The sequence below is a fragment of the Moschus berezovskii genome, chromosome 2 (genome assembly GCF_049115385.1).
Source record: "Moschus berezovskii isolate FMDL1 chromosome 2, NW_MosBer_1.0, whole genome shotgun sequence".
Taxonomy (NCBI): domain Eukaryota; kingdom Metazoa; phylum Chordata; class Mammalia; order Artiodactyla; family Moschidae; genus Moschus; species Moschus berezovskii.
The window spans coordinates 42,039,540-42,168,828 of NC_142461.1; the positions used below are offsets into that span (position 1 = coordinate 42,039,540).

At 39.7% G+C, this 129,289-nt stretch overlaps 3 protein-coding genes and 3 non-coding genes across 11 annotated transcripts; 3 read left to right on the top strand and 3 right to left on the bottom strand.

Moving 5' to 3' along the window:
• The first annotated feature begins 3,071 nt into the window (after positions 1–3,071).
• CMKLR2 (chemerin chemokine-like receptor 2) lies at positions 3,072–55,311 on the top strand. 5 transcript variants are annotated; one of them, XM_055398381.2, is made up of 5 exons: positions 3,072–3,307; positions 7,401–7,551; positions 37,699–37,761; positions 49,245–49,326; positions 50,752–55,311. In XM_055398381.2, the coding sequence occupies exon 5, from the start codon at positions 50,773–50,775 to the stop codon at positions 51,838–51,840; it is 1,068 nt and encodes a 355-aa protein (XP_055254356.2). In that variant the 5' UTR covers positions 3,072–3,307; positions 7,401–7,551; positions 37,699–37,761; positions 49,245–49,326; positions 50,752–50,772; the 3' UTR covers positions 51,841–55,311. The 5 variants fall into 5 exon arrangements, with proteins under 5 accessions (XP_055254356.2, XP_055254353.2, XP_055254364.2 ...); XM_055398379.2 differs by lacking the exons at positions 3,072–3,307; positions 7,401–7,551 and adding exons at positions 30,591–30,746; positions 32,199–32,356; XM_055398378.2 differs by lacking the exon at positions 37,699–37,761.
• A 9,036-nt stretch (positions 55,312–64,347) lies between these two features.
• EEF1B2 (eukaryotic translation elongation factor 1 beta 2) lies at positions 64,348–67,336 on the bottom strand. The gene is made up of 6 exons (XM_055398469.2): positions 67,168–67,336; positions 66,600–66,722; positions 65,495–65,621; positions 65,160–65,226; positions 64,635–64,760; positions 64,348–64,547 (listed from the first exon to the last, which is right to left on the bottom strand). The coding sequence occupies exons 1-6, from the start codon at positions 67,245–67,247 to the stop codon at positions 64,393–64,395; spliced, it is 678 nt and encodes a 225-aa protein (XP_055254444.1). The 5' UTR covers positions 67,248–67,336; the 3' UTR covers positions 64,348–64,392.
• On the bottom strand, positions 64,899–65,032 carry LOC129538750 (small nucleolar RNA SNORA41). The gene has a single exon (XR_008682292.1). It is a non-coding gene; the product is annotated as a small nucleolar RNA SNORA41 (small nucleolar RNA).
• On the bottom strand, positions 65,304–65,382 carry LOC129538748 (small nucleolar RNA SNORD51). The gene has a single exon (XR_008682290.2). It is a non-coding gene; the product is annotated as a small nucleolar RNA SNORD51 (small nucleolar RNA).
• A 420-nt stretch (positions 67,337–67,756) lies between the features above and the next one.
• On the top strand, positions 67,757–98,912 carry NDUFS1 (NADH:ubiquinone oxidoreductase core subunit S1). 2 transcript variants are annotated; one of them, XM_055397553.2, is made up of 19 exons: positions 67,757–67,911; positions 70,560–70,624; positions 71,306–71,397; positions 73,782–73,889; positions 74,589–74,665; positions 75,298–75,379; positions 75,471–75,601; positions 76,052–76,237; positions 78,746–78,880; positions 79,549–79,663; positions 81,328–81,473; positions 81,821–81,949; positions 85,379–85,508; positions 89,212–89,372; positions 93,825–93,979; positions 95,510–95,685; positions 96,363–96,497; positions 96,598–96,670; positions 97,829–98,912. In XM_055397553.2, exons 2-19 carry the CDS (start codon positions 70,564–70,566, stop codon positions 97,918–97,920), a joined length of 2,184 nt encoding a protein of 727 aa, XP_055253528.2. In that variant the 5' UTR covers positions 67,757–67,911; positions 70,560–70,563; the 3' UTR covers positions 97,921–98,912. The 2 variants fall into 2 exon arrangements, with proteins under 2 accessions (XP_055253528.2, XP_055253529.2); XM_055397554.2 differs by having other exon boundaries at positions 67,777–67,911; positions 70,563–70,624.
• Positions 98,913–118,476: 19,564 nt separating this feature from the next.
• TRNAR-UCU (transfer RNA arginine (anticodon UCU)) lies at positions 118,477–118,549 on the top strand. The gene has a single exon. It is a non-coding gene; the product is annotated as a tRNA-Arg (tRNA).
• The last annotated feature ends 10,740 nt before the right edge of the window (positions 118,550–129,289 follow it).

The following is a 129,289-nucleotide window of genomic DNA, read 5'->3' on the forward strand; positions in this document are numbered from 1 at the left end:
CTAAAACTGATATGTCTGCTGAAAATACAATTTAGGCAACTTTTTTCTTAATAAGTTTATTTATCTATTTCCTTTTTGGCTGTGCTGGGTCTTTGTTGCTGCACAAGTACTTTCTTTAGTTACGGCCTGTGGGAGCTACTCTTTGTTGCAGTGTTCTGGGTTCTTATTGCGGTGGCTTGTCTCAAAGCCCGGGCTCTAGGGCACGTGGGCTCAGTAGTTGTGGCACACAGGCTAAGCTGTCCCTCCAGGAATCCTCCAACAGGTGTCCCCTGCATTGCGAGGCAGATTCGTAACCACTTGACCATCAGGGAAGTCCTAGGCAACTATTCAGTCACATCACTGCTGTCCATGCTCTTACTTCTTCAATCAGTCTTTTTTTTTTTTTTTTTGAAGATTTATTTAGTTAGTTCGTTTTGGCTGTGTTTGCATTCATTGCTGTGCGCAGGCTTTCTGTAGTTGCGGAGAGTGGGTCTCTTCCCTGGTTGCGGTTCTTAGGCTTCTCATCGCAGTGGATTCTCTTATTGCGGGGCATGGGTCCCTAGAGTACAATGGCTTCAGTATTTGCAGCACATGGGCTTGGGAGTCATGGCCCATGGGCTTAGTTGTCCCTCAGCATGTGGGTTCTTCCCAGACCAGGGATCGTACTAATGTCTCCTGCCCTGGCAGGAGCCACTAGGGAAGCCCAAATCAGTCATTTTAAAACAAACAATTTTCTTGAATGATTTTCAATTTTTAAAAAAGTATTCAAATTCAGTATAAAAAGAAAATTATCTCTGGACTAAAATTTACATTTGCCGAAAACAAAAAATAGCATAGCTTGCAGTTCCCCCTTGGTTTTACCAATGTACATTTTAAATATAACTAAAAATTCCAAGTGGTTTCATGGAATAAAGAATTTGAAATAGACAGCCTTTGTTCATCCCCGTTTCATGATATATAAGCACATATATATAAACACACTCTCTATTAAAGAATAAGTAGCAGAAATTAAAATAAGAATAAGTTCAGTTCCGTTCAGTCACTCAGTCGTGTCCGACTCTCCGCGACCCCATGAATCACAGCACGCCAGGCCTCCCTGTCCATCACCAACTCCCAGAGTTCACTCAAACTCATGTCCACAGAGTCGGTGATGCCATCCAGCCATCTCATTCTCTGTTGTCCCCTTCTCCTCCCGCCCCCAACCTTTCCCAGCATCAGAGTCTTTTCCAGTGAGTCAACTCGTCGCATGAGGTGGCCAAAGTATTGCAGTTTCAGCTTTAGCATCAGTCCTTCCAATGAACACCCAGGACTGATCTCCCTTAGAATGGACTGGTTGGATCTCCTTGCAGTCCAAGGGACTCTCAAGAGTCTTCTCCAACACCACAGTTCAAAAGCATCAATTCTTCGGCGCTCAGCTTTCTTCCCAGTCCAACTCTCACATCCATACATGACCACGGGAAAAACCATAGCCTTGACTAGACGGTAAGTAGCTTTCATATAAAGCATATCGCCTATTAAAAAAATAAGGCAATGTGTATGTAATAAAAAATATGTATATGTAATTAAAACTCAGAATAATTGTTGCTGGAAAGAGGATGCATTGCAGAGCCCAAGAGTGGGCTCTTGTCTAGCTCTCGAATGAATTGTCCAAGGAGGTACACATGCTGACGAAGCAAGAGACTTTAATGGGAAGGGGTGCCTGGGCAGAGGGCAGCAGGGTAAGGACACCCAGGAGAACTGCTCTGTCACCTGGCTTGCAGTCTTGGATTTCATGGTGGTGGGGGTTAGTTTCCGGGTTGTCTCTGGCCAGTCATTCTGACTCAGGGTGCTTCTTGGTGGCTTGTGCATTGCTCAGTCAAGATGGATTCCAACAAGAAGGATTCTGGGGTTGGTAGGACATATGGACTGGCCTCCTCTCTCTCCTTCTGACCTTTGCCAAATTCTTCTGGTTGGTGGTTACTTGTAAGTTCTGCGTTCCTTACCAGGAGTTCCTGTTGTAAGGTAACTCATGCAAGTCATTACTCTTGTTCCTGGCCAGGGCAGACAATTTCTGTCAGTGGTTCCACTAATGTAATCTCAGCAATTTTCTAGAACTTAAAGATTTTTTAAGGTGGGGAGTGTTTCATCACCTGTTTAGAATTTCTGGCACACAGTGATCACAAAAAGTAGAAGGGCTTTAGTTGGTTTTATTGTTGGGTTGGAATTCCCTAAAGACAGCACTCCATTATTGCCTACATAGGGCAGGTTGCTCCCACTCCTCTTCCTTTGCACCTACCACTAGTTAAGCTAGTTAAAGCTGGTTTCATTGATTTAATCATATTTTATAAAGGAGTCTGGTTTTATGAGGGAAGCTTTGGGGATTCATATTTTTTAAATGACCAAACCTAAAATTCCTTATGCAATAAAAACGATTGCCCAATGACTTATCTTTCGTGTATGCAATTGTCCTAAATTGAAGAAACTCAACAGGAAAAGAATTGGAAAAGAACATGATGGTTGCAAGCCCAAACTCCTAGAAGGTCCACATGAACATTGTCAGTGAGTGAGAAGGCAGGGAAGAAAGGTATCAAAATGAATAGAAATGCCCGGCTGCAAGTGGCAGGTGACACTAGGAGCAGCTCCTATTCAGCCTTCCTCAACTGTATCCTTGTGGGACACAGGCCCATAGTTACCTAGCTCTGGCAATTTTTTTTCATGAGGAGCTGACAATCTGACATCTTTGTAATATCCCCTGATTTTTAAATGATGGAAATTAATTCAAACTCTAGAAAAACACCGCGACGCAAGCAAAATAGGTCCGCAGCTGCAGTTCGCCTGTAGGCTACAAAATTACTAATAAAAATGCAAGTAGTGATTTAATCAGTTACAGAAGTTGAGAAAATACAATTTATTTTCTGATCCTTTCCTTTCCCCAAATGTGACATTTTAGAAAAATCCAGCTACACTTACATCACATCCATAATCTGCAGTTTAAGGAGAAAAGAAGCATAATTACAATAAATCGTTGGGAGTGGCCTGAACTCCCAGAGCCCTCCTTTCTCTTGAGTCAGGGCCAAGGATGGTGTCACCCAGATGCCTGTGAACCAAGTGATATACACCAGATTTATTTAACTACTGGCAACTACTTTTTTTCTTCATAGGGCAATGAGTTAAAAGATTATTTACCTCCCTTGGTTACAAAAAGAAGAAATATTTCTTCCAAGACTCTGGGTAGCTGCGGCCAGTTCTCCCAGAGAAATTATTTACCCCAAAGATTCAGATCACGGATCCTGGAAGCCTTGGCCGGACCGACTCCTTGCCGCTGCACTGCATGGGAACCTTCTGAGGGGTGAGTGTTTGCTTGGCCCTCCAAAGGTTTCAGACCCTGAGCCTCTGAGATAGGTACTTAAGAACAGCATTCTAAGTCTCAGTATGTAGATTTCATTTGATCTGGCATTTGGAATATTAAAAGAGGTTTTTTCCAAGTAAAAGATAACAATAGAAGTTGTCCCCCTCATTTCCACAGGTAATTAGAGCTTTGTGTATCTTAATTTAAAAGCTATGTGTTAATTCCTTTGACGGATTTACTAAGTATCCTCAGGATGGGTTCCTGCAGGGGCCACACAAAATTTAAAGCAAGAATTTGAAGCTGGCTTTGTCTTCTGTGGCTATTAAGAATTGTCTGGTTTAAGTGCATGGAAGCGGCCCTATATGGCCAGGTGGGCATGACTCCTCGCTGTGACCTCCTCAAGACACTGAGTCTACCACTTAAGTCCCAAGGAAAAGCTCACTGTTAACCCAATAAAGGCCCCCAGGTATAATCTCTGACTCTGCCTACCCTGAAGAAACAGGCCTAAGAAGGGCATTTACACAAAGAGATAGTCATCTCTCTGTATGACAAGAGGAAAAAAACTCAAAAGAAGTGAGGTTTTTGCCTTTTTCTCAGATCAGTTTCTTTTAAAAGAAAATGTCCATCTGTATCATATTGTCTCTTTTCCAGTGGTTATGTTCTGAGCCAATTTTTTTTTTTTTGTTTTTACAAGCAACAACAAAAATATTAGAAATGTTCAGGAACAAAAACCAATGTGACCTGTTGTGTTCTCCCAAATGTCTAGTTATGAAATTTCTACCATCAGAGTATTTAGGTGTTTGAGGTAAATTTGCTATTTTATCATCACACCAGAAAGGAAAAGAATAGAGATATTCTTGATCATCTCAAGATATGGGAGACCAAGTTCAGTTCATTTTAGTCCCTCAGTCATGTCTGACTCTTTGCGACCCCGTGGACTGCAGCACACCAGGCCTCCCTGTCCATCAATAACTCCTGGAGTCTACTCAAACTTATGTCCATTGAGTTGGTGATGCCATCCAACCATCTCATCCTCTGCGGAGACCAAGTTACTGATCCCAATTTTTTTATGGAGAGGTTGGAGTAAGGAGAAGGGACAGTCATCCTAAAAGCACCCAGTCCATTCTAACCACTAGAACCTCACTTAATACAAAGTTCCTCTTTTAAAATGTACTCTCTTCAAAAGACTGATTTTCTAAGAATGAAATTTCAGGTATCAGTGGAGAAAGATTATTTTAAAAGAATGATCCCAAAAATAGTATGATAGAGGCACAGTGTATCTTCCCTCTGAGCCCAGTTGGCCCTTTAGACCTGCTTATACACACCCACCCCTCTAGAAAGATCCCTTGAAACCCTGACCACAGCAGGCTTCAGAGAACTTGCACTGATTTAGAAAATGCTGTAACTGTCCTGAAAGTCTTTTATTTGGCATAAGTTATTCCTGCCCCTTCCTCCTAGTCACTTGATTCTGGAAACATCTCTTTTCATAGAGCTAAGTGTCTTAATGTTGCTGAGTCCAAGCTCGCTCTTCTCACTACACCAGAGGCCAATAAATCTGAGGGAAGAAGTGTTGAGGCTGACTGAGAAAATGGCTGACTAATGTCTCAAAATAACCATCTTGTTGGGGCCTGGATGCCAGGTTCCTTTATGGATCAGAGATGGGGGGAGGTCAGGAAACAAAGTGAAAAGACCATTTGAGTCTTGCAAATTATCTCCTAGAGTGACAAGCCTCAGGCAGGGGGATATGTTAGTTTCTTTTCCTTATAGAGATTCATTGGTGGGCCGGGTCAGATTATCTCCCTGTGAGCTAAACAAAGGCACTTTAATTTAAGGGTCAGGCAGAGGGGGCAGGGCTCTCTGAGGCAGGCCATTATGTGTGATTATAATAACAGAAAAGCAAAAACAGGGTTAAAGTCTCCCACAGGGAGTCAAAAATTAACCCTTCCCAGTTACGTTAAGAGCTTGGCATTTGGAATCAGAATGCCTAGGATTGAACTCCAACTTTGCAACTCACAGAAGAGGCTCTCTTAAAAGATCCCCAGTGACCTGACTCATCAGCTTAACCAATGCAGGTAAGTTAATGTCTAGTATGCCTGACCACCTCAGTTTAAACTACTTTTGAATAAAAGATAAGTATAAGGCAAGCCTTAGGACTTTGAAGCGGAGCTCTTCAGACACAGAGCATAGAGTATAGGGCTGATTAGGAGAGAGATTTTATTTACTATCCTTGATTTGGGGGGACCAATTTCAAAGCTAAGTAAGCATCTGTCACAAGTTTGTTGTTTTAGGTGTAACTAAAACAGAAAACTAAAAAGGCTGATCCTTTCCTGGGTTTCAGTGTGATTACTGTGCTTGGAGCACAGTAAATGCTTGTGAAATGTCATTTCTTTTGTCTTTTTTGCTACCTGATGCTTCACACTCCACTACTAGAAAATAAATCTAAAGCCATGTAAAGTAACCAAAACTTCCTGAAAAAGCTTATTCTAAAAAAGTATCTCTTATGGATGAAATTATGCTTTTGTGTGATTATAGAAGACAACATATAACTCAGTAAATACGAATATAGCTGATGCCAAGGGGTAGGAATTAGTGAGTGATATCACCTCCATCAGGTATCACCTCCTTCAGCAACTCAGATCACATTGACAAGTAATCTGCCAAGATTATTAGTAGTGATATTTCTGTGGAATCAAGGACTGGGGGCAAACATGGGAGAGAATACGTCCCTAGGAGGCTGAGGGACATTTGTAGTTTGAGAAATTATACCCACTCCATCCCCCAGTGTTATCCCAGTCTGCGCCCGACCCACTCTCACCAACCCCCCCCGCCAATAGAGGATTATTGTTTTTGATTTTTCTGGACTTCATCTTGTAGAGGAGAGAAAATAATTTTCCTTCAACCTTTCATTATACTTGGCTAAATCCACCACTGCAAATAAAAGACGGATTAACAGGGGGAATTTTTAAATTATGTGCATACAGAAACCCCATTTAAAAGAAGACTGAAGATAATATTCCATCCTGAACTAAGGAAGAGGATGGAGTCTAGGGCTTAGAGTTCGGGGAAGGCAATTCATGAACTGCTGAAAACAGGCTGGGTCCAGAAGTTAAGTCTCAAATGAAAAGGAGGAATCACTGTCTTACTGATACCGGCCCTCTTTCTAATGTAAATTTCCCTTACAAATGGGTAACTTCTACTCAGTTTTCGGAGGTTTTCCTCAGCTTGAAGTTCCTTAAAAGTCTCGAAATAATCCTTAGTCTTCAACAAGGCACTTTTCAGGGTGACCCATTCTGCTAAGCCCTCAGAACTCAAAGCAATCAGATACAAATTGTTTTCTGGCCTCTCACACCTCACAGTGTTCAATTAGCTTGGCTAACGTTTTAAGACCTAGTAATGTTCTCATGGACAAGCTGATGTTTGACCTTTAGAAAACTGAGTTAGCTCTACAGATGGACAAGCTAATTGCATCAAGGCTGGCTTCCTAGTGTGAAGTATCAGCCTCCACACTTCTCATTCTCTGAGTCCTGCTTCAGGTACACAGACATGCCCTCATCTGCCCTCATCACAGATGAAATGAGAGATAAGAATCGGATCTTTAATTTCCCCAAAGCCTGGAAAATTCTCTCTCAACCCACCTCAGTAAAGAAATAAAAACTAAAATATTAATTCATACTGAACTATTGTGTGATTCTGATTTCTCCCACTGAAACCCAGGAAATAAAAATCTCTTTCCTAATGAACCCTGGGTCCATTTGAAGAGCTCTGCTTAGAGATTCTATGGTTCTTTTCATGCCAACGCTGGAATGAACTTTAAATTGACTTTTCGTAAGCAAAAGCCCATCCAAACAAAAGAGGGATTGGTGCCTCCCCCATCGCTGGTTTCCAGCCTGAGGCGCTGCAGCCAACAGCAATGATCTCCTTTCAGAGAACAAACCTCTGATACATACATGTCCATGCTGAGCAGAAGAATTAATCTGTGCAGTGTATTCACTGCTTACTTTTCTCCTGGAATACATGATGAATTTTTATGGAGGGTAGAGGAGGAAGGGAAAAACCACATTCAAGCAAAACCCTACATCATTCTCCTCTACAGTGTCATTTCAAAAGCCAGATAAAAGCCGAATGAGGAGGCTGGGGAAAGTCTCCAACGTAGCTGTTCTGAAAACCACCCTCCATTTCATTCTGGAACAGGGAAGTTACACCCAGACATCACAAAAGCTTCTCTCCTCACAGAAAATTAACTGGTAAGTACTTTCTTGTTTTCCTCACACTGACACGTTTGCAGCTGACCTGATGAGGATGACTGCAGATGATTTATTTACAAAGCAGTATTTGGACTAACTACCAGCTGGCAAAAAAGGAAGAGGACTCCTGATAGCTTATGAAAAGCTCTCTGTGAAAATTCATATTTTTGGTCCTGTCAAAAGTGTTTAGGAAGAGTATATAACTGGGTTTGCAACAGCTCTGATTAAATCTGAAACACTGAGAACAGGACAAGGTTGCTGGGGTGGGATGGGGGGATTGGGAAGGCACAATGAAGAACTTTCAGTCATTTCATCAGCTTTTACCTAGAAAATCACAGCTCATAATTGCGGTTATGACTCAGAAATGACTAACATCATTAGTGGGAAGCTCACTGTAGTGAAATCGAGTAGGAGGAAATGGTGTTCTGAGTTGAAAACTGATTTTGCCCTCTTTTGATTACATGGCAGGAAAAAAGTTCTAAATTGAGTTGTAATGTGGCTTGGTTTTCTCCTTTTTGAGATGAATAGCTTGTGGTTCTTCAATACAAACATTTCTTTGTTGCTGCTGCGTTTTTGAAATCTCATTATCAATTGCCTGTTAGAGGAATTGGTATCTGGGCTCATCTAATGCAGGACGAATGGCTCACTGAAGGGAAGGTATGTAGGAGAAAAGATTGGGCTAACCCTGGGGAGTCAGATAACTGCGCAGCAATTGCTCTTTGTCAATAGTTTTTTCTTTTCCCCCAAATGAAAACTAAATGAAAATTTGATAGTAGAACTTTCACTATCAGTTACTCTCTTAAGTTGGCCATTCTTCCTTCAAACAAACTCATTTGCCCAAGCTTCCACCAACTTGTTGCTAAATTAATCCACTAGTATGTTTTGTTTTGTGAAAAAGGCAACGGACATCTCAAATTACCTAGTTCAAGTAATTCCTCTTTTTGTATAATACTCATCATGTTTGCATTTCTTCCAGACACTGAATGATTTTAAAGTTTTTTCACAGATATTATTTATGATTTTACCTAAAATTTAAGTTCTTTAGTTTATAAAGAATGTCATACCTTTTCTGTGTTACTTTACCACTAACTGTCATCTCCCTGAGAGACAGTTATTTAACCCAACATTCCCCTCTCAAGGGCTTCCCTGGTGGCTCAGCTGGTAAAGAATCTGCCTGCAATGCGGGAGACCCGGGTTCGATCCCTGGGTTGGGAAGATCTCCTGGAGAAGGGAAAGGCTCCCCACTCCAGTATTCTGGCCTAGAGAATCCCATTGACTATACACAGTCCATCGGGTCACAGAGAGTCAGACATGACTGAGCAACTTTCACTTCACTTCACTTCACTTCCCCTCTCAAAGGCTACAGCAGTTGAAGCTAACTCACAGAAGTAATTCTGAAATAAGAAAAGTCTTGTGCTCAAAGACCTTTTTTTCTGAATTGTTTACAATTCTAAAAATTAAAAGCAATCTAAATATCCAGCAGTAGAAATCTGCTTAAGAGGTGGGTGGGAGGGAGGGGATTATATGTGTGTGTGTATATATATATATATAGCTGATTCATGTTATTCAGCAGAAACTAACACCTCATGCGACGAGTTGACTCACTGGAAAAGACTCTGATGCTGGGAAGGATTGGGGGCGGGAGGAGAAGGGGACGACAGAGAATGAGATGGCTGGATGGCATCACCGACTCGATGGACATGAGTTTGAGTGAACTCCGGGAGTTGGTGATGGACAGGGAGGCCTGGCGTGCTGTGATTCATGGGGTTGCAAAGAGTCGGACATGACTGAGGGACTGAACTGAACTGAACACAACATTGTAAAGCAGTTATACTCCAATCATTAAGAAAATAAAGCTAGTTAAGCTTCTTATATATTATTTCAGTGAAATATTTAAATCATTAGGCAATAATAATTTGAAGGAATATGTTGCATCGTGGATGAGTGCTCGTATTATAATACTGACAATGACTGTAATTATGTAAAAAGTAAATGGAGATGAGAAAACTGAAGAAAAATACACAAAATTGAAAACAACTGTGTTAAGCTAATGGTGAACTGATGATTTATCAGGGAAGAAAAACTTTTCCTCTACCCTCTTAAATTCAGTTTCTGAAGGCTTATGAATTAAACTAATAAATGACAGATGATGGACTTCACAGAAAAATGTCACTCAAAGGGATGACTGGAATTGGGGGCTGGGACACCATCTTAATGGAGAAGGCAGTGGCACCCCACTCCAGTACTCTTGCCTGGAAAATCCCATGGACAGAGGAGCCTGGTGGGCTGCAATCCATGGGGTTGCTAAGAGTTGGACAGGACTGAGTGACTTCACTTTCACTTTTCACTTTCATGCATTGGAGAAGGAAATGGCAACCTACTCCAGTGTTTTAGCCTGGAGAATCCCAGGGATGGCAGAGTCTGGTTGGCTGCCATCTCTGGGGTCGCACAGAGTCGGACATGACTGAAGTGATGCAGCAGCAGCAGCAACACCATCTTAAAGGGAAGGGAAGAGAAAGAAGGATACTTACAGGAATACAGGTGACTTCTTAAATATCTAAATAAGGAAGGAGGAGGTGGAGAAAGGGCACTTATGGGAAAACAGATGACTTTTGAGAAACAAAAATGGGCCTTTAGGAGAATAGATGGGCAACAGGATAGTTTGTGTGACATTGTCTGTTTGGATCTGTTGTGGAGACTTCTCGTCCGTGGAGGTTAAGAGTCAACCTTTCCTTGCTGCTCCTGGGGAGGGGGGTTGTGACAGCTGAGTTCTTTTGGGACTTCACATGCCTTCTGCTCAAGATAATTTTTATGCCACAGTGGCACAGGCTGGACCCCCTCAGATGATACATCCTTTCTCTTTCCTCAAACTTTGTCTCTAATAGTCCATTATTTGTATAATTTTAAAACTTTATAACATTGAAAATTCCCATCTATTTTTTTCCTCAGGTCTTTAACCTGAAGATCTGAAAGTTAAACCCTTCAATCTGGTGGAGGCTCTTCCATTCTAATTTATCCAGTTTCTTTGGTGACATTAACTTGAGGAAAGGTTTCTGCCTCAGGAGACGTCTTCTTAAAAATGTATTGAAGTATAATTGACTACCAACATTGTGTTTAATATCTGCTGTATAGCACAGTGACTCAGTTATACATATATATATATACTTTTTCATACTCTTTTCCACCATGTTTTATCACAGCATATTGAATACAGTTCCCCGTGCTATAGAACAAGTAAGACCTTGTGTTTATTCGTCCTGTGTGTAATAGTTTGCATCTACTAATCGCAAACTCCCAATCCTTCCTTCCCCCATTCCTGCTGCCTCACAAATCTTCTAATGAAGGTAGTAAAAGCCAAGACCACAATAAAAACTGATAGTATAAAAATTTTAAAGATAGAAAAAAAGCAAAACTAGCTAAATGCAGATAAATAACACAGCATCCTCTTAAATTTGACAATTTCTAAACATTCCCCAAATCTATGGCTGCATAACATTGTTAAACTTGGTATTTTGAAATTGTCTGTCATCCCAGACTTTAATCCCAGCTCTGTCTCTAACTTGTTTGTAACTTGAGGCTGAGCAAACTTCCTGGAACTCAGTTTCTTTTAGTCTTAAATAAACCTGATGGGCTAGGTTCCTTCGAGCCCTCCAGTCTCACCTCTTACCCTTTTTCCAACCTCTGCTTATTAAGTCATCGTTCAATGTGATATATATAATGGGGTCCTTGCACATACAGTGGATACCTAATAAATATTTGGTGAAACAAATTTTTTATTCAGATTCTATGTTTTCATATTCTTCAATTATCATAGTATGTTCTGATTATTCCATAATATTCAAATAAGATGAAAAATGCTCTTCATTGTTAAAGAAAATAGTGTCAGTAGAAAAAAAGTAAACATGAATCAGGCACAAGCTTTTTGCTAGGAATTATGCAGTCCTTCCTTCAGCCTGGGCTTCCCTGGTAGCTCAGCTGGTAAAGAATCCGCCTACAATGCAGGAGACCCTGGTTCAATTCCTGGGTCAGGAAGATCCCCTGGTGAAGGGAAAGGCTACCCACTCCATTATTCTGGCCTGGAGAATTCCATGGACTGTATAGTCCATGGGGTTGCAAAGAGTCAGACATGACTGAGCGACCCTCACTCACTGAGGTAAGTGTTTAAATTGAAGACGGAAGTAGAGTAGAAAAAGAATTCAGACCCCTTGCTGGTTTAGGAGGACTTTTTTAGAACACCAAAAAAGAGAGACTTTACTGGTATTGCTGGCAAGAATGCAACTACTAGATGACAACATTCAAGAAAGTAATTTATTTAATGAAGCTTAACATATAAAGAGTTAAATAAAAAGAGGTCATAATTTTCTCTCAGGAATCATGAAGAAGCAAAGCTAATCCTGTGTCCTTTAAAAGGCCTCAGGGGTTACTCTCTGAAGTTCTACTTTGGTATTTCTTCTTATGCAAGAAACAAAAAAAAAAGTTAAATTTAAGAACTGTCCATGGTCACCCAGGCCATCATTTAGTATAATAACCAAATCATTTGGGTGTTAGAGTGGTAGAAAACTTCCCTTCTTACTTTCAAAGATGTTTGGCTGGTATAATAATTAAATAAAACTGATTATTTTAATTTCATGTGTACGGGAGTCCACATATGAAATTCAAAGCATTAACCAAGGCAGGCAGCTTGTATACCTTTTAGACAGAATAAATTTGTGAAGAATCGATAGGACAAAGAAGTTTGGATTTGGAGTAGTGAATTAGTGAAGAAATAGCAAGTTTTGTTTCTACAGTCTTCTTGGCTCCAAATTCCCTGTTTCTGGTGATAAAGATGCTTTCTACCCTTCTGATATAGGGAGGGTACCTTTCACATAGGAGGGTTATTTCCTGCTTTGGGGACAAAGAAGGATCATAGTATCCTTCTTGTACCAACTGTTTCTCACATAACTTTAACTCGGAATAATCTTTATGCCAAAGTGGCATATTTGAGGGTGGCATATTCTGACCCCCTTCAGTACAGTTCCTCCATTTTTAAATGCTTTATACAGTTGCATGTAACAGACTCCAACATTTAACAAAAAATCATCATAAACAGAGTAATTACTGAAGTGTTTGAGAAACACTAGGGGGTGCTTCGGAGAAGGCAGTGGCACCCCACTCCAGTACTCTTGCCTGGAAAATCCCATGGATGGAGGAGCCTGGCAGGCTGCAGTCCATGGGGTCACGAAGATTCGGACACGACTGAGCCACTTCACTTTCACTTTTCACTTTCATGCATTGGAGAAGGAAATGGCAACCCACTCCAGTGTTCTTGCCTGGAGAATCCCAGGGACGGGGGAGCCTGGTGGGCTGCCATCTATGGGGTCGCACAGAGTTGGACACGACTGAAGCGACTTAGCAGCAGCAGCAGGGGGTGCATCAGGGTTTGGGATAAAGGCAGAGTTAATACTAAAAGGAGAGGGCTTTATGAAAAAGGACTTTGGCAAGGACTGTGCAACCTGGCAGCTCAGAAAAGAGAGAATCCAAGACAAGTCTAATAATATGTGCTGGGTGAATTTTCATTAGGACCTAAGGACATGAAATATAATTTGTATGTGAAATTAGATCATTAGACCTAGTAGAAAGTGCTTATAGATAGGACATCCTTAATTTTCATAAATCTTTCTCTTCGGCAGTTAATGATAAACCTCTATTTCAGTGGAAAACATGTGGTAATGGAGCATTCCGCTTATTGTGTAACCAAAGAGTTGATATGGAATTTTTTTAATGAGGTTGTACCATTTAAAAGTGCTGTTATTTGTCCTTGACGACTTTTGACCTAATAAAATGGCAATGTCATATGCTTCAACATAAAATATGGATTATTAATTTAATAAAATAGAAAGATATATCTATATTATTTATTGCATAAATATTTGATTTGTGTATTTTATTCACACATATAGTTAACAATGTCTAACACTAAAACTACTCAACATACTATAGTTTTGAGGATGGAGAAAGCATTTCCTTCTTCATTCACTAAAATTTTATTGAGTACCTACTATGTGTCCTGCACTCTCTGTTCTGTATTTGAGATACACAAACGAGTAAAGCTTTATCTTTATCACTTGCCCTTGAGACTTTCAACATTTAGCAAAGGAGATAAACACAAGCAGATGGTTACTACAGAGAGCATGAGTACAAGGATTAAGAAGGAAGTCCCTGAAGTCAGACCCAGAAGTCTTGTCTGGGCTTCACCACTTTTGCTAATTGCCTAACCTCCCTTAGCCTTATAGAGATAATAATAGTACCTCACAAGGTTGTTGTCAGAATGAAACGTGAAAATGCAGTTGCTTAGTGTTGTAGTACACGTAACAAGTGCTCAGGAGATGTTACTGTATTACTGTGATATGGTAAATGGTGTCTTATAATGTCATATGCTTCGTTTGCTTCCTTTTGAATGTAATTAGGTAAACTGTTCTTAATTATAAGCCATTCATTATTGGATGTAATTTGCTCCTGATAATAGTTTAGAGAAAAATCTCATCATCTTTCCCTGTAAGTGGAACTTGTTTTCATTCAAAAATCCTGATCTAATTAAGTGGCCGGACAGATTTAAAACATCTCTAAGAAGTGAGATTCATCATTCTTTTAACACCTTTAATAAGAAAGAGGACATCAGAACAAGAACTAATGGATTTGATGCAATTAAGAGCGGAAATCTCCTTCTCAAACTCACCTTTGCCTTTCAGGCAAATATAAATAATTAGTTGTTGCCAAGATGCCCATGACCGTGGATGCCTTTTCTCAAAACCCACCAAATATGGGACCACCTTGGCGGTCCAGTGGTTAAGAATCCACCTCGCAATGCATGGGGTGTGGGTTCCATCCTTAATTGGGAAACTAAGATTCCACATGCCGCAGGGCAGTTAAACCAGTGTGGCACAACTACTGAGCCCACAAACTGCAACGAAAGATCCCAAGTGCTGCAGATAAGACCCAATGCAGCCAAGTAAGTAAATATTTTTTAAAAACCCCACTGAATGGTTTTACTGCCAGCCAATAAATATTTGTGCATGTGTGCTCAGTTATGTTCGACTCTTTGTAGCCCTCCAGGATCCTCTGTCCATGGAATTTTTCAGGCAAGAATACTAGGGTGGGTTGCCATTTTCCTACTCCGGGGGATCTTCCTGACCCTGGGATTGAACTCGCGTCTCTTGTGTGTCCTGGATCGGCAGGCAGATTCTTTACTACTGGCGCCACCTGGGGAGCAAAGGGAGTATTAAGGAAGTATTTGGGAGTATGAAGGGAAGTGAAACAAGTCTGGTGGAGGAGAGAGATTCATCAAATAAACATTCAAATATACAAAAATTCTAAAGGAAGAGTGTAGAGCAGGGATCCTGATTTAGGTTGGGGGATAGACTTGTGGAGATCAGGAAAGAATTCACTTAGGAAAGTAATATCTAAAAACATAGCTTACCCTTTAGAAGAACTGATGATCTTCTCCTTAATTCCAAACCACCAGCAAGTTTAGGAAATGAGTTGAGTCAAATCAACTGTTTGGTTACTTTATGGGAAATACTAAGTCTATAGAAATTGTTTATTGTATCACTCAAATGTATGCTGCTGCTAAGTCACTTCAGTTGTGTCCGACTCTGTGCGACCCCATAGATGGCAGCCCACCAGGCTCCGCCATCCCTGGGATTCTCCAGGCAAGAACACTGGAGTGGGTTGCCATTTCCTTCTCCAATGCGTGAAAGTGAAGTCGCTCAGTCGTGTCCGAATAGTAGCAACCCCATACATGAGATTTTCTAGGCAAGAGTACTGGAGTGGCTTGCCATTGCCTTCTCCGACTCAAATGTATAGATAATACTAAATGTGACTCTTCTTTTGATTGTCATTCTGCCCCATATGGGCTTTCATTTCATTAACTATTCAAAATAAGACCATTCACCTCTAGGGTAATTCTATCATTATCAATGCACTCAGACACAAAATGTATATTTAATTCAGTTTTTTACACTGAACAACCAAGAAGATGGAAAACTTTGAAGATAGTAAAATGACTAAATACTTCCTTGTTTGGGAGAGGTGCCTTGCTCTGGGATGGTATAAGGAGGCATTTCTCCTTGGTTTGCTTTTTGATTTCTAAGAGATTGAATAGGGAAGGAGGAACTTCATTCGGTACACGCCTAACACTGTTTATCTCTTAGGAGGGATCTACCAAACACTATTTAAAAGTGTATTTTCATATCTCCTTACAAATGTATTCTATCCCCCAGAACACAGGAGGGGGTGGAGGAGATGATTGTGAAAAGTATCTCTTCATTTTAACTTTCTATTAGATTATTTATAAGAATATTCACACTCATTTATTTCAGTCTTAATTAAATAAAAGCTTGATTTATTAAAAACTAGGTCTATTTTCAAATCTTGTCAAATGGAATTTGTACTGAGTACACTTCAATAATTTTCTAAAAAGACAACTTCTTCCTTTTTACACTTTTCTCAAGCAGTCAGTAGATAACTCATTCATCAAACTTAAGAGAGCGCCCAAACAGGATTTCTTTGGAAAAGCGCAATTTTTTTTGTTTTTTATGGGGCTTTTTAAATTTTTGCTTAGTTGGACAATTGATGTATTTTCTGGCCAGTTGGATCATAGCAAGTCACAGAGATTTCAGCAAGAAGCCCAGTTTACTTCATTCCCATCTTTATCACAAGAAATGAACTCAATCTACAAAGTCATTTGACATAAAATAAATAAACTCCTTTAAATAGAGTGTTATCACAGGATCAAAACGTTCCCCTTTGGAAAGGAAGGACTGAGTGTAATGTAGCTTTACTGTCCCAGCAGGAAACCATTATTTTGTTGCTCCCATGGTATCTTTCAACTAATGTTTTCTTTCAGGATGAAGCACAAATCCAGAATGTTATCTAAACTAATTACAAATAATATCAAATGAGCTCTCTGATTAGAACCAGTGATCATTAAACTAGCTGGAAGCCCAAACATTTGCTACCTTTCAACAAAACCATATGTTAGTTATATGAATTATTTCATAGTACACCCTAATAAAAAAAAGCATTAATAAAGTAAGATATAAAAATGATATTGCATATTTCCTGAGCTCTTACTATGATCCAGGCACTGTGCTAGGCACTTATATACATTATCTTGTGTAATTCTTACAACAACCCTAGAGTGGTTTGCTGATGGTGTTCCTCCTCAGATCACAGATGAAGAAACTAAAATTTAGTTCAGTTCAGTTCAGTGGTTCAGTCATGTCTGACTCTTTGTGACCCCATGGACCTCTTTGCTGCAGCACACCAGCCTTCCCTGTCCATCACCAACTCCCAGAGCTTGCTCAAACTCATGTCCATCGAGTCAGTGATGCCATCCAACCATCTCATCCTCTGTCGTCCCCTTCTCCTCCTGCCTTTAAACTTTCCCAGCATCAGGGTCTTTTCCAATAAGTCAGTTCTTCTTATAAGGTGTCCAAAATATTGGAGCTTCAGCTTCAACATCAGTCCTTCCAATGAATATTCAGGACTGACTTCCTTTAAGACTGACTGGTTTGATTTCCCTGTAGTCCAAGGGACTCTCAAGAGTCTTCTCCAGCACCACAGTTTGAAAGCATCAATTCTTCAGTGCTCAGCTTTATGGCCCAACTCTCACATCCATACATGACCACTGGAAAAACCATAGCTTTGACTAGACGGACCTTTGTTGGCAAAGAGACACTCTTCTTTTTAATATGCTGTCTAGTTTGGTCATAGCTTTTCTTCCAAGGATCAAGCATCTTTTAAGTTCATGGCTACAGTCACCATCAGCAGTGATTTTGGAGTGCCCCACCAAAATAAAGTCTGTCGCTGTTTCCATTGTTTCCCCATTTATTTGCCATGAAGTGATGGGTCCGGATGCCATGACCTTTGTTTTTCGAATGTTGAGCTGTAAGCCAGCTTTTTCACTCTCTTTCACTTTCATCAAGAGGCTCTTTAGTTCCTCTTCACTGTCTGCCATAAGGGTGGTGTCATCTGCGTATTTGAGGTTATTGATATTTCTTCCGGCAATCTTGATTCCAGCTTGTGCTTCATCCAGTCTGGCATTTCACATGATGTACTCTGCGTATAAGTTAGATAAGCAGGGTGACAGTATACAGCCTTGATGTACTCCTTTCCCAATTTGGAACCAGTCTGTTGTTCCACGTCTGGCTCTAACTGTTGCTTCTTGGCCTGCATACAGATTTCTCAGGGGGGCAGGTCAGGTGGCCTGGTATTCCCATCTCTTTAATAATTTTCCACAGTTTGTTGTGATCCTCACAATCAAAGGCTTTAGCATAGTCAAGGAAGCAGAAGCAGATGTTTGTAATAAAAAAATATGGTACATCTGACCACTGTTCCTGATTTGCTGATGTAGAGGAGGAAAAAAGAAAAACATCTTTCTTCCTCTTCTTCTAGATTCTTGGCTGGAGCACCTATAAAAACTGCAGGTTAATAGGAGGAAAGCATTCAGATTTTTAAATATAAGTTTCACATAACATAAGAGCCTTCATAAGAAAATGAAGACCTGAGGAAATAGTTAAGTTTGAGTGTTTTTATTCATACTAGGTTTGATGAAAAGTGAAGAGTCATCGAGAAATGTGATAGGACAAATGAATGTGAGTGGTAAATTGGGGGAAACTTAGCAAGGCTGTTCATTCAGATTCCACTCAGCATCCTTCCTTCTTTGGAGATAAAGATGTTCCTTTCCTTAGGGCATAAGGAGGGCGCACCTTTCACTTGAGGATCTCATGTCCTGACTCAGGGGAGGGTCAGAAATCTTCTTGCACCTTTTGTTTCTCATACTCCTTCAGCTTAAATTATTGCATATGCCAAGGTGCCATTATTTTGGGCTAGCAGTAGAACCTCATCAGTATCTACGTTGGATTGAGGGGGGAAATGTGAAGTAGTACCTACAAATAACAAAATAGGAAATAGAAGTACACTATTAACAGAGAGAAGACTGGAGACAGAAGTAAAAGATGGTTATGTGTCCGACAATGAGCTTCACTCCATTGCCAAGTTTCCTCCTCACAACTCCCTGATACAATAGAGATTATTTTTATATTATCCCTATTTTTACAGATGAAGAAATTGCTGCTGAGAGCTTTTGACTGACTTCCCAAGGCCACACAGGTGAGAGACAGATAGCAGTGGGTGGTACCGAGAATCCTGATCTCAGTTCTCTGCCCAGGAATTGGACCTGGGATGAAAATCAGGAATCCCAGCCGCTAGGTCACCAGGGGCTAGAGGCTAGAAGCAAAATTCCCCTGGCCCTTGCCCCCACTGAAAAGTGCATTTCTCAAGGAGGCAAAAACCGTAGAAACAGGTACAGAGTTTATTTTTGGAAATACAGTACACCCAGTGGGAGAGGACAGGGAAATGGTTTCATTAAGACAGAAGCAAGGCAGAGACACACCAGCAGAGAAAGCACTTGAGCATCCTGGCTGAAGAGGAGCAGTGCAGTGAAGAGGTGGTTAAATCATTTACGGAGGGCAGTTCTGGGTCTTTGTTTATGTTTGGCCAATTATCTGTCTTCTCCTACCCCCTATCTGTCCTAGGACCCTCCCCAATATGCATGTGCAACTTTTTTCCAAGATGGATTCCAGCCCAGGGGCCTATGGAGGGACCTTGGCATCACCTATGCTGGATGGTGCCACCTCCTTTGTGACCCCTAAGGAGACTTTCTACACATGTGCAGTGACTCCCTTGGCCCAAGAATGGGAAATACGTGACCTCTTGATCTTTTATTCCAACAGGGTTTAGCCTCTCTGTCCCTGCCATAACCATTATCTTAAAGTGTCCATAGGAGGCAAAGTCCAGCTGTTATTTGCATTCCAAGATGGAAGTAAATATCTAGCCCAGAGCCCACTTGCCTCCTTGCTCAGAATTGTAAAATGTAGGCTAGCTGTAAATGCCTAGCCTGGAGACCATCTATCTCCTGCCTCCAAGGTGGCACCTCCAGGAGGTCTGCCTGACTCCAGGGCTTTCATTCCTACCCACCATAAAATGTGGCCCAGAAAGGATTCTGATTGTTTCTGGATTACATCAAAGCACATGGTGAGGAGGGACTGGTAGGGAAGAAGGTAGTTTACCCGCGGTAACAAGCCAGAAAGAAGACAGGCAGGGAAGACTGGAGAAGGGGATGCAGAAGTAAGAGTCAGCTCTACATGAACACCCTCATGGGTTAGTTATCTCAGGGAATAGCTAGGGCAGGCAGGTCTCTGGGCTGATCTCACAGAACTGAAATTTCTTGGGTGGCTACTGGGACTTCTCTTCATCCTGCTTTGGTGAGGCAAATGGTATATCCTCAGGATGAGGAAGGCGTCCTGTGTTCTGCTGCAGCGCTGACCAGGCAAAGTGCCATGTCTAGCCAATTATTTTGAAGTTTGGGAGCGGCTAGAACATTGGCCTGGTTCCCTTTCTCTGAGTAGTGCCTGAAGGGATTAAGAGGCCTCAGTCTGACTGCAAAAAAAAGAGAAAGCAAGAGAGATAAAACGAAAGCTGTACATATTTGAATGCTGTGTTAATGTCCTGGCTATGTAAAACAATTGTGCTAAGCTTCCAACAGTCATATCAAGGGCCTGGCTTTAACATACCGTTCTTAAAGAGAGCAGATAGGAATGAAGGGTGAAGGGAAAAGAGTCTGAGATCCCTAACTTTAGGAAGAATTTGCTTCAGCACTACAAACTTGTGTGGTATCAGGATTTTCTCTCCTTCAGCCCTTTCCTTCTTGCCTGGTATTGGACTTCAACCAAGCCCTCGACCCCACCTCACCCCTTCCTCTAAATGAGTCCTAATGTTTCCTTCCTCTAAATGTGTCCCCCTGTCCTAATGTTTAGTGGTGTCATGACCCTAGGAGTGGAAGGTAAATTTAGATTTTGGAAATTCACGGCCAGAAAGAAACTTTATAGACACTTTTTAAAACACCTTACCATATCCCTACCTCCCTCTTCCTACTTTCATTTGTCCTCCCAAGGTTAGACTAATACTGTTGGAATAAAGACCTATTAAAAGACCTGATTTTTTTAAAAAAAAAAAAACAGGTAAATCATGACTCACATACAAATATAAAGTTAACCTGTTTCAAAGGCTTTCACTTAACTCATTAATGATACAATCAGTTAAATGGTTAAAAGGAGAATTCAAAGTCTCACACATGTATAGTATAGACCATCAGGACTGTTGAAATGGATTTATAAACAGTTGCAAAATTGGTCAATATTTATAGGACAATAATCGATTGCTTTTCACTAGACACAATTCATTTGTATTTCTCTGGAGGAGATTATTTGCATTATGAAAAGTTGCCTGTAACTTTCATGATTGTAAAATACACAAAAGACAATGACAAGCAGAGAAAACCTGAAATAAAGCCCCACCATAAATCATATTTTTCAGGATGTCTAAATATCATAAATCTAAATAAATAAATATCATAAATCGTGTCTGACAGTATACCTCTGTATTAAGACACTTGTACTTACTGATTTTATCTCCAATGTTCCACCTCAGTACGTCAAGAAGTTGAGGATTATGGTCCATTTTGAGCAGTATGATAAGCTATCACTTTGAAAACACTTTAGATAATTTGCTGATCTTATTTAAAAGGATAATTTTAGGTTGGTGGTTTTAGTCACTAAGTTGTGTCCAACTCTTGCGACCCCATGGACTGTAGCCCGCCAGGTTCCTCTGTCCATGGGATTCTCCAGGCAAGAATACTGGAGTGGGTTGCCATTTTTAGGTTACTCCATGTAAAATAACTAATTACAAATTTAAACAAATTATTTTGGATAAATGTTGCCTAGGGAGCAAGCAGCTTTTTAGATTTGAAAATGAGAAGGTGGGTGCTGCACAGGAAGCTAAAGATGAAAAATTGAAGTCTCTTAGTGATAGTTGACATTCTCTGTTTCTAAACAGGAAGTAGAAATAGTAAGGCTAGAAGAGCAGAATATAAAGCGTGCCCTGAAACAACAGCAGTGTATGCCTCTGGGGGACACTTTAGCCCCTCCCCGTTAGCCACCAGCACTATCAGCCCCAGTGGTCTGCAAGGAAGTCTTGATCAGGAGAAAGCGTTTGTTTCATGGTTAACACTTCCGCCCAGGCCCAGGTGGGAAAACATCCAAATAGGACAAAATGGATCCCCCTGGCTCCTGTGCCCTTTTTCCACATCTGTTTAGTTTCTTCTTGGTTCTTGCTCCAGTCCCGATTTCTGCATTCTGATTCCTGGCTGTTCAGTCTCCTGCAACTTTATTCATTTCTGGTATCCTTGAGTATTGACCATTTGTTAGAAAATAAGCTACATGCTTTGATGTGTTGGCTTCATATAGCCTCCTGACTTCGTTCCTCCACATGTAGTGGAACATTAGTTTTCCTAGTTTCAAGTCAGCTCGAAATTGTGTGGTGGTGGGTCCTCTCCTCCTAAGCCCTTAGTTGCCATTGTCCTTTTTTCCTCAAGGTCACCCTGTACCTGAGCCCCCTAACAGATTTGCATTCAAAAGGCTCTCTGCTGCCCCCTCCAGGAACCCAAAATCACTACCTCAAACTACTTTTCAACTCCGTTTCATCCAGATTAACTATTTGGCTGTTGAAATAATCACAGAATTCTGATTCTCTCAATTTACAGTAAGAAAGAAAAAGTAAGCAAAAACAGTAAAACAAAGTTCTTTTTTGGCCATAATGATAGGAACTGATGTGTAATAGGTAGAATTACTCATTTATACCGAAATTCCCAGGTGGCGCTATTGGTGAAGAACCCGCCTGACAATGCAGGAGACATAAGAAAACAGGGGTTCAATCCCTGGGTCGGGAAAATCCCCTGGAGAAGGGAATGGCAACCTAATCCAGTATTCTTGCCTGGAGAATCCCATGGACAGAGGAGCCTGGTGGGCTATAGTCCATACAGTCGCAGAGTCTGACATGACTGATGTGACTTAGCACACACGCACCAAAATTATATTTATTTTAGATCTTCCTCCCTTGTTCCCTTAACAGATATTCACTGAGCATAGTCCATGCTGTAGGAATTTATCTAGCAAGTAAGCGTATGGTAGAAAATTTAAAAAGACAAAGTTTTTGTACTCAGAGTTTACTAATAGGGTTTCTTAGAGTGAGGATGTAAATAAATAATGATTTACAGAGTTCTGCTTTACAGAGGGGGAAATTTTGAGTCTAATTGGTACGCTAATCCATGTTCTCTAAGTTAATCACAGATAGAGTGATTGAAAAACTCATGACAGCAACCTGAAATAAAAGCATAATCTTGCAAGCCTTAAAGAGGTAAGCTAGAGCAGATATCTTGACCTGTATTTCCTTTCTCAATATTCATTATGAAAAATTTTAACATTCAGAGTTGAAAGAATAGAACAGAAAACAAACCATATGCTTGTAACCTAAATTAGTTGCGTAACATTTTGCTGTAGCTGGTTGATCTGTAATTATATATATTTTCTTATTTGAAATTAATTTCAAGCATACAAAGTTGCAAGAAAAATAAAAAAGAATCTTCTCTTATTCCCTTTACCTAGATTTACTAACTTTTAAACTTTTGCTTCATTTGCCTTTTTTTTTTTGGTCGCTCTGCTTGGGCTCTGGGCCTTTAGTTCCCCAACCAAGGATCAACCACAGGCCCTGGGCAGTGAGAGCACAGTCTTAACCACTGGCCCTTCCCTGCCTCATTTGCTTTTACTAGACTGTATGTATGTGTATATGTTGTTTTTCTGAATCCCTTGAGAGGAAGTTTCATACATTATATCCCCTTTCCCCTATATTTTTCAGTGCCTATTTCTTAAGAACAAGGACATTCTCCTATATAACCACTGTATATTTACCAATTACAGTAAATTTAAAATTGATGCCGTAATTTTGGCACAATGGTAAAGAATCCACCTGCCAATGCAGGAGGCGCTAGAGATGCCGGTTTGATCCCTGGGTCAGGAAGATCCCCTGGAGAAAGAAATGGCAACCTGCTCCAGTATTCTTGTCTGGAAAATTCCATGGACAGAGGAGTCTGGTGGTCTGTAGTTCAGGGGGAAGCAAAGAGTTGGACTTGACTGGGTGACTGAGCGTATACACACACATAGTTGATTTATAGTGTGTTAGTTTCTGGTATACAGCAAAGTGATTCAGTTATACATATATATGCATTCTTTTTTATATATTTTCCAGTATGGTTTATCACAGGATATTGAATATAGTTCTCTGTGCTATACAGTAGGACCTTGTTTATCCATTCTGTGTGTAATAGTTTTGATGCAGTCCTTTTTTAAATCTAATCTGTAGTCCATATTCTAGTTTTGTCAATTGATCTAGCAATGTTCTTTCTGGCTTTTTATTTTCCTCCAGTACAAGATGCATGCCAGCATCACATATCTCATTAAAATTGTCATGTTTTTCTAATCTGTCTTAATCCAGAACATTTACACAGCCTTTTTTGACTTTGATGACACTGGCTTTTCTAACGAAAACAGAACTTTTAAAAAAATGTTCTTCATTTGGAGTTTGTCTGATACCCATCTTGCATTGCAGATTCAGTTCTCCTAGAAGAAAATTGTAATGGTCTTCTTCTAGTTTAAGACAGAGTTTAATGGTCAGATGTTTACTAGGTTATGCCCTCAGAATCAACATCTATATGTGGAATGGGAGGTGAGGGGGTGGGCGTGGGGGACAACGCAACCAGGCAGAGGGAGAAATTAAGCTGTAAGGTAGAATTGACAACCATATTTGACTCTCGATGGACCTCTGAAGCTAAAATGGACTCATCAGAATCACGCTTCACTGGTCCAAGGTGACCAGGCCTTCCTACTTCCATCTTAATCATTGTTGGCAGTTGGCTACTCTAGAAGGGTAGGACCTTGAGCCAAGGGCCTCTGTGTAGTAGCAGAAGTCTGTGAAGGGCTGTTATTTGTAGATGGGGGCACTCTATTGACAGCTCTTCCAGGAGTGACAGCAACAAGTTTGTCCTTATAGAAGGGTCTGGGGAATGCATTTCCATTCACCACATTTCACGATTAAAATCAGATTTTTTCACTTCTATCTGGTTGACTGATATGTATGTGTATGTATATTTTCTTTTTTATTGGAATGGGCTATGATCCATAGTGTCACAAAGAATCAGACACAACTGAAGTGACTTAGCACACATGCATGCATGTAGTTGATTTACAAGGTTGAGTTACAATAACTTCTTCTATACAGCAAAATGACCCAGTTATATATACATTTTTTAACATTCTTTTCTATTATGGTTTATCCTAGTGCTATATATATATTTTTCTGAATCTTTTGAAAGTTAGATTATAGACTTCAGCCTTAAAACCTTCAGCATTTACCTAGAACAAAGAAGATTGTCCTACAAACCATATCATTAACATACCTAAGAAAATGAATAAAATATCTTGATGATATTCAATTCATATTAAAATTCCCCCTATTATTCTCAAAATATCTTTTATAGTTTTTTAAAATCAGTATCTAATCAATCATATTAAATCCCTAATCATATTAAATCCCTAATCATATTAAACTCCCTTTTCTCTTTTTAACTAGAATAATCACTCTTTTTCCATGACAAAGCCATTCTAAGGAGAGGGGGTCTGATGTCTTGAAGAACCTTCCTATTTTTGATTGTTGATTTTTTTCAAATTTGAAAGTCAAAAGACTTAATGTTGCAAGAACTGAGGATGTTGCTTTTTCTTAGATGATTTTAAGTATTAATACAGATGAAATAATTTTTTAAGATGTGGACTATCTTTGTTGGTGAAGGACAGGTAAGCCTGGCATGCTGCAGTCCACTTCAGTTCAGTTGCTCAGTCATGTCCAACTCTTTGCAACCCCATAGACTGTAATACGCCACGCTTCCCTGTCCATCACCAACTCCTGGAGCTTGCTCAAACTCATGTCCATCGAATCAGTGATGCCATCCAACCATCTCACCCTCTGTTGTCCCCTTCTCCTCCTGCCTTCAGTCTTTCCCAGCATCAGGGTCTTTTCCAATGAGTCAGTTCTTCCCATCAGGTGACCAAAGTATTGGAGCTTCAGCTTCAGCATCAGTCCTTCCAATGAATATTCAGGACCAATTTCCCTTAGGATGGACTGGTTGAATCTCGTCCAAGGGACTCTCAAAAGTCTTCTCCAACACCCCAGTTCAAAAGCATCAGTTCTTTGGCACTCAACTTTCTTTATAGTCCAACTCTCACATCCTTATATGACTACTGGAAAAACCAGAGCTTTGACTAGATGGACCTTTGTTGGGAAAGTAATGTCTCTGATTTCTAATATGCTGTCTAGGTTGGTGACAGCTTTTCTTCCTAGGAGCATCTTTTAATTTCATGGCTGCAGTCACCATCAGCAGTGATTTTGGAGCCTCCAAAAATAAAGTCTCTCACTGTTTCCATTGTTTCCCCATCTGTTTGCCATGAAGTGATGGGAACAGATGCCATGATCTTATTTTTTTTTTTTAATATTGAGTGAGTTTTAAGCCAGCTTTTTCACTTTCCTCTTTCACTTTCATCAAGAGGCTCTTTATTTCTTCTTTGCTTTCTGCTATAAGGGTGGTATCATCCGCATATCTGAGGTTATTGATATTTCTCCCAACAATCTTGATTCCAGCTTGTGCTTTATCCAGCCTGGCATTTCGCATGATGTACTCTGCATATAAGTTAAATAAGCAGGGTGACAATATATAGTGTTGACATACTCCTTTCAGTCCATGGGGTCACAAACAGTCCAGACATGACTGAGTGACTGAACAACAACAATCTTTTTTAGAATAGTAATTGAAGGCCTACTTTTATATCCATTATTAATTAAGGAGAGTCAAAGAGAAGTAAAGAGATAAAATGGTTTTTATACCATTTTTGTTACATTTTTACAAAATTTAGTCAATATTTGTGCACAAGTGTTTGTATGTGAAAACATAACTAGATTCTGTTTAACTTTCACATCTTCCTAACAAAAAGTAAAGCAAAATAAAAAGCCACTTAGTATTTCTGTAATTTTTTAAAACAGAAAATGAAAGACTCATTATCTCACCCTATCGTATTATGTTGTTTCATAATCATATTACTAAAGCTTTTTAGTCCTTTCAACTTAACACTCATTATAAACAACTCTTATCTTAAAATATTATGACTCATTCCTTATAACAGATTAAGAAAGGTATGAGACACAAGAATGTTTTCAGATTTTTTCCGAAAAGGTTTTTTTTACCTAATTTCCTTCAATTGAGCTAGTTATGAATTTTCTGATGGAAAATAAGTCAATTTCTGCTAGATGTTTGTCAGAATACTTGCAAAATTTGTTGGTGCCACCATCTTGGCAGCTAACAAGAATACTTTCCTATCGCCTTCTTTTCTCCTTTCTTCTATTTTTAACAGAAAGAATTTACTGTTAAACCTATATTTTTACCCAAACTAAGATATATCCCATAAAAACTAAAAGAAGTGGGAAACCTAAATATAAAACTAAATATTTAATGTTATGAATGGGATAAGATATAATAGACAGCAGGTCAATTTTGCCTATTTTGAGCTAATCTATTTTGGTTCAGCACCATTCTTTGAGTGCCTATTATGTTTAGGTTCCTGTACTGGACTGTACAGTCCCTGTACTGTATGATTTCATGAAATCACAGATTTCATTAATTCATTTGTTTATTCATTCTTTTTTATAGTTGCTAGGACTAAAGCAAGTTTAGGAAAGAGAAGGAAATGGTGGGAAAATATGTTTTTCCATAGAGATTTATTAAGTGGTTATTCCTCTTCTTTGATTTCATAAGCTGAATTTTTAAAAGAACACCATGCTGTTTCAGTCAAATGGTTTCCAGGCACACAAAATATGCCAATTCAAACTCCCTATCCAGGTGACATGAGCAAAATTAGTGGAGTAAAGATCTCAGAAAATTCTCTTTCACAGAAGCAGCAATAAACTGGGAAAATGGTCAGAATCAAATTTTTTAGAACTCTGGAAATTACCCAAAGACTTGCAACAATCTGGGAAGTGTTTGTCAAAGAGAAGGAGGAGGCGGAGAAAGGAGAGGAGGAAAAACAGCTCAATCTCACTGAAAGAAATGAGTTTTCTGTCTTAAAAAAATTTTTTTTTTCTAATTTTTTTGGCCACACCACTCAACAGGTAAGATCCTAGTTCCCTAATCAGGGATCAGATCCGTGCTCTCTGCATTTGAAGCATGGTTTCTTAATCTCTGGACCACTAGGAAAATCCCTCTGTCATTTTTAACTTTCCCTAGTCCCATCTCATACTCTCCTGCTTTATGATATTCTTAAAAACCAACAGCCTGCTGGTAAAGGGTGAAGAACAGCAGCCTGAGAGCCAAGGGAAGGAACAGAAAGGGGCTGGAGCTCTTTCAAAGCTTCATCCCCAGAGAATTACTGTATGGCCTGTCTGTTGGATAGGAATTTTCCCTGGAAAATTCCACTTGCTGGGTGATTTATTTGACTTAACTCGGAGCTTTCAGCGTGAAAATTTTTTTCCCCATGAGCATTTTTCAAAAAAAATTACAGGCAGTTACTTTGCAGCTGCCTGAGGTGATGGATGCCAGTTGGGTGAAAATATTAGACTAACCAAAAAATTAAAAACTAGGAATGAGACATACAGAGGGTCTTTTTGAAGCTTTTGAATCAAGAAGGCCACACACATGTATGGATTATGCTCATGCCCAAGGCTCTCTGCATTGCCGAGACATCCTTGAAAAGGCTCTAAGCTCTCACCTTTCGATGACCTTAAGATTCTGTGTAAGGGAGGTGAAGGCTAAGGCAGAGGTGAAAAATGCACCCGCCTCCCAACATGCACATAGAGCCTCTCACCAAAAGCTGGGATACTTGTTGGTCCTAGGCATTTAAGAAAATTTCCAGGTCCTGAAACTCTGAGTTGATATATATTCAGTTCAGTTCAGTTCAGTCGCTCAGTCGTGTCCGACTCTCCGCGACCCCATGAATCACAGCACGCCAGGCCTCCCTGTCCATCACCAACTTCCGGAGTTCACTCAAACTCATGTCCACAGAGTCGGCGATGCCATCCAGCCATCTCATTCTCTGTCGTCCCCTTCTCCTCCCGCCCCCAACCTTTCCCAGCATCAGAGTCTTTTCCAATGAGTCAACTCGTCGCATGAGGTGGCCAAAGGTCTTCTCAATTCCTCATTTTTAGCCTTTCTTTCATATCTTGCATATCATCATCTTTCTATGCTACATTTTGGATAACTTCTTCTGATGTGTCTTCTAGTTTACATTCTCCCTTCAACTGGGTATAAACTACAATTTTATGTATCCATTAAATTAAATTTCAAAGTTAACTTTGTAATTTCTAAAAGTTCTGCTTTATTTATTTATTGGCCATGCCATGTAGGTTCTTAGCTCCCCAACTAAGGTTGGAACCCATGCCTCTGCATTGGGAGCTCAGAGTCTTAACCACAGGACCACCAGGGAAGTCCCTCTATTTGATTCTTTATAAAACTTTCTTTTCCAAAAGTCAATATTCTGCCTAAAATTCGAGTGGTTATTGGTGCTTCTGTCCTTTGTATTCAGTGTTTTAAAAGGTTCTGCTAAATTTCTGTTTTCTTGTGTATAAGATGGAAGGACTAGAGTAGATTATCTCTATTATCTTATCTCACTTCAAGGCCTATGATTCTATAGTTTTTAGCCACCCTGACTCCAACCACTCTCAAAGAAATTAAGGAATTGAAACTGGTCTGTAAGGGAAGAGAACTCTCATTCCACAAACAATAATGGAAAAAGAATAAAAGTAACAGAAATGACAACCAGATATTTGGGGGTAAACATGGAATATAAGAAAATTATTTCCCTTCATTGCACATCACATATGCACATATGGTCTTCTCTCTCTACCCTCCATGGTACCCTATCCATCTTAAACACGTAGCAGAAAAAAGTAAATAAAAAAACAAATAAAACAGAGACAGCACCGCATATATGCACTGATTGGTAGAAGACCATTGCTAAGCCACAGAATCAGCTGTACATCCTGATCCATAGCCAGGAGAGCCATCAAACTGTACCAAGTATAACATTAGAGTAACCGAAACCTGGAGTTTCAGGGTTGGCAGAACTTTAGACATTAAGTTCAGTCACGTTTGATGTCAGAAAAACCTTCAGCTTATTGTTGTCTCATTAAACATCTCTTAAGAATAAGGTCTGCACCATCATTTGACAAAGCTTTGTACTAGACTGAAAGCTCCATGGCTTCATTTCATTACTATTCAGCACTGTTTCACCGGGGCCTTGAACACATAGGATATATTCAGAAAATACCTATTAAATGAACAAATGCCACTTTTAACAGCTATTTATAATCTTAAGAAAGTTTTGCTTTATATTGAGGTAAAATGTCTCTTTCCTTCATAGTCTTAGCTATACCCTCTGGCCAGATAAAATATTTCCCTCCTCTGCATGAAAAAAATGTTACCCTGCTCTTTCTTTTCCAGAATAAATAGCTAGAACCAGCTCATCCAATACTCCTCCCATGATGTCATTTTAAGCTTTCCCTTCATCCTGTTCCCTCTCTTCTGGACATGTTCCAGTGTATCCTTCTTCATAAATTTAATTTCCAGGAAAGAACACAGTACCTCCAGGTGCATTCTGACAACTCAAGCAAAGTTGAACAAATACTCCCTCAATTCTATCAAAACAGCCAAGGGCAAATTCACTCCCCCTTCTTTTTTCTAAACTGCCGCATCCCTTTCTTGACTTTCATTAAGCTCATGGTCAAGGAGAAAGCCTGTGTTAGTCAGAAAGTTAGCATGTCCAGAGGTCAGAAGAGGTCACCCAAGGGCACTGATCTCAGTACATTTGGTGAATGGTGCCCATCCCATGGAATGCAGGTGAAGGCGGTTGAGGGGAAGCCTTCTGGGTGCATCACATCCACCCCCTGCTCGTGGATGGTGACAAGGCGTGGAATAAACCATTAGTTCATAGGTATGTATCTCTTTAATGTAGGCTTACCAAATCTGTTTTAGGGAAATAATTCAGGTCCTGTGAGTGCTGTCTAAGCATATCACAGCCGGGAAAACCTGTCTGAGATGATTTACTTTGTGCCGTAACTGTCATAAAGTTCAGTGCAGTATTGCTTAACAAGCGAGTTCTGAAGTGAAAGAAGATAGGTAAATTCTAAAGGATATTCTGGACACTGCCTTTCAGCCCATTTTCCAGGTCAGTATGATGGAATTAGACTTTTTTTAGAAGCAGTAGAATAACCATTCTGAATATCTCTCTAGAACCTTCAAAACTTTATGTTGAATGAAAGCAAAACTAAAGTGTTTTAGACTCAAGGTATCTATGGTTACTATTAATATGACTGTTCTTAAGTGTCATTGAAGTGGAGCTTAGAAATGCCAACGTTTTTTCTTTTATTAGTCATATGAGTTATTAAACATAGTTTCAGGGAATCAGACTTTAGGATTGAAGTAGTTTATCTGACTTTATCTTGTTAGGGAAAATCTGTGATTTGCCGAAAAGAGAGAGAAACTTGTTCTAAAACTAGAATTTTTAAAAAGAGATTTTATTGCATCCAGGGTATCAAGTGGTTTGCTACTGAGTTTCATCCAAGTTCCTTGTCAGGAAGTATACTGCCTACATTTTGTTCATTTAATACATATATTGTGTTATTTGTATAGGTGCCCGGATATTTTCTGACTGCTCCCTTGTGCTTGAGTACTTGGAGAAGTACTTGGCTTTTGAATTATCCAAAGTACAGACTGTCCCTGACTTACAATGATTCAACTTACGATTTTTTGAATTTACAATTGTGTGAAAGTGATAGGCATTCAGTAGAAATTCTACTTCCAGTTTTTTTAAAGATTTTTGAAAAATTTTTATTTTAATCTTTTTATTTGGCTCTGCCAGGTCTCAGTTGCAGCATGCGGGATCTTCAATCTTTGCTGCGGCATGCGGGGTCCTTTAGTTGGAGCATAGAAGAGAAGCTCTTACTTGCACCTTATGGGACCCAGTTCCCCGACCAGGCGCCCTGTGCTGGACTATGTCTTAGCCACTGGACCACCAGGGAAGTCCCTGTACTTTGCATTTTGATCTTTTCTCAGCTAGCAGTGTATAGTGTATGATATACTTCTATACTCCGTTGTGATGTTGGGAAGCGGCAGAGCCTCAGCTCCCAGGCAGCCAAGTGATCTCCAGGGTAAACAACTGATGCAACCACTCTGTGCCCAGACAACCATCTGCTTTTCGCTTTAAGCATAGTATTCAGTACATTACATAAGCTATTCAACCCTTTATTATAAAATGGGCTTTGTGTTAGATGATTTTGCCCAGCTGTAGGCTAAGTGTTCTGAGCATGTTTTTAAGGTCAGCTGGCTAAGCTGTAATGTTCCTAAGGTTACGTGTATTAAATGCATTTTTGACTTATAGTATTTTCAAGTTACGATGGGTTTCCCTGGTGGTTCAGATAGTAAGGAATCTGCCTGCAATGTCAGACCCAGGTTCAATCCCTGGATGGGAAAGATCCCCTGGAGAAAGGAATGGCTACCCACTCCAGTATTCTTGCCTGGAGAATTCCATGGACAGAGGAGCCTGGTGGGCTACAGCCCATGGGTTCGCAAAGAGTTGGACACAGCTGAACGACTAACACTTTCACTTTTTCACCATCAGGATATAAACCTGATCAAGGAAGATCTGTACTGAGATCAAATATGCCTACATATACCAGATATATGCCTATGTCTTTCTCATGAACCACCATACTAATGACCTTGAGAAGGTTACTTTTATTTTCCTGAAGTACCAGAGCCAAGGTGTTTCTGAGCAAGGTGAGTAATACTAAATATAAAAGAAACAAATTAAATATATTAAAATTATTTACTGAATATTTTTACTGTGTTCAGAACCAGTTTGCCAAATAACATAGTTTAGGTCTCAAAAGTGGTTCTTGGGACTTCCCTGGTGGTCCAGTGGCTAAGACTCCATGCTTCCAATGCAGCGAGCCCAGGTTTGACCCCTGGTCAGGCGACTAGATCCCACACGCTGCAACGAAGAGTTCAAATGCCAGACTAAAGATCCCACATGCTGCAACTAAGACTCAGTGCAGCCAAATAAATAAAATACATATATATGTATTTTTTTAAAGTGGTTCTTGCCTCGATTTTCTACCACTGGTCAGAGAGTAAGTAAATGTAAAAAGTGGCCATAATTTAAAATGAGCTAAGAATAAGGAAAATAGCTCTCAAAATAAAACATATGTTTTAGCAGTATCTTCCTACCTCCCTTGTCTTTCCCCTCTTGCCTTCCTCCCTCCCTCCCTTCCTTCCTTCCTTTCCTCATCAAGGAAAAAAGAGGAGGAAATTAAAAAAAAATAAGCTATATGAACAAATACTGTCTCTCCTTACTTTCTAATTATGCAAACTTAAATACTGTATGAAGATCTAGTTAGGAAGGGGAAGTCTCATGTCTTTTGCAGTTCTATGACAATTTCAGGCACGGCTGTGTGTTTATAAACTTTTCTCGCAGATGTTACATTTTATGAACTGTGACTCACCGAGGGTGGTACTGGTATCTTTAGATGGAAAGAAATCTCTGAGGGATGAAGGATTACACAAGTCTGGTTCACTCAGAACCTGAGATATTTGAATAGAATATTTCCTGGGGGGAAAAAAGAGGCAACAAGATTTTGCCACACTTAAATGAATTGGAATCCATTTTTTCTCTCCGAAGAGAATGAGGGAGGGACAGAATTCTTGTCTGGGAGGTTTTGTTTTCATTTGCAAAGTGTTTTTAATTTGTGTAGGCTTTTTGTTTGGGGCTTTGGTCCATATGTGTATTCCAGTTTCAAAAAACCACTTACTAGTTGACATTTTTGAATACTCACTCTAGGCAAAGCACTGGATTTGATGCTACTTGGAGGCACGGGGAATAAAAGGACTAGAATACTTTGTACTGCCATATTTGATCTCATAAATGTTTAAACTCAGTGTCACCTGTATTTTTCAGATTTGTCACCTGGGATCCTAAGTAGGAAGGTAACTAATACAAAGTCTTAAAACTAATGACACGTAGGACAAAAACTTAGAACCATCTTTCCTGAGTTCCAGTGTTCTTTCAACACACCAGGCTACCTAATACCAATGAACGTCAATGGGGTAAAGCGTCATGACACCAGAAATCTCAGTAAACAAAATGAATACAAGAAGTCCATGCTGAATAAAATATCAAAATTTTAAGTGGAGTCAGGATCTGACCCTGTACTTGCATGACCCAACTTCACTTGCCTCACCCAAGTCTTGGCCCTACGTCATGTAATCTGAATTTGTGGGTGGACCAATGGGGAAAGCCAATATGAAAGTATTCTGGGACTGGGATAACACTAAAGGAATCCTGGAGTAGATAGAGTAACACATCCAGATGTTCAGAGATGGATCACACATGATCCACGTAGTAGTGTATTGAATAGCTCTCATTTGTTTTAATAAGACACATATCGAAGACGAGGAAAAACTCGAGATGCGATGATGGGTCATGCTAACTTCTAGGGGACAAGAACCCCGTTTCCTTCAAGGGTTCTGCAAGGTGAGGACAAAGTGGAGTCCTGAGAGTCTCACAATGGGGTTTGGTTGGAGGGCTTTGATCAGAACTAGAAACTGGGTTCAATTTTTCTCCCTCTTTCTGATTTTCTTCTCTCTTCACCCATGTCCTGTGCTCAAAGTGATAGACCAGGTGCTGGATATACACCATTTGAAAATACTCTTGCCCTTTGTAGGGCAAGAAGAAATCTCAGTGGAGTCCTGGGGGAAAGAAGAGGCTCTTGGGCAAATGCAGTACCTACGTGGTCCAGGCCACAAAGGGACTTGAGACTTCACCTGCTGTGGAGCAGTAAAGAACATGCATTTGCCTGGATGTCCTCAGAACACAGCTGCCGTGGCTGGATAAGCATTGATTGGTTTAGGTTCCTGGTCTGGTAATTTTGTTCTTCACGTTTCTACACATTTGCAGTAACTTTAACAGCAGATTTAGAACCACGCCCAGGAATAAAACAGATTCTGGATAAATATGGATCTCTGGCACAGCTCTAATGTGTAGCCACAACAGAAGCTCAAAGACAAACACTTCTCATAAGCTGGATCCACCCGGCCTGGAGGTAGAGGTGTGGGATGAGGAATGGTGAGAAAGGGTCTAATTAAAAAACTGTGTAGTTACATTTTTTTTTTTTTGCTTCACGGCAAGCAGGATTTTAGGTCCTTGACCAGGGATGACCAGGGATTGAACCCGTGCCCCCTGCAACAGATCAGAGTCTTAACCACTGGATGGCTAGGGAAGTCCCCAAAGCACCTTTCTTTTCTTACATCATTCTGAGCTTCCTCCTGTCTAATCCTCCTCACTTGCAAGGAAGTTCAGTTCAGTTCAGTCGCTCAGTCGTGTCTGACTCTTTGCGACCCCATGAATCACAGCACTTCACATTTCTATATTTGATCCTATATTCATTTATCTCCTCTAAGTGAAAAAAACGGCAGAAATATTTTCAGGCATAATCTTGTATGAATGGGAGGAAATTCTAGAACTGTTGTTCCTCCCTCCTCCTACTTTTTTGCTGCTGTCTTGAAAAAACATTACTTTTGCTGCCAACACAAGTTCCCCTCCCCCCACTTTACCAAATTCACTAACCATCTCTCTGTATGATGAATAGTATTGTTTTGTGAAGTGGCTGAAACTTCAATATGTTCTGTGAATTACTTGAGTACTTTTTTTTCTCCTTTTGGAGACTAGCCTTCTCTCTTCTTTTTAATTTTATTAGCTATTTGTTTTAAAAAATATTTACTTACTTATTTGGCTGCTCCAGATCTCAGCTGTGGCATGTGGGATCTTAATTGTGGCATGTGAACTCTCAATTGGGTATGTGGGATCTAGTTCCCCAACCAGGAATTGAACTTGGGCCCTCTGCATTGGGAGCTTGGAATCTCAGCCACTACACCACCACCTTTCTTTTTTAAAGAAGGAAATATCTTGATAAAAATGGAAATAAGCATGTAGTAGCTGGCCAGTTCAGTTTCCATCCTAAACTGGATGTTTTTCCTAGATTTCTGTCAATGTCACAGCAATATGTGATTAAGATCAAAACATCTTTAGTGCCAAGGCTTCAGAAAACAGAAGTGTATTATAGTAGCAGCACAAACTTCTACTGTGTGTCCCTGACTTTTCTGAAGCTTATGTTTGTCTGCAGAGATGCCAGGTCATGGTTAAAGATTTTTGATGCACACCAACATAGTCATGTTTGACCTTTTTTTTTTTACTGACTAAACCATGGATGGTATCTATGAGAAGTTTTATAATCTGGTAGGTACCTTGTTGTGATTTTTGCTTCCAAAATCAGTTCTTCAGTAAACATAACATTGCCCAGAAGACACTAAACTAAAGCTCTAGTTTCGATTGCTTATATGGATGGATATATCCATGACATAAGTTGAACAATTCAGATCTCCAGTAGTTAGCCAGTCATATGCCTTGGAAAGATAAAGTTGCAGAAGTCCTCTAGCATCAAAGTTTCCAAATTAAGTGCCCATTTCTTCCTGCTAAAAAATTATTTGCATATACAGAAATCCTTTTTGAAGAACATTTTTAAAATTTGCTCTGACCAAGGCTTTGAAACATGACATTGTTAATTGTGGTGATTTTTTCCCAGATTCCAGACAAAATCTGGAGAAAAGTGGGACTTCCCTGGTGGTCCATTGGTTAAGACTCTGCTCTTATACTGCAGGGTTCAATCCCTGGTTGAGGAACTAAGATCCAATGTGCTATCAGGCACAGCAAAAGAAGAAAAGAAAAGAAAAAAATTGGAGAAAAGCGAGATAAAGACCTAGATCTTTAATAAAAGGTGGAAATAGCTTTTATAAAGAATAAGAGAAATATAATGCTTTATAGTGTTCTGTTTTCTCACCACTCTTGGTCAGATATAGGGATAGTACTGGCATCTGGGGCTAGACACAAGGGTTCCCCAACTTCCTTTGGAGGGCAAGCATCTGGAAATGTGTGATCTCAGTTCAGATTTGGTATTTTTCATAATACAAAGCATACAAAACAAGTTTTAAAACTCTCTTTAAGTCTTCTCACTCTTCTAAAGTGACATAAAGATATCCCATTATCTTTCTACTTTCCTTCTAACCCTCTATTGTGTACTGCTTTTATTAAACTGGTAGTAATTGGAACTTCCCTGGTAATCTAATGGGTAAGACTCCCAAAACAGGGGGCCCAGGTTCAGTCCCTGGCCAGAGAACTGTATCCCACATCCTTCAATTAAAGCTCCTGCAGGCTGCAACAAAGATGGAAGATCTCCAGTGCCACAATTAAGACCTGGCATAGCTAAATAAATATTAAAAAGGTAAATAAATCCTAAGAGTTCTCATCACAGTTCAGTTCAGTGGCTCTGTTGTGTCTGACTCTGTGAAACCATGGATTGCAGCATGCCAGGCTTCCCTGTCCCTCACCAACTCCTGGAGCTTGCTCAAACTCATGTCCATGAAGTCAGTGATGCCATCCAACCATCTCATCCTCTGTCGTCCCCTTCTCCTCCTGCCCTCAATCTTTCCCAGCATCAGGGTCTTTTCCAGTTCTTTGCATCAGGTGGCCAAAGTATTGGAGCTTCAGCTTCAGCATCAGTCCTTCCAGTGAATATGCAGGACTGATCTCCTTTAGGATGGACTGGTTGGATCTCCCTTCAGTCTAAGGGACTCTCAAGAGTCTTTTCCAACACCACAGTTCAAAAGCATAGATTTTTTAGCACTCTGCTTTCTTTATAACAAGGAAACATTTTTAAAATGGTAGTGATCAATAGCTATAATTACTGAGCATGCTCTGTGTGCCAGGCACTGAGCTAACCATTTTTTGAGGATTTCCTTATGCAATCATCATAGCAACACTATGACTTAGAACTATTACTGCTCTCATTTTACAAATGAGGAAACTAATGTTTCAAGGTAGTAGGTGATTTGTCCAAAAATCCACAGCCAGAAGAGATAGGACTGGGATTTGAAGTCAGGTATTCTGAGTCCAGAGGCATTAGACCCCTTTATGGCCTGATATTTAAATTATACCCATGTGTTAATTATCTTAAAGTCTTGCAAAAAGAATTAAGCCTGAAATTTTCTCCCTAACCTAAAATCCACAGGGCTTAACAGATTGTGCAAATCAGGACATAAACCTCTGGGTGGAACATCAAATCAACTGTCATGTAAGTAAGCACTGACCTTTCAAGTATGTGCTATGTTCTCTTGAACTGTCCTAATGAAGCATGAGGGTTAGAAATGCAAATCAATCAGCAAGTGCCTTTTATGAAAAGACCTTGATCCCAACAGTGTGAAAATAGGTATCATTTCATGTCCACTTGGTTTAATTTTTTTTTTTAACTAAAGAAAACATTTTCTTTTCCCTAACTCCATTTCTTTTATCATTATTATTATTATTAATTTTATTTTTAATTAGAGGATAACTACTTATATCATCATGAATCAGTAAGAGGAATATTTATGTCGCCTCCTCCTTGAACCCCATTTGCACCTCTTCTCCATCCGATCCCTCCAGGCTGTCACAGAGCACTGGCTTTGGGTTCCCTGCATCATACTGCAAACTCCCAGTGACTGGCTGTTTTACATATGGTAATACATATGTTTTAGTGCTAGTCTCTAAAAATCATCCCACCCTTTCCTTGTCCCACTGAGTCCAAAAGTCTATTCTTTACGTCTGTCTCTGTTGTTGCCCTGCATAATCATTGGTACCATCTTTCTAGATTCCATTTATATGCGTTAATATACAATATTTGTCTTTCTCTTTCTGACTTATTTCACTCTGTATAATAGGCCCTGGATTCATCCACCTCATTAAACTGACTCAAATGTGTTCCTTTTTGTAGCTGAGTAATATTCCATCGTGTACTTGCACAGAAACTTCCTTATCTATTCTTCTGTCGATGGACATCCAGGTTGCTTCCATGTCCCAGTATTGTAAATAGTGCTGCAGTGAATATTGGGGTACAGGTGTCTTTTTCAGTTATGGTCTCCTCAGAGTGTATGCCCCGTAGTGGGATTGCTGGGTCATATGGTAGTTTCATTCCTAGTTTGTTAAGGAATATCCATACTGTTCTCCATAGTGGCTGTGTTAATTTGCATTCCCACCAACAGTGTAAGAGGGTTCCTACCCCCATTTCTTTATGACTTGTGGGTTTTTAGTTCCCCTATATGCTAAGTCACTTTAGTTATATCTGGCTCTTTGTGACCCCATGGGATCACAGGCTTCTCTGTCCATGGGATTCTCCAGGCAAGGATACTAGAGTGGGTTGCCAGGCACTTCTTCAGGGGATCTTCCTGACCCCGAGATCGAACTCACATCCATTCCATCTCCTGCATTGGCAGGCAGGTTCTTTACCACTAGCGCCACCTATGAAGCCTTTTAATTCCCCTATCACGGATCAAACTATGCCCCCTGCAGTGAAAACACAGTCTTAACCACTGGGTCACCAGGGAAATCCTTGAAATTAGCTAGTGTTTAAATCCAGGGTTGAGTTTCAATGCCAAGTCAATAAAAAGTTGTTGTGAGTGTTACCCTAGCTTAGCTGAGCTTCCTAAAAGATTCTATTAATTTCCTAAATGAATGTCCTCCGAATATGTCTCCCTCATCTCCATTCTAACTCTCACTGCCTAGGGGCCCTTCCATCTTTGACCTCAAGTGTGTCAACATGTCCCAAACTGCCTCCAGATGATCTTCACAAAAATTCAGTGATGACACTCACTACGACAAATAGTTTTATTTGCTCCCATCTCACAGTGGAATAAAATCTTAACTACTTAGGCATGACTTTCAAAGGCCTTCATTACCAAAACATTCCCTTGATTGGTTGTGTCTTTTCCAGTCGAACCAAACACTTCCATTTATCCTAATATGCCCATTTTCCTAACATTTGTCTTAATGTGTGGCACTAAGGAATAAATGACATGGGAGCTACAGATAGGCTAGATGCCTCTTCTTCAAGGATAGGCTCTGCCAGGGCTTGGGGTGGAAAGGAGCAATTCAACAATAACCATTTAACCATCAGTATCATACTCAACCTTCAATTTCCATTTAAAACTCCCTTGCTTCTCTTGGGTGAATAAACAGGGAATCTTTATAAAACACTGCTGTGTCCCAACACCTTCCAAGCAGAGATCATTTTTCCAGAGGGCAACAAAATATTCTGCTGGTGCCAAACATCTTGAGCACAAACTGGGGTGTGGTATACTGTTTATGTTTGATAGTGAAAAATATTGAGCAATGACCTCAAATAACCCTCCCCCACTCTCTTTCTCTCTCCTCACACACACACGCTTTTGAACAAAGTCTCTTCCCTAAGTAGACAGCTCTTGAGAGATATAGTTTGCCGATTAGATATGTTTGCTGATTGATGGATTTTTGGTTTTCACCAAAGAGTTTCTTTCTCATGTCCATGGATTCTTTCTGCTTATTTTTGTCATTCAATCAGAAGCAGGGTATAGATACCCTCAAGGTTCCCTATGGTTTTCATGGGAGATACATTTCACAGGAGATGCATTCTTGAGTTCTTTATCAGGGTAAATTGGGAATTCTGGGGCTTCACCGGTGTCTCAGTGGTAAAGAACCCACCTGCAAATGGGTTCAATCCCTGGGTGGGGAAGATTCCCTGGAGAAAGAAACGGCAACACTCTCCATTATTTTTTCCTGGTAAATCCCATGGACACAAGGAGCCTGGCGGACCACAGTCTGTGGGATTGCAAAAGGGTCAGACACGAGTTAGTGACTAAACAACAACAACAACACGGGAAATTCTACACAGGCAGACAATGGTTAGCGACATCAAAACCTTCTCTCTGGTTGAAGCAGATTAGACCCTAAATTTTCTTAAGATTCTATTAGGTATACATTTTTGCAGTGGTCCATGACAACCCATCTAACTCAACAATGTGAAACTAAATTAAACTCCTTTGCATTTACCAAATGTTCTGCCAGAAGGAATCTTTGTGTTTTGTCAAGGTAAATAAATGTTTCCCTCTACAGTCAAGTCTCATTTAAAACCACACTTAAATGTTTGAAGATACACATTTCTACCAGATGTTCTTTCCCCAAATCATCTGGATTTTATAGAATGTTTGTCACTATATTTTCTGCCAGGACTCTTGCAATGAAATCTATTTATTCAGGAAAGAGTTTCAGCTTTACCATCTATTAAGTCTTCATAGATCAGGAACCAATTTGCTTAATTCAATTAACTGCTCTGTGCTTCAGAAGTAGATATTTGTCACTTGAGTGTCAATGTAACTATAACCCAGGAATGTGACAACTTGGTTCCCCACAGCAGCTGAATCCCTGTGGTAAACATGCCCCTCCACGTTCTTTGGAAACCAAACCACAAACTTCAGGGGGTGCGTCTCTGAACTTTGCTCCACACCAAGCATTTTTCACACATTTCTAATGGACTCAGGTGGATCTTTTTTATATTCATGTCCACAATACAGCTTGACACTCACTTCAGTGGCTACTCAAAAGACTTAGGATCATGGAGATCTGTATAAGTCTTTATTTCAGTCAGAATTATTTATTCGCCTTTCAGCAGCACATATGGTTTAAGACAAATACAGTAGCTATTTCCTCTTTTTCAGTCAAGTCAAAAGGACTTATCGTGGCGATTTTTTGTGCACTTCCAAATTGAGAAAAATATATGACGTCTCAATGGAAAGCCATGGCCAGCCAAGACAGTTTCATTTTTCCTGTTTAATGAATATGAATGCTTCCTTCAAATCTGGATTTAAAGACCTAAGTTGGCCTGCTACGCATCTTCATTTCTGGTTACTGCCTAGCCAGGATATTTTTCTATTGTTCAGACATCCCTCCAGTTTCATCTGAGTCTTCATTCACATCTCCTCTTCTCAAAAACAGGAAAAATTTTATGTGCCTAAATATACACATGTGTGTATGGTATGTAGCTTGTATATGAGCTCAGTCATGTCCAACTCTTTGCAACCCCATAGACTGTAGCCCACCAGGCTCTTCTGTGGAATTTTCCAAGCAAGAATACTGAAGTGGGTTGCCATTTCCTCCTCCAGGGGATCTTCCCAACACAGGGATCAAACCGACATCTCTTGTGTGTCCTGTATTGGCAGGCAGTTTCTTTATCACTGTCTCACCTGAGAAGCCCTGTATGTGTGTATGCACATGGTGAAACTGAAGAAAAATTCCCCCATATTTTCTTTCTGCATCTCTTTTTGCTTTTTCTCTCTTATCAAGAATAAATAGATAAGTATAACACAGTATGTTTGATGATACAGCAGAATGTCAGGGGCTTTATTTAGAATTTTTATTGGAGTATAGTTGCTTGAATATCAGTTTTTAAAAGTTTAAAAATACTTGTTCTTAAATATAGGCCCTTAAATTTAAATTGGCAGAAATGCTCAAGGTAATATCCTTTCTTTGTAGACCACATTTTTACTTTGAGATTGCAGGTATTTTTTTGAGATTGCATTATCATACAGTTCATTTGCATTCTCACATGTGTATAGCTTTTATTTTTTCAATAATTTTATTTCTTACTATATACAAGGCATAGTGTTAGCAAAGATTGCATATTCAAGTGTTGACAGCATCTCTGAAAGTGTCATAAATGAGTGACTTAGAAGTGGTGACCATGGCAAATGAGAGAATGCATCCCTTGTCTGAAGAGGAATGCAAATGCTGCTATAGTAAATACAGGTCTGTTATTACCAGATGATATACATTTTCCAAAGAAGCTAGAAATTGCAATTATTTTTGTGAAGTCTATTAATGTTTAATATTAGCATTGACATCAAGCATACATTTTAACGCTTTTTCAACCAAATCAAATGTGTTTGCAGTCTCTACAGAGTGCAGTTGGTTAAGTGGGGTAGAGTGGACCAGGCCAAGCCAGGACTCCAAGGTGAGAGTGCCCACGGATAAAGAGCAGATTCAACAGCAGGAGATGGAAGAAAGGAGTTCAGACTGAGCCCAGTGTGTGTAGATGAGGGTTTCTTAACTTTGGCATCCTTGACTTTTGGGGCAACATGATTCTTTGTTGTGGGGGGCTGTATATTCTAGGATGCTTAGCAGTATCCCTGGTCCCTACCCACTAGACAGCAGCAGCGTTTCCCCCCTCATTCTCCATCCTTTGTTGTGACAATCAACAGTGCCTCTAGATATTGTCAAATATCCCCTGGGAGGCAAAGTTGTCCCCAGTTTGAGATCCACAGGTGTAGATTGTGGCAGTGATGGAGAATGGGAATTCGTGTCAGAACACTGACGCCTGGGGTGGTAAGTGGATAGTCTAAGCAAGGTTGGGAGAGAAGCATGGATCTTCCTAGAGCGGAAAGGAATAGCATGATGGCAGTGTGATAACAGTGTTCTCTAGAGGACCAAAGGTATAGCAATCCAAAGCTGGACCCTGGAGTAAGGACTAGGAACAAGGCCATAACCCAGTTCTTCAAACCAGAGAATGAAGTAGAAATAGAACCATGGATCAGGATGGCTGCCAAGTTACACTTCGAACAAGAAATATAGTTGAGTCCAAGTTTGGGGCAGAGCAGAGCTTACAGGTGGAAGTTGAAAGGCCCAAGCTGTGAGAATGAGAACAGTGATGAGGCAGGGAGATAGTGGTCTAACCAGAGATGGCAGAGAGCAGGGTGAGGGTCATTATCAGGGAATTTACTCATCATTCCCTTTTGAGAACCAGGAGCTTTGTTACAGCTCCAAGGAAGGGTTCTGGTTCTAAGTAATGATCCATTGTTTTGCCTTTCTTATCAGGGTCCTCCTTAGTAACTCTAACAGAAACCCAGTAATGTCAGGAACTTGTCCATAGCATCTTTTCTCCTAGAAAAAAGAAGAGTTATCTCAACTTTTAGATCAATTTGGAGAAGGTTAAAATGAGGGTCTGTGGAGAGGCCCTGCTGCTGCTGCTAAGTCACTTCAGTCATGTCCGACTCTGTGCGACCCCATAGACCGCAGCCCACCAGGCTCTTCCATCCCTGGGATTCTCCAGGCGTGAATACTGGAGTGGGTTGCCATTTCCTTCTCCAGGAGAGGCCCTGCTGCTGCTACTGCTGCTGCTGCTGCTAAGTCACTTCAGTCGTGTTCGACTCTGTGTGACCCCATAGACGGCAGCCCATCAGGCTCCCCCGTCCCTGGGATTCTCCAGGCAAGAACACTGGAGTGGGTTGCCATTTCCTTCTCCAGTGTATGAAAGTGAAAAGTGAAAGTGAAGTCGCTCCGTCATGTCAGACTCTTTGCGACCCCATGGACTGCAGCCCACCAGGCTCCTCCGTCCATGGGATTTTCTAGGCAAGAGTACTGGAGTGGCTTGCCATTGCCTTCTCTGGGAGAGGCCCTGAGTAGCATTAAATCTTATGGTTGCCTCACTGGCACCAAGGGGCAAGTCATTCTTAGAGGCCAACTCAGAGTTTCTATTTCCATTTAACATATAGCCTCCTCTCCTTCACCGTTGAAAAGCTCAGAGTCTTCAAAGAGCTTGCCTCCCCCAGAGGTCACAAATTTATAGCTGGGCTGAATATGGCCCACAACTATTTTGTTTTAAAACAGTAGTTTAGGAGTTAGGAACTTTTCACCTTAAAAATACAGATATTCAGGGACTTCCCTGGAGGTGCAGTGGTTAAGACTTTGTACTTCCACTGCAAGAAGCACAAGTTCAATCCCTGGTGGGGACTAAGATCCAGCATGCTGCAAGGCATGGCCAAAAAAATAAAAGAAATACCTTTAAATACATATGCATGTGTGTATGTATATATGTATAAATTTTCATCCATTCATCGAAAACTCTGGCAACACTAAGCCCTCATTTCCAACATGGAAACAGTTTGCTCGAATTCAGTAGCTGCTTTTCATTGAAAGCAAGTCCACTGTTTTCGGCTCACCCAAATCCCATCATCTCCCCAACTTGGACTATTGTACCCATTAAAGTTACCTGCCCTTGTGACATTTAAATTATGTAATAAAGGGCAGAGGTCATTTAACTCTGCCCAAGTCACATAGGTCTATTACAGCTCTAGATCTGCTCCTCATTTCCTTATAAAGCAAGAGTCTCACCAGTCCGTCATAGTCAATGGCAAAAACTGCTCCATGAGATCATCCAGGCACCTAGGCTTCTATCTTGTGAACCATCATGTTTTCCTCATCCACCTGGTATATGATGGCTCATCACTGCATCCTCATTCAGCCAATAAGAAGAGAAAGAGGGTAGGGGAAGGCCTGACACTGGCATAGAATCAAGAGGTCTAAACATCTTACTGTATATATAAGCCAAGGACTTCCAAAGTTTGCCAACAGATCACCAGAATCCAGGCAAGAAACATGGAACAGATTGTCACTGATAGCCCTCAGAAGGAAATGACTGCCTACACCTAGAGAACAGTTTTCTCCAGACTTTGAAACAAAAAGTTTGTAATTTTAAGCCATTCAACATAGAGCACTTTGTTACAGCAGCCCTAGGAAACTAATAAAGTTAGCCTCTAGATATTTGGATAGGTCTGAGTTCCAGAAAAACATCTATTTCTGCTTCATTGACTATGCCAAAGCCTTTGACTGTGTGGATCACAATAAACTGTGGAGCATTCTGAAAGAGATGGGAATACCAGACCACCTGACCTGCCTCTTGAGAAACCTGTATGCAGGTCAGGAAGCAACAGTTAGAACTGGTCATGGAACAATAGACTGGTTCCCAATAGGAAAAGGAGTACGTCAAGGTTGTATATTGTCACCCTGCTTATTTAACTTCTACGCAGAGTACATCATGAGGAACGCTGGGCTGGAAGAAGCACAAGCTGGAATCAAGATAGCTGGGAGAAATATCAATAACCTCAGATATGCAGATGACACTACCCTTATGGCAGAAAGTGAAGAGGAACTCAAAGGCCTATTGATGAAAGTGAAAGAGGAGAGTGAAAAGGTTGGCTTGAAGCTCCACATTCAGAAAACGAAGATCATGGCATCTGGTCCCATCACTTCATGGGAAATAGATGGGGAAACAGTGTCAGACTTTATTTTTTGGGGCTCCAAAATCTCTTCGGATGCTGATTGCAGCCAGGAAATTAAAAGACGCTTGCTCCTTGGAAGGAAAGTTATGACCAGCCTAGATAGCATATTAAAAAGCAGAGACATTACTTTGCCAACCAAGGTCCGTCTAGTCAAGGCTATGGTTTTTCCCGTGGTCATGTATGGATGTGAGAGTTGGACTGTGAAGAAAGCTGATCACCGAAGAATTGATGCTTTTGAACTGTGGTGCTGGACTGCAAGGAAATCCAACCAGTCCATTCTAAAAGAGATCAATCCTGGGTGTTCATTGGAAGGACTGATGCTAAAGCTGAAACTCCAATACTTTGGCCACCTCATGCGACGAGTTGACTCACTGGAAAAGAGTCTGATGCTAGGAGGGATTAGGGGTGGGAGGAGACGGGGATGGCAGAGAATGAGATGGCTTGATGGCATCACTGAGTCAATGGACATGAGTTTGAGTGAACTCCGGGAGTTGGTGATGGACAGGGAGGCCTGGTGTGCTGTGCTTCATGGGGTCGCAAAGAGTCGGACACGACTAAGCGACTGAACTGAACTGAATTGAAGTACCATTTGGAAACTTAATTCGATCTGGAGGCACCTGTAAACTGTAAAGCAAAGTATTGGGTTGGCCAGAAAGTTCATTTGAGTTTTTTGTAAGATGTTACAGAAAACCTGAACAAATTTTTTGGCCAACCCAATACAAAGAAGGCATATAATTACGAATATTTCCTCAAGGGCTAACTGTCTAGCCAAGGACTTGGTAGGGTAGTCTTTGAATTCTGCCTTACTTCTCTCTTTTCTCCATCCCACCCCTCCCTCTCACCATCACCAACACACAAAAAACATCTGCTGTAAGTCACAGGGGAATTCCTAGCTTATATTTCCTGTGAAGGCTTCAGCTGGGCAGTATGCAGCTCCTCTTGAAGATCTTTCTCCAAGCCTAAACTGGTCATTGCATCTAACCTACGCATCTGCTTTCTAGATTAGCAGTTTCTCTGGAACAGGACATTCTGGTAGAAGGGATTCTGTTTGGAAAGATCACTCATCCTCAAGGTAATTCTCCTGCCCCAAGAGAATTGGGAAGAAGGGTGGTTGGCATCCTTCAGCAGACCCTATGACCATTCTGGCCCAGCAGGGTCAGCAGTGACAGTTCCTGACTTGGTGAAAATAGTGGTTGTGTGCAATTAGAGGTCCTCCAATGGCTTTTCTATGTTTGGGGAATGAGATTCCATCTACTCATTCCTTCGGGATTTTTAAGGTGATTCCAGGCCATTTGGTTTCAAGATTGCTAATAGCCTAAAGAATAGGTCACAAAAAAGTGGCTTCCCTTCTGGCTCAGTTGGTAAAAATCTGCCTGCATTGCAGGATACCCAGGTTCAATCCCTGGGTCAGAAAGATCCCCTGGGGGCCCTGACAACCCACTCCAGTATTCTTGCCTAGAGAATCCCCATGGACACAGGAGCCTGGCAAGCTATACAGTCTGTGGGGTCACAGAGTCAGACACGACAGAGCAACTAAGCACAGCAAATTAAGCCCTGTATTAAGCACTGTGGGGTCCAGAGATGACAGTCATTCTTGAGGAATTCACAATTTGGTAGAGCAGAAATCAAAGAGAAATCAATGAAAGCGTAATATATTAAGTACGGTAAGAGCAGTGTGACAGAAGAGGGGAATGTCACATAGTTAAGAGCTCAGGATCTGCATTCAATGGCGCTGAGTTTCGATTCTGACTCTCTATTTATAGGTTGCCATGATACTGGGAAAGTCACTAAGCTTTTCAAAGCTTCAGTATTTTTCCTTGTAAATAGGAAAATAGTAGTACTTATGCACTTTATATGATTTTTTTCAAGGATCAAATTAGATCATACATGCCTAGCATCTAGGAAATTCCCAACAGCATTGACTGCTGCATATGATAATAGTTATTATTAAGTATTATTAATATAATTATCTGAGGGGAGGTAATGTTAGAAAATGTTTCCAAGAAAAGATGGCATTTGAGCTGAATAATGAAAAATAAAGAAAAGTTGGCTGAGTTTGGGTTTGGGAAGATGCTAATGAATTGCTCTTGTTTAATATGCTCAGTTAGATTCCTCAAATGAATTTAGATAAGATGATGCATTCAGCGTTAGTCAAACTGAGCTTGAGATGGCTATGAGTAATACAAGATGTTTTGACCTCTTCATTCTAACTCTACTATAATCTCAAATCTTATATATCTACTCTATCACTGATTATAGCTCCATGAGATGATTATAACTACTAGTATATTTTCTACTTGATTTTGACTACTACAGATAGAAATAGCAAAATAAATTGATGAAGCTAGAATTGTACCCAATAAGCTTTGTCTTGGTTGAAAAATTGACATTTAAGTCTTAGCCCAGGAAACTAGACTTGATAGCAGGAAAGAAAAAAGAGACCACAGAAGAAAATAAAGTTTGAAAGTGAAAGTCGCTCAGTCTTGTCCGACTCTCTGTGACTCCATGGATTATACAGTTGGTGGAATTCTCTAGGCCAAAATACTGGAATGGGTAGCCTTTCCCTTAAATGCGCTCTACAGGAAGTTGATGTAGAAATTCAGTGGTCATAGTCAAGTTCATTCCAAAATGTATCTTTTAGTTGAAAAGTCTTCCATATTGATATAATTCTGATGAACATATTTGAATTCATAAATGCAGAATCAGAACATCCATGAGTGCCAAATAGGGTCAAAATCTCCAATGCTTGCCTGTGACATCCAGGTGGTGAGCCAAGGAAGCAAGTGGAACTCTGTCCAGATCTTAAGAAGTCAGAGTACTAAAGTTTTTTTTCAGAAGTCTTTTATTATTATTATTAGAGGAGTAATTGCTTTACAATGTTGTAGTGGCCTCACTGTACATCACCGTGAATCAGTCACAGTTATATATACAGCCCCTCTCTCTGGAGCCTCCCTCCCCGACCATTCCATCTCTCTGTGTCAGCATACAGTGCCAGGCTGGCTCCCTGTGTCATATAGCAGCTTGCTGCTTATATGTTTTACACATGATAGTGTATATATGTCTCTGTTGCTTTCTCAATTTCTCCTTGCTGCTTCTTCCCCTGCTGTGTCCATAAGTCTGTTCTCTATGTCTGTGTCTCCTCTTTTCTGTAAACAGGTACATGGATACAAATAAAGAGGTTGAAGTCATCACACATAAATGTTAATCTATTTTCTTTTGCATCTTCTATAAAATAATAATAGCTGATAAGAACTTAATAAGTACTTGAATTTTAGGTTCTCTCGAGTCAGCCCTGCAAACATTATGAACACAGAAATTGCACCTATATTGTTAATCATTTTAATTTATCACTTACTGAATATTTTACAAAAATAAACTTTCACAGCTTTGAGAATGATTATAGCAAAGTTTAGGTCCACCAAGAATTGGACACCTAGAGTGTTAGTCACAAGTCCTACCAAGAAATATACTATTTCTAGTTCATAACATGAAAAAGAATGGTTTTTTTTGGCCACACCGTGTGGCATGTAGGATCTTAGTTCCCTGATCAGAGATTGAAGCCCTTTGCATTGGTTACAAGGAGTCTTAACCACTGGACTGCCAGGAAAGTCTGAAAAAAATGTTTTAATTCATGATATTTCTTTAATGATTGTAGGTCTATTCAGGTTTTGTTCCTACTTGTGTCCATCTTGGAAGAACACATTTTTTTCTAAGAGACCTTTTGCCGAATATTTCAAGTAAGTATTTTTTTCATAGTTCTCTCTCATATACAAAATCTCTACTTCCTTTTTTTTTCCTTTTTTTATTGAAGGATAATTGCTTTATAGAATTTTGTTGTTTTCTGTCAAACCTCAACCTGAATCAACCATAGGTATACATATATTTCCTCCCTTTTGAATTTCCCTCTCATCTCCCTCCCCATCCCACCCCTCTAGGTTGATACAGACAGAGCCCCTGTTTGAGTTTCTTAGTCATACAGCAAATTCCCATTGGCTATCTATTTTACATATGGTAATGTAAGTTTCCATGTTACTCTTTCCATACAGCTCACCCTCCCCTCCACTCTCCCCAAGTCCGCAAGTCTATTCTCTATGTCTGTTTTTCCATTGCTGCCCTATAAGTAAATTCTTCAGTACTACTTTTCTAGATTCTGTATACATGCGTTATAATACAATATTTATCTTTCTCTTTCTGACTTACATCACTCTGTATAATAGGTTCTAGGTTCATCTACCTCATTAGAACTGACTCAAAGGCATTCCTTTTTATGGCTGAAGAATATTCCATTATGTATATGTACCACAACATTTTCCCTCTACTCAGCTATTGATGGACATCTAGTTGCTTCCATGTTCTAGCTATTGTAAATAGTGCTTCAATGAACAATGGGATACATGTGTCTTTTTCAATTTTGGTTTCCTCAGGGTACATGCCTAGGAGTGGGATTGCTGGGTCATATGGTGGTTTTATTCCTAGTTTTTTAAGGAACCTCCATACCATCTTCCATAGTGGCTATATCAATTTATGTTCCCACCAATGGTGCAAGAGCTTTCCCTTTTCTCCACACCCTTTCCAGCATTTATTGTTTGTAGACTTTTTGATGACGGCCATTCTGATGGGTGTGAGGTGATAGCTTATTGTAGTTTTGATTTGCATTTCTCTAATAATAAGCGATGTTGAGCATCTTTTCATGTGTTTGTTAGCCATCTGTATGTCTTCTTGGGAGAAATGTCTGTTTAGGTCTTTTTCCCACTTTTTGATTGGGTTGTTTTTCTGGTATTGAGTTGTACGAGCTGCTTTTATATTTTGGAAATTAATCCTTTGTCAGTTGTTTCATTTGCTATTGTTTTCTCCCATTCTGAGTGTTGTCTTTTCACCTTGCTTAGTTTCCTTTGCTGTGCAAAAGTTTTTAAGTTTAATCAGGTCCCACTTGTTTACTTTTGTTTTTATTTCCATTACTCTAGGAGGGGGGTCATACAAAATCTCTACTTCTATAGTTATATCTCCCTTTTGTCCCTAAATTGTTATTAGTGCCTATTAAGATAAAGTATTTTTATCCTTATGTCCTTTATTATTTACTAAACATTTCTTCTTTTATAAGTTGTTTTCTATAAATAATTTTTTTTAAGTCGTTTTCTTTCTTTCTAAATTTGCTTCCATAGATTTGTTCATTCTGCAAGATCATGGAAGATCTAGAGGAGACATTATTTGAAGATTTTGAGAACTACTCCTATGCCCTGGAATATTACTCCCCAGAGACTGATTCAGAGGAGAAATCACACCTGGGAGCCATTCACTGGGTCTCCTTGGTGTTGTGCTGTTTGGCATTTGTCCTGGGCATTCCAGGAAATGCTACTGTCATTTGGTTCACGGGATTCAAGTGGAAGAAGACAGTCACCACTCTCTGGTTCCTCAATCTAGCCATTGCGGATTTCATTTTTCTTCTCTTCCTGCCTCTGTACATCTCCTACGTGGCCATGAATTTTCACTGGCCCTTCGGCATCTGGTTGTGCAAGGCCAATTCCTTCATTGCCCAGTTGAACATGTTTGCCAGTGTCTTTTTCCTGATGGTGATAAGCCTGGACCGCTATATCTACTTGATCCACCCTGTCTTATCTCATCGGTACCGTACCCTCAGGAACTCTCTGATTGTTATTATAGTTGTTTGGCTTTTGGCTTCACTAATGGGTGGGCCAGCTCTATACTTCCGGGACACTCTGGAGTTGAATAACCACACTCTTTGCTATAACAACTTCCACGAGCATGATGTGGACCTCAGGTTGATGAGGCATCATGTTCTGACCTGGGTGAAAGTTATTGTTGGGTACCTCCTCCCTCTGCTAACAATGAGCATTTGCTACTTGTGCCTCATCTTCAAGGTGAAGAAGCGAAGCATCCTGCTCTCCAGTAAGCACTTCTGGACCATCCTGGCTGTGGTCATGGCCTTTCTGATTTGCTGGACTCCTTATCACCTGTTTAGCATTTGGGAACTCACGATTCACCACAATAGCTATTTCTACCAAGTGTTACAGGCTGGCATCCCCCTCTCCACTGGCCTGGCATTCCTCAATAGTTGCTTGAACCCCATCCTTTATGTCCTGATTAGTAAGAAGTTCCAAGCGCGTTTCCGGGCCTCAGTGGCTGAGATACTAAAATACACGCTGTGGGAGGTGAGCTGTTCAGGCACCCTGAGTGAACAGCTCAGGAACTCTGAAACCAAGAATCTGAGTCTCCTGGAAACAACCCAGTGAATTCTTGCCCTCCCACCCATCAGCACACGACTTTTGTGTGGTTCCCCTGACCTGTTTTCAGATTATTTGCTTCCAAGACACAGAGCTGAATGTATCTTTTAATTTTTTTGGTAATTTTATTGGCATCCTATTTTTCTTTAGATATAAAACATAAGAAGGATCTTCATTTTTCTTTTCAGCAACTTAAATTATCTTATTCTTGCTAATTATACCATAGTGGATTAACCAACACTACTTTTCTAATTTTAATGACTTTTTAAAACTTCTAAATTTTAATATTAAATGTGTGATTGATTTCAAAAATATAAAAATAGATGTGCTTAAGCTCACTTTAATTCTACACAAGTAACCTATTAGACTTATTCTTAAAATGCAACATATGTACTTAATTTCTTTATTTCATGTAATCTGTATATGTGCCTTTATGAATTAAAGTGATAGTTGATTATAGTAAGTTAAAATTGTTCCAGTTAAATATGAATACTTGGTAAACTGCCCCAAAATCTAGAAAATAACTATTATTATTATCTCTCATGATTCTGAGAATCAGGAATTTAAACAAGGCACAGAAGGGAGGTTGGTCTCTGTTTCACGGTCTCAGGGGCCTCAGCTGGATGGGCCGAGCCGCTCTCTTCCCTTCTGCGCTCTTCTCGTCCCTTCCTTCTTCTCCTTCCCCTCTTCTCCTCCCCTTGTTTCTTGTATCTTCTCCTCTTCTTTCTTCACATGGGTATTCCAGCAAGGCACCTCAGGGAAGCCTGGTCTAAGAGACCAGGAGAAGGCAATGGCTCCCCACTCCAGTACTGTTGCCTGGGAAATCCCATGGACAGAGGAGCCTGGTGGGCTGCAGTTCATGGGGTCGCTAAGAGTCGGACACGACTGAGCGACTTCCTTTCACTTTTCACTTTCAGGCATTGGAGAAGGAAATGGCAACCCACTCCAGTGTTCTTGCCTGGAGAATCCCAGGGAGCCTGGTGGGCTGCCGTCTGTGGGGTCACACAGAGTCGGACACGACTGAAATGACTTAGCAGCAGCAAGAGACCAGGGTGGAAACTTCCACTCCTTTTAACAGCTATGCCAGACACTGCACACTTCCACTGTACTCTATTGATCAAAGCAGTCACTGGCCAGGTTAGATTCAAACAGAGGAGATACAGACTCCATCTCTCAATTGGGATATATGCCCAATTAAATCCCTACGCTAATACTATAAATATAAATGTTTATATAAAGGTTTCTGGAAAGTTCTGGATATGTGCAAATATGTATAAGTTTGCTATAAACACGAAACACTGACATCCAGATAGTAGGTAGGCCAGCCCAATATCTGATTTCAGGAAAAGGAGGCATATATGATATTTCCACTTTCTATTTCAATATTTATACAGACAACAGTGTAAGACCAATAAAGTATACCTTCAAGTCAGTGATGTTTTCATGATTCAAGTCTGTTGCATTTGACTATAATAGTATTTTGACTTCTATTCATTTATCCCTTTAGCAAATAGATGACTAAGAGTTATATAAAACTTTAGTAGATAGATATTTTGAGGGATGTCAAGAGGTGGCCCTAGTGTAAAGAACCTGCCTGCCAATGCAGGAGATGTAAAGATGTGGGTTTGACTCCTGGGTTGCGAAGATCCCCTGGAGGAGGACATGGCAATTCACTCCAGTATTCTTGCCTGGAGAATCCCATGGACAGAGGAGCCTGGCGGGCTACAGTCCACAGAGTTGCAAGGAGTTGGACATGACTGAAGCAATTTAGCACACACACAAGATGAATAAGGTACTTATAAAGAGTGAGAGTAAACTTGGATAAGAACAATCCTAAAGCAAGATCAGTTCAGTTCAGTTCAGTCACTCAGTCGTGTCCGATTCTTTGCGACCCCATGAATCACAGCACGCCAGGCCTCCCTGTCCACCACCAACTCCCGGAGTACACTCAAACTCATGTCCATCGAGTCAGTGATGCCATCCAGCCATCTCATTCTCTGTCGTCCCCTTCTCCTCCCGCCCCCAATCCCCCCCAGCATCAGTCTTTTCCAGTGAGTCAACTCGTCGCATGAGGTGGCCAAAGTATTGGAGTTTCAGCCTTAGCATCAGTCCTTCCAATGAACACCCAGGATTGATCTCCTTTAGAATGGACTGGTTGGATCTCCTTGCAGTCAAAGGGACTCTCAAGAGTTTTCTCCAACACCACACTTCAAAAGCATCAATTCTTCGGCGACCAGCTTTCTTCACAGTCCAACTCTCACATCCATACATGACCACGGGAAAAACCATAGCCTTGACTAGACGGACCTTTGTTGGCAAAGTAATGTCTCTGCTTTTTAATATGCTATCTAGGTTGGTCATAACTTTCCTTCCAAGGAGTAAGTGTCTTTTAATTTCATGGCTGCAATCACCATCTGCAGTGATTTTGGAGCCCAGAAAAATAAAGTCTGACACTGTTTCCACTGTTTCCCCAACTATTTGCCGTGAAGTGATGGGACCGGATGCCATGATCTTCATTTTCTGAATGTTGAGCTTTAAGCCAACTTTTTCACTCTCCTCTTTCACTTTCATCAAGAGGCTCTTTAGTTCTTCACTTTCTGCCATAAGGGTGGTGTCATCTGCATATCTGAGGTTATTGATATTTCTCCCGGCAATCTTGATTCCAGCTTGTGCTTCCTCCAGCCCAGCGTTTCTCATGATGTACTCTGCATATAAGTTAAATAAGCAGGGTGACAATATACAGCCTTGATGTACTCCTTTTCCTATTTGGAACCAGTCTGTTGTTCCATGTCCAGTTCTAACTGTTGCTTCCTGACCTGCATACAGATTTCTCAAGAGGCAGGTCAGGTGGTCTGGTATTTCCATCTCTTTCAGAAGTTTCCACAGTTTATTGTGATCCACCCAGTCAAAGGCTTTGACATGGTCAATAAAGCAGAAATAGATGTTTTTGTTGAACTCTCTTGCTTTTTCCATGATCCAGTGGGTGTTGGAAATTTATCTCTGGTTCCTCTGCCTTTTCTAAAACCAGCTTGAACATCTGGAAGTTTACAGTTCATGTATTGCTGAAGCCTGGCTTGGAAAAATACTATAAGAAAGCCAAGAAGAGTGCAGCCTGTTCAGAGAAGAAAGAGATGGACTCCAGTGTGCCAGTGAAGAAACACTGAAAATCTATGTCCTTGGCATTGGGGTTTCTTAAAGATGCCACTCCTTTTCCATGTCTCTGCTGGTTCTCTTGTCTTTTATAAATACAAACTCTGCTACTCACTGAAATTTTTGAAATACTTAATTTTCTATAATTTCTTGATTTTGAAAGTTGTGGAGGAAGATATGTATCTTTTAAATTTCATTTCTTAATTTTTAGAAATGCTAATATCAGATCATTTACTGGCTATGTTCTTTACTGTTAGCCCCATGCGACAATCAGATCTGGTTTGGAAATTATTCCAAGAAAAAAATAAAATATGGGCATATCGCAGCATATCCCAAACTTTTGCCATTCCCAAGCTTCCTGCCTTCTGCCATACCCAGTACAGGTTAAGGAAAGATTGGGAGTAAAGGCTCATTGTGAGTTTCTAGCCCTCTGTGCTCCGTTGAACCCTGCCCCCTGAACGGGGAGGGTTTACAATATTTCACTCTGGTGTACCCCTCAACCCTCAGGGGATGGGCTCCCAGGATCAGGAGAAAAGCTGGAGGATCCAAGAAAGAAAAGAGAATTATGTAGATTCATCCCTGGTTTGTGCATAGAGAGAGACTGACTCTGAAGGCTGGGGGAGAAAGAAGGCTGAGGAGCAGGAAGGTAGGCGATTAAGCTACCAGTGAAAAGTTATGGGTCCTTTCCCCGGGAAAAAAATGCTTTTAAAAAAAATTTCAGGGAGTCCTTGTACCCCAGGCAAAGAACTCCAATTTTAATGGCTTCTAAAATAGATGATAACGGGGCTTCCTTGGTGGTCCAGTGGTTAGGAGTCTGTTTTGCGATGCAGGAGACACGGGTTCACTTCCTGGTCTGGGAGGATCCCACATGTTGTGGGCAACTAAGCCCATGCACCAAACCATTGAGCCTGTGCTCTGGAGCCGGGGAGCTGCAGCTATTGAGCCCAAGTGCTGAAACTATGGAAACCCACGTGCCCTAGAGCCTGTGTTCTGCAACAAGAGAAACCATCACAATAAGAAGTCCAAGCACAGCATCGAAGACCCAGCACAGCCAAAAATAAATAAAATAGCTGATAGTCTGGGTATAAGTTACAGGAATCTACTAGTAGAAAGTAGCAACCAATGCAAGCACTTTCTAGCAGAAACAGGAGTTCATTTTTATTCTCAACTTGAGGGAAGATCCAGAGCGTAGTGTAGGACCCAAGGCTGGGCCCAGATTTAGAGACTTCAAGCCTCCTCCCTTGGCAGCTGGAATTGGATAGTGGGGCTCTCCAGGGATCTAATAACCTCTAATGAATAGCATGAATGAATTAAAGGACAGAGGGGGCTAGAGGAAGAGGACTGCACTGGGGCAATCTGAGGGGGAAGCAAGGAAGCTCAATGCCTAGTTGGCAGAAGAGTAAAGAATCCCATGGCTCCTAGGGACTGGGGCATGAACCCAAGACAGATCTGATTCCTTCTCAATGGAAGGAAACAGCCAAATAGTGCAATTTTCCGGGCCTCCTGAGGCAGGATATCTGGCTTTGAATGATGACTTCCAGTTTATCCTAGCTCTATGGCCTTGACTGCTGCTGACTGCTGCTGCTGCTAAGTCACTTCAGTCATGTCCGACTCTGTGCGACCCCATAGACAGCAGCCCACCGGGCTCCCCTGTCCCTGGGATTCTCCAGGCAAGAACACTGGAGTGGGTTGCCATTTCCTTCTCCAATGCATGAAAGTGAAAAGTGAAAGTGAAGTCGCTCAGTCATGTCTGACTCTTAGTGACCCCATGGACTGCAGTCTACCAGGCTCCTCTGTCCATGGGATTTTCCAGGCAAGAGTACTGGAGTGGGGTGCCATTGCCTTCTCCACTAAATTGACCTAAATTTTTAGACCTCAGTTTCCCCCATCTGCAAAATGGGTTCATAACAGTAGTATCTACTACATAGGGTTATTGTGAAAATTAAATGAACTGACAAAGGTAAAGTACTTCAGGTGGGTGCTTAGTCCTATAAATACTTAATATTACCTGGTATTATACTTATTCAGTGAAACTCTCAGCATCTTCTGACATAGTGATTACTTATTAATGTTAGAGCCCTTCCACTTCTTGAATGAATATTAAAAAAATCTCACAGGAAGAAGGGAACTTATACAAAGAATTTCAAATTTTATAAATTTTATTTAAAAATGTGTATTTATTAAGAATTTCCTGGCAGTCCAGTGGTTAAGACTCTGTGCACTCTCTGCCTAGGCCCCAGGCTCAATCCCTGGTCTGAGTACTAAGATCTTATAAGCAGCACATTGTGGCCAAATTAATAAATATTTTTTTAAATTTTATAAAGTTTAGAAATACTCTAAAAGGATATTATGAGCTGAGAGGCTACAAGAGGCAGGAAAAGTAGAATGAAAGACATTAAAAGAGGTGATTTAAGTGCAGCTACAATGAGAAGGCAATGGCAACCCACTCCAGTACTCTTGCCTGGAAAATCCCATGGGTGGAGGAGCCTGGTAGGCTGTAATCCATGGGGTCGCGAAGAGTCGGACACGACTGAGCGACTTCACTTTCACTTTTCACTTTCATGCATTGGAGAAGGAAATGGCAGCCCACTCCAGTGTTCTTGCCTGGAGAATCCCAGAGACGGCGGAGCCTGGTGGGCTACCATCTATGGGGTCGCACAGAGTCGGACACGACTGAAGTGACTTAGCAGCAGCAGCAGCAACAATGACTGTAATTTTAACAAGTGCAGGTGAAAAAGTATTTCAGGTAGGTGGCACCACAAGAGCATATGTTTAGAGGACGGAAAACAGGCTGTATTTAGAAAAGAGAGGAGTCCCATTTTATAGGGACAAAGCAAGGATAGAAGATTCCCAGGTTGGAGTCAGGCTTGAATAGTAATTCAGCACTCAATATTCTTCCATATGTGCAGTAGTTCTTTGGGGATGCACACTTAGAAGTCTGTGGACAGTTTTCTTTGATGTTCACTTTACTAAAAGCTGGGCTTCCCTTGTGGCTCAGTTGCTAAAGAATCCACATGCAGTGTGAGATACCCAGGCTCGATCCCTGGGTTGGGAAGATTCCCTGGAGAAGGGAAAGGCTACCCACTCCAGTATTCTGGCCTGGAGAATTCCATGGACTGTATAGTCCATGGGGTTGCAAAGAGTCGGACATGACTGAGCAATTTTCCCTCATTTCACTTTACTAAAAGCTATTCAGGACAATGACATTCCAAATGACAGACTTTCATTTGGGACATTTTCTAGATGCAACTATTATCCATACAGGGCACGTATGGAGAGAATATCTGTTTATCTTTCTTAATTTTAAGTATATCCTTATGTGATACTGTTGTCTTACTTTTCCTAGTTGAGGGTATGAAGCAAGGGTTAGATGAAACAGGATCAAATTGTCTAAATGAAGGAAAGAACTTTCCCCATTCTGTTGCCAATATATTACTTGGCCCATGAAGACATGGGCTTGCGTTCCTTCTCTCTCACTTACTAGGTGAATAACTGGGAATGATCTTTCAGAGGTGTATCCTTATCTGTTAAGTGCTGATGGTAGTGTTTGCTTTATCTCACAGGCTTATAATGGGGTTCATATTAGACATAGTATGTAAGGCATGCACTTTTTTTTTTGGCACTTATTTTATGGACAATAACTGTCATTGCCAAATGTATTTGTTTGGAAAACAATTAAACACACATCCAAAAACACTAATACAACTCTTTTTTGTATCTCTGTCTTTGTCCATAAGCTTATAGTTCATAGTTACGGCCAGTGAAAAAATCAAGCATTTTCATTGCTGCTATAGTCTCCATTACTTTCTAAAGTAAATGTATTAAATTTAAAAACTTTCACATATGCCATGATTTAGCCCTTTCTGTTGTTAAAACAGTAATCTTATTTCCCTGCTTCTGTCCACAGATCTCCAGATCAGAGCTTTTTTATTTAACTGAAATATTGTTGACATACAAGGCTATATTAGTTTCAGGTGTACAACCTAGTATTTTGACATTTATGTACATTAAAATTGGTCACTATACTAAATCTAGTTAACACCTGTCACCATAAAAAGCTACAACAATTTTATGGACTATATCTCCTACACTGTAAATTACATTGCTGTGACTTATTTTAAATTTGTCCCTCTTAATTCCTTTCATCTGTTTCACCCCCCTCCACCCCTCCCACCCACTCCCACCTCCACTTTGCTCTGCCTTTGTCATTCTCTGGCTTGGAAACCAGGCTCCCCATTGCCCTCACAGAATGAGCCAGCCTATAACTCAGATGTCTCTACAACCTGACCCCGTCTGTTAATAATCCCAAACTGACACTACAAAATCCAGCCAAACTGGTCTAATTGCCTCCCAAAACTGTTCTCATTCTTTCCTTCTCAGTCTGCCTTTCACACCATCCTGGAACTTTCTCTTTTTTAAATGAATGACTGATTAAGATCTATCCAACTCAAGTCCTAACTCTTCTAAAGAACTTTTATTCGAGCGTTCCCTGAGTCTCTAGACTTTTGTATTACTGTGACCCCTCCTTATCTGCAGGTTCTACATCTGCAGATTCAACCAACCACAAATCAAAAATATCTGAAAAAATTCCAGAAAGTTGCAAAAAGCAAAACTTCAATTTGTCACATGCTGGCAACTTTTGATTTGTGGTTGGTTGAATCTGCAGATGTAGAACCTGTAGATATGGAGAATCCCAGGGATGGGGGAGCCTGGTGGGCTTCCGTCTATGGGGTCACACGGAGTCGGACACGACTGAAGTGACCTAGCAGCAGCAGCAGCAGCAGCAGCAGGTATTATAAATAGTCAAGATGATTTAATACAGGAGAATGCTAGTAGGTTGTATGCAAATACTATGCCATTTATAAAAGAAATTTGAACATCTTAGGCTTTTGGTACCTGAGGTTTGGGGGTGGTTCCTGGAACCAATCCACCCTTGGATACTGAAAGATGACCGTACTTATTTAATCACAAAACAACCTAACAATTTTAAGGATGTTTGAACCATCGCTACTCCTTTTGTTATTTTATAATATCTAACATAGTGACACTGAATGAATCAGTTTTGAATTCCCACACTGTGCCCAGTTCTTATACTAGATGGACGAATATGAAAAAATAAGGTTTCAGCGTCAGGTAATCACTTAGGGAGCATATCAAAAAAGATGGGGTTCTTATTCCAAGACCAGAAACAGAAAAAAAATCTCTTTCTCTATGTATACCTATGCCTTCTGAACATACTGGTTCAAAAAAACAATTCCGAATACTGGCTCACGTGAATATGTGAGCATTGCTCATAATAGGAAAAAACTGAAAGTAAACCAAAGATCCAACAACCAGACTAAGATATGAGGAAATGGATTATATAACTGTTAAAAAATGAGGAAGTCTTTTATGTACCTCTACAGAATTAAAGATATCCAAGTCTATTTCTATGGACAAAACTTAAGATGCAGAAATTTGCATCATATGCCATAATTAGTATGCTACAATTAGTCTATACATATGCTTAGACTAGCTCTGGAGAGACCTAAGAAACTGGTGACCTTGGTGGCTTTTATGAAAGTGAATGGGAAACCTGGGGGACTGGAAGACTTCACTGTAAAAACTCTAGAATTTTGAATGATATTAATGTTATCTTTTTAAGTGACATTAAAAGATACCATTTTAGGGTCATGCAGTCAAGATCTTAAAGTCATATGCTTCATTATTTTAAGACTTACCAGACAGCTGTGGTTTGAATTGACTAAACTTTTTTACTCTCACTTTTAACCATTGTTTTTCCTATATTTCGGCAGCGTGGTCTGCAGTATCTTGGTTCAGATCAGGATTCCGTGTCCCCTGCAGTGAAAGCACTGTGCCTTAACCACTGGACTCCAGGGGAGCCCCTTAAAAACATTTTTAATCATTAGTTTAAAATTAATGACTTTCATACCTAACATTTTGGTCAAGCTTCTTGGTACTCAAGCTATCTGGTACTCAAGTCAGTGACTGCATTATTTTTGGCTCTTCTCTAGGCTACGACATCTCTGCTTTTCCATATCATTTCCAGAATCTCCAGGCTCCGCTGTTCGCCACAAAATCAAGTGCTGCCCTCTGCTGGCTCTCATAATCATAACAACCTGAAAATATTTCCAGTGATTTTAGACTGGCTCTGTTGCAATCTTTGGCCTGCTGCTGCTGCTGCTGCTGCTAAGTCACTTCAGTCGTGTCCGACTCTGTGTGACCCCATAGACAGCAGCCCACCAGGCTCCCTCGTCCCTGGGATTCTCCAGGCAAGAACACTGGAGTGGGTTGCCATTTCCTTCTCCAATGTGTGAAAGTGAAAAGTGAAGTGGCCTACAGACTACAAAATGAACAGTTTTGGATGTCTACAATTCCCAAGCTTTACTTTTCTGAAAATTACTACTGCAAAAAAAATATATACTCAAGGGACTTCCTTGGTGGTCACGGGTTAAGACTTCACACTTTCAATGCAGGGGTCCTGGGTTTGATTCCTGGTCAAGGAACTAGATCCCACATGCCACATCCAAGACTTCTTGTTCAGTTGCTCAGTCATGTCAAAGTCTTTGCTACCCCATGGACTGCAGCACACCAGGCTTCCCTGTCCTTCACCATCTCCCAGAGTTTGCTCAAACTCATGTCCATTGAGTCAGTGATGCCATCCATCTCATCATGTTGTCCCCTCCTGCAACTACACCAGCTACAGCCAAGTAAAAAACATTTTCAAAAAATATATATAATATATACTCAAATGTTCAGTGTACTGCAACCTGTTAACATGCAGCTGTTTCCAACACTGGACTGTCATTTGACCACAGTACCACTCTCAGTACATTCACTCAACTGTAGCACCACCTCAGTTTTGAAGATCCCCCACCCGACAGACTTAGCCAGACTTACAAATGCAGGTAGAATGTTCCACTTCCTCACCCAAGCGAGACTCATGAACCGCAGCCTAGGGATCAATCACCCATCTTTAGGCCTCCCTCCCAAACACTACCACACAGTTCAGTTCAGTTGTTCAGTCATGTACAACTCACTGTGACCCCATGGACTGCAGCACACCAAGCTTCCCTGTCCATCACCAACTCCCGGAGCTTACTCAAACTCACGTCCGTGGAGTCGGTGACGCCATCCGACCATCTCATCCTCTTGTCGTCCCCTTCTCCTGCCTTCAGTCTTCCCAGCATCATCGTCTTTTCCAAGGAGTCAGTTTTTTGCCATCAGGTGGACAAAGTATTGGAGTTTCAGCTTCAGCATCAGTCTTCCCAGTGAATATTCAGGACTCATTTCCTTGAGAATTGACTGGTTTGATCTCCTTGCAGTCCAAGGGACTCTCAAGAGTTTTCTCCAACACCACAGTTCAAAAGCATCAATTCTTCAGTGCTTAGCTTTATGATCCAACTCTCACATCCATACATGATTACTGGAAAAACCATACCTTTGACTAGATGGACTTTTGTCAGTAATATCTCTTTTTCATACGCTGTCTAGTTTGGTCATAGTTTTTTTCCCAAGGAGCAAGCATCTTTTAATTTCATGGCTGCAGTCACCATCTGCAGTGACTTTGGAGCCCAAGAAAATAGTCTATCACTGTTACCCTTGTTTCTCCATCTATTTGCCATGGAGTGAAGGCAATGGCACCCCACTCCAGTACTCTTGCCTGGAAAATCCCATGGACAGAGGAGCCTGGTAGGCTGCAGTTCATGGGGTCACTAAGAGTCGGACACGACTGAGCGACTTCACTTTCACACATTGGAGAAGGAAATGGCAACCCATTCTAGTGTTCTTGTCTGGAGAATCCCAGGGACAGCAGAGCCCGGTGGGCTGCCGTCTACGGGGTCAGAGTCAGACACGACTGAAGTGACTTAGCAGTAGCAGATGGGACCAGATGCCATGATCTTTTTTTCAATGTTGAGTTTTAAGCCAGCATTTTCACTCTCCTCTTTCACTCTCATTAAGAGGCTCTTTAGTTCTTCGTTTTCTGCCATCAGGATGGTGTCGTCTGCATATCTGAGTTTATTTCTCCTGGCAATCTTGATTCCAGCCCAGTATTTCACATGATGTACTCTACATGTTAAGTCAAATAAGCAGGGTGACAATATACAGCCTTGACTCCTTTCCCAATTTGGAACCAGTCTGTTGTTCCATGTCCAATTTTGTTGCTTCTTGACCTGCATACAGATTTCTCAGGAGGCAGCTAAGGTGGTCTGGTATTCCCATCTCTTGAAGAATCTTTAGGCCTCCCTCCCGAAACACACTACTACACAGGCTCAACACAAATTCTCCCTGAACAGTACAAAAGGCATCACTTAAAATTTGAATTGTTGCCTTGATAAAGGTTTCAATTCATGACAAATTCTGCGAATCCTCCCCTCCTCCAGGTTGCCTATGGGCTATCACTTTGTGTTGTGTCTCTTTGTGACCCCATAGACCACTGTCCACCCATAATTATCCAGGTAACAATACTGGAGTGGGCTGCAATTTCCTTCTCTAGGGGATCTTCCCAACCCAGGGACTGAACCTATGTCTCTTAGATTAGCAGGTGGGTTCTTTACCACTAACACCACTGGGAAACCACGCTCTGGGTTAGGTAGGTATCTTTTAGTAAAGCACACATCCTAACTCATGTAACATTTTTAGTTGGGACTTTTGTGATTTTAGTCACATGTAGACCCTAGCTTGAAGACGTTAGGTCACAACAAACTACTGTCAGCCATCGTCACCAATTACAAAATGAGTTAGTCTTGGCCTTTAATTCATTTAACTCCAAATGTTTAACTATCCAACAAAAATGATATTACTTTCCACATGCCTGGTATTGCCATAAGCACTTTAACTGTTTTTCACTCATTTCTTATGATTCAAGATATTCTGAATATTCTCATTAAGGAGTCAGCTCAGATATTAGGTAACTTTGTAACTGAACCGTTATATATGGGCCAAATTAATCTAAAATCAACTCGTGGCAGTTAACTGCCTTGGACCCAGGTAACTAAAGTCCCAAAAGCCAAGTGATGTGGTCAAAGAAAAAAAAACAACTCTTAGTACAAATTCTCAGTCAAGTGTACCTCTCCAATAATATAAACACTTGAAATACTGCAGTAAAAGTCGTATCACCACTTACAGAGGACTTCACTAACAGGTAGAGAAGTTGTCCTAAGTCCACTTTTGTTTATAAAATCTACTTTACATCTATGCATAGCCACACATTCATATTAGGTAGTCCCCTTCTTTTTGGCTAAATGTTGAATGACAATGCTGACCTAAATTTACATTATTTATGAATTATCTAGCCACTGAATTTCTTCCCTCTAAAATGGAATGTAAGTACCACCTTCTTATTTAGAAATCAAGAGCCAAGGGTTGTCTTTCAAACTTTTATTTAAGGGCACTGATCCATGATGGATTTTAGATCTTGTTGAATGCAGCCACATCCATAGACTGTACATACTCATCAAAAGCAGTGATCTGCTCCTCCAGCATGTCTGTCCCAACTTTGTCGTCTTCAACGACACACTGTATTTGAAGTTTTTTAATGCCATACCCAACCGGAACTAGTTTAGCTGAAAAGAAGATCAAAAAAAATCTTAGAATTGACACAGTTGGAAACTATGCAGATGCCAGCGTCAAAAAGAGAAGACTAAACTCACAAGATCCCCAGACCAAGCCATCTGCTTGAATGCTTCTGACGCACTCCTCTAGTTTTGCCATATCGGTCTCATCATCCCAAGGTTTCACGTCTAATAAGATGGAAGACTTGGCGACAAGTGCTGGTTCTAAAAAAATTTAAAAAGTGTACAAGAAACAGCATGGTTCAAACAATTCCTTCTGCCCTACTCCAAGTCACTTAACACTCTTAATTTGTTTATAAATGGATCACCTCCTTAGCCACACAAAAGTATAGAACACACACCTTGTGTTTGTCACACACATGCCCACTTTCTGTTGTGCTGAGAAAGAGGTGTTGAGTTGTGTGACAGTTTCTTTCCCACAGTGGAATGCCACAGCTGCTACCTTTAAGAACAGCTGCAGACCAGTAGCTGTGGAAGTTTTGAAGCTCTACTTCAACAAAATGGGGAGGAAAGGAAATTACTTTGGAGGTTAGTTTTTTAAAAAGATTATTCACATTGTGAAATCTATTAAGTCAATTAGACACAAATTATAAAATGACCCACTTTTGGCTTTCTTTGACTCATATTGGGCAAGGCGTTCTTCTCTTAGCCTCTTGGCTTCTTCACTTTCCTGTAAAGGAAAAAATTTCATGTATTTCACAAAGTGGGTTGTTCCTCAGTATAAAGCTGGTGGGTTGTAACAAAGACCGGCTTTGTCAGAAAAAAGCAAATCTATCATGAGCTCAGCCGAAAGATGGTGATTTCATTTTATTCATCATGTAGCCAGTCAGAATTTTTAAAAGGCAGGTAATTTTAAGTGAAGCCAGTGTTAAAACCCAGGGATTCTGACTAGAGCCTGTGCTTAAGCACAATGATACATAAGTCAATTTATGCCATACCTCCTCATCATCAGATCCAAAGAGATCAATGTCATCATCATCTTTACTATCTGTAGCTCCACTTTCTGTGGTGTCTTCCACATTAGCAGGGCCATACTTGCCCAAAGCTTTCTTCACCCCTGGCAGGCTTGAAAAAAATTAATCAAATATTACTAGATCAGCATCATGTCCCCTTTCACATAACACATGAGAACTTGTTTTCATTACAATTAAACAATCTCTTTTGTACTAAGAATTTACCCTTCAACTGTCCCTGGTAAATACTTTTATATATATGTTTAGCTTCTCACCCAACAAACATCAGTACCATGTGAAACAATATATTCAATATGGACAATGATATACTTTCAGAATGAGTATTTTGAGATTTCATTAAGTATCCTCAGTTCCATTCTTAGTGGACTGGAGTCTACCTCCCCAAACTTCCATTCTTGTTAGCAGTTTCAGAAGACTGGAGAAGGACCCGCTCATCCCAGAGGTGCCCCCGTCCCGACCCCCGATCAGGGTCAGGCACACTGGCAGGGCAGTGTGGGGAAAAGCTGAATTGCTGTTTTTGATCAAGTAAAATTCATATTTTGTGGCAAAACAAAAATTAAAAATAAAATTTTTCTTAGTCCACTTGAACCACCTCCCTCCCCTCTAGGCTGCATTGTATACATGCATTAACCAACCCTCTTAAAGAAATATTTCTTCTTAATCTTGGGTCATGATGAACCATGACCTGGTTCGCATCTGTAGACATAGATTATATAAACTGTCATTAAATAATACATTAATGAATGTACAGCCTTGTCTTACTTATGTGGAGAGAACAGTTGTCAAGTTTTGGAGGAGGTTTTCAGAGGTTATAATCCTCAGTGTGGCTTGAATAAAATTTTCTATTTCCTAGATTGACCAATTTTTCCTTTAATATGGTCACGTTCTACCTGCTACGTGAAAAAAAGGGAGGATTTCGGTCTCTTGGCCCTTCGCAAGTCAGGGAGAAATTAGCTCATAATATCCCAACAAAACTAAGATATCCTGAACCCTAAATTGTCGCGTGAAAACCCCGAGTTTAAGCTCTGAAAGCATTCTATTCTTCAAGCAAACACAAAGATAATTTTACCTGGCCTTTTCCTTCTCATAAGATTTGATGTGATTATACCAACGGAGGGCATGACACAAGTCGGCAGGTGGTGGGCCGGAGACGGCTTCAAATACTGCCACATCTGCTTGGGATGGCACATACCTGCCGATGATACAAACGTAATTACACACACTTTTATAAGGAGTGATACAAACACCAGCAAATGAATGATAAACGCTACGAACTCGCCCTTTCGTCACCGGGGTACCTAAGCTGCTCTGTCTTTTGTAACAAATAAGCTTCTTAGGATCAGGGATCATTTATTTGGTTCTTCGCGATACCCTGAGACATGCTTGCCACTCAGACCTCTTCAGAAATTGCAATTGCTAACATGGAGCTACAGGCTTACATCTGCTAACTAAGCAAAGACGTGGAAAAACCTGGTGGAGTTAAGCATGCGGAAAAAGCACATTTTAACCCTTGTTCCCTCGCAACCCACTCCCCCGGGAGAGCCCTGGGACCGGGTTTCCCTTCCTCGAGCCGAGGCCGAGGCGGCGCCACGTGGCCCCACCAACCCGGCCCTGCCGACCCGGGCCAATGCGCTCACCCCTCTATGTAACTCTTGTCCGCCAAGTAGTCGTTGAGCACCTGGAGGCCAGCAGGGCTTTTCAAGTCTCCAAAACCCATGGCGACGGCTAATCTAGACCTGGGAGGCAGCGAAGAAAAAGAGGCGCGCAACCGGTCAGCGCCCAGCGCTGAGGCAAAAAAGGGCCGTAAAAGGCCGGAAATCCCTTATATAGAAACGGAGGCGTTTCTCTTCGGGGCTACCGGCCGCAGGTTAAAGGTCAAAGTACGTTAAGATTCTTCAACGTAAAAAGCAAAGGCTCTGAATTAATGGCCCGCAATGTATCCGTTGGCCTTTCTTTGCGTTTGGAAATCAATTAATAACATGGCTATTTCTTAAATTGCTACCTCCCAGGTTTTCGAAGACTCTAGGACCCGCCCTCTGGGGGTGCCGGAGAAGGCCGAAAACGCTCGGCCTCAGCCGACAGGCCACTTCCGGCGGAACTGCGGGCCCGAGCCGGCCCCCGTCACCACCAACCCCACCCCGGCCTCCTCCCGGGTGCTACGCCCTCCGCCCCGCCCCCTGTCAAGCCGACGGAAGTTGCCGAACTCTATCAGCCGGAAATTGTCGAAATGGGGTTTCTAGTCCCTCCCGGCTTTCCGTTCTTCCAGGCCCGGCTGGCGGAGATACCCGGGACCGCCATATTGAATGAGCAACCCGGCCTCTGAAGGGGTCGGTGTATTGCAGACAGTTCTGCACGGTAGCCGCGGCGGCTCCAGGGAGAAGGTGAGGTCGTGTTTGGGTGAGAAGGCTGAGGTGTCCCAGCCCCCGGCGTTTGTTTATTAACGAGACTGTTTCCTTTGTCTCAGCCCACTCATTCTCCTCTTGTCCTTGACTTTGCGCCTCGTCCACCCCGCCTCCTCGGGAACCCCCGAGAGCCGGCAGGTGAGGACTGTTAGGCAAGATCTCTGGTCTGATGGAACAGAGAGTAGGAGGAAACCTGGAGGCCCTGGGGAACGCTGGCCCGACTGCACCTTGGGTGACCTTCGCTTTGCACGGGAATGCAAGACTGTCCCCTTCCTGCAGAGGACCTGTGTCCGTGACTTAGGCCTAAAGACTGAGCCTTTTCCCCAAAATTAACACGTACCTGGTACAGGGTATCTTTGGCCGCCGTTGCCTTAGCAACTGTGCATGCCTCTTGTGTTGTTTTTTGGTTTTGTGCAAGGACTGCATTGGGAAGCACTTATTACCATTTTCACTGGTGGGGAAGAAAGGGACATTTAGACAGTTGGCCCAAAGGTTGCACTGCAAATGACAAAGCTACGTTGTTTAAATTTGGGGGACCTAATGCATGTACATGTACTGTAAAAGCATGGATCAGATACAACTCTGCTCAGAAACAGAAGATTTTGAGAGTATAGAAGATGTAACATGAACTCTTTCTGATGAATAAACATCAAATTGATTTTTTACTGAAAGTCTTTTTTTTCCCCACTGAATTGTATGTGCATCTTTAAGCAGGGTGTTACAAGGCTGCCAGAGCACCTACACCTACCTCTTTAATGCCAGGAAAGTGGAAGTGATGGCCAAATGGTAGAGATAGAGCTCATTTAGCAAATAGTTACTGGGCGTCTATTATAAACTAGAAGTGAGTCTGCAAGGAAGAATTAAGTGGGTGATATGACTGGGGAGTAATTACCATAGTTTTAGTTAGACTGGTCTAAGAAAGTCTCCCTGAGAAATGCCTTTTAAGGCAGCAATTTAAAGGATGAGGAGGGCCCAGAAAGATCTGAGGAAAGAGCATTTCAGTCCGAGGCCACGGCCCCTGGGAAGATGGGAGAGGCAATGGGAGCAGTGTGGAAGCCAGGAGACCTGTTAGGGGGCTGTTCTAATAGTCCAAGCGAGAGCTGATGGTGGCTTGGAATAGGATAGTACCTTGGAGGTAGAGAAGTGGATGGATGCAGGATACATGGTGAATGTGGAGTGGTATTATCCCTGTACCAAAACGTGTCCAGTCTAGTTTTAGAAATGATTCATCATTAGCACTGTCCCATCTTATATTTGATTTTTTCTGTCCCTGCAAGGTAGTCAAGTAAGTGTAAAGCACTTATCAAAGTTTTGCAAGTATGTATTTCTTATGTTGGGGTTATGCAGTCCTCCATTTGATGCTGGGTGTTCAATACAAATAGTCCTCGTGGATTTCTTAGCTAAAGTAGGCACCAGTTTCATATTGTATTGGACATGAACAAAATAGTAATTAAAATCTTTTACACTGTTGTTGTGGACATGAGTTTGAGTGAACTCCGGGAGTTGGTGATGGACAGGGAGGCCTGGCGTGCTGTGATTCATGGGGTCGCGGAGAGTCGGACACGACTGAGTGACTGAACTGAACTGAACTGATGAAATATTGATTGTTGATTTTTAATTTGTCCTGTATCTGATTCAGCAATGCTTTGTCCATATGATCAAGTGAATGGACAAGAAACTCTAAAAGATCAAATAACTTTTCAGTGTTTGCTTATGTACACCTTTAATTGGTGTTAAGTTCTGTAACCCACTTTCATTTATTTCAGTAATTCAGCAAATCCTTTAGAGAGGGCTTCTCAGCTGCAGCACTTTAGGCAATTCTATACTATGGGAGATTGTCCTGAGCATTGTAGGATCTTTAATAGCACCCTGATCTCTACCCACTAGATGCCAATAGGTTTCCCCTCATCATGACCACAGACAATTTCTCTGGACCTTGCTAAATGTTCCCTGGGAAACAAAATTGTGTCTTGTAGAGAACCACTCTTTTAGAGCTTACTGTGCGTGAGCCTTGGGGGTAGGGATAGAAAGATTCAAGAAGTTTATAATACAGTGGCGGGGGCGGGGGGTAGAACAGGCACATAAACAAATAATTGCAAATCTGAATGATAAATGTACTACTTGACACAGAAAATGGTACTCCAGACTTTTTCAAGCTTAGTCTTGTGAATATCTTAGGCTCAGAATATCCAGGAGCATTTAGTAGGTAACTGCTCAGAACATAGAATTTTGGAATGCGTATTAGCAGGGAATGAAGGCAGAAAGGTAGGCTTTATTTTACATAAGCTAATTCTTGGAATTTATTTTACTGCATAGTTGTATTTAAGTTTGACCATTTGTTTATAATTGAAAACAACAAAACTGCCTTTTGTATAGAATTAGAAGGCTCATATTTATATACTAGCAGCTCTTCCTTAGCTTCTTGATGGTGTAAAAGTCAGTTACTTTATCTGAGATGGAGTATTCTCATCTCTATAGTTTGAGAAACAATATTAGGACTTGTGAAATGTTCGATGGAATAGAATATGTATAGGAAATGCTTTAAACCCATAAAATATTACTGAAAAGTTTGTTATTGGAATTGTTTTTTTCTATCATAACATAGCTGTTCTTTGTTTTATTTGTAGCAGTATGTTAAGGATACCTGTAAGAAAGGCCTTAGTAGGCCTTTCCAAGTCTTCTAAAGGATGTGGTGAGTATCTTTTTTTTTTCAATTGCATTTGTGGGCACTAAACTGTTTATCTTTGTAAATTCTTAGGTTTATGGAATGTTTCTTGAAAGACCCTAAATCTGTAATAGATTTTAAATAAAAATAGAAACAGTGTTGAGTCAGTGGTTTATTTTTATTTAAAAATATTATAGTTTTTATTAAAAATAGAATAGTTGAATAGAATAATACAGCTTTAAACAGTTCATAGAAATGGAAAGTAGTAGGAATTGCCCATCAGTACCAGAATGGAAAAAGCAGTCATTCGCTTTTGTGAAGTGATCTTCCCAGGAACATGTGTTCAGTGGCATTAGAAGTTATAACTGGGACTTCCTGGCAGTCCATGCTTAAGACTCTACACTAACAGTGGCAGGAGGCGTGGTTCAATCCCTGGTAGGGAACTAAGATTGTACACATGCCACATAGCAGGGCCAAAAAAGTTACAGCCTAAAGTGCTGTTAAAAATAGACAGCTATATTCCATTTGGTATTAAGGATTGGAAAAGCTTTCCTCTAATTCAGTAGTTTGCATCTAGAGAAATAGAAGGGAATAGTATAAAATGAGGAAAAAATTTAGACCTGTAGGTTAATTATTTAATCCGTTATCCTCTGCTATAATAACTTGAACTCTTAATGTCATCTTCACCTCAATTTTTTCGATGATCAGTTCGAACAACTGCCACAGCAGCAAGCAACTTGATTGAAGTATTTGTTGATGGTCAGTCTGTCATGGTGGAACCAGGAACTACCGTCCTTCAAGTAGGCATTAATTTTAATTCTTTATTTTTGTGCATAATCTGATTTTAATAAAAGCAATTTTCTTGATACTGTTTACTTCTAAAATTTTCAAGATTCCTTGACAAATACTCATTTAAGAACAGTAGATAGTAAAATTACATGAAAATAACTTTGGTTTGAAATCTCGGCATATCAGAATGAGCTCTTCTGTTTCTGACTTTCTTAATGAACTATGGCAGTTCTTTTGTTTCACTTCTGCCTACAAATAAATTTCCATTTAGAAATTTTAAGTTATGTGAAATAAATTATTTGTTAATGTGAGTAAGTTTGGGAGAAACGTAATCTTTGTTGTGAGCCTGCTTGATGCACATTTATGTAACTTTCCTATTTTTAGCAATATTTCTAGAAATGTGTCCTACAAAACAGGTGAAAGGAGGGTAGTAGGTTCTTGAATTTATGCCCTAAACACTTAATTTCTCCAATTTCTTCTAGAACTAACAAAATTGGTCATGGAGGACTAGTGCTTTATTCCATTGTAAATTATTGCAGAGCTAAATGCTCTTTATTCATTTTAACAGTAACTTTTGCACTGTCAGGCATAGAAATATAAACAATAAAGGTATAACAAAAATATGTTCAGCATACAGTGGAGAGTATTTTGGCATGAATAGGAGGTGGTAGAAGAGATGTCAGAAATATCTCAGGTGATCTCTGAGAAGTTTTTAAAGAATGAATAGGTGTTTATATGTGGACGAGGAAATTTCAGGTCATTTAGTCCGGTGAAACAAGGTATGTGTAGAAGAGGAGATAACAGGAAATCAGAATTGTGGTGTTGGAGGTCTAGTCATTAAAGATAGTTAGTGCAATGTTAAAGAGCTTGTAGTTTGGCCCATTAAGAGTTTTCACGGCTACTAAGCAGTATGACATTGACTGTAGAGGATGGTGCTTTGGAGATTAAGATTAGAATAAGACAAGAGTAGAGTATATCTTGCATTAGTGGAACAGGAAATGAGAAGGCCCAAAATAGTGGCAATGGAAATGGAAACAAAAGGGTATATTCACGATAGAGTGAGATGTAGATAGACAGGCCTTTTGGAATGATGAAGAACACAGGAGTTTTGGTGATTTCTGGCTTTGTTATCTTATTTGGGAATATATAGGAGGGGACAGGAGAAGGCAATGGCAACCCACTCCAGTACTCTTGCCTGGGAAATCCCATGGCGGAGGGGCCTGGTGGGCTGCAGTCCTTGGGGTTGCTAAGAGTCGGACACGACTGAGCGAATTCACTTTCACTTTTCATTTTCATGCATTGGAGAAGGAAATGGCAACCCACTCCAGTGTTCTTGCCTGAAGAATCCCAGGGACGGGGGAGCCTGGTGGGCTGCCGTCTATGGGGTCGCACAGAGTTGGACACGACTGAAGTGACTTAGCAGCAGCAGGAGGGGACAAGGCTTGCCTGTGGCTTTGATGGTAAAGAATCTGCCTACAATGCGGGAAACCATGTACGATCCCTGGGTGGGGAAGATTCCCTGGAGAAGTAGGGGACAGAAATAGATTGAATTTTAACTGTCTAAAGAACATGCACATGTAAATGCCTGCCTACATCTAAAGAAGTGGAGGACTGTCAGGATTGCAGATGAAGGTTCGAATGTAAAATCAGTATGTAAAATGAGCTAGTGTGAAGGTGGGGACAGTTGACCCACTGCATCTAGCACACAGGAAGACTTGGTGCATTTTTACCAAGTTGTTAAAAATATTGAAAATTGATGAGATTGCTTTAGAGTGAGAGCTAAGGACGGAATAACTAACTCTTGAAATTTAAGTGCATTTATAGGCTCAGAGAAGGAGCAGGGATAATTGGCAGAGCTGTACTAATCCCCCTCACTAGGCAAATGGGAACTGAGAAGAGCCCTTAGCCAACAGTGGGGAGTCCTGGGTGGGATATATGCGGCCAAAGATAGAACCAGATTATAGTCACCTAGATGGTGTGAAATGAATTCTAATCTAAAGGAGGAGAGTTAGTCAATGGGGAAATCCAGGGACATGAAACCACTGGGACAGAGTTTGAAGGAGGAATCTTTGTAGAGAATGGTTCAGAGGAGAAGTGAGTAGTCAAGCACAGTCTGAGGATGCTTTATCCAGTTTTTAGGCATGGTGAGGATCTTTAAAGAGGTATCTTCAGAGCAAACAGAGGTTGGAGTCAAGAACAAAGAAAAGGAGGGAAATCTCTTTGCGGATGAAGGTATAATGAAGGTGCAGATATTTGGAGGTAGGAGTAATTAGATAAGTAGTGGATGGCCTCATTTTTTTGTTGTTTAATTTTTGTTTCTTTTTCCTGTGTTTTAGACAAGACATGGATGAGGTCAGGTTATTCTAGTGCAAATATTTTTTACTTTCTCTTCTAGGCTTGTGAGAAGGTTGGCATGCAGATTCCTCGATTCTGTTATCACGAAAGGTTGTCTGTTGCTGGAAACTGCAGGATGTGCCTTGTTGAAATTGAGAAAGCGCCTAAGGTACTTAATACCTTAAAATTACATACCATGCTGTAGAAGATAGAAAACTTTAAATTATGCAGTAAACTTTATTTAGAATCAATATTGTTGTAACCAAGAGTCTGGTCCTGTTTACTTCTACCTATAAGTTTATTTTCTGTGTGATTGATTCTCTTCATTTCACAACTGGAAACACATTGAAGAAAGTACTTTATAAGTGCAGGTCCTATATAATTGTAACGTTCAGAAATTAAAGGGACCTTCTTAGAGCAGTCAGTATTTCCAAATGACTGTATGACACGCAACATTGGAAGTGCTTATGCTGTGCCATTTCTCACTAGAAAAAAGGGTTGCAGTGAAAAGGTTCACATTCAATTTAACTCTTTTGGCTTATGCAATTTTAGCTCAGTAGTGCCTGCTCATTGAAACAGTTATTTGATGTTCTGTTTCAGAGCCTCTTATTTTAAAATTATATTAATTATTATAGTAAAATTAAGATGATGTCTTATTTTTAAGAGAAATGTAAAGTGCCAGACTATCATAAATATGAAAACTAAAAAGCTCGATCTTCAAAAATATTCAGTTCTTTGCTTGTTTTCAAATATATGATTTAATATTTTTATGTATTCGATTACTTGTAATTACAAATAAATTTTGTGTAATTACAAATAAATTTTGTATAATTACAAATACTTAGAGATTTCTCCATGTAAATTCCAGGTTGTAGCTGCTTGTGCCATGCCAGTAATGAAAGGTTGGAATATCCTGACAAACTCTGAGAAAACTAAGAAAGCCAGGTACTTTATTGTTAACTCAGCATAGTGACTTTTCTTGGCAGAAAATTGCACATTTCAATATGTAGACCTTCCCATAGATCAGAAGTTCAGTATCAGACTCTGAAGAAGTTGTGCTTGGCTTCTAGCAGCAGTTGAAAGTACACATAGAGGAGGTGAAGTCAGGTGTTTATGTTTTTGAGTCTGTAGTGGAATCAGCATTAAAAACCCTTGTTTAGAACCTTGCTCAGCTAGTGATGGCAGTGAGTCTGGGGCTTATTGAACTGAGATTATTGCAGTGATACTGTACTGTACTGGCACTGATTGTGTTTGTTTTTGCTTTGCGTTCATGTTTTTCTGAATTAATGCCTGAGTTTTCTGAGGCCCATTCAGCAACTTTTGATAATCCTGTGTTGTTAAAACTCATAATTTTCTAGGTTCTCTAATGATATTTTATTCCAGATTCATAAACATTTTTAAAATTATTTAATATTACTTTTATGATAGTTAACAGTGGTGTTTCTGATAGTAAATATAAAATCCATACTAACTGTATAAGAACATACATTTGTCATGGTTATTTAAATAGCCAATATGTAAACCATTTTGAATGCCAGCAATGTACTTAAGTTTATATATTACAATTTTCTGTACAGAGAAGGTGTGATGGAGTTCTTATTAGCAAATCACCCACTGGACTGTCCTATTTGTGACCAGGGAGGTGAATGTGATCTGCAGGTATGTAGTCTTCATTTCTTAATTCTTTTGGTTGTCTCAAGTTTTAATTTTGTTAGCAAAATTAGGTTAACTCTTTTGTAATCTACTTAAGGACCAGTCCATGATGTTTGGAAGTGACAGGAGCCGGTTTTTAGAGGGGAAACGTGCTGTGGAGGACAAGAACATTGGGCCGTTGGTAAAAACCATTATGACTAGATGTATACAGTGTACTCGCTGCATCAGGTAATTATTTTTCTGTCTCTCTCCTGGAATATCATTTGTATTCTTAGCTTGAATATTCACAAAACTTGGTGGAATAAAAACACTGGAAAAGATAGCAACTTTTATTTGGTGGAAAAGAGGGATGTTGTATTTGTTGTTTTTTACATAAGCCAATAGAGTGAATAAGTTTTCAGTTTTAGTTAATAGCAACTTCAGTTGGATTTAAAAATCAGAATCTACAAGCATTAGCTTTGTGATAACTTGTTGAGCTGTGCACATGATTTGTACAATTTTCTGTATGTGTGTTATACCTCAAATACCAGCGTTTATTATTAATTTTTATTCAGGTACTGAACTTACCATTGAAAAGCAAACCTTCTTAGTGTTTTGAAAATTATTATCTTTGCGATAATAAGAAAGGAGGTAATTTTGAGGGTTTGACCCGTTGTTTGGTGCATTTTTATCCTGTAGGTTTGCAAGTGAGATTGCAGGAGTGGATGATTTGGGAACTACAGGCAGAGGAAACGATATGCAAGTTGGCACATACATTGAAAAGATGTTCATGTCTGAACTTTCTGGCAATATCATTGACATCTGCCCTGTAGGTGCCCTGACCTCTAAGCCCTATGCCTTTACCGCTCGGCCTTGGGAAACAAGGTATTTATCGTTGTATTTTTTGTCCTTTACTTCAGTACTGTTCAAAAAAATTTAAGATTCATTTTCTTCCTGAGTTCTAATTGTTTTGGTCTGCTAAGTTTTTGTTTGTTTAAAGTAAAACCCTTTTACTGGAATGTAAGTTGTTAGATAGATAGGATGAACCTGTGCGAGTCAGTTGTTATTTCCTTGGAAATTAATTCCAGAGGTCAGTTCAGTTCAGTCGCTCAGTCGTGACCGACTCTTTGCAACCCCATGAATCACAGCACGCCAGGCCTCCCTGTCCATCACCAACTCCCGGAGTTCACTCAAACTCATGTCCATCGAGTCGGTGATGCCATCCAGCCATCTCATTCTCTGTCATCCCCTTTTCCTCCCGCCCCCAGTCCTTCCCAGCATCAGAGTCTTTTCCAGAGTACTTAATCACAAAATTATTTACTTCTTCCAAAGAGTAAGATTGTGTTGATTTTTTAAAATTTATAGTTTCTTCTCATTGTATATTAAACTTTCAACTATGTATACATATCATACTTTATTTAATCAGTTCTTATTAGACCTTTAGTTTATTTCTATTTCTGTATAATTACAAATCTATGATAAATATATTTATAGTTTCTCTGTTCTATCTCTGATTCTTCTGATTAAACTAAGAAATTAAATAGATCATTGAAATAAATTTGAATACTTTTCAGGTTCTAGAAGCATATTAAATTGCCCTCTAATTTTAAACTCCTACCAGAGTATATGAGAGCATCTTAAAATTCCAGGCTTTGAATCATATGTTTATGTATAAAGAAAGACAGTACATAACTGAAAAGATTAAGTAGAGTTTTTTCTCCTCTCCATAATACATATGATGGTACACTTAATGTGCTACAGGTCTATGAGACTATTCATTTTTCTTAAATCTTTTTTCCTCTTTGTTCAGATTGGATAGATTCTGTTCATATATCATATCAAGTTCATTCTTTTACCATCCCAAATCTATTCAACCGCTCCAGTCAGCTTTTTATTACAGTTATACTTTCCAACTCTAGAATTTCTTATTTTTTTTTTAATAATTTTTGTATCCTCACTGGGAATCTTCACTTTTTGATTCATGGTGTCATATTTCCCTTTAATCTTTTAATAGTTATTTTTATTTATTTATTTATTTGGCTGTGCCAGGTCTTAGTTGTGGCATGCAGCATCTTTAGTTTTGGCATGTGAGATCTAGCTCCCTGACCAGGATTGAACTCCGGTTCCCTGCATTAGGAGCTCAGAGTCTTAACCACTGCACCACCAGGGAAGTTCTTCCCTTTCATCTTTAAACATGACTTTCCTTCTTTCATTGAACATTTTAATATTCTTGTTTTATTTTTAAGCAGGGCTTCTTAGGAGTTGCTTCTCTGTATACCTTAGTAGTCAGATAATGATCGTGCTCAAATTCTTTGAGCCAGTAAAGCTTCCATCCTCTGCCAGTGGATCTGTGTGTGGATTGTTGTTCTTGTTGAGTTGCTAAGTTGTGTTTGACTCTTTAGGGACCCCATAGACTGTAGCCCGCCAGGCTCCTCTGTCCATGGAATTTCCCAGGCAAGAATATAGGCAAGAGTGGTTTGCCATTTCCTTCTCCATGGGGTCTTTCTGACCCAGGAATTGAACCTGCACCTCCTGCATTGCAGGCAGATTCTTTTACCACTGAGCCATGTGGGTTGCCCTTGTGTGTGGATAGAAAAGCATATTCAGAGTTCAGGCTGTTTTCAAGTCTGCCCAACTTGTACTTTATATTAGGACTTTTTGGTCTCTGTGTTGTCCAGGAGAGTGTGAATAGCCTGGGCTGTCTCTGGTCTCAGCTGTACATTTGTGCAGCTTCCGCTCGGAATGCTTACCCTGACTCTGACTGCAGCCTCATGCTAGTAGGTCCCTGACTTGCCTCAGCTCAGTGACCTTCCACAGACAACCTTTCCCGTTTCTCCAAATAAGTGAGTCTTTGTCTGCAAGAAAAAATCCCCTGTCTTCAAAGCTTGCCCCATCCTACCAGAACCTCCAGTTTAAGGTGGTGAGAAGGGCGTTAAGAATAGTCCCAAGCCAGAACACCACTGGTTTCCACCATTCTTTCTGGTTCAGCAGTTTCTCTAAACATAAAACCTTCTCATGATGTTTTATGCTTTTGTTAGCTCTCCTGAGAGTTGAATTGGTAATCTTTGTCAGTTTTGTCTAGCTTTATTTTTGCTTTTGGAGGGAGCATTTGTCAAGCTCCTTAATCAGCCATAACCAAAAATTTACTTATTTTGATAGTCAGATTTTCACAGTTTGGCTATTTATAGCCTTTCCAGCTGGCTTCTGTTTTAGATAACAGTTTTAAAGCTTCGTTTTTGTGTTATGGTCTACTCAAATATGAGAGTGGGTGTGTATATATGTAAGGAAAGGAAAGTATTTATAAAATTTTTTTATTTTGGTAAACCAGGTAACAGAAACTTTGTCCATTTATTCTCAAAATCAACTAGTAAACATATGTGTTTATTTTCTTAGAAAGACAGAATCCATTGATGTAATGGATGCAGTTGGAAGTAATATTGTGGTCAGCACAAGAACTGGAGAGGTAATGAGGATTTTGCCAAGGATGCACGAGGACATCAATGAAGAGTGGATCTCTGATAAAACCAGGTATATGTTGTGTTTTTTCCTTTAACTTTTGCAGTTGATTTAAAGGAAATTTTATAATTTCATTTTAAGGAACAGTCTTTTATATTTGCAAATTACTGTTTATAGACTGTTGAAATCTGGATTGTTACGGTATATAGTGAATTGGACAAAACTGACATTAATAATAATCCTAGGTATATTACTGGCTTTCATATTTACTGGTTTTCATATTGAGAAATATCTTTTTTTCTCCTAGATGGAGAAATTGAAGTAAAGTAAGATACTTAATCTATTTCAGTTTGTCTCTTTTTCATTGGAGAATAGAAGCTAAATATAAGTTTGAATTTGCATAACATAATTTTGATGAAATATCTAGAGATACTCAGGTTTTATAAATGATTTGGCTTTCTCAGCTACCAAACATATTGTAATTTTAAGTTTCTTTGGGTAGCTGAAAATAAATGTTAAGAGCTCAGACATTTTAGGTGACATTTTAGTTTCAGATAATGTTTGTAAAATATTAATTCATCTCCAAAGAAATCTGGAATATTTATTTGTATCCATGTATTTATTCTATTTGACCTTAACCGACACTGTATTTAAATAATATTTCTTTTAGATTTTAAATTTGAAAATTATAGTTGCCTTTTTAGAAAGATTCCACAAATGGTATAATTTCTGTTACCTAGATTTGCCTATGATGGGCTAAAACGTCAAAGACTTACCGAACCGATGGTCAGAAATGAAAAGGGACTTTTAACACATACCACCTGGGAGGATGCACTCTCTCGTGTAGCTGGAATGGTAAAAAATTGAAATATAGCATAACTGTATTTGTGGTTTCCAAGACACATCTTTTTTTTCTTTTGTGGCTGTACCGGGTCTTACTTATGGCACACAGGGTCCTCTATCTTTGTTGCAGCATATGGGCTCTTTACTTGTGGCATGTGGGGTCTAGTTCCCTGACCAGGGGTTGAACCCAGGCCCCCTGCATTGGGAGTGCAGAGTCTTAGACACTGGACCACCAGGGAAGTCCCACAGGGAACGTCTTTCTAATGACGAGGGGTTATTGTTTCTCTTCACTTGTTTCCTCTTACCAGGATTACCTTCCATTTAACAAGCATTTATTGAGAGCCATCTGACGTCATGCTAGATGTAGGGATGTAAAGATCACTAGCACATGGTTCCTACTTCCACAGTCATTTAGTAGGAAAAGATGCATAATCAGGCAATTATTGTGTGCTGCTGTGGGTAGTCATGCAGAAGATGATATATGAGAGAGTGCATTGGAGGGATGCCTACCAGGGCTACCATATTACCTAGGTAAGATGACTCATTTGTTTAGTTGCTAAGTTATATCTGACTCTTTGCAACCCCGTGGACTCTAGACCCCCAGGCTCCTCTGTCTGCAGGATTTTCCAGGCAATAATGCTCAAGTGGGTTGCCATTTCCTTCTCCAGAGGATCTTCCTGACCTAAAGTCATGACCCAAGTCTCCCACATTAGCAGGCAGACTCTTTACCACTGAACCACCTAGGAAGCCCTGATCCTAATTTAATGGGTTTCTAATCAGAGCCTAGCCTACCTAAGAGAAGTGAAATACCTAACCTCAGCCACCTCTTGGAGTTCTGTACCATGTGGGGAAGGGGATGAGAGAAACTGAAAGTTCACTGTCCATTGGCATAGGCTCATTGAGAGACTAAAACCTAATCATAGGACTAGAAAATACTTCCCCTGCCCATTCAGCGTCACCACCATATTTACTAAACACCTGTTACCTCAGTTCCTTTTACCCGGTACATCACATCTGTCTTTGAACAATGATTTTCAAGGCATACTGAAAGGTAAAAACAGCTTGCAGAGACTGAACAAGCATTAGACCCAGAGTCATCTGTGACAAGAATATTGGATGTATCAGACCAGGTATTTTTTAAACTATGACTAAAACGTTAAAGACTATATTGGAAAGAGAAGACCGCATACAAAAATAGACGAACAGTATTAGCAGAGAGATGGAAATTCTAAGAAAAAACAAAGGACAAACGGTAGAGATCGAAAACACTACCAGAAATGAAGAATGCTTTTGATGGTCTCTTTAGTAGATGAGCCATGAACAGGCTTGCCAGAGCAAGATACATAAAGGGCTTGAAGGAATGACAGATGCTTCAGAAGATTGTATTTAACTATATAACCCCGAAGTCTTCATCTTCCTGACCTCATTTTGAGGCCTTTTGTTCCTAATTTAAAGCAAACAACTTTATTACAAAAAGATGTTGTTATCCTTGGCCCCACATACACTTTTTGCTTCTCACTTTCAGACTAATAATTGGTGTCAAAAAGCTTTTTCATCAAAGTTTGTTGCTTTTACTTTACTTGAAAATGAAGTTATTGTTTTGTTTTCTGAATGAGTCATTGTGGTCTTTTTCTGAACGAAGGTTTCTTGGTGATAGCCTTTTCATCCATTTCTAGTTGCAGAGTTTTCAAGGCAACGATGTGGCAGCAATTGCAGGCGGCTTGGTGGATGCTGAAGCCCTCATAGCTCTCAAAGATTTACTTAACAGAGTGGATTCTGACACCCTGTGCACTGAAGAGGTCTTCCCCACCGCAGGAGCTGGGTGAGAAATTTGAGGCTAGGATCTAGGTGTTTTGTTTTCTTTCTTTTTTTCCTTCTGTTTATAGGTTGTGTTTAAACCAACACATCTGTGGCATCAGTGACTTATATGTGACAACTTGGATATTCCAACATACCTACTGGTTATTTTCACATATAGACCAAAGTCAAACCAGGAGCTATTAGAAAATCTAGTTATTAATAAAATATTTGAACCTTTGATGCAGTTTAAGACTACTTCAAAAAATTTTTTGTCAGGCAGTGAGCCATGGGTTTAATGACAGTATTTCATGAATTGTCAATGTGTGTTAATTTTCAAGTAAACTTGGATTTTATATTTTATGTTTCTAGCACAGATCTACGTTCCAATTATCTTCTTAATACTACAATCGCTGGTGTGGAGGAGGCAGATGTTGTCCTTCTAGTTGGTACAAATCCACGTTTTGAGGCACCGCTATTTAATGCTAGAATTCGAAAGAGGTTAGTAATAATATTCTGGGTTTTAAAAACATTTACATGATAATTTGTTTTATATATGAAAAATGACTGTCTTAGCTGATTCCTAATAGTGGGAGTGAGATTGCAAAAGATAATTGAAGGGCAGTTTCTAACAGCTCCATTTCCCACTTCTTCCCTGCTGATCTTTTTTTTAATCTTTTTAGTTTGAAATAACTTAAGGAACTTGAAAAATTTTTTGTATACCCATGTTTGTGTACTGTTCATCCAGATTAATCATTGCTAATGTTTATATTTTTTTCTTTTCTCTCCATCTATATATTTGTGTGAACATAATCATTTGAAAGTAGGTTGTATACATGATGCCCTTTTAATCCCAAATTAAACACGTCTGTGTGGGTTTCCTAAGGACGAGGACATTCTCCATTTAAGAATTTGATTCTTTAATAATTTAGTATTGATACAGTATTATTATCTATTTGTGCTTAAATTTCACTGAATTTTTTCCATTTTGACTTTTTTTTTTTTTTTAACACTAGAGGCCAGTTATTTTGTAGAATGCCTCTCTATCTTTTTATATCTTAGAGACTTGTAATAGCTCAACCATATAGTTGATTGTCTAAACTGGGACAATGTTGAGAGTAGAAAGGGGAGTTACTATTCCAGGGTGACAGGTAAAAACCCCTAATGTCTTTGACAAACCAGAATATATAGTCACCACATTTATTACTATTTTTGGAGGAGCTGGATCCATACTTCCTTGTCAATAGACGATAAATATGAATGATGCAGTTTGTTTTTTATGTCCTTTTATTTAAGTGATCTTAACAGATAATTAGGACTGCTGTGTAAATATGGCAAAATAAAAACATCACTTATTCTAAAATTAAAGTCTTTGTTTATAGCTAGCTTAGAGTTAGCATTCTAACACAGCATGTTAATTCATTGACTTTACTTGGTGTGTGCAGACTTACCTTATTTTGTTATACTTTGCTTTATTGTACTTTGCAGATATAGTCTGTTTTTTGCAAATTTAAAGTTTATGGCAGCTGTTGTTCAAGTAAGTCTTTCAGTGCTATTTCCAACAGCGTTTTCTCACTTTGCATCTCTGTGTCATATTTTGATAACTCTCACAATATTTCAAACTTTTTTATTATTACTGCATTTTATTATGGTGATCTTTGATCAGTGATCTTTGCTGTTACTTTTGTAATTGTTTTGGGGCACCATAGGCCATATCCATATAATATGGTGAATTTAATCAGTCGATGTTGGTGTGTTTTGATCACTCTGCCAACTGGCCACTCCTCCATGTCTCTGCCTCTCCTTGGGTCTCCTAATTCCCTGAGACACAACAGTGTGGACAGTAGGTCAGTTAATATCTTAGAGTGGCTTATAAGTGTTCAAGTGAAAGGAAGTCTTGCACATCTTGCTTTAAATCAAAAGCTAGAAATAATTAAACTTATTGAAGGAGGTATATTGAAAGCATAGATAGGCCAAAAAACAGTCCTCTTGTGCCAAACAATCATGTCGTGAATGCAGAGGAAATTTAAAGTGCTACTCCAAAGTGCGCAGTGAATGATAAGAAAGCAAAACAACCTTATTGCTAATGTGGATAAAGTTTGAGTGGTCTGAATTTAAGATCAGACCAGCCATGACATTCCCTCAAAGCCTAATCCAGAACACGGCCCCAACTCTCTTCATTTCTAAAGGTGAAGAAGCTACAGAAGAAAAGTTAAAACTAGCAGAGGTTGGTTCATGAGGTTTAGGGCAGGAAGCTGTCTCCATAACATAAAGGTACAAGGTGAAGCAGCACGTGCTAATGTAGAAACTGCAGCGAGTTACCCAGAGGTCTAGCTAAGATAATGAAGGTGGCTGCAGTGAACGACAGATTTTCAGTGTAGACGAAACAACCTTTTATTGGAAACGTGCCACCTAGAACTTCTATAGCTAGAGAGGAGAAATCAGTGCCTGGCTTCAGAGCTTCAAAGGATAGACTGTGTTAGGGGTTAATGCTCCTGGTGACTTTTAAGTTGAAGCCAGTGCTCAGCTTACCATTCTGAAAATCCTAGGGTTCTTGAGAATTTTGCTAAACCTGTTCTGCCTGTGCTTGATAAATGGAACAACAAAACCTCGTTGACAGCACATCTGTTTGCATTATGGTTTACTGAATATTTTAAGCCCACTGTTGAGACCTACTGCTCAGGAAAAAAGATTCAAGATACTGCTAATTGATAATTGTACCTGATCACCCAAAAACTCTGATGAAGATATATAATGAGATTAATCTTGTTTTGTGCCTGCTAACACAGCATCCATTCTGCAGCTCATGTATTAAGGAGTAATTCAATTTTCAAGTATTATTATTTGAGAAGGCTGTAGCTGCCATGTATAGGATTCTGCTGATGGAGTTGAGCAAAGTAAATTGAAAACCTTCTGGAAAGGATTCATTATGCTAGATGTCATTAAGAACATTGAGTCTTGGGAAGAAGTCAAGATATCAGTATTAAAAAGGAGTTTGGAAGAAGTTGATTCCAACCCTCCTTGATGACTTTGAGAGGCTTCAGTTGAAGTGACTGCAAATATGGTGGAAATAGAGAGCTAGAGTTATTATAAGTAAAGTCTGAAGATGTGACTAAATTGCTGTGATCTCATGATAAAACTTTAATGGATGAGGAGTTGCTTATTAAGGATAAGCAAAAAGAAAGTTGTTTCTTGGTATAGGATCTACTCCTGGTGAAGATTCTATAAAGAAATTGTAGAAATAACAACAGTGGATTTAGAATGTGACATACACTTAAGTTGATAAAGCAGCAGCTGGATTTGAGAGGATTGACTTCCAGTTTTGAAAAAATTTTTACTGTGGATAAAACAACACTGCATGCTACTGAAAAATTGCTTATGAAAGGAAGAGTTACGTGATATAGTAAACTTCACTGTTGTCTTAGAAATTGCTACAGCCCTCCTAATCTTGAGTAAACCATCACCCTGATTGTTCAGTGGCCTTCAACATTGAGGCAAGTGTCTCTACCAGCAAAAAGATTTCCACTCGCTAAATGTTCATATGATGGTTAGCATTTTTACCAATAAAGTATTTTTTTTTGGTATAAAGTATTTTTTAATTAAGGTGTATATATTGGTTTTTTGACATAATACTTTTATACACTTAATAAGCTACAGTGTAAACATAACTTTTATATGCCCTGGGAAAGCAAAAACTTTGTGTGACTTGCTTTATTGAGATATTTGCTTTATTGTTGTTGTCTGCGACCAAACACAGGTATACCTGTATTTTTACAACAGTTTATTTTGAAAAGTACACAGTAATATCTTTTAATGTTTGGTGAAAGCTTTAATGCTTTTTAATTTAAATGTAGCACTTAGCATTGATGAGGCCAATAACTGTACCAACTTAGTGATTTAGCTCTAAAAACTTCATTGTTTTTATTTCAGCTGGCTTCATAATGACTTAAAAGTGGCCCTTATAGGCAGCCCAGTGGATCTCACTTACAGATATGACCATCTGGGAGATTCTCCCAAAATTCTTCAAGACATTGCTTCGGGTAGCCATCCATTCAGCCAGGTGCTCTTAAGTTACATGTATAAGATTTTTAAGTTGTACGTATATGATTTTAAGTTATAGATATATGATTTTAAGTCTTATTTTTTATTTATTTATTTTTTTATGTCTTATTTTTTAAATATTATTTTTGTGATAACTATGAGATTGCTGTTAATATATATATATATAGCAATATAGAAAATAATATATAAGAAAGTAAACATCATCAAAAATCCCACTACAAACAACTGTTGATGGAACGTCCTATGGTCATCTCTGTATTTATATAGAGAAAGATGGATGGATAGGCAAGCAAAAAAATGAAATCATACTCTATGTTTTTATTTCAGTTCAGTTCAGTCACTCAGTCGTGTTCGATTCTGCAACCTCATGGACTGCAGCATGCAGGCTATAAGTTAAACTCCTTTCCCAATTTGGAACCAGTCTGTTGTTCCATGTCTAGTTCTAACTGTTGCTTCTTGACCTGCATACAGATTTCTCAGGAGGCAGGTCAGGTGGTGTGGTATTCCCATCTCTTTAAGAATTTCCCACAGTTTGTCATGATCCACACAGTCAAAGGTTTTGGCATAGTCAATAATGCAGAAGTAGATGTTTTTCTGGAACTCTCTTGCTTTTTCAATGATCAGACGGATGTTGGCAGTTTGATCTCTGGTTCTCTGCTTTTTCTAAATTCAGCTTGAACATCTGGAAGTTCACGGTTCACGTACTGTTGAAGCCTGGCTTGGAGAATTTTGAGCATTACTTTGCTAGCGTGTGAGATGAGTGCAGTTGTGCAGTAGTTTGAACAATCTTTGGTATTGCATTTTTGGGGGATTGGAATGAAAACAGACCTTTTCCAGTCCTGTGGCCACTGCTGAGTTTTCCAAATTTGCTGGCATTTTGTGTACAGCACTTTAATGGCATCATCTTTTAGGATTTGAAATAGCTCAGCTGGAATTCCATCACCTCCACTAGCTTTGTTTGTAGTGATGCTTCCTAAGGCCCGCTTGACTTCACACCCCAGGGTGTCTGGCTCTAGGTGAGTGATAACACCATCATGGTTATTTGGGCCACTAAGATCTTTTTAGTATAGTTCTATGTATCTTGTCACCTCTTCTAAATACCTTCTGCGTCTATTAGATCCATACCATTTCTGTCCTTTATTGTGCCCATCTTTGCATGAAATGTTCCCTTGGTATCTCTGATTTTCTTAAAGAGGTCTCTAGTCATTCGCATTCTATTGTTTTCTCTATTTCTTTGCATTGATCACTTAGGAAGACTTTCTTGTCTCTCCTTGCTATTCTCTGGGACACTGCCTTTTTTTTTTTTAACCAGAGTTTAATTTTACTTGAAGTTATCGGAAAAGAAAATGATGTGAAACTGAAAGAATTAAATTTTAAATTTCAGTGAAGTCTTTCTTTACAACAAGAGTTAAATTTCACTGGTCTTTTTATATGACCTTTTCATTACTAAATTCCTTATTTAATTTTTTTTTTATTTGCCACCTAAAGTTTAGAGCTTTTAGGCTTCTTATTTCTTTGTTTTTTTCAAGAGATGTAGGTACACCATTTCTTAAGTTCTTTCTTGCTTGAAAATGTTTATTTTGTTCCTGACGAGAGCCTTGGCAGAATGTAAAGATCTTGGGTTATACTTCTGTTTTTCCTTCTGAACTTTATAGATATGGGCCCTTCCCCCCCTTTAAATTAGTGTATTTATTTGGCTGTGCCGGGTCTTAGTTGCAGCATGCAGGATCTTTTAGTGTGGCATGCGAACTCTTAGTTGTGGCATGTGGGATCTAGTTCCCCAACCAGGGATTGAGCCCTGGCCCCTTGCATTGGGATGACAGAGTCTTAGCCACTGGACCACCAGGGAAGTCTAGACACTGCCTTTTGTTATTGTGGAGAATCCTGATTTGAGATATTATTCTGTTTCAATCCTGTCGTATTGTTGTTGTCTAGATACATTTTTGTTGATATTTCATACTTGGTTTTTTATCTTTGAAATTTAGTGACTTCTTTAGAATATATCTTAATGATGGTGGTTCCATACCCTTTTTTTTTTAATGGGATATGCTGCCTCCTTCAGTTTGAATATTCATTTATTTTAGGAGTTATATGTGTGCTTGTATGTGGGGTGCGGGCTAGTGATTATTTAAAAAAATATAAAAAAGGTTTCTGTTTCTCACATAACTGATTCTGAAGTAGGCAGTCTGACAGATCGTGCAGCTGTCCAAGGATCTGATCACCGCGGGAGCCTGCCTTCCTGCTTTGCTGTCCTCATCTTAGAACTAAAGCTTGGGACAGCATATTGCACTAGTTCACTCACGTGTTTGTGAGTGAGCCTCTGCATGATTTCAGCCTGCTTGCTTCACTTACACCTCCAGGTGTAGGCAAGAAGAAGTCAAGTGCGAGGGGACAAAGCAGCCAAACCCAGCTCTGTTGTCAGTTTTGAATAACATCTTTATTATTACTAGCGTCAAAAATATATTTTTTTGAATTTTATTGAGAAGAAGCCCTCTCTTTTCTATAGTTTCCTTCCCCATTCCCCAGAAGGTGATGCGTGTTCTTCAGCAAAGTTTTCTTTTATAATAGATTTAGATGTATTTTCCATTAGTTACTTCTGTTCTGTTTGTAAGAACTCTTAATGCAGATATTGAATCCTTTTTTTAATCTTTTCTGTCACTTTTTTTTATTCCTATGTTCTTTTTCAATTTGTTTTATATAATTTCCTATATACTTCTTGCTCCTGTATTTCCAGTCATGTTAAATTTTGTTTTTTGTTGTTTCTGGAATGATGTTCATCTCTGCTTTGTTTCTTTTTAGTTCTTGAACTTTCTGATGAAAATCCTCTATGATATTGTCTATCATGTAACTTCTCAGAGCTCTTTTTATTTTATTTTTTTATTTTTTTTATTTTTATTTTTTTTTCAGAGCTCTTTTTAAAAACATTTCATTTTCTTTGAGGCTGTTGAAAACTGTTTCTCATTTTTTAAGGCTATTGAAAACTCTGCACATTTCCTTGAGAAACTCCTCTTAAGGTGAATGTCCTCTTCTTTGTAGTATCTAGAAATGATTTTCATGCTGATTCATTGGTTGGGACCAGCCGTTTATCAAAGAATGGATGGGCAGGAGAATGAACTGTAACAGTCTACAGCTTTACTTCTAATTTTTCTGTCTTCCACCATATCTGTAGTTTCTTTTGCACTTGGGATGCATTCCTTCTCAGTTTCTGATAATTTGGGTAGTTACTATGGTTTAAAGCAAAGCCTTTATAGTATTCTGCATTGTGATCTATGTCTGTTGCTTTCCCTTCCTTTTCCTCCCTGTCTGGAACATAGAAAGTAGATGGAAGATGGTAGACATGGTACTTCAGCTTGATTTCTCTTGTTAAACATTGTATCATCTGAACCTCTGTGCACATATTCTCCAGTTTTTTTCTGGAACCTATCCATAGTCATTCTGACTAAAGGATATTTGGCTCAGGCTTTTATTCCCAGTGCTTCCTTATTGAGACTATTTTATCTAATACTCATTTAGCTGTTTCACAGTAGCATTGGCAAGAGGTTTTTGAGTAAATCCGGTTTGTATGTATATCCATATGTTGATTAGCAAATCATGATGTTCATCTTAGAACTAAAGCTTGGGACAGCATATTGTAGATACAAATTTGGTTAGATTTAGTTGCTTCTAATTCTTTTTTAATTCAAAGTTCTTTTTAAAAATAGGTCCTACAGGAAGCTAAAAAACCAATGGTGGTTTTAGGCAGTTCTGCATTCCAAAGAAATGATGGTGCAGCAATTCTTGCAGCTGTTTCCAACATTGCTCAAAAGATTCGGACAAGTAGTGGTGTTACTGGTGATTGGAAAGTTATGAATATCCTTCATAGGTAAGTTGAATAGTTGTTTTGTAATCTGTAATTGTGTGTATATGTGTTCTTGTACACCGTCACATTTATTTTTAAAACAAGTTAATATTTAGTGACATTATCTCAGTAGCAGATGTGAAATAGCAACTTTTATTTTGTGTGAGAAGAACCCAAGATAATAATATTTAAAATATACAAATTGTGGTAAGTGCTAGAAAAAATCTTGAAAATTTGTATCATATTAATACACTATGGTTCAAAAATTGAAATAATTTCCTGTGATTATAAATTCTTTATAAATATAAAGTAGAATTGTTCTTAAAGTACTATTGCAGTGAACAGGATAAACATTTTTGAGGCTTTTAATGCATATTTCCAACTTATTTTAGAAAGATTGTACCAATTTTGCATTAGTGAATGAGTTTCCCATTTCACACGATTCTTTCTACCTGAAGTGTTACTTTTCAAATCTTCAAATTTGTTTAAACATTGAGGGTAAAGACTCAGTGGGCTTCCCCAGTTGCTCAGTGGTAAAGAATCTGCCTGCAATGCAGGAGATGCAAACAGGAGGTGCAGGTTCAATCCCTGGGTTGGGAAGACCCCCCCCAGAGAAAGGAAATGGCAGTCCACTCCAGTATTCTTGCCTGGAGAATCTATGGGGTCACAAAGAGTTGCACATGACTGGGCAACTAAACAATAATAAAATAAACACTCCATGATAAGCAAACTTTTTTATTTTAAAAGTGTTCAAATGCATTCTTAAACATTCATATCAGTGTTACATTTCCCCTCTTAATAGATTAATTTGGCATCATAGGTCATCATGTAAACATTTTTTAAAAGCTTCAAATAGTTTATTTGCATTGATCACCTCCAGATCCTTTCTAGCCACAATTTTTAGAATAGAAAAGAGACTAGTTATTTTTTTATTTTTAATTCACTTTTGAACATATGTCTTTATTAATATTTTTTGTTTTTGTCTGAAAAGCTATAACATAATAACTTTTTAAGAAAAATTTCTGCATGTCTAACGACGTCTTTATGGTTCCTTTTCACTGAGAACCACTTGGCTAAATACATAAATCACAGATTTTTTTCCTTTAATACTCAGTATTTTTTTCACCCTTACTTTCACATTTTAGAGAGGATCTCATCTAATCTGTTTTTTTGTGTGTTTTTTTGTCTCTAATAACCTGATTTTATGTATGTATGTGTTCCTGTCTGCCTTCCCACCCTTTGGATTCCTAGAGGGACTTCCCGGCGGTCCAGTGGTTAAGACTCCTTGCTTCCAGTGCAGGGAACACAGGTTCAGTCCTTTGACTGGAAACTAAGATCCCATATGCTCCGCAATACAGCCTGGCCAGAAAAAAAAAATTATACTGGGATGTAACTGAGTAACATTTGTTTGACATCACTTTTGCCTGGGAGTATCATAGAACTCTCCATTTTCAAATTGAAAATTTTTATTTGTTTTTTCATGTAAGTTCAGAAAAAGCCTGAGCTGACACCTGAAAGGTGTCTGAGCCATGAAGTATAAATACTATAAGATGTTGTTTTTATTCAGGAAATAGGGGAGATTCAAGTCATACAAATTCCTACACGCTGAACTTTCCAGGATGCACATTTCCTTACATAGACCAGTCTCCTCTCAATTTCTTCAGTTAAGTCAAACAATGTGTTCCTCCTTCCCCCGTATATTTTTGCTTGTTAGTGTATTTCTTGAGCTGTTTTCATATTATTTCTTTCCTTTCTGTGAAATGGTTTTTTAAAAAACTCAGGACCATCAAGTTGTAAAGATGTATGTTTTTACCTGACAGTTATACCACAGGTAGACTGTCAAGTTGAGAAGAGTGAATCAATAGCTTGTATTTGTTTTTAAAATTAATCCAGGATAAGAGTTGCTTTTTTTTTTTTTAAGGAGTTAGTCCTTGACCACTAGTTTGATACCGTCTCTATTTTGGGTGACCTGTTTCACCAGCAGGCCTGTTACTCTCCTTGACTAACTGTGTAAGTGCTTATAATGGAATAAATTGCTTTTCTACATTAAAAAAAAAAGAAAAAGCCAATTTGTCTACTTTTACATTGTTGTTTGCTCTCATGCAGAAGTTTCTATTTATTATGCACTGCTTGGCCCTTCAGACTTTTGTCTCTTCTCTCATAATTTTTCTCACTTTTTTCCTGTGTTTAGGGAGAATTTCTTATTTATCTTCTGTTATTTGTGAGCTTTAATTATGGAGAGCACTAATGCCATTGTAATTTTTAATTGATTACACTTGCTTTTTTAATTTCATTTTATTCTTACATAAGATTTTATTTTCATGAGAACAGCTTGTTTCAATGTAGTTTGTAAGACATACCTTCTAATTAATGCTTGTTGAGAACATGAGTATTTATAAACCTTTTTAAAATTTCTTACAGTAGGTTTATTTCATAGTAAAGCATATTTTCTCATTCTTAAAGAATCTTTTAATCAGCCTGTAGTTTCTTTTTTTCACTCATCATTCTCTCAGAGGCAAACTTATGTTACCCACTTTGTTTTCCAAGATGACTTTGTTTTCCAAGATGAGGTAGGCTCTGTAATGAGTTAGTGTGAGTCTCTGCTCAGATCTTTGTGAGACATCAAGGCTCAGAATGAGAGATGTTTAAAAAAAAAAATACTGTGTAGGTGGAGAGGCAAGAGGAGCTAAATTTTGAAATTGAATTTAGGAAGTCTGAGTTTTCTGACTTTGTTCATTTTTAAGATAGACTTGGTTTTTCAGGGTCTTTTGCATTCCATGTGACTTTTAGGATCAGCTTGTCAGTTTCTGCAGAGGACTCAGCTGTGAGTTTTGATAGGGATTGCATTAAATCTGTAGATCAGTTTGGGGAGTAATGCCATCTTCACAGCATTAAGTCTTCCAATCCATGAACATTCTTTCCATTTGTATGGTCTTTAATTTCCTTTGGAGTTTTGTAATTTTCATCATATAAATCTTTTTTTTTTTAATTTATTTTATTGGAGGCAAATTACCTTACATTAATATATTGGTTGGTTTTGCCATACATTGACACGAATCCGCCCCGGGTGTACATGTGTTTCCTTTCTTGAATCCCCCTCCCACCTCCCTCTTCCCCATATCCTCCCTCCAGGTCATCCCCGTGCACCAGCCCCAAGCATCCTGTATCATGCGTCGAACCTGGACTGGTCACATATGATAATATACATGCTACAATGCCGTTCTCCCCAATCATCCCACCTTCACCCTCTCCCACAGAGTCCCAAAGACTGTTCTATATACCTATGTCTCTTTTGCAGTCTCGTATACAGGGTTAAGGTTACCATTTTTCTAAATTCCATATATATGCGTTAGTATAATTTTCATCATATAAATCTTAACGCTTCTTTTGTTAAATATCCTCAAAGTATTTTATTCTTTGATGTCCTATTAGAGAGTTTTACAGAGCAAGCAGCATCTAGTGGGGGTTTGTTTGATCTGCCCTCCTCCCTTAACAAATAGGTCAAGATTAGCTAGCTTTATTCATAGTTGGTTCTCAAAATGGCTACTATTTCTATAAAGAAAATTGGAGAAGACTCTTTCTTGAGAGTCCCTTGGACTGCAAGGAGATCCAACCAGTCCATTCTAAAGGAGATCAATCCTGGGTGTTCATTGGAAGGACTGATGCTAAAGCTGAAACTCCAATACTTTGGCCACCTCATGTGACGAGTTGACTCACTGGAAAAGACTCTGATGCTGGGAGGGATTGGGGGCAGGAGGAGAAGGGGACGACAGAGGATGAGATGGTTGGATGGCATCACCGACACGATGGACATGAGTTTGAGTGAACTCTGTCCATCCTGGGTGATGGACAGGGAGGCCTGCCGTGCTGTGATTCATGGGGTCGCAAAGAGTCGGACACGACTGAGCGACTGAACTGACCTGAACTGAACTAGAGCAAAAACTCCCAAATGTTCAAAGTATAGTTACTTGAAACTTCTTTAAAAGATTTTTATCTGCTTGTGTAACAATAATATATATTCATTGAAAAAACTCCCTAAGGATATACACCAGTGTACTAATTATAGTTTTCTCTGAATTACAGTTTTATGAGTGGTGTTTAAATTTTTCCTTTTAGGTTTTCAAAGTCTTCTAATTTTTCTCTAATGAATGTCTTTGACTCATCAAGTCTTGCTGTAATGAATAAAAATCAACTTAAGACAATTGTGGTTGGCATAGTTTCCCGAATTACTCCATTAAGTATCATGTCATGAAGAAACAGTGTCTTCAGCATCTTATTTCTTTGTTTGGCATTCTTAAAACAGTAAAAGACTGCTTTTTCTGATTTTGACACTTATTTCACGTGGGTAATAAAGATGAGGGAAGATCTTTGACAGCATTGAACAGAAAAAAAAAGACTCGGTATTATTCAAGAATCACATTTAATTTTTTATCATGAAAACAGCAAGTATGCTAAAATCCCATAATTGTTTTACAGGATTGCAAGCCAAGTAGCTGCTTTGGATCTTGGCTATAAGCCTGGGGTGGAAGCAATTCGGAAGAATCCTCCCAAAATGCTGTTTCTCCTGGGAGCAGATGGAGGTTGTATCACTCGACAGGATTTGCCAAAGGAATGTTTCATTGTTTATCAAGGTTAGTAGCATTTGTGACATTAGAAACAGAAGAGAATAGTACATTTTGTATATTAGAAACTGCATGGCAGTATATTTACTGTAATAATATTTTCCATTTGAGAATTTTGCTCTACACACACCAGTTTCAAAACAATATGCATTTTTATAGGTTTTATCTTTTTTAAAATAGGCTTTATTAGTTACATAGTTGCTATTGCTATTAAGAATTATCACCTTACATTATTTAATAACAAACAATTGGAAGAAACCTAATGCCCCCAGTAATAGTAATTTAAATTATGAAATATTACATAGCATTAAATTCAGTTTTTCAGAGAATATTTAGTGTGATTATATATTAAAGGGCTAGCACTTTTATATAAACAGTGTAAAAATTTAAAAATCATGAGTCCTTTGTTACATTTTGCACTTTGTGCATGCGTGCTCAGTTGTGTCTGACTCTTTGCACCCCCATGGACTGTAGCCTGTCAGGCTCCTCTGTTCATGGGGATTCTCCAGACAAGAGTACTGTAGTGGGTTGCCATGCCCTCCTCCAGGAGATCTTCCCAACCCTGGGATCAAACCCATGTCTCCTGCATTGCAAGTGGATTCTTTACCGCCTAAACCACCAGAGAAGCCCAAGAATACTGGAGTGGGTAGTCTATCCCTTCTGCAGAGGATCTTTCCAACCCAGGAATCAAACTGGGGTGTCCTGCATTGTGGGTGGATTCTTTACCAGCTGAGCTACCAGGGAAACCTTGTTTTATACAGAAACAACAATAATTTATAATAGGCTTTTTATTGCCATGCCATATGGAAAGCGTTATGTAATATTTGTTTGATAAACTTAAACCAAAATGCATAAACTAAAATTCTGTCCTAGTTCTATCCAGGGATAATCATTGATGATATTTTAGATATGCATGCTTCATACATATTTCTATATGTATATAAAAGTATGTAAATGAGATCAAAGTTTATGTATTGTTCTATAGCTTTCTTTCACTTAACCAAAGTTTCTTTTTTCTTCCAGCACTTTAATGAGTGATAGTCTTTAGCATACTGCTTTCTGTAGTCTTCTCTTCATGCTCTTTTTAGTATTATTCCTGTCATGCCCCTGTCACTCACTTCTTGTTCCTGCACCATTTCAGTTTATTTTACCAAATCTCACTAGCAGACATCTGAGCATTTCCACTTTGTAGCCATCAAGTGAGATAATATACCTAGTTGCCCATTAGGTGTGTGTGTGTGGTATTATGTATTTGTGTATTTGCAGAAATCTATATGGTAAGATACATACCAAAGGCTTTAACAGTACCTTTTTTTGGAGAAGGGAGTTTAACTGTGGACCCAGCGGGCTTTTAATTTTTATTCCATATACTCAATACTGTATTGTTTTAATTTTTTAACAAATTTTTAAACACTTCATAAAATGGAATTTTAACACTTATAAAAATAAAATTTTAAAAGGATATCTACTGTGTTCATGTTTAATACGTAATCAGTTTTGTGCTAAAATGTGGTTTGCCATTTTCCATCTTTTTCACAGGACATCATGGCGATGTGGGAGCTCCTGTAGCTGATGTTATTCTCCCTGGCGCTGCTTACACCGAGAAGTCTGCTACTTATGTCAATACTGAGGGCCGAGCTCAGCAGACAAAAGTAGCAGTGACGCCTCCTGGCTTGGCAAGAGAAGACTGGAAAATTATAAGAGCCCTTTCTGAGGTATTTGTCCTTAGTGGTGCTGCTAGTAGGATGTTTGACATGTTAGCTTGTCAGAATGATTTCCAGAGTCAAGGGGGATGCAAGTCTGAAATGCAGAGATGATTTAAACAATCTGTAGGAGAAACATGAGAAACCCCAAACAGGGGTTTGGGGAATTCCCTGGTGGTCCAGTGGTTCGGACTCTGCGGTTTCACTGCCGAAGGCACTGGTTTAATCCCTGGTCAGAGAACTGAGATCCCACGAGCTGTGTGACTTGGCCAAAAAGAAAAAGAAAATGGGAGTTTGAAATTGGTGTTTTTTATTTTTGACTTGTCTTTTGCCTAAAAAGACTCAACTCTTATTATAAAAAGAAGCATCATATGAGATTTAAAGTAATAATATACTGTTGTCTATAAACCTTGTATATGAGCAATAACAGGTTAGCTGAAATATTCAGATTTAGCAAAGCATTTATTTTGTAATCATTCTGTTTTCTAAAAATAAATTACTAATTTGTTGATAGCTACTTATGAATTAGAAGAATATTCTAATATTCCCCACTTAACCACTTGCTTAATATACATGCAAATGGCACCAGTATATTTTTTATACTAGTACTGCCTTATTTTACCATAGTTGCAATGATGTATTATTTGAAATTTATAAGTATTAATGCTTTGGAACCTGTTACGTTGTAGATCGCAGGTATGACTCTTCCATATGATACTCTGGATCAAGTGAGAAACAGATTGGAAGAAGTCTCTCCTAATCTTGTTCGATATGATGATGTTGAAGGAGCTAATTATTTCCAGCAAGCAAGTGAGCTTTCCAAGGTAAAAACTTGTCTATTTGCAGTTTTCATAATAATGTATCCTCTGGTGTAGCAATACTAGTTTTCGATACTATTACTGATCTCTTATTCCTTTCTTGCAGCTAGTGAACCAACAGCTTCTTGCTGATCCACTTGTTCCACCTCAGCTAACAATAAAAGACTTCTACATGACAGGTATGCAGTTGTTAGCATTACTGCCATAAATGGAAAGTGGGAAGGAATATCATCACCTAATTTAGTGTTGTGATTCTCACCCGCTAGTGGTAGTATTTGGTATGTCTAATCTCACAAGATTTTTCAAATATCGAACTAATATAACTATATATTCTGATTTTACTCTAATTCCTTTTCTTTCTGAAATGAAAGTAGAGTGTGAAAATCCAGTAAGAACTAGCAGATTTTAAATAAAAACTTCTACTATTATACGTAGAATTACTATACAGCAATATGGGGATAATTTTCTGAGTGACAAGAAACTGAAGGTTTTTCTGATAATTACAGTAGAAGAATCAAAACACTAAAATGTGAAACGTGTTAAATGGTGCTTCTGATATAAATTGTTAAGAATATTCTTAAGGAATGCAGACTAACCTACAGATTTTATAATACATGATAGAACATCTAGGTTATGAGGTAGTTGATAGACATTTTAAAACAATTTTCTGTCTAAAAGCAGATATTTTTAAGTTTTTGGTAGTTTGTATTTAAGATTGTTTTTAACAGGATTTTTAGTTATATTGTAAAAGTTATGTTCATTGTAGAATACTTAACCTAAGGCCACCATAACAAGGGAAAAACACTACCATCCCAGAAATAACTGTATATGTTTAATATTTTGGCCAATCAACCAGGGATATACACATGTATTTATTTAAATATAAATGAGATTATTCATTTAGCCTGGACCTTGTACGGCTTTATCAAAATATAATTCACATACCATAAAATTCACCCATAAAGTGTATGGTATATGGATTTTAGTACACTGTTTCTGTAACCTTTTTTTCAATAACAGTATATATTGCATATTCTTTCCCTGTTGTTAATTCAGCACTTTTCTATAATAGTCTTAATGGTTGCATATTGGCTCTTTGTATGGCTATATATAATTATTTACTCATTCCTATGAGTACTTATTAAAACCATTTAACTGTTACGGGGCTTATATTCTGAATTTATCAGTTGATTTTTACAATGTTTACATCTTGTTACATAGACCTTTATAGTCCTTTTGTTGTTTGTTGTTCCTGAATATGCGCAATAGGAAAGTTTTACTGTGTGCCTCTCGTGAAGTTATATTATCAAAATGCACATTTTCTTGATATCTTTCAGATTCAATTAGCAGAGCCTCACAGACAATGGCTAAATGTGTCAAAGCTGTTACAGAGGGTGCCCATGCAGTAGAGGAACCATCCATATGCTGAAACATCTACTAAGGCCCAGCTAGTTAATGGACAGTTATGTTGGCACGATCTCTTGAAGGTGTATCTCTTTAAAAAATAATCTTGATGTAATATTTACGGTTCTATCGTGCTTTATTTGAAAATGATATTGCGATTATCAGAGAACTTTGAGGTTTCAAAACAATTATGTGTTGAGTGTAAATGTTAAATAGTTTAATAAACATTATATAGATGACTTTTCACATAAAAGCACTGATAATCTTTGTGACATAAAAAAGAAAGTTCTTAAAATATGAATTTTTTTATCTTCATTGATCACTTATGCTTGTAAAATGGATAAAATAAGAATAGCTTCCATCGCTCCTGTTTTATCCTAGTGCTGAAGAAAAGATTTAAGTATTCTGTCAAACTAGGTAAATAGAAAAAATATATATAATATCATCACACATCAGGTATGTATCTTGAACAGCTCTAATAATAATCATAGTAATAATAGCTTAATGATTATTCAGGATTTTCTGTGTACTGAGCACTCTGGTTTTACATGCGTCATCTTGTTTTGTCCTTGTTACATCTGTGTGAGATAGTATTGTCTCATATTACAGGTGAAGAAACTGAAGCCCAGAGATACTGGATAGTTTGCCTGAGTCCACAGCAAAAAAAGTCATAGAGTCAAACCTGGTTCTCTGACTTCAAATGCAAAGCCCATTGTTCTTAAGTGTTGGACATAATATTCTCTCATTAATACAGATTCCATAGGTTGTTACCTCTAAGAATTGGTATTGAAAAGCTTAATGGATAACACATTTTTCTGTTTTTTCTTAAATCTGTTTATACAATATAATGTCATGGTGATTTATGTGATTTTTTCTTTGTATAATAGATTGCACACACATCCCTTGGAATGAGTGAGGTCTCAAGAAATATAATTTAGGTTCTCATTGATGTTCCATATTTATTATATTAACACCATCTGTAGTATTTAAGTCAACTAAATTACTCCAGTAATAAAAGACAAAACTAACAGCTTTCATAATTTTCAATTGTCCAGAAAAGTAAAAAACTTCCAATTAATCTAGGAGATGATCTAATGCTTTATTAATTTTTTTTGGAACCTTATGTCCAGAATCATTTGTTTTATAATCCTTATTCCTTTTTGCTTTTACCAGAGATTTATTAGCCCAACGATAGGTTGCAATTTTACTGATATGAGAAAAGGTAAAATTTTTAGAATATAGTTTGTCATCTTCAAAAATTGCTCAGAATTTGTCACCCATAACAGCTTTTTTGGAATTATTTTATTCATTTCAGTCATAAAGTTGTGTACTTTGTTTTAAATTCTCAGTTGCCTGAAATACAACTTCTTACTGAAAGACTTTGAATTTAATACAAACTCCTTCTCTCTCTCTACCTTCTTTACTCCTTAGCCTGTTGTTACCTCACAGGGGCAAACACCTTCGGTTTTTTATTTTACACAGTACTCTTCAGTGAATGAGTATAGACTCCATAGGAATCTTGGTGAGGGAATGTTGCATTCAGATGGAGAAATGGTGATATGACTAAGGTGGTCCAGGATCCTAGGGCTGCCATCTACGCAACATGTGTTGAACTTGTAGTTTCATAAAGAATATCTTGTCTTGGCTAAGTAGTACTCATTAAAGTTGTTGGTTTTGCATAAAGTAAATATGAAAGTCTGTGCCATGAGCACCTATCAGTCACTTAATACAAAATATTAAGGTTGAAAAGTGAAAGTGTTAGTCACTCAGTTGTGTCCGTATCTTTGCTACTCCATGGACTGTAGCCCGCCAGGCTCCTTTGTCCATGGAATTCTCTAGGCAAGAATACTGGAGTCAGTAGCATTGCCATCTCCCTTCTCTCACATTGCAAACAAATTCTTTACCGTCTGAGCCACCAGGGAAGAGCCCATATTAAGGTTATTGTGAGCATAAACATTGAAGATGGTTGCAAGACTTTCTGAAGAATGGATCCAGATAGAAGAAAAATACATATAGATAAGAATAACACTGTTGATGAAGTTTTGATTCTAAGTAATGAGGGAGTCAACAGTGAGAAAACTACAAAGAATCAAGGCTAAGTCCTTTTAGGTGAAGATGGCAATCTGGAAAGACCCTGGAATAATACCATTTAGAGAAGACCACTAATAAGTGCCATTAGAGCTTTAAATATATTATGTCTAGTTAAAGCCATACTAACAATTGGTATTAAGACCCAAGAAATATCAAATAACTTGCCCATTTTTATCCAGTTAAAGACTAAAGGCAAGAATGTTTAATTGGAGATATTTTTACTGTCCCATTTTGCCTCAAAAATTGTTTTGGGCAATTAATAGAATAGAATAGATACACAGGAAAAATCTTAAAAGCCTTAACTCCATACAGAACGCCCCTCAAATTTATTGTGAATTGTATTAAAGTGAATACATTAATAAAAAGCATTAATAATAGTTCAGTTCAGTCACTCAGTCGTGTCCGACTCTCCGGGACCCCATGAATCACAGCACGCCAGGCCTCCCTGTCCATCACGCAATAATTTACTATTGTTTGTTGCTGAGTTATTTAAACACCATTTCTTGCCAGGTCAGACAGATCTTGTTCAACTTTGGAAATGTTACTTAGGAAAATAGAAGATTGTTTCATCATCTGTAAAATGATAAAAATTCTAATGATTGTACCTACTTTGAACCTCACAGTGTTGTAATGAGGATTAAGTTAGAAAGTCTCTAAAACTTTCTTAGCCTATTTCTTGACATATAGTAAATGTTCAGTGTGGTTAATAACTGAGAACCATCATTATAGGGAAAGGGTGTGTTCAAAATTTTGCTGAGTTTCAGGAAGTTGCAGCTAACCATCCATGGGAGTCCTTAAAGTCCCCATTCTAAGTGAACCAAGAAAAAAACTCAATTCTGTCGATTGTGAGGGAAAGTCAAGTCTAATATAACCTCTAACTTCTGTTTTTCTAAAGAAAACTACTTCTTTAATTCAAGAGAATTGAATGACTTATCCAAGGTCAATCCAATCAACAGAGTACTGCTACTACAAACCACCAGGGTTGTGAAGATTAATTTATTATGCAGAATTTGCAGATTTTGATGTAATTTTTATTAGAATAAGACTTAATGAATCTGTTGAATTCTAACCCTTAAAAGAGATTCCTCTGAAAGCAAAAATATAAAGCAGTGCTATCAGAAGCGGGAAAACTGTATGCTGATAGAAAGGGCACAGAAGGAGTGTGAGAGCTATTGATGTGCATAAAAGGGGACAGGAGGATTTTTTTGCTGCCATAAGCCTTTGGCTAATATAAACTGTCAGCTTTATTGTTACCCAAACAAATTAACTCCACCAGGATTCAAGTTCCTAAGGAGAAAGGAACTGAGGCAACTTAGCAACCAAAGCAGGGGTAAGAGGTAAGGTTCGTTTGTTGTTTTAATGTTAACAATGTCATTAATGATGACTGTTAAAATATCACTGGCAAAAAATCATTACAAACGTAGCCTGTTACCAAAGGTCCAGTGTGGCTGGGAAAGAGTCTTAAGCAAAAATAAATGATATGTGTAAGTATGACAGTTTTTTAGGACATTTTGTAAGGCTGCTGCTGCTGCTGCTGCTGAGTCACTTCAGTCGTGTCCGACTCTAAGGCTAATCCTACCTTATAGCTAGACCCGTAGCTTTGTGAGTGACCCAACTTTTGGAAACAAGTACTCGTGAAAAAAATGAACCTTGATAAAGACTTTTTGAAACCAAAAAGATGAAAGATTTAATTACCTGTAACTGATCTTCAAACTGATTGATGTTTAGAATCTTTGATATCTGTATAATTTTTAAAATAAAATGAAAAATATATGTGGGCATTGAAAAATAGGGTAAAATGCATGGTCTAGGACTATTGATTATAATATTTAACTTGAATTGGTTTGTAAAGAGATCATAAGATGAATAACAGTTTCCTTCTTGAAAGAAAGTGAAAGTGAAGTGTTAATCACTTAGTGGTCTCTGACTCTTTGCAACCCCATGGACTGCAGCCTTCCAGGACCCTCTGTCCTTGGGATTCTCCAGGCAAGAATGTTGGAGTGGGTTGTCATTTCCTTCTATAGGGTATCTTCCCTACCCAGGGATTAACCAGGGTCTCCCGCGTTGCAGACGGATTTGTTTACCTTCTGAGCCATTTCCTTCTTGCTGCTGCCGCCAAGTCACTTCAGTCGTGTCCGACTCTGTGTGACCCCATAGATGGAAGCCCACCAGGCTCCCCCGTCCCTGGGATTCTCCAGGCAAGAACACCAGAGTGGGTTGCCATTTCCTTCTCCAATGTGTGAAAGTGAAAAGTGAAAGTGAAGTCGCTCAGTCGTGTCCGACCCTTAGCGACCCCATGGACTGCAACCTACCAGGCTCCTCCATCCATAGGATTTTCTAGGCAAGAGTACTGGAGTGGCTTGCCATTGCCTTCTCCGATTTCCTTCTTAGACATGTATTTTCAAATCTGGAAAGGACTATAGGAAAAAATCCAGCATTACACATGCATTTGATAATTATGGAATTGGAGGCCAAAGAGAATAAGGGTAAATTAGGGAGAGGTTTTGTGATTTGAACCAGCCCTCTGACTCCTGGTTCAGTGACATCTCAAAGCCTTCAGTTCAGCTCCAACATTTATTTAGCGTTTGCAGAGTATCTGCTGTGTGATGTAATAAGTACTAGGACTACAAGAGACATACATACATTTTTATTGTATGTATTGTAAACATACATACATGTTTATTTTGTGTGAAAAGTATCTCAGATGCAACTACCTCAGGGTAGTTGAAGTAGTCTGAGGAAACAGCTTAAAGAAAAGGATTGTCAGGACTTCCCTGATGGTTCAATGGTTAAGACTCTGCGCTTCCACTACAGGGGTTGCAAGTCTGATCCCTGGTCAGGGAACCAAGAGCCCACATGCCATATAGCAAAAAAAGAAAACAGTACACTTCTATCACTTGAATACTTGAAGATTTTTACAACAGGAATATATTGCTTTTATAATTTTTTAAAACATATAAATGAAGAATGGCAAAACAAAACTTTTAAGCTGATGAAAGCTAAAAATAGGATACAAAATTGTATGCATTCTGTGTGTGCTTGGCAGCCTCTAAGATGGCCCCAGTGACCCCTGCCTCCTGGGATTCCCTCCCCTTTGTCGTCATCTCTCCTTGAGTGTGGGCCAGACTTCCTGATTCTCTTCTGATGAGTAGGGATGTTTGTGCTGAGATTAGGTTGTTGTTGTTTTTTTTTAAAGAAAACAACACCTTAATCTGTGATTTCGGTCTTGGGTTCGCTCTGATTCTCTCCGTCTCAGATCACTACCTGCCTTGTTGGAGGATACTTAGCGTACAGAGAGATCTCATGTGGTAAGGAAGAGGCCTTCCAGCCACCATTTATAAGTGAGCTGATTCTTGGCTGCCAATTGAGATGACTGCAGCCTTAGCCAACAGTTTAATTGTAACCCCATACATTTCTGGATTCCTGACACAGAAATTATGCGCTAATAAATACTTGTTGTTTTGAACCATTAAATTTTACGTTGTTTTATGTAGAAATAGCACAGGGATTTCCCTGGTGGTCTGGTGGTTAAGAATCCACCTTGCAATGCAGCGGGCTTGGGTTCTATCCCTGGTGGGGAACTAAGACCCCACCTGCTGTGGGGCAGCTGAGACCGCGTGCCACAACTAAAGAACCCACGTGAGTCAACAGCCAAATAAATGAATGTTTAAAGAAAGAAATAGCTAGGACACTGTGATTGCATCTAGGCAACGCCTAGGGTGACCCAGATCTAATGACTTGTGGGATTATAAAGGCCTGGCCATCTAGACCTAGTGGAGGACAAATGTGGAGGGCTCTTTTAGCGTCCAGGTTTTCTGTGGGCCTGACAGGCTGTCATTGGCCCTGCATTGCAGTTTAACTTTGCCCTCTGCCCACTTCTGCCTTCTTCCCCTTCTTTACAGGTGTTGATCTCCATGAAACTATTTAATGAGTATTTTGCACATTGAATCCTGCTCAGTATGTGGTAGCTGGGGAATTCAGTCTGTGACAGCCTTCTGGAAGATCTATGGATCCTACATCACTGCTTGAATTATCACTGTCTCAGTCAACAAGAAGCAGTGAGGGAGAGCAAGTGGAGGACCAGCACTAACATTTTATTAACATGACTTGGAAACTGCATCACTTCCACTCACACACCACAGGCAAGACCCATTACCACACTCACCTGCAAGAGCGGACACTGGAAAATACAGCCTTTAGCCCAACAGCCATTTTTTCAACTAAAATAGATTCCAAGAGATGTTCCAGTTATCTTTTGCTGTATAACAAACCACCCCAAAACTTAGTGGTGAAAACAACAGTTTTTTATTATACTCATGAGATTCCAAGGGACCAAAATGTAGAAAGGGCACAGCGGGATGGAACCTCAAAAGAGCTAGGGGCTAGAGAAGCTCTGGCTGAAGCACCTTAAATCCCCAGATGGCATCTTCACATGCTTGGCTCCTGGGCTGGAATGGTGGAAGGATAGGTTCAGAGGGTGTTATCTTCCAGAGCATTCAGCACGACAGTCCCAGGACAGATGTACTCACAGGGTGGTTCAGGGTTCCAAGAACCATAGTGTTCCTAGAGGCCAAGGAGGAAGCTGCAAGGCTTTTTATGACAACTTTGGAAACTATAGCATCACTTCATTGTGCTTTATTGGTCAAGCCAGTCTTGGAGCCCACCCACGTTCAAAGGAAGAAAGCATACACCCTACCTCTTGAGAGGAGGAGGGTCAAATGATTAAAACAACCACAAGAATAGACATTGGAAACAAGCCCTATGATACCTACTGCAGTAGTGAAGAGAGATACGCAGGAAGAAAAGTGTAATGAATTATAAAGTGAAACTTCTATAACATACCAGTTAATCTATACCTGTGTTCTCATAAGTTACCACAACTCAAGTGCTTTTGTATCCAGTATAGAGTTGCCAAGTCTCCTGTCATTATAAGATAGAATGAAGACCCTTTCCTTTGGCTCAAATTCTTTAAGCTTTTAAATATGACACAAGAACATTGGCAGCTGTAACCAAGATGCTCTTGGGGGCATAAAGGCTATTTATAGGAGGAAATGAGCCAGTCTGGGTTGCTATAGATTGGGTAAGTACTAGGCCAGATGGAGTAATGTTCAAGTAATAGATTTAATATCACAGTCTGAGTACAATAGTAGAACCCAAAGTGTAGTTTTTCAGTATCTTCTATTCCATTTCCACTTTACAAGATTTACTGTATTCTTCAGTAGGGTAAGTAACCTCCCTGCCAGAAAATGTACTGTAATTAATATAAATTATTTTCTGAATTAAAAAAAGTGGCAAATCGTGAAGACAAACTAGGACAAGAACTGAGTCTATGGAGATCTTTAAACTCTGAAGACTTGGGGATTTTCCTCCTGTTCCGAGGGTTAGGGTGACCTTGTCCCATTGTTCTAGAACAGAAGCAATCTACTTTGCTGCTGGGAAGCCCTGGGATAATGTTCGAAATCTAAAAGGAGCAGGAAAGCATGATTAAATTTCATTAATCTCAATTTGCCCTGCCAAGAAAAATAAAGCCCAAATATTTTTTTGCCTGTTTCTGTTTTTTTTTTTTAAACTGAAAGCAACCTGGTCTTCCCCCCACACACACAATTGGAGTATACTTGCTTTACAATGTTGTGTTAGTTTCTGCTGTACAGCAAAGTACATATATAGAATCAGCTATATGTTTACATCTATCCCCTCTGTTTTGGATTTCCTTTCCATTTAGGTCACCACAGAGCATTGATTAGAGTTCCCTGTGCTATACAGTCCTCATTAGTCATCTACTTTATACATAGTAGTGTTAAATGTCAATCCCAATTTCCCAATCCATCCCCTCCCCCTGGAACCTGGACTTTATCTGAAATATATTGTTACATAGATAAATCATAAGAGCCTTCTGGTAGGTCCTCCAAACTACAATTCCCATAAAACATAAAGGGGAAATTTATGGTTTGCTTAGTAGCTGGCACTAAACAGCTACACCCCTTCATGAGATGGGGCTTGTTTTGTATCTGCAAGCTGGGAGGGAATAAGGAGGGAGGGGCAGCAGCATTTTCTTGGGAGTTTGGGGTTGTTCCTCAGTAACTCTGCGTCTTTACTCCATGACCTCTGTGCTGTCCTTGCTTACCCTTCACTTTCTAGTCAAATGTGTGTGTCCATTTCTCCAAGCCTTTTTGTTCCATAAGAGGTAGGGTGCGCCTCTGACTCCTTTCACGAATGTTCTTAGCTAATACTTTTGTATTGTTCCCAGTCATATATGAAGTGTATTTTCTGCAGGTTCACACTTGTCATTGTCATCTCATGTATTCCGTACCTTTCCTTCATTTTGACTCAACATATAAAATATAGTGCCCTTTGGTAAAACTGGAACAATTCTTATCCAAAACTGGAATATTATTTTGTGGTTTTAGGAAAAAGATCCTGTAAAAATCTATTGATTGCCAGAAAAAAGATACCTGATCTTTTAAAATAACCTGTTTAATCTTGAGAGTCCACATCTTATACCACTAAGATCTTTTTGATTGGAATTGGTTCTTCCATTTCATGTTTTGTGGTTTAATTCATTAAGTCCCTTGCAAGAAAAGTGATTTTCAGAAGGAAAATGAAAACTACCCTGAAAGGGGGCAGAGATCTTTCTGCTAGACAAACTACCAAGGAATTATTAGGAACTTCTATGTTCCTAATATACCAACCTGTTATTATCATTAATAACTTACAACTAAGGCTACTAGGCAAGGACTGTGCCTGCTCAGTTTTTTACCCCTGGGAAGTACCCAGTGTGCTCTTAAATTTGAACATTGTAATATTAACTAGGATTACTATGTATAATCCTCAAGACTGAATGGACCAAATCAACTGCTCACCCCTGGAAATAACACTTAACTTTTCCTAGGCACCAAGACACTGATTAGGGCTCTGGGCAAGAATTTTCCTAAATCAGCCCTGCAGCCCCGGAAGTCATTCCTTCTCCCTGGTGAGGATCTCCCTCCCAGAGAGCAGGGTTAACTTACCTCTGACTCAGCATGCTTATACACAATAAACAGTTGAGAAAATATTGTCTGCTAGAATTCTTGATGCAGTAGAACATATATACATATATGTATCTAGTGAACCAAAACATACCAGATCCCAGTTTCCTGTGGGGCCCATAATTCTACCGTGGTCGCTTGACTCCCTTGAACCCACCCACCAAAGTAATACACCAAAAGCATTAACTGCTCATTTGCACCAACATGGATGTCTTTTCTCTGAGAGAAAAGAGAAAGACAAATATCATATGATATCACTGATATGTGGAATCTATAACAGTCGTACAGGGCTTACCTGGTGGCACAGTGGATAAGAATCCACCTGCTAATGCAGGGGATATGGGTGTGATCCCTGCTCCGGGAAGATTTCACATGCCTTGCAGCGGCTAAGCCTGTGTGCCACAACTACTGACCAAGTTCCAGAGCCCCTGAGCCACAATTACTGAGCATGTGTGCCGCAACTACTGAAGCCTGCACGCCTAGAGCCTGTGTTCTGTAACAAGAGAAGCCACCAAAAGGAGCAGCCTGCACACCACAATGAAGAGCAGCCCAGCTCACCACAATTAGAGAAACCCGAGAAAAGCAATGAAGACCCAGCGCAGCCAAAAGTAAATAAATAAAAAATAGTACAAACAAAATTATTTACAAAACAGAAACAGACTCACAGACATAGTAAACAAACTTAAGGTTACCAAAGGGGAGGGGGCAGGGAGGGATAAATTGGATGTAGGGAATTAACAGATGCACACTACTATTTGTAAAACAGATTAACAGCAAAGATTCATAGCACAGGGAACTATATTCAATATCTTGTAGTAAACTATAATGGAAAAGAATTTAAAGAAAATAATATAGGTATATACAGAAGAGGTGGCAAGAATACACAGAAGAACTATACAAAAAAGATCTTCATGACCCAGATAATCACGATGGTGTGATCACTCACCTAGAGCCAGACATCCTGGAATGTGAAGTCAAGTGAGCCTTAGGAAGCATCACTATGAACAAAGTGAGTGGAGGTGATGGAATTCCAGCTGAGCTATTTCAGATCCTAAAAGATGATGCTGTGAAAGTGCTGCTCTCAATACGCCAGCAAATTTGGAAAATGCAGCAGTGGCCACAGGACTGGAAAAGGTCAGTTTTCATTACAATCCCAAAGAAAGGCAATGCCAAAGAAGGCTCAAACTACTGCACAATTGCACTCATCTCACACGCTAGTAAAGTAATGCTCAAAATTCTCCAAGTCAGGCTTCAGCAATACGTGAATCGTGAACTTCCAGATGTTCAAGATGGTTTTTGATAAGGGAGAGGAACCAGAGATCAAATTGCCAACATCCACTGGATCATCAAAAACACAAGAGAGTTCCAGAAAAACATCTATTTCTGCTTTATTGACTATGCCAAAGCCTTTGACTATGTGGATCACAAGAAACTGTGGAAAATTCTGAAAGAGATGAGAATACCAGACCACCTGACCTGCCTCTTGAGAAACCTATATGCAGGTCAGGAAGCAACAGTTAGAACTGGACATGGAATAACAGACTGGTTCCAAATAGGAAAAGGAGTACAGCAAGGCTGTATATTGTCACCCTGCTTATTTAACTTTTATGCAGAGTACATCATGAGAAACGCTGGGCTGGAAGAAGCATAAGCTGGAATCAAGATTGCCAGGAGAAATATCAATAACCTCAGATATGCAGATGACACCACCCTTATGGCAGAAAGAGAAGAGGAACTAAAGAGCCTCATAATGAAAGTGAAAGAGGAGAGTGAAAAAGTTGGCTTAAAGCTCAACATTCAAAAAACGAAGATCATGGCATCCGGTCCCATCACTTCATGGCAAATAGAGGGGAAACAGTGGAAACAGTAGCTGACTTTATTTTTGGGGGCGCCAAGATCACTGCAGATGCTGATTGCAGCCATGAAATTAAAAGACGCTTACTCCTTGGAAGGAAAATTACGACCAACCTAGAGAGCATATTAAAAAGCAGAGACATTCCTTTGTCACAAAGGTCCGTCTAGTCAAGGCTATGGTTTTTCCAGTAGTCATGTATGTATGTGAGCTTTGGACCATAAAGAAAGCTGAGTGCCAAAGAATTGATGGTTTTGAACTGTGGTGCTGGAGAAGACTCTTGAGAGTCCCTTGGACTGCAAGGAGATCCAACCAGTCCATCCTAAAGGAGATCAGTCCTGGGTGTTCATTGGAAGGACTGATATGGAAGCTGAAGCTCCAATGCTTTGGCCACCTGATGCGAAGAGCTGACTCATTTGAAAAGACCCTGATACTGGGAAAGATTGAGGGCAGGAGGAGAAGGGGATGACAGAAGATGAGATGTTTGGATGGCATCAGCGACTCGATTGACATGAGTTTGGGTAAACTCCAGGAGTCGGTGATGGACAGGGAGGCCTGGCATACTGCGGTTCATGGGGTTGCAAAGAGTCAGACATAACTGAGTGACTGAACTGACCTGAACTGATACATATATCTGCATCACTTTGTTGAACACCTGAAACTAATATAATTTTGTAAGTTAACTATACTTCAATTAAAAAAATTAGCCCAAGGACAGTGATAATTAGTGATCATATTCATCCCTAGTTCCTGTACATTAATGGAGAAGCTTCCAGGGGTTGGGGACTATACAGGTGTTGGAGACTGACCCTGTCTTCAATGGCAAAGGCAGAAGAGTCACTGATGATTGCATATGTGTGCAAGTGCTGTGACAGAACAAAGTCCCCTGGGAACAGTAGGGAGCGCACCTTCGTGACAGCCCTGACTGGGAGGCTATCAAGAGCTATCAGGGAAGGCTTCCAAGAGGAAGTGCTTACTGTGAGGAGGCCTGTGGGCTGAGTAGGAGTAAGTCAAGTGGACAGAAGGAGCACAGCGATCTAGGAAAGACTCCCTCTTGGGAAAATGGGAAGCAGCTCTGACAAAATGAATGCCAGAAAATGTGGTCTGCTCCATGAAAGACCTTAGGCTTTCCTTGGAGGCAGTGAAGTGAAGAGTGTTGAGAAAAGTATCTTGAAGTCATGAAGTCAATACAGGTTTTGAGCTTCGCATAGCATAGTTAAGCTCCAGGTGTGGCAGTCAAACCATTTCACCTCTATAATTTTGTGGTCAACCAGCAGTAACACCCACCTCTTAGGGTTACTTCCAAGACTAAATGGAATTATTTACTTACATCAAGCTGGCAGCAAAGTGTGTGTCACCTAATGAGCATTTTAATAAACATCAGTTTTCTTTGCCTAGGAAGGAAAAAAAAAAGCTGGCAGGTCTTTTCTCGCTATACAATCCACATTGCCCCGAAGCCTCTCCCCTTTCTCCTCCTATAACACACCCCGCTCAAATAATTTTATTTTTCACCAGAGGCCCCCCAAATCTGCTCTCTGTTCTTCAATATATATGCACAATATTCAGCCCCTCTCTAGCTTTTTTTGCAGGGCATTGGAGGGAGGGAGACAGAGTGAGCTGGCAACAGACTGTCTTCTAGTTAAGTAGTGCATAAAAAAAAGTTGCCTGGTATTCCCTTGCGTGCCTCTACCATTATGTATCCCAATTCCCTATCAATAATAATAACTGAAATATATCGAGTATATACTATGGACTAGGAACCATTCTAAGTACTATAACAAACCAGTGGAGTAAATCTTATTAGCTTCATTTTACAGATGGGGCTTCCCTGGTGGCTCAGTGGTAAAGAACCTGCCTGCCAATGCAGGAGATAAGGGCTTGATCCTTGAGTCAGGAAGAGCCCCTGGAGAAGGAAATGGCAACCCACTCCAGTGTTCTTGCCTGGGAAATCTCACGGACAGAGGAGCCTGGGGACTACAGTCCATGGGGTCGCAAAAAGTCAGACACTAGTTAGAGACTGAGCACAAGCAAACTAATTGGAGAGTGAGATAATGTGTCCATGATCACACAGTAAACTGTGGAGATGGGATTTGAATCCAGGCAATTCTTAACCACAAAAAATGTTTATGTACAAGTATGATTAATACTACATTATCTGTAATAGAAAAAAAAATAGGAAAGGCCTAAATATCCCATCAATAAGGAAGCAATATGGTATTGTGGTTAAGAATTGCCTGGATTCAAATCCCATCTTCACAGTTTACTGTGTGATCATGGACACATTATGTGTAGTCATATATATATGTTCATATATATATATATATATATATATATGGCTTCCCTGGTGGCTCAGAGGTTAAAGCATCTGTCTCCAATGCGGGAGACCCAGGTTCGATCCCTGGGTTGGGAAGATCCCTGGAGAAGGAAATGGCAACCCACTCCAGTACTCTTGCCTGGAGAATCCCATGGATGGAGGAGCCTGGTAGGCTACAGTCCATGGGGTTGCAAAGAGTCGCACATGAGTGAGCGACTTCAGTTCACTTCTTCACTTCAGTCGTATATATGGGCTTCCCAGGTGGCTCAGTGGTAAAGAATACTCTTACAATGCAGGAGATGTGGGTTCAGTCCCTGGGTTAGGAAGATACCCTGGAGAAGGAAATTGCTAGGCACTCTAGCATTCTTGCCTGGGAAATCCCATGGACAGAGGAGCCTGGTGGCTACAGTCCATGGGGTCACACAAGAGTCAGACACGACTTAGTGACTAAACAACAATAGTCATATATATGTTGACAAAACTTACTCTCAGATCATAATATAAATTCATTTTGAATATAATTTAGATTGTGTATTTTATTAGACTATATAAATCACATTTCATATACTTTGTCTATTTTATTCCCAAACCTTCAACTATCTTGAATAATGTTCTTTCTTGTTGAGTGTATCCATTTTCAAAGACTTGTACAAACATGGATATAAATTGAATTCATTTTCCTCCTTTCCAATTTATCTAAACTTACAGATTTCTAAGACTAAGTATGAGAAATATCTGTGAGCTTCAACATAAAAATATTTTGAATTTGAGTGTTCTGGAATAGAAAAATTTCTATAAATGAAATATGTAAGTACTGAAATGTATAAAGTAAAGATGAAGAGCATTCTTTCTGACTAGCTGTAAATAGAATATACTATTAAGAATCTATTTAGAGGCAGCCAAAATTTATTTGCCCAAGTTTTCTTCCAGGATTTTTCTAAGAACTGGAGAAATAATACTGTTTTAATCTATTCGGGTTGCTATAACAAAATGCCACACACTGGGTAGCTTATAAACAACAGGAATTTATTTCTTACAGTTCTGGAGGCTGGAAGTCCAAGATCAGGAGCCAGCATGGTCGACTTCTAGTGAAGACCCTCTTCCAGGGTGCAGACTACCATCCCTCGCTGTGTCCTTATATGGTGGAAGGTACTAGGAAACCCTGGAGGGTCTCCTTTATAACAGAAATAATCCCATTCATGAAAGTTCCAGCCTCATAACTTAAGCACCTTGCAAAGGTGCCACCTCCTAATACCATCACCTTAGGGATTTAGGATTTCAACATATGAATGTTAAGGAAATACTAACGTTCAAATCATAGCAAATGCCTAACTTGACAGCAGTTGTCCTCAATTATGGGAAAGTAACTGCCAATGGTAAACTAGATAACTGTGCTGGGAGCTATTGGTACTTTCTCCCTGATTCATGCTATCAAATTAAAGGGATGATTTCAACAGCAGCAATGAGGAACTGGAGTCTGAAATGTCCTGGGCTCTAATTAGCATATGTGCACTCAATAGGACTTGGATTTACTAAGTCTGTGCAGCATTTAGGCTGCTTCTCAAATTTCTGTTCACTGTATGTATCACAATCTTTTGACATTATAGTTTTCCAGCTATATGCCAATTTGGAGAAAATGATCTGGTTAAGAGCAGGGTTTAGCGACATCATTGTATTCAACTTATTTTTTTCTTTACAAAAAAAAAAACTGTACAAAATGATTTGTTAAAAGAGAAAGCTCCATAACCTGTTTCCTAGATTTAAGTCTTGGCTCTACTGCTTAGCAGCTATGTCATCTCTATTACTATTCCCCCCCTTTTTTTTTTGCCTGAGACACACGCTTGCAGGATCTTAATTCCCCATCCAGGAATTAAGTTAATTAACCCTCAACCTCCACAGTAAAAGCACAGAGTCCTAACAACTTTGCCACCAGGGAATTCCCACTATCACCTATTGATATGGGTGTTGCATATGCTATGATGATAGCAACACCTGCCTCATGGATTTGACTAAATAATTTAAAATGTGCAAAACACTGGACAAGAGTAAGTGCTTAATGAGTGTAAGGTGCTGTTGCTATTCCATCCTTTAAAAAGAAAGAATGAAAATATATACCTAGAATCCTGCCTGCAACTTAGCATGCAACCAATCCATAGTTTAGTATTAGAACACACAGCGTTAAATGGCTTTTTACACAAAATACATCAAAAATTTTATTATAGCTCACTAAAAATAGTAAGAATGGGAAAACCTTGGTTTTAGAAATGAACTAAAAAGTAAATGCAGTTATAGGCAAGGGTATTTAGAGAACATTTAATTTTTTTCATTTAGCTATGGCAATGTAATTTCCAACCAATAATGTCCATACATGTTATAGAAGCTGAGGTCTTTGGACAGCAGAGTAATGCATCGTGGGCAACTATAATCATTGCTTTTTACAGCTGGGTATGATCCTATAAAATCTGTGCTGTTGGAGACAAACAACTAAGGAGGAGGAGATCGACAGATGGATGAACAGGAGTTCTTCATGGCTGCTGGAGGACAAATCAAAACTGATGTCCTACCAATGGAGGATTAATGACATATACTTTTACCAAGGATTTAGACAAATGTGCAAAATATACTGCAATTTTTTAAAAAGTGACTTACGGGGCTAAGAAGAAAAAGTAAAAAAGGATATGTTATTAAAGGGATATTTTCCTTTTGCCTGATTTTTGTGTACTGATGGTCCCATCTGTGCAAATATATTCATGTGGTAGGTAGAATAATGGCCCCAAATATGTCCATGTTCTAATCCTTCCCCCAACCTGTGAATGTTACCTTACATGGCAAAAGGGATTTTGTAGATATGACTGAATTAAGGATCTTGAGATAGGGAGATTATTCTGGATTATCTGGGTGGGTATAAAGTAAGCAGAAAGATCCTAGGAAGAGCAGGACAAGACAAGAGTCACTGGAGACTGGAAGATACTATGTTGTGGCTTTAGAGTCATAGGAAAGGGGACTTCCCTGGTCCAGTGGTTAAGATTCTGTGTTCTTGCTGCAGGACGGGGTTCAGGGAGCTAACATCCTACAAGCTTCGAGATGCAGCCAAAAGTAAATACATAAAGACAGACATAGGAAGGAATCAGGAGTCAACGAATTCAAGTAGCTTCTAGAAGCTGGAAGAGACAAGGAAGCAGATTCTTGCCTAGAGCCTCCGGAGAGAAACGTAGCCCTTCCTGACAACCAGTAAAACCCATTTCAGATTCCTGACCTGAGGACTGTAGATAATACATCTGTTGTTTTAAGCCACCAAATTTGTGGCACCACGTGAGGATAGCGAGTGGAAACTAAATACACTTACTAATCTGCACCTAACCTGTGGAGATACTAATTTGTAGCCAGTACAAACTGAAATGTACTTCTAGTTATCAGTCACGTCCGACTCTTTGCAACCCCATACACTATAGCCCACAAGGCTCCTCTGTCCGTGGGATTCTACAGGCAAGAATGGCAAGAGGGTTGCCATTCCTTTCTCCAGGGGATCTTCCCAACCCAGGGATCAAACCCAGATCTCCTGAATTGCAGGCAGATTCTTTACCATCTGAGCCACCAGGGAAGCCTGGTGCTCCTAGTTCTCTTGGACTAAAACTGGAGTTATCTATGGAAAAACGATTTCTTTTGGGGCTTGAGCAGGAAAAAATGCAAGGTGAATCTAGAGTGTCTCACAGTGTTAGAAAGTAAAGAAGTGCTGAGAAAGTGTGAGGGCACATGGAAAGAGCACAGGAGCTAAATGAAAGAGCTTGCAACGGCCAAAGCTGTAACAATTAGCACAGCAAGATAATGATGATGTTGGATTCAGTTCAGTTCAGTCGCTCAGTCGTGTCCGACTCTTCGCGACCCCATGAATCACAGCACGCCGGGCCTCCCTGTTCATCACCAACTTCCGGAGTTCGCTCAAACTCATGTCCATCGAGTCGGTGATGCCATCCAGCCATCTCATTCTCGGTCGTCCCCTTCTCCTCCCACCCCCAATCCCTCCCAGCATCAGAGTCTCTTCCAGTGAGTCAACTCGTCGCATGAGGTGGCCAAAGTACTGGAGTTTCAGCTTCAGCATCAGTCCTTCCAATGAACACCCAGGATTGATCTCCTTTAAAATGGACTGGTTGGATCTCCTTTATAACCCCCCAAATAAAATATGTATCCATGAATCTGCAGTGAAATAGACAAACAAATAAATAAGTGGCAGAGAATGGACAATTCCACTGGTGAGTTAGCATCAGTGTAGGAAAGTTTGAGGAGAAATAAAATGTTTACATAGTTCAAATGGCCTCCCTCCAGGTATCTTTTAATTACAAATGGAAAGACAGTAAGGTTACAGTGGAGAAACCAGCTGTATCAAGTAATCAGGTTAATAGCAGCAATGTAGTAGGCAGAATTCTGACATGTTCACTCCCTGCCTTTCCCTCCCCACTCTTGGGACACACCTTTCGTAATCTTCCAGGTTGTGAATACCATGGATTTTAATCCTGTGACTAGGCTATATTATGTGACACAACTGACATTTTAAAAAGGGAGATTATGGGTTTGCCTGACCTAATCATATGAGTCTTGTAAATATGGGTCTAGAAGTCAGAGATGCAAAGTGTAAGAGGGATTGTCAGGGAGGGCAATTCTCCTGCTGCCCTTGTAAATGGAGGGGCTGCAGGTGAGAACTTGAGAATGGCTTCCAGGAACTGAGAGAGATTCCTACTGCCAATCAGCAGGTAAACAATCCATCCTGGATTCTGCCAACAACCTGAATGAGCTGGAAGATGACCACAAGCTCCAGATGAGAACGCAGCCCAGCTGACACCTTGATATTGGCCTTGGGAGACCCTGAGCAAGGAGACCAGCCAGAGTCTGCCTGGACCCCTGACCTCCAGATAAGAACTGGGTGCTGTATTGTGGCGCGAGGTCTGTGGAGGTATGTCCCAGCAGCAGCACAAAACCAACCAGTCCTAACACAGGGCAGCGTCACGTCCTCCCTCAAGATGCTCTGAAAAGGACATGTCATGTCTGAGATTATTATTATTTTTTTTGCCAAAAATACATTCCTTCATCTAATCATGAGGAAATATTAGAGAAACTCAGAATGAGAGACGTTCTACACAATAAAGGACTGGTACTCTTCAAGAGTGTGGAGATCATGAAAGATAAGGAAAATCTGAGTATCTGAGACAGAAAAAGGACATCAGGTAAACTGGCAAAATCAGAATAAAGTCTGTAGTTAACAGAAAAAAATTACAACAGAACATACACAAAGCTATTTCTCTGTAGAATTGGGCAACTCCATGGAATAGTAAGCAATTCACTTCCAGAATTTATCTTTCCAATTGTTAGGTAACATGAAAAGTATTTGCAGTGTGCGTTAAGATTTTTAGCTGAAATGGTAAGTTATGCTGCTTACTGTTTGCCTTTTAATAATTCTATTTGCCTTTAAGATGGCTTAATTTTGGAAAAGTTGGTGTGTTTTGGGAGAGTTGGTATGCTTCAACATTGTAATGACTTTGACGCAGTGGCAGAGATTAATGAAAGCAAATAATATTAATGGGTGAAATCCGAAAATGAAAAATCGGACAATATAGTACATTGTAGGAGCTTTTGTGGTTGTTGCTTTGATGTTTGCTTTTTACTTTTATTTCAAATTAAGAAGTTAGCATGTAAAACTATAAATACACAAAATCCTTTCAATAGCTTAAAAGAATGAACATTTTAGAAGTTTCCTGAATTCAAGATACAGAGAGGGAAGCAAAAAAACGAACACACTATTTGAACAGTTTGAGTCACACAAGATAGAAATCCCCTTCCAATAGGAAAAGGAAAAAAGAAAAAGATAAATGACCTGCATGGGGTATTTGCATAAATTTTCTAAGAATGGTATCATGAATCTCTTTCCTTGTAATTTTTTTCTCAGCTTCATTTCAGAAAACTGGACACATGCTATAGGGATTAAATGATAATTTATCACTTCATCATATTATTGCATGAAGCACTCTGACTTTGCTGCTTATACTTGTAAGTAAGGTAATTCTTCCCTCCTTCCTCCAAAGAGAGAAACCTAGTGCCTACCATCTAGCTCAAGGCTGGCTTAACGGCCTTCTCTGAGGTTAATGTTAACATCGTCCTGGACAGAGCAACAGGAAGCATCTGTGTATCTTACCACAACTGAGATGATCCACTCTTTCCCCATTTGAAGTCTAAATTCTGTTGGTATTAAATTACTTAATTGCTCTTTCTTTGCACATTTAAAACATTTAGATATATAAAACATCATGGTAATAAGCTCTGAGAAAACTGAAATGATTTATGACTATATACATATTTATTTAATTCTTCCCAGCTGGTCAATATTGATTTTTTTCTTCTGTCTATAACTTAAAGGAAACTTGTGTTAGGAAAGCTATTCTGACAAATCTTTTGTTCTTATGTTCCAGAACCATCTATGGTGACAGCAAAACTCAGGGAACAATGTTAATCAACAGCTGCCAAGTTACCTGGAAGAGCAGATGGTAAAATTGATCCCATCCTAAAAAGTGGGGGAAGGGAATACTCAAAGACATTTGCTCAAATATGCTGAAGAGTTTCCACACAAACAAGCCATATTGTTTTCCTTTTGCATGTTTGCCTTTTACTTTGGATGATTCTCTTATACTGTATTTTCAATTTTTTAACCTGTCAAGTTTTCAGTATTAACTGACATTAGTCATTTAAAATTAGAGTATATAAGGGCTTCCATGGCGGTCCAGTGGTTCAGACTCTGCGCTTCCAATGCAGGTTTGCTCCCTGGTCAGGGAAGTAAGATCCCACAAGTCGAGCAGTATAGCCAAAAAAAAAAAAAATGTACAACAGAATATGCCAATAGAAAACAGTAGAATACTTAATACCACTCCCAAGGTATTTTTTAGTGGGACTATAACATGTTCAAATGGAATACAATGCTCAAAGGTTACTGACATAATTAGAATATTTTACTAATCATCTTGAACTCTTGTATTGAGATTGACAATAGTAAGTCTAACACAAGCTTTCTTAGAACTTCTCTCACTTAACCTATCTAAAAGTCATATGTTAATTATCTTATTAGTCTCAAAGAGATTGTACTGTTTAAAAATTCAAAATTTAAAATTAATTCAATAAATATTTATGGTGCATATTTTGTGCTAGGCACTATTCTACATGCTAAGTCAACAAAACAGATCAAGAAAGAAAAAAAAAAAAAAGACAAAACAACTAGCCTTCAAGGAGTTTATATTTTTAAAACCAGGATCTGGGACTTCCCTGGTGGTCCAGTGGTTAAGACTCTGTGCTTCTAACGCAAGGGGTGTAGGTTCAATCCCTGGTCAGGGAACTAAGACTGCTCTGCCAGGCAAGGGGTAGAGGGGAATAAAGAAAAGTAAAACTAGGATCTGTATATAAATAAAACATCCCAAAGCAATAATTCTTACTTTTCTTGTCAGACTTAAGCCACTTGAAGGCAGGGATGCCATTTCTCCATATCTTAACCACAGTGCCTAGCACACTATAAATGATTCATAGGTACTCCTTGAATAATTAAAGAGCAGAGTTTTCTTTTTTTTTGCTTAAGTATAAATAATTGCCTTCTTCATTGCCTGTTACATCTGTTCAAACTTTTTGCCTTGGCTTTCAAGATCCTCTTAACTGAGCCCTTACCCTACTACTTCCTTTTCCGCTACTAACACACCTTCTGTTGAGACATGCTCACTCCTGCTTTGGCAAATGTTATTTCCTCTGTCCAGGTAAATAAAAATTTTCTCCATATAGATTCAACAAACACTGATTTAGTATCTTCTACATGCCAGGACTGTGGTAGAGCTGTCCACAGGTCTCCTTAAATCTACACAAGCACTCTCATTGGTTTTTAGAAGGCGTGGGAGAGGCTCAGAGTTCTGAGAGCAACCTGAGGTCCCTGGGCTACTCAGCTGGGTGGATCCCCCACAATAACCCAAGGCAGCCTCCTCTTCTTGCTCTGCCCCTTCCATTCCCTACTAGAAACTCTTATTTGTTCTCCAAGGGCTTTCTGGATATTATCTACCTCTGCAACTAAATCCTAAGTTCACAGCTGTGAATTACATCAATACCTTCTTTTAATTCCCTGCAGAACCTAACCAAGTACCATGCCTACTGGGCGTGCAATAAGCAAGCTGCTAACTGGGCTTCCCTGGTGGCTCAGAGGTTAAAGCGTTTGCCTCCAATGTGGGAAACCCGGGTTCAATCCCTGGATATCCCCTGGAGAAGGAAACGGTAACGCACTCCAGTATTCTTGCCTGGAGAATCCCATGGACAGAAAAGCCTGGTAGGCTATAGTCCACGTGGTCACATAGAGTCGGACACGACTGAGCGACGGAACAGAACTGAGGTTAACCAACTCTGGCTGTCTCTTACTTTTGACTGTTAGGAAGTTAACCTTTGCAATAAATCCCATCTTTTGAATCAAGTTCTATATAGTCAAAACCTACTGTGTGAAAAAAAAATACTTCATTTTAGACATAAACACCTCATTTGAGATTCAAGTTATCATTGACTTATAGGTAAACTTAAATGTTCAGCTGATCTAATTCTTCATTGACTTGAATCACAAGCCTGTTGATTTTTCTCAGCAAAGAAAACCTAGTGTTCCCAGGTTCTCTTTCATTCTTCTGACCACACACTGGCTCCTTGATGTCGTTGAGGTATAGCAAGCAAAACTGCATGGCTAAACTGTATTTTGATAAGATAACCTATCCAGGATCAGATGTTATAATCAGCCAACAAATCTACCACAGACGTGCCTAGCTTGGCCAGAGGTGGGGAGTGGGGTTCGGGGCGGGGGGGAGTGGAACTTAAAATATTTTTAAGCCCAGTGGTTTCCAAGTTCTTCTCAACCAGGTCAGTTCAAAGCCTTATCCTGTGCTAAAACTATAAAGCCAATGAGGATGGGGACTGATTCGCTCACTATTTAACTACTGCAGGACGCTAGAAATGTCAGCCTCATAAGATACACCAGTATCTCTTCAATTTTTGTCCCTAATCCACCATAAAAAATATACATACATGCATCTGTAACTGAAGAGAATCTTTTTGTGAAATAATACATCAACCACAATGACTTTGGGTATTTTCTCTTCTATATCACTATTCTCTCCAGTAGGTCATAAGCTGCCAAACTGATTTCTTAAGTTCCCTCTTGTAAACGCGCTATGCCACAGAGTAGAGGTAAGGTCTCTTGCCACTGTATCATGCAATACCCTGAACAAGAAGACTTGTCATCATTTTTAAAAAAATACTTATTTTTAGCTGTGCCGGGTTTTAGTTGCAGCTTTTGAGATCTTCACTGTGGCATGCAGACACTTAGCTGTGGCATGTGGGATCTAGTTCCCTGACCAGGGATGGATCCTGGGTCCCCTGCATTGACAGCACAGAGTCTTACCCACTGGATCATCTGGGAAGTACCCCGTCATCATCTTCTGTTAGAGCCAAGTGCCAGGGAAATGCATAGCTGCCTGGAACATGGCTAAGTGAATAAACACTTGTGGTTTTGTGTTGGTTGAGCCTGTTCTTGTTGTGAAAATATACAGTTCGATCATATTTTTAAAAAATAATTTTGTCAAAAGCAGTAATAACTAGTCAAAAAGAGAAACCTCACACAAATCATGCAAGAAAATAGTAAATATGTAAGTGAAAATAAAGTGAAAGTTGCTCAGTCCTATCCGACTCTTTGTGATCCCATGGACTGTAGCCCACCAGGCTCTCCTGTCCATGGAATTTTCCAGGCAAGAATACTGGAGTGGGTAGCCATTCCCTTCTCCAGGGGATCTTCCTAACCCAGGGATCAAACCAAGGTCTCCTGCATGCAGGGAGATTCTTTATCATCTGAGCTATCAGGGAAATTATGTAAGTATGGTTCTAATTAGGTATTTGTTCTTCAATACTTTAGGAATTTCTTCTAGAGCAAGATCGTTGACAGTTTTCTAATTAAAATCCTACCTTAATTCTAGGCACGTTCTATGAATTCAGTGACAAAAATGGAAATGGACAGTTGTGGGAGTGGCTGTTACGTCATATAGTACACTATATATGGTCTATCAATCATCTTATTCAATCGTGTTGAGAATGAGGGCACTGAGGTTTGAGGGGCTGGGGAAACTGTCTTAGTTTGTACAGCTAGTAAATAAATATTAGCTCTGGGATTCACACATGGTTTTCTGATCTAAATTCGTTTGTCTACTATTTAACACAGTAGGTACATTTTAAAGAATGAACTAGTACCTGCCCTATTAAACATTTCATTGGAAGTATGTGTCAAACACCTCCTATTTTTTTTGGTGGGGTGACTTGTTTTGAAGATATTTCATAAACCTTTCAATGTCTTGTTGTCAGAAAAGTCTTCTTCAAGATCTCATGTTGAAATTTAAATGCATCTCTCTCTCTCTCTCTCTCTCTCTAGAATGGGCTTCCCTGCTGGCTCAGATGGTAAAGCATCTGCCTCCAATCTGGGAGGCCCAGGTTTGATCCCTGGGTTGGGAAGATCTCCTAGAGAATGGAATGGCAACCCACTCCAGTATTCTTGCCTGGAGAATTCCATGGGCAGAAGAGCCTGGTGGGCTGTGGTCCATGGCGTTGCAAATAGTTGGACACGACTGAGAAACTAACACTTTCTCTTTAGAACAGCTAATGAAAAGGTGTAAACTGGTCACATTATTTCTCTTCTGTATTCTGTGTGGACTCATCCTGTATTTCATTTCACAGTTTTTAAGACCCTGAATGAGTCTGAAGGACACCCAGATCTCAGCTAACCTTAAAATTCTTTGCTGCAGACTATCAACTATCTGAGTATTTAGAAAAGAGAGTCAATTGATTGTTTTTGTAGTTATTGTGGTATAGATACTTGGTATGCCATGATCACAGTCGTTGTCTTTTTCTGTACTGAGATAATTCAACTTGTGACTAGTGCTGCTAAGTCCACTGTCTTGGTAATGTTTAAAAACAAAACACAAACAAAACAGCACTCCCTGACCTTGGGCTGTGCTGCCTGTAAGATGTTTATTGGCAAGTAACCAGAGAGCAACTGACCATCACATGGCACTAAGACTCTGCTCATGCATTATGCCCTAACAGCCTCACAACAATACAATGAAGTGGGTACTATTATTATCCCTGAGAGGCTAAGTAGCTTGCCCAGGGTCATACTACCAAGGAAAATGGTGCAGCCAAGTTTCTAAACCAGACAGCCTGGACTGGAGACTAACCTCTTAAACTACTACAGCTCCTCCTGCACAAAAGAACACATATCAGGGGGGAAAAAAGTTCTGGAAAACAACTCAAGGCACTAGTAAGAATAAGGCACACTGAGATTGGCACCAGAAGGCTTCAGAAACAAGACTGTGAGCAAAGCATCAGGGCAGAGTGGGACTCAACTGACAGAGCTGAGAACAGAGGCATCATGACAGGAATGGCCAGGGCTTGTTCTGTGGGGTAAAACAGCATCAGGCTTTAAAAAGCAGGACACTAGGTTATGTAATTTTTAGTAAAATTTTACCTAAGTGTATGCCTTCATTTCTCTTTCTGCTTTTCCTTAAGAAGAAAACAAAATGCAAATAACTACTATAGGACCATACAGCACTCAAACGGGCATAAAACAGAAACATCAGTGTATATAGATAAACAGGACAATTTTTATTGACTGAAGGCTTTTCTTCTTACTGGCCTCATCATTTTATAGCTTCAAAAATCTCCTTTACCTGAATTTAAATCAAGCTGTTTAGACTGTGTTAATGGTTATTTCTTACTTTAATTGAATGCAAGGATTTCCCAACACCCCCCCTCCCTGTCCGTACTTGAATTCTGGCACCCTGTAACAAATATATGGCAAAGACATCACAGCACAGGAAGTCCAAACTTATTAATGGATTGGGTTGCAGAATATCAGTGTAAATTAGCTATTTGGAACCTGGGATTAATTTTCCCATGGAAATAGTAGTTAAGTTCCTAGTGGGTCTACAAAGCTTCCTTAACCAGGAACGTAGCAGAACAGTCACCTTTGTGTTGATCTCTGCCTATTATTCTGAGGACTCCATGGATTTCTCTTCTTATTACAATGTTTTAGCTAACGATCACCTTTGGGACACAGTTTTCTCATTACAAGTTTTAGAAAAAGTTGACTATCACAATTTTGTTCAAATCCAAACTTAGATACTGCTTTGGGGGGTTGTTTGTTTCTACTAAGTGAAAAGTATTAGTTGCTCAGTTGTGTCCCACTCTTTGGGACCCCATGGACTGCAGCCCTCCAGGCTTAGGCTCAGGCTCCTCTGTCCATGGAGTTCTCCAGGCAAGAATACTGGAGTGGGTAGCCATTCCCTTCTCCAGGGCATCTTCCCGACCCAGGGATAGAACCTGGGTCCTCTGCACTGCAGGCAGATTCTTTACTGTCTGAGCCACAAGGGAAGCCCCTTCTTTCTACTAACCATTACTTAAAGCACAGCTTCAGTTGGAGTTTTCCTCAGTCTAAGGTCAGTCTAAGAAGGGAATACCAGATCACCTGACCTGCCTCCTGAGAAATCTGTATGCAGGTCAAAAAGCAACAGTTAGAACTGGACATGGAACAACAAACTGGTTCCAAATCGGGAAAGGAGTACCTCAAGGCTGTAAACTGTTACCCTGCTCATTTAACTTATATGTAGAGTACATCATGAGAAACGCTGGGCTGGATGAAGCACAAGCTGGAATCAAGATTGCCAGGAGAAATATCAATAACCTCAGATATGCAGATGACACCACCATTATGGAAGAAAGTGAAGAGGAACTAAAAAGCCTCTTGATGAAAGTGAAAGAGGAAAGTGAAAAAGTTGGCTTAAAACTCAACATTCACAAAACTAAGATCATGGCATCCAGTCCCATCATTTCATGACAAATAGATGGGGAAACAATGGAAACAGTGGCTGACTTTATTTTTCTGGGCTCCAAAATCACTGCAGATGGTGACTGCAACCAGGAAATTAAAAGATGCTTGCTCCTTGGAAGGAAAGTTATGACCAACCTAGATAGCATATTAAAAAGCAGAGACATTACTTTGCCAACCAAGGTCCGTCTAGTCAGGCTATGGTTTTTCCAGTAGTCGTCTGTGGATGTGAGAGTTGGACCATAAAGAAAGCTGAGTGGTGAAGAATTGATGCTTTTGAATTGAGGTGTTGGAGAAGACTCTTGAGAGTCCCTTGGACTGCAAGGAGATCCATCCAGTACATCCTAAAGGAGATCAGTCCTGAATATTCATTGGAAGGACTGATGCTGAAGCTGAAACTCCAATACTTTGGCCACCTGATGCAAAGAACTGACTCATTGGAAAAGACCTTGATGCTGGGAAAGACTGAAGGTGGCAGAAGGGGACAACAGAGGATGAGATGGTTGGATGGCATCACCGACGCAATGGACATGAGTTTGAGCAAGCTCCAGGAGTTGGTGATGGACAAGCAAGCCTGACGTGCTGCAGTCCATGATGTCACAAAGAGTCGGACACGACTGAGCGACTGAAATGAACGGAAGGTCGGGGTCAGAAGAAATGGCCAGAGACTGCCAACACTGAAGTGATGTCACATTTTTTGCCTGCAGTGTGACAAGAAGGCAGTGATATGGCACTGGGGACACGTCCTGCCCCTGCTGCTGCAGGTGACTATCTGCTTCCTGGAGAGTATCTTCTATCCCTCATGGGGATTTGAAAAAAAAGAACACATTTCTGGCTTGGTATCAGGTAGTTGTTTCCAGGATTCAATGCCCTTGGGTAGGTGTTAGAACTTGTAGATTACCTGATCGTGTGTGCTTTGACTGTAGTTCAATCTTTAATATAGAAATTTCATATTCGAATAACCTAAAGCTATGATGAGGATATCTCCCAAATACAATCAGTTCAGTTCAGTCGCTCAGTCGTGTCCGACTCTCCGCGACCTCATGAATCACAGCACGCCAGGCCTCCCTGTCCATCACCACAAATACAATGCTTGTCTCAAAAATGCTTTCGTCAGGGCATAAAAACCACAAGAAAACTAAAATCTTTGTTTTAGATTGAAACATTACCAACAAATGTTTCCAAAACAGAAATGCTTAAAGTAAAAAAAAAAAAAAATTGTACATTTATGACCACCAAAATAGTGAGGCAGGAGACAGTGGGCCTCTGAGCTGGCACCTGGTGTTTGTCAAGTGGAATAAAATCCAAGCATTATTCTCACCCAGATATCCCAAGGACAAAGCTAGTGGTAAAAGCTGAGCTCTGCTAGAGCAGAGAGAAAAAGTGCCCACTCCTGAGGTCAAGGAAAACCTCCCTGTCTGCACATATGCAGGAAGGCTTCTTGGGGGTCAGAAAGGGATGGGGGAGGCCCACCCATAGTTTAAGTGTGGACATGCACTCTTAGGCCTCTAGAGTGGGATCCAGCTTAGCAAAAAGGGTGCACACGTGTCTTGGGGAGGACCCACGGATCAGTCAGGTGTGAAGAAAGAAACAAGATAACTGGCCAAGGGTAAACAAAGACCTGGAAGGACTGTCCTATATAAGTGATTTACATCGCCTCCATCCTGCGCTGCTCTGTACTCAGAACGCCCGCACTCTTCTCCCGGTGTGCGTCTCTGCCTAGTTTCTGACTTACTGATGCCAACTGGCATCCTAGAGAGGATGCCAATACCCTTTCTCTCGGGGTGTACATCTCTGCCCTGCTTCTGAGTTGGATAAACAAACTGTTTTCCTGTGAGATCTCCCACGCATTGTGCTGAGTCTCTAATTATAAACTTTGTACCTGTTTTTACAGTTTTTGCCTCCTTGAAACATTCTTGCTTTCAAACAGGGGCAAGAGCCAGGGACACTTTGCTTCTAGCCTCTAGCTCCAGTGATCTAGTGGCTGGCTAGGACTCTTGGTTTTCATCCAGGTGACCCAGATTTAATTCCTGGGAAGGGAACTAAGATCTCTCCTCAGGACTGCTCACTGCTCTGAGATCAACAGTATGATTTTTGAAAACTTTTAGGCTCTGAACATACCCCACTTCTTTTTACCTCCTTGGAAGTCTTCACACTAGGGACCTCTTGATATGACTTCAGAGTTTGCCTTTAGAAATGTTAGGGAAAACATTTCTCTGATTAGGGAAGGTTTATAATCACACCCCTACTTCTCCCAAAATCCCCTACTAAATTTGTATAATAATGTCTGATGTCACTGGTGATTCTGTCAGCACACATTGGTAATAAATGTATGCCTTTATTGCTTAAAGACATCTAATAAACATGCATAAATCTTTCACTTTAAATCCATACAATCTGTGAATCTAGGTGGTATTTTCTTTTTTGTGGCCGCACCCTGTGGCTTTTGGGATCTTAGTTTCCAGACAAGGGATTGAACCCAGGCCCTTTGCAGTGAAAGCATGGGAGTCCTAGCCATTGGACTGCCAAGGAAGCCCCTAGGGAGTATTTTTGTAACTTCACTATAGTGTTCACAATAAGGTGGTTAATTTTTGCAAAATTAAAATCACTAATACCAAAAGGCAGATCAATTAAATTTTCTAATAATAGTAAAATATTAAGGCAAGCATTTCTTATTTCAGCTAAAGGCTAAACAAGCTACTTGTGAAATTAAGGCATAATAATAAGTAAAAGACACTGCTTTAAAGATCACATAGGTAAACTCTGGCATTCATGGTTCCAGGTCACTTCATCCATTGATTAGATTTTTTAGAAAGTACCGTAAGTTTACAACCATAGGTAACATTTCTAATTACACTAGTGCTCCACATATACTGTCCACTTTTAGGATAATGAAGAAAATCTCTCTTAAACACAGTGTTTCAGCTGACACAAATACATATTAATATACATATGCATTCCTCAAAACAAAGGATAGACATAGGAACTAGACTTCACAAGGGTGAAATAAGCCACTGGCTGCCACTAGTGAATGAAAGGGGGATCTAACTGCTGGTTACTCTGTTTTTGGCAAAGAGTAAATGGCAAAAGGGCTTCCATGGTGGCTCAGTGGTAAAGAATATGCCTGTCAATGCAGGAGCTGCAGGTTAGATCGCTGGGTTGGGATAGAGCCCCTAGAGAAGGAAATGGCACCCCAGTCCAGTATTCTTGCCTGGGAAACCCTACAGATAGAGAAGCCTGGAAGGCTACAGTCCATGGTGTCCCAAAACAGTTGGACACAACTTAGTGACTAAATTAAACCAAAATGGCAGAAACAGCATTTCCAGATATAGAGTATAGAGCAGTGGGTGGTACCTCAGCAACTATACAGCAAAAGGATTTGGAATCTTTGGAAAGCCCAAGCAGATCTACACTCCTTGAAAGTGAAGGTAATTATCCCAACAGTATTTAAAAGAAAGAAGGGGGAAAGGAGTAGGAGAAGCGGAGGAAGGAAAGAAAAATAGTATTTTTTTGGAGTTGTTAGGGGAATTAAACCAGAGCCCATAGATAAGTGTCCAGCATACACTGACATGAATGTCAATGTATGGCAAAACCACTACAATATTGTAAAGTAGCCTCCAATTAAAAAAAAAAAAAAAAAAAAAAGCGTCCAGCAAAGTTACCAAGATATATTAGGTGCTCAGTTCAGTTGCTCAGTCAAGTCCAACTTTGTGACCCCATGGACTGCAGCACACCAGGCCTCCCTGTCCATCGCCAACTCCCAGTGTTTACTCAAACTCATGTCCATTGAGTCGGTGATGCCATCCAACCATCTCATCCATCCTCTGTCATCCCCTTCTCCTCCCACCTTCAATCTTTCCCAGTATCAGGGTCTTTTCCAATCAGTCAGTTCTTCTCATCAGGTGGCTGAAGTATTGGAGTTTCAGCTTCAACATCAGTCCTTCCAATGAATATTCAAGATTGATTTCCTTTAGGATGGATTGGTTGGATCTCCTTGCAGTCCGAGGGACTCTCAAGAGTCTTCTCCGACACCACAGTTCAAAAGCATCAATTCTCCGGCGATCAGTTTTCTTTATAGTCCACACACGACTCTCACATCCACACACGACTACTGGAAAAACCATAGCCTTGACTAGATGGACCTTTGTTGGCAAAGTAATGTCTCTGCTTTTTAATATGCTATCTAGGTTGGTCATAACTTTCCTTCCAAGGAGCAAGCATCTTTTAATTTCCTGGCTCCAGTTATCATCTGCAGTGATTTTGGAGCCCCCCAAAATAAAGTCTCTCACTGTTTCCACTGTTTCCCCATCTATTTGCTATGAAGTGATGGGACTGGATGCCATGATCTTAGTTTTGTGAATGTTGAGTTTTAAGCCAACTTTTTCACTTTCCTCTTTCACTTTCATCAAGAGGCTTTTTAGTTCCTCTTCACTTTCTTCCATAATGGTTGTGTCATCTGCATATCTGAGGTTATTGATATTTCTCCTGGCAATCTTGATTCAAGCTTGTGCTTCATCCAGCCCAGCATTTCTCATGATGTACTCTGCATATAAGTTAAATAAGAAGGGTGACAGTATACAGCCTTGATGTACTCCTTTCCCGATTTGGAACCAGTCTGTTGTTCCATGTCCAGTTCTAACTGTTGCTTCTTGACCTGCATACAGATTTCTCAAGAGGCAGGTGCTCAATGTTAGCCAAATTTGAGTACTAGGAATTTTACTGGTCAAAATAGGATTATTTAAGGTTAAATATGTCAGTAGTCTTGTTAGCACCTGTAGTTTCTAGGAATTAAGAGATGTAACACCTGAAGTGAGTTCAGCTATCAACAGAAATAAACACTGACCAGTCAAATTCACCCATGTTGCAATTGTAGCAAGATTTCTTTTTTGTTTGGGCTGTAATTCCCTCAGACTAGGCTATTTGGCTCAGCTGATGGAAAAACTTGATGGATCACAGCCCCGTACAAGAAAAACTTTACAAAGAGAAAGACTCTGAAATGGTACCATATCTGCACCATGTTATGCACATACCCCTATGCCCAGACAGGTATCACTCAAAAAAGCTAGCTGGTCACAAGAAGGACTGCATAAAAGGTGCAGTCAGCTTAAATCAAACACATCTTAATGTCTTGAAAAATTCAAAGTATTTCTATAAAGTCATGCCACACATAAGAACAAGTTGCTCAAAATCATC

What these genes read in the sequence shown, in the direction of transcription:
- NDUFS1 (XM_055397553.2), top strand. Translation starts at nt 70,564, where the DNA reads ATGTTAAGGATACCTGTAAGAAAGGCCTTAGTAGGCCTTTCCAAGTCT. An exon ending in GAGAAAACTAAGAAAGCCAG is followed by an intron (nt 74,666 to 75,297) that starts GTACTTTATTGT and finishes TTTTCTGTACAG; the next exon opens with AGAAGGTGTGATGGAGTTCT. An exon ending in TGGATCTCTGATAAAACCAG is followed by an intron (nt 78,881 to 79,548) that starts GTATATGTTGTG and finishes TCTGTTACCTAG; the next exon opens with ATTTGCCTATGATGGGCTAA.
- EEF1B2 (XM_055398469.2), bottom strand. Translation starts at nt 67,247, where the DNA reads ATGGGTTTTGGAGACTTGAAAAGCCCTGCTGGCCTCCAGGTGCTCAAC. An exon ending in TTGGATCTGATGATGAGGAG is followed by an intron (nt 65,227 to 65,494) that starts GTATGGCATAAA and finishes TTTCCTTTACAG; the next exon opens with GAAAGTGAAGAAGCCAAGAG. An exon ending in TGGCTTGGTCTGGGGATCTT is followed by an intron (nt 64,548 to 64,634) that starts GTGAGTTTAGTC and finishes TCTTCTTTTCAG; the next exon opens with CTAAACTAGTTCCGGTTGGG.
- CMKLR2 (XM_055398381.2), top strand. Translation starts at nt 50,773, where the DNA reads ATGGAAGATCTAGAGGAGACATTATTTGAAGATTTTGAGAACTACTCC.